At 46.8% G+C, this 144,179-nt stretch overlaps 1 protein-coding gene across 4 annotated transcripts; it reads right to left on the reverse strand.

Annotated features, from left to right (window-relative positions):
• Window positions 1-416: 416 nt before the first annotated feature.
• Window positions 417-79,520, reverse strand: KCNJ15 (potassium inwardly rectifying channel subfamily J member 15). Of its 4 annotated transcripts, XM_045501381.1 has the most exons (5): window positions 79,220-79,520; window positions 45,756-45,948; window positions 30,579-30,832; window positions 7,123-7,223; window positions 417-4,573 (listed from the first exon to the last, which is right to left on the reverse strand). In XM_045501381.1, exon 5 carries the CDS (start codon window positions 4,551-4,553, stop codon window positions 3,426-3,428), a length of 1,128 nt encoding a protein of 375 aa, XP_045357337.1. In that variant the 5' UTR covers window positions 4,554-4,573; window positions 7,123-7,223; window positions 30,579-30,832; window positions 45,756-45,948; window positions 79,220-79,520; the 3' UTR covers window positions 417-3,425. The 4 variants fall into 4 exon arrangements, with proteins under 4 accessions (XP_045357337.1, XP_045357336.1, XP_045357338.1 ...); XM_045501380.1 differs by lacking the exon at window positions 30,579-30,832; XM_045501382.1 differs by lacking the exons at window positions 30,579-30,832; window positions 45,756-45,948.
• Window positions 79,521-144,179: the final 64,659 nt, after the last annotated feature.

The raw sequence follows: 144,179 nt of genomic DNA on the forward strand, positions 1-144,179 counted from the left end.
CCGACGCGGGGCTCGAACTCAAGGACCGCGAGATCATGACCTGAGCTGAAGTCGGACGCTTAACCGACTGCGCCACCCAGGCGCCCCTAACATTTCATTTTAAAAAACACCATCCCAGAAAACTTTGATAAAATAACCTGCATTCAAAATACATGTTTCAAATATTTAACAGGCAAAGAAAAAAGTCTGACAAGAGTGAAAACCAAGACTGTCAACTACACGGTCAAATGTCAACACTTTGACCGCAGTGACAAACCCAAGCCTGAGGATGATGACCTTTGACTGAGCTACCAGAGCAAAGACCTAGGGTCTTCTATGTTTTTTGTCTCTCTTTCCTTCTTTCTCCAGATGACATAAGTTCAAAGGACCCAGGCAAGGACAAAAGAATAATACAGGAGTAGAAGTGTCACTTTTTAAATATTTCTTAATTTGCATTTAATGGCATCAAAATTGCCATCAATTAAAATTGAAAATTTAAAGAAAAAGCAAATGAATCATCGTTTAATTTCGTCTCAATACCTGATCCCCTTATTCATGGCATTTTTCACTTTTAGCCAGTTATTTTAGATTTCTGGAGTCTCATCTGGTGCTGTGATTTCCCCCTGAATGGGAAAGCAAACCAATGTGTGTCTCTACCCCGTCTCCAAAAGTGGCTTCTGAGGAGGGTCAGTGAGTGAATCTCGGCTCTGCTGCCTGGGACCATTGGCTACCAGGTACCAAGCAAGTACAATATATTTTCTTACTGAAATAAATCAGATTACACTGATTTGCCGCTATTAACTTTGTGGTTTTTCAAAGGGAACATGACAGTTTGGAATGGTCTCACCGAGAAGGCCTGATGCATTGGAAATGTTCCAAAATGCAGAAGGCTTTTTGGGTCAAAAACGTTGCATTAGCTCGATTTCTTCTCAGTTGGGTGTTGAGCATGAATCTGTTTCTGTCAAAAGACCGTCCAGATATAATCAAATAAGTTTGCCACCTACATCTTTGGTTAGTTTGTTAACACCAGAGTGCTATGCACCAAGTAATAATAAGTAAGCATGCTTGGGAAATGCTAAGTTTCAACCATATATAAGTATAGAACTATTTACAAAATATTGTATTACTATATGATTTATTGACTTGAACAAGTATTGGCTTTTGGGATGCTGCTTCGGGTAGTGCAAAAGATCAGATGACCAAGTCTTCCAGATTTGGCTGAAATAGATAAGCTCAATGGACACACAAAAGATTTCTCCATCTCATGCTCCATCAATATACCAAATACTACGCAAGTATGCAGGATTCCTCATCTTAATCACATTTAAATTAGCACTGATGTAAATACCATGAAGAGAATTTAATAGTGCAATAGAAAACCTGTAAACATGCCCGTGGCATTATTTTCCTGTCGATTACACCACAATATACAATAAAAAAAAAAAACCATAAATGAACTAAAAGGGCTAATGTCTGTATATGCAATTTCGTTAAGAGAATGAAGATCTAAAACAATCTGCCATTAAATTATCAACAGAAAGAGAAAAAACAATTCCTGAATAATAAAAGAAAAGCCTCTTGTACATTGAGATTGTTCTTTAAACCCCCTCTATCACTAACTTTACCCCTGTTATTCTTACATCTGCATTAAGTGTTCAGCCCCCAGTCAGATGTGTGAGCCACATCTTCTCTTACGTGGAAGGACATTTGAAAATGTGGTAGCCTGAAGATAGGGCCGGATTTGCTGTAATCCGTGTCGTTATTTCCCCGATAACCCGAATCCAGATTGCTTTCCCTTTTTCTTCTGAGCCCCAGTGTCCCCATCTTTATAGAATAAAACATCTATGAGCATATTTGTTGAGGACTGGCTCTCTTCGTTGCAAACATCTTTTATTGATCGTTTCCACAATTATGCTTGAAAAGCCAGGATGTGCGTGCGTGCGTGCGTGCGTGTGCCCGTGGGTGTACATATATGTGGGCTCGTGTGTATGTCTACACAGCGCCTCCCCACTTACAGTCACATTCTTCTTGAGTGAATACACAAATTGACCCCAGTTTGAATGAAATGAGAATTCACCTGTGGCACATTTAGCTAGTCCCGGCCCCGCGTATATTCTTTGCCCCAAAGAAATGTGGTTCCTGGCCCCTAGATTCTGCCAAGAGCAAAATGTTACCCCTGTAAGACTCAGTTGTATGAGATTTATTTAAATGCTGGGAGCATTCTTTACACGTTATAAGATTACCAAAGTTCATGCCCCAAGGAGTCATCTGTATATGAATTCATTATCCTCACCCCTTGTGTTCTTCATGGCCCCATCCAACCCTGTGGACTTCAACATCTGAGCAAGTTTCCGATTGTAATGTGGCTTCATTTTCTTTTGTGCTAACTAGGGTCAACAAGCATGTGCTTTAGCATGACAGCCGTTCCTCTCAAGTAACTTTTTCAATCTTGGAATATCAGTGGCACTTCCTTTGCAGATGAGGAAGGAGATGGCTGACAAAAATATTGGCCCATGATAACAAGCTGAAGAAAGAAGGACGGGTCTGGGGGCCAAATGGGTTTGGGACCCATGGGGTCCTGTGGCTTCAGAAAGTTCCCTTGAAAACTTTCAGAGTGGACATTTTTCAGACTTTCGTTTGTATACAAATCACTTGGAGGTCTTGTTAAGGGACAGCCTCTGATTCTCTAAGTCCGGATGGGGCCTGAGAGCCTATATTGCTAATAAGCTCCCAGATGGTGCTGATGTTGCTGGTGTTGAATAGAAAATAGCAGTACATTCCGACCAAAAAATTAATAGCATCAAGTCCATTTGTGTATGTTTTCTCAACTGTTTACCCCTGGTTTGATCAATTTCACTCCTACAATTCAATCCAACGAAGAAAGCCATAAACGGAACTATGATTTTTGTGAGCACAGAGTCCCTCGCCCCTTTTTATGTATTATCAGTAGCTTCCATTGTATATATAGCATTTTCTCTCCTTGAAAAGAAGAAGGTGCTTTAAAGCAATGGTATAAAGGAATACCAAACCACATTTCAACTCTCGGCCATAACGTCTTTGATAATTGTTTTGAATAAATACCTTATATGATGGCTGATATCCTGTATAGAAATGCACTTCCTTTCAATACCAGCATTGCTAACGGTCTGTCCACCCGGCAGGACATTATTTCGATTGCCCTACACCAAGTTTGTGGAAATGTAGCCCCATTTTAGGAAATACGAATTTTGAGAGTTCGCTGCAGACAAAGCGTTGGAAAAGGAACTCCTCAAACGTGGCGATGCTTGCTTAGGCACTAGATCCAAGGGGCGGGGGGTGATTTTGTATGTGTGTGCAGCTTTTTAGGGTGAATCCACACCTTCACGTTTTCACGGTGACCTCTGCATTCTAAGGGAGCTCGGACGCGGAAAGGGCTCCCAGGGTTCAACCCGGGGCGTTCACTGACATCAGACGTTGCTCTGTTGTAACAAAAGAGTTCTCAGCTCCCTTTCCCTCTGCTCCTCCTGCCTGTACTTCTCCTCAAGTTTCTGCTTCTCAGAATCCGCACAGTAAAAGGTGCAATCTGGGCTCTTTCGGATCTGTTCAAACTGACTGAAATCAGCCACGTACTTTCCGTTCTTGGAGAGAGAAACTACAGGCACAAATTCAAAGCCCCAGTAGATCTCCTCTGGGATATAAGACGTGCGGCTCTGGCAGACCGCGCTGGTGGATTCCACGGTGGCATTGAGGAGGACGACAAGCTCAAACTCCTTTTCCTTCAGGTTTTGGGGCGTGAGGTCTCTCAGGGGGCTCGTCTCATCCAGCACGTGGTAGAATGTCATGGGCAAGATGAGGAAGGGGCTCTCCGAAGAGGAGTCCACGTGGAATTTGACGGTGGCTTGGTTGAGCAGGATCCGCTCCCCCTCCTTGGTGACATGGGTCTGCAGGAGCTTGCCAGAGAGCTGGCATTGGATCAGGAGGCTCTTCCTCATGTTGGCCACCTGGATCACCAAACACAGCTTCCCGTTCTGCTTGGTGATGACCGCGCAGTGGCTGAACTTGATGGTCTCCGCCCGCTTTTTGGGTCTGGCAATCTTGGCCAGGAAGGTGCCTGTGATGAAGATCTCAATCAAGGTTGTGATGACCAGCTGAGCGACCAACAGGAAAATGGCGTGAGGGCATTCCTCCGTGATGGAACGGACTCCGTAGCCAATGGTCGTCTGGGATTCCAGGGAAAAGAGAAACGCCCCAGTGAGAGAGTCCACCTTCATGATGCAGGGGGTGTGATTCGAAACGTCCTCGCTCGGTTCTAAGTCCCCATGAATGAACGCGATGGCGTAGTAGATCACTCCAAAAAGGAACCACGTCATCACGAACGTGGCGGCAAACAGGGTGAGCTTGTATCTCCACTTCATGTCGATGACGGTGGTCCACAAGTCTTGAAGGTAGAGTAAGTATATGCCATCCACTTTGTCAATTCGCACATTGCTGTGCCCACTCTTGGACATGACTCGGGGCCTGTTGGTCTTGAGTCCACCTCCTGAAGGCTGCCTCACGAGGGGAGCACTGGACACGCTGAGGTGAACGGCGTCCATTGTCAGGCTCTTGGGACCACCTAAGGAGATGACGAAGAAAGATGTTCCATTACTGTCACGGGTGGTAGGACACCCAGAAAACAGACACAGGATAATCAGGTGAAATATGTAGGAATATATACGGACGTATATAAGAAAGGAGAATTTGGAAGGCAAGACTAGTCTGCTAGGTCTGGAGGAAGGCAGTAGGGTGGAGTGAGGGGCATGGAATCTGGAGATAAGCAAACGTGGGCTAAATGCTGACTCTCCAATTTATTTGCTGTGTGACCTGGGACAAGCTATGCAGTCTCTCTGGATCTCAGCTCCCTAATCTGTAAAATGGGAACACAACCTACTCCTCAAAGTTTGTGTGATGGTAAAATGAGATAATGACCAGAAAGTTTGCCAAAACGAAGCCTCACCCTCAAAAACGACGCTGAGCTTCTCGTTATGAAACGACACACACATGTGTCTACCCCACAGAGTATGACGAATGTTTGTGTATACTCAGCTACACAGATTTCCGATTCTGGAAAATTTAAAAATAAGTTGACTGAGCATAGGGTCAGTACTGATATAACTAAAACATACCATCTATAAGATAGTGTTGATGCAGCAGTGGAGAATATTACTCCATATTTTTAAAACTTGGGTAATATCAATAAACTTTAAAAATTTTTTTTTCAACGTTTATTTATTTTTTGGGGACAGAGAGAGACAGAGCATGAACGGGGGAGGGGCAGAGAGAGAGGGAGACGCAGAATCGGAAACAGGCTCCAGGCTCTGAGCCATCAGCCCAGAGCCCGACGCGGGGCTCGAACTCACGGACCGCGAGATCGTGACCTGAGCTGAAGTCGGACGCTTAACCGACTGCGCCACCCAGGCGCCCCTATCAATAAACTTTTTAAAAACTTACCCTTTCGTGTGGCATTCTCTGCAACAGAAATTCACTCCCCCCCACCCCCACCCAGTGAATAATCTATAATCTATCACCTCTCCTACTTCTTGATTACATGGGAAAGCATTAAATTATCAAACAACCAACACCCACCACATAGTGAATAATTACGCTTTCTTAATAGCTCGGTCGATACGCTGGTCATTCTTGGGAAAATGCTGTAAAATCCCATGTTAGATACGACATTTAGGTATGGCCCAAAATTTCTGCATTACTCCTTTAGAACCAACTAGAACCATCATAGGAACCTCTTTTCAAAAATTAAAGAACAAGTAAGCAAGGACAGGCATCCGACGCTGTGGCAGAACAGTCCCACCTAGAAGACACGTCAGGCTCCCGCGCTAAGCCCCAGGGAACGCTCCCCTCTGCATCAACAGACAGGAACAGACTGGGTGTGAGGCCACACGGCATCTTCTACTACCTGCCTGGTGACGGGAATAAATCATCCCTACCTTCCTTGAAAAAGATGTGAGGGAGTACGGGAGAACACCACCTGGTCGGCATGGGTTTTTCCCACCTCACTGGTATTTGGAGGATAAAGGAACCCTCCCCCTGTCTAAAAAGGAACTGAATACAGTGGTCTGTGATTCATGCAGGAATCTTTGCTGTTAGAGCAGCACTGTCTCCATAGAAGTTTTGGAAGCAATCTTCTGGGCCAACCCCTTCAAGGAAAGTGAAACCATCCATTAGCAGCTAACACTTGTTGGGGATTCAGTAAGTGGTTGCACTTTTCAATTTTTCTGTTTCATGAAGAGCGTGTCATTTCCAGAGCTGCCCTCGAAATGCTTTTTTTTTTCCCCCCTGGGGAAGGAAAGCTACTTTTTCATTTTCACTGCAGAGAAGGGCCCTAAGCTATTCAGAATGTCTTGTTCTTGCTGCAGCCTCTTCCTCGTATTTGGAGATCGATTTAGAAGGAAAACACAGGATGAGCTTCGGCTTTATCAGCCCCTCAGCGGCATTTCTCAGTCAACTAAGAGGAAAGTGACCCCAACGAAAGTTTGGAAACAAAACGCCACGCTGCCATGCCGGAAGGCATAGCCACGCTCAAAACATGAGCACCAGTAAGACAAATGCAGCTTATGTGCAAGTACACACATGCACCCCGTGCGCTTTCAAAAGAGAGAGAGAGAGAGAGAGAGACTGCCAGGGGAAAGTGCATGCCATTCCATCCACTGGAATAAAAACAGGCTTAAGTTTTCAAGAGTGAGTGACACCCGAGTGTCCTGCGGGCATGAGCGGCGCTCCAAGCTCAAGCTCAGCTGTCTGCCAGATTCTGGAGAAGTTGGCCCTGTGTACGTGAAGGCAGTGCCATGAAGCTTCTGTTTTAGCCTCCCTTTAAAAGGGGCAACGGGCCAGGCTTGGGATGAGCTGGATCTTTTCTCTCTTTCTGCGGAAAGCTCTCTTCTGTTGCATTGCTGCCCATCTAGTGTTGGAGGTGACGACACCAAGAGCTATCCGAGATCGGTGGTCTTAAAAGGGAGAATGCGACCGATGGCCTCTGGGGGAGAAGGGGGGGGGGGGTCTTGGGTTCAGCACCTCTCTGTGGGAAAGAGCAGCTGGGGGGGCCGCACTCACGGGGTAAACGCGTTTTCCCTCCCTCTCAACACCCCGTGCCCTCAGACTGTTTACTACCTGGTCACTCCCTCAGCAGGTCAGAAGGCGTCTTCTTCGAGGCAGGTGGAACGTGCTCGCTCCCCTTCGCCCACCTGGCTACCAGGGGATGCTGCTTCTGCCTGAAAGAGAGAGGGACGCGTGGCGTTCACAGGTGTTTACAAAGAGACTGACCCGGTGAGACTGACCCTTAACCATACCCCCCCCCCGCCCCCGCCCCAGGGCTAGGGCCCTAGCATTCACCTTCCAATCCCTGGTATTCTGGCAAGGTGCCCAGAGTAGACCAAAGGCTGAAGGAGTGGTTTAAGAATTAAACCGAAGGCCCAACCACAGCCCTTCCTACAGAATTCCCACCCTGTGGAGGGAGCTCAATAGTAAAACACCCTGGAAAGAGTGGGTTAACTCACCCCCATTGAGGCCCACTCTCAACTGACCAGCAAACAGGGAGGCAGGAAGGGGAAGTGCAGAGGAAGTAAACACCGAGCACTGGAAGGGAAGAGTCTAGAATATTTTTACCGCCTGTGGAAATGCATTATTACTGTTGAGTCACAGAACATCAGAGCTGAAAAGATTGTCAAACCCAAGGCGTCTGACACACATTTTTCAAACGAGGAGCCCGACCCGGGAGGTCAGAACGACTGGTCTTCATCACACAGCTGGCTCACGGCGGAGAAAGAACAAAGTCCAGAGCCTTTAAAAACTAGACCGGGGCCCTTGTCCATACACCGCAAGTGCCCCTTCAACCTCCAAAGTGTAACGTAACCTGTTCGCACTCCGAAAGGCTCTTTTGCATCCTTCTCTTCTGGATTGCTTCTTCTGAAGGTAGCTATCTGCAGACCTCCCCACCTTTCTGTCCGTCTTACACGCAGGGGCACCCGTATGCCTCCCACTTCCTCTCTGGGCCGCCGGGTACCGTGAACAGTTGCCAGATGTACCCTGTCCTCACATCAGTGGCCCCGGTTACCGACCCGTACGTCCCTTTGCACACTCGATTCTCACTGTGTGTTCGCGGGGCTCGGCAAACGCTCTCTTCATCACTGCCCCTATGGTCACCCGTAACCGTCATCTGTGAAGATCCTACGTCTCCTCCTTTGCACCCATCCATCTGACCCGTATGCTTCACCATTCGCGTTTCATCATGCGCGCCCAACTGACAGCATTGTATTCTGCAGCAGACGTCGTCCTCGAAACTGACTTCGGGGTCCATACACACACTCATTCCACATAATTTTATGTCACGGACTTAGGTATTTTTCCCCTAGTGGTTCTGCAATCTACCTGGCTTCACTTCTGACGCGTTAAGAAACAATAGCGGTTTCCAAAAGCTAAGGATGGAAAGAGTGATACAAGATATGCTCCCCTTAACGTCCCCTCTTCTCATCCCACAAACAGGCAATATTCCATACAAACCATTAGAGTCTTCTTTAGTCTCTGGAAATTGTGTATATTTCTCCAGTTTTCGTTAATCTTGTTCCGACATGTGGGCTGGGAACGCAATCTTAGCAGGGTGATATCTTTACTAAAGTGTAGTCCTTGAAACTACTGAACGGAGAGGTCAACATCCCTCTCTACTTCAAGCCAATAACGCACACATGGAATGAAGTCATTTATTGCTTATGGTGTGTAGCGTTTGTTTTCTGGAGATAAAGGAAAGAAAAACATATTTTTGAGACAGAACTAGCCAGCAGGCACATTGAAAAAGGTATTTAGTGATATGACGAACTACACTTCCAGTCTTGAGGACGAAACAGTGAGAATGGAGAAAACTAAAGGGAGTTCCCATCACCTCCTCAGAGAGGAGAAAGTGCCAGCAGAGAAAGAGGGTCTTATAAGAATGGGTGATCAGGGGCGCCTGGGTGGCTCGGTCGGTTAAGCGTCCGACTTCGGCTCAGGTCATGATCTCACGGTCCGTGGGTTCGAGCCCTGCGTCGGGCTCTGGGCTGACAGCTCAGAGCCCGGAGCCTGTTTCGGATTCTGTGTCTCCCTCTCTCTCTGCCCCTCCCCTGTTCATGCTCTGTCTCTCTCTGTCTCAAAAATAAATAAACGTTAAAAAAAATTAAAAAAAAAAAAAAAAAAAGAATGGGTGATCAAAGAAATCAGCCACAGTGAGCTGGAACACTCTGTCCTATCAGAGAGAAGTCAGTCTATAAATGACCAGAAAGCCACCGACCAAGTAGAAGAAATAGGTATGCATGTAATAAGCACGAAGAGAGTCCAAATAGAGTTAGAAGTGGTCCAACGTGGGAAAGATCCAGATGAATAATAACAAGGGCAATAATAAAACAAAGTTACAGGTAAATTACAGACATCATCATCAACATAGATAACCGTACGGAGCCATGTGCCAGCCATCGTTCTCAGTGTTTTCCACGCGTGTACTTAACCGTCACACCAAGCCCACGAAGCAGGCGCCGTCATTAGTCCCACGAGGAGGAAACTGAGGCACAAAGAGGTTGAGCGACTCACCCAAGTTCCCAACAGCTGACATGAGGCAGTAGCGCCCCTGTGAAGCTCCCGTGCCTGCCCTCTCTGCCACCTTGACGAAAGTGCTGCAGCTTTAGCTGCATCAGAATCACCTGGAGGGGCCAGAGTTTCCGGTTTCAGTAGCTTTGGGACGGAGCCTGAGCATCTGCGCATCCAACAATCTCCCAGGTGACGCTGCTGTTCCAGGAGCGCACAGTTGAAAACCACCACACTGCGATATGCGGGTGGAATGAGAGCGACGGCTTTTCCCTCCTTGATGAAGACCCTTATCCCCTCACTCTCCCTGAACGTTCTAAAATAACGCTTGCACGCAGGCGCGGAGAACATCAGGTTGTTAGTTTCCAGAGATGTCCAGTGTCCACCGTGCTCGTAGATGAATGCCATCCACCTCGTGGGCCGGTGATAAGTACTGATTTTTTGAAGCACGAAAGAACGATTTTCCCCCTCCTACGTAGCCCACCACTGATTCCTTCTAAAAACTTAGCACTCCGTTGAGTCCAACTTGGAGCGCTTTCAATTTGTCCGTCCTGACACTTCATTCTGTATTCCCTGGTGGGCAGAAAAAGAACTGATTTTCAGCCACAGAAAAGCAGCTGATAACAAAACAGGGAGGCAGCAGGGATCCCTCAACCAAAACTCAAGTGATGTCGCATACCTTCAAGGGGAATGGGCCCCAAATCAAACCATCACTTCGGATTTCCGGACGAAAACTGCGATTTGAGGGGATCTGACCTTAAGTCCTATCAAAACAGGTTCCTGTTTACAGGAAAAGTTGCTTTGAAAGCTTTCTTGGATATCAAATATTTCCAACAAAACATTTCTTGGATGATCTGTCTCCTCACTATGAATCAAAAATACCTGCATTAAATTTCACTTTAAGGAACCACGGTTTTAACTCGTAAGGAGAAAAAGACATGCTCGACAAGAATGTGCTTGGGGTTCACTGAACTCAAAAGGTTTAAAAATAATTGCAAATAAAATCAGTGAGGCTTGGCTATCCTCTCTTTGGATCCTGTGACTGCGGCCACTCAAATTCATGTGCTGGGACCTTTGGCTTTGGCCTCATGCCATATTCTTCCCCGCTCTCCAAAGCAGCCCAGGACTCGCAGTTCTCAACTCCTTCCATGTCAGCTGAGGACACACATGGCTTTTCCCAGGTGGTCTCAGCAATGGACATGTCTACCGAGAAAGAAGAAGGTGGACAAAGTTGACTCCCAGCAGATCCCAGCGGGTGGCTCTTTGGTTCTTATCTGCTGGGGAAACGACTCTTCATTCTGAAAGCCCGTTTTTCCCCTCAGGCCCTTGAGAACTGAGCATGATTAGGAAGAATGATTGGTCTTTCTCCTCCATAAGAATCTGAAGGATCTGAAGGGCAGTGGCGGTTAAGGCTATGGGAAATTTGCACCGAGTTTCCTCTGTCTCGATCTATATTTTGAGGATAAGAACTTGGATCCTAATCGACAAAGCTGTGGTTGACTACTGGTTGTTGTAGCTGATTGTGGCTTCCAGTTATGTGCTGTCCCTTTCAGCTGGGTCCATCAAGAATGAGTCTCTCCCTGGGTCTGTCCCTGGGAGTAGGAAATGGAGACTCCGTTTCCATCCTTTTGTGTCAGATGTGGTCATGTGACTGCACTAGCCAATGGAGTGTGAGCCTCAGTGACTTCTGCCCAAACAGAGGCAGCCGGCGGACTCCGGGTAGGGTCTCTGGTGGGTTTCAGATGGGGCAGCTCCTTCTTCTGGAGAATCGGAGAAGGGAGACACCAGTGGCTGAGCTACAGCTACAGCTGAGCCAAGGCTAACTTGCAACAAGGGTGAGAAAAAAATCTCTTGTAGCCTAAGCCACGGGATTCTTGGAGCTGATTGTTCCAAAGTCTAGTGAAAGCCTGACCACAGGGACACAGCTAGTGTAAGTTCTTGTGTCTTAGTATGACAGGAGGAGACAGGATTCAGTAGGCCGAGAGGGAAAGACCAGGACCTGAGGTCCCCGGGGAAAACCACCTGTTTTGGAACAATGCTGGGAGTGTCTGACCACAGCAAGCCCCTTCAGGAGTAAGGTTCCTCTTAAGAATGGAACAGACCCCACCTACTCCCCCTCAGGTTTCCCTCAGGAATTTGACCAAAGACCTAAGTATGGCCATAGACCACCCCTCGTACAATGAGAGCCAATCAGGAACGGACACCCCAGCACCTAGAGCTATCAGGCCAATGAGGGAAGAATCTGAGAAGGAACCAGGGGGAAGAACGGGGGGAGGGCTGACCAGAACCTTACAAAACAAGGATCCTGGCCTCTAGTCCTCACACACTTTCGAATGTCGCCTCTCTGTAAAGAGAGCTTTCCTACTATTCTCCTTTCTGATCTTACATTCTAATAAACTTTTGCCCGCTGCTCATTTTGTGGCCGCCTCTTTGTTCTTCAAAGCCTCATGAGGCTTTGAGTAATCCGTGATGAGAGACACACGTTATCATTACAGACAGCTTTCATTTGGGAAAGGGACTACTTAAAAGGAACCAGGAACCTTCCAAAGCAATGACAGACAGTATTGTATGCAATCCTTCCCTTTCCCTCATGAAGAAAGTATTTTCTTGATTTTCTAAAGGAGGAAATGAAGCTTAGTTGAAGTAATTGACACGTGTTCACAGAGTTCATTCATGGCAGACCTTGTTGGCAAACGAGACCTGTCTCCAGAGCTATGTTCCCACGTGGCCACTGTGGCCCTCGGTCATCAAATTCAACTCACAAAGAGCATCTCTACTCATGATGAACATTCATGGAGCATAATGGAAGTTCCTGCTCACTACATGTGAGCATCCGTTACAGAATACATAGCTATGGTTGATTTATTGCTGATACCCTGTCAGACCGTATAGAGGTGTCACATGTTAATTTGAATTCTGTCATTGATTCTGAAAGAGGGACTGCTATTATTTGAGGGTTCCAGGCTAGGAAACTGGGATACAGCACGTGGTTTGCTTGAACCTGTGCTCCAAGCCTCTCGTCTCTACGCCATGACATCTCTAGCTCCCGTGGGCCTCAGATCACCCAGAGGTCTGGAAACATGGCTGTGTCCCACCCCAAGCTCCTGATTCAGCGGGTCTAGAGTGGAACCTGAGAATCTGCATTTCTAATAAGTTGCCAGGTGTTGCTGGCCCCACTCCTCTTGAGACTACGCTTTGAGAGCGTGACCTACACTATGCACAGTCTAATGAATTGCATAAAATATGTAGGAAATTCCCAAGCACATAAATTGGGTTGTCTCAAACGTTCGTTGCTTTCAAACAAAGGAATGGGCCCTTTGGTGTAAGAACGAAGAGAAAGTTAGTGGGGTTAAATATACAATTATGGTAGCTGCCCAGTAGAGTTTTCAATCACCAGGAGAAGGGCCCCAGGGGACGGAAGTTCAGGTACATTGTCTTGGGGGAGGGGTGGGAATGAGAATCTGGGGGAAAAGGAAAGCAACTGATTGAAAGTTTCCCCAAAGTCTCTTCCCCGAATGGTGGGTGTCATTCTGTTCATGGGCCAAGAATGTCGTGGGCCTAAGGAGGGAACCTAGACTCTATGGTTGAAAGAGTCGGAGCTGAAAGTTCTTAGCAGTCTTTTGTTAAGCCTTCCCCCAAGCGTGTGGTGCAGGCGTGCCACAAATAAAGGGATTTGTGCTCAGATAACGAGGGGGAAGTTTTGCCTACCACACAGCCAAACAGCTCACAATCTCTACCCACTGGAGACGGACCCCTCATGTTTGTGTGTTACAGGGTCTGAGAAGTCCTGCTGAGCTATGCCCGGCATTGCTAGCACAGTTCGAGGAGTGCGGACTCAGTTTAAACTCTGCACTTTGTATCTGGGGGAAAACAGGATGGAAGCAAGCAAGGCTTTGTGCCTGTCCATCCGTCTTACAGGCAGGTGTCTGTGTTGCCATGAGATCTCTTGCGATGCGCTGTTCACCTCAATGGACACTGAAGACCAGTACCGTAGAAGAGGGTGAATCCGCACCACCCCCCCCCCCAAAAGCTGCAGCATCAGTATCACTTGGAAGTTCATTTGAAATATCAATTAAGCGACGAATGGATAAAGAAATTGTGGTTCATATACACAATGGAATACTACTTGGCAACGAGAAAGAATGAAATCCGGCCATTTGTAGCAACGTGGGATGGAACCGGAGGGTGTTACGCTAAGTGAAATCAGTCAGGCCGGGAAAAACAGATACCATATGTTTTCACTCTTATGTGGATCCTGAGAAACGTAACAGAGAACCATGGGGGAAGGGAAGAGGGGGGAAAAAGTTATAAACAGAGAGGAAGGGAAGCAAACCTTAAGAGACTTAAATACTGAGGACAAACTAAGGGTTGTTGGGGGTGGGGGAGAGGGGAAAGTGGGTGATGGGCATTGAGGAGCCATATTGGGATGAGCACTGGGTGTTGTATGGAAACCAATCTGACAATAAATTATATTTAATAAAAAAATAAAAAATAAATGAAATGTCAATTAAGTTTCACACTTCAGCTGCTGAATCACAATCTCTCAGGCGCTGCCCCCAAAACCTGGGTCTTAAGAAGAATCCAACTTCCCAAAGGATTATATGGCCAGAGCTTGTCAGCAATGGCTTGGTGGGTTGACGAGGTCTTTCTTGTGCCCTATTATCCATTGGAAAAGCAACAAGTACTCCTTCAAAGACAAATCCTGCATTTTGCATTGCATGTGAGTGTCTAATGATCCAATTTGCCGCTGTGGTCAAATACTTAGCCTTTTCCCTATGTTTCCATTCCATTATTATTGTTTCAAATTCCATAAGTACAAAAAAAAAAATCCTTTTCCATCTCTAAATGTGGTTTGCATAGTTATACACTTTACCCCTCAATGCAGATTCTTTTTTTAATTTTTTTCATTCCATAGAACATCAACCTTTCTCTGCTCGGCAAAAACAAGTTTAAACAGACACAGGGTTCAACAGGAGACTCATTTTCCATTTTCCATGGCAAAGAATCTGAGCACTGGAATAAGGCAGAGGTATCATTTGCAGAATATTTTTGCAAAGACAGTTTAATTTCCAGCCCTTTATTTGTGAAAGAGCTGGCTAACCTAAATAAAACATTATACATCTGTCTGTTGTTACAAGTGACCAACTTAGCTGAACGTTATTACTTAATAACAGCTAACTTTCCTATAGAGTAAGAGAGTGCAGCAGCTAAAGAGCAAATGGAAATTTCCTTTGGTTTACCACCGTTCGTCTCTCCGTGCTCCGACATGTGAAGAACTTGGGTAATAGGCATACGCTCCCCTCTAATCACAGCATGGCTTGGATGTGCATTGTTGTGGAATGACTGGTAAAACAGGAAAATTTATGTCTGGGGGGAAAAAAAAAACAACCAACCAAGACGAATTGTATTGCGTTAGCCTCCCTAACGCACTGCCCCCGGTTTTCTCTTCGGGGAAGAGATTTCTTTAACTCGTGGATTCTCACTATTCTTGTCTGGATGAGCTCAAACGTAACACAGAGAAGGTGGCTCAACAGGGTCCCATTCAGATTTTAGCCAAAGAGAATAGAATGCAGGGCGTTTGGGTTTGTCTGGCCGTAACCTGGAACACATTAGAATGAACGCGTCTGCTTTTGCAGACGGTACTCGTAGAGAAACAAATCTTTTATTTGGTGTATTCTGTTTAATAAAACTCAAGCTGAGCATGGCTGGAGCATTAAAAGTGGAAGGAAAAAAAAAATGGGAAGCCAGCCAGGACGGTTCGTTTTCCGTAACCTTCATCTCAGCACTGTTCGCAGAGCCCCTCGCTGTTGTTACAAGGCATCATTACATAGTTTGCAAAATTTCACGTTGATTTGCCCCTTAACGAGTCTCTCACTCCCTCAGACTCTGGATCCACCACCTTGAACCCCTCCCATTTTCCTTGCCTCACACATATAATATTTGTACTATAATAAAGGCATAGAGATATAAAAAAGCGTATCGCGTTACAAATCTACATACCGATTTCAGGCTGCCTTGTTTTTCTGGCTGCACGCTGACTACTTTGTCTTCTGTTTAGAATAAATTTGGAATTGTTGGTCTCTATCAATTGATGATTAATGGCCTCGGGGGTGATTCACCTGGACACAAGAGTGGAATTCTTCTCCTTGTTGTTTTCCACGCACACCATTATCATAATTGGAATCTCGTCCCAGACAAAGGAAATTAGGGCTTTTGCTTGATTTGGAACCTAGTTACTTAACCATGGGATCAGTGTCAAAAGATTTTGAAATTCAGTCTCACTGTCGGCTTAAACTTTGACCACGTTTCTCTGATAGAGAAACTGGATATCACAGGATCTCGGGGGAACGCAGTTTATACCCAAGTTCTTGGATTGTGGTCAAATGACTTGAAGGAATGGTCATATTTCTGAGCTGTCTGCCTGTTGCAAAGTTGAAAACATAGGAGCTTATGGTGACTGAGTGATAATAAGAAAATCTCAAACTTCAAAATCCCTTTCCATCCAATCAAAGTCTGAGACCCTTGGCAGTTAACTCATCTCCATCAGTAAACAGTATAAGAAGACACTTTCTAACCATCTATAGTTAATTAGCTGGAGGACTATCAGCCCAATTTTGGTGATTTTAGGGGTTGCCAGGTAGAATAGGAGATTCCCGGTCAAAAATGAATTTCAGGGGGCGCCTGGGTGGCGCAGTCGGTTAGGCGTCCGACTTCAACCAGGTCACGATCTCTCGGTCCGTGAGTTCGAGCCCCGCATCAGGCTCTGGGCTGATGGCTCAGAGCCTGGAGCCTGTTTCCGATTCTGTGTCTCCCTCTCTCTCTGCCCCTCCCCCGTTCATGCTCTGTCTCTCTCTGTCCCAAAAATGAATAAACGTTGAAAAAAAAATTTAAAAAATGAATTTCAGGCAGACCACCGATGATTTTCTACTATAACTATGTCCCATGCAATATTTGATATATACTTACACTAAAATTATTTGTTGTTTATCTGAAATCCATAAATATGTACTATATAGATATAGTACAAAGGAGACCTATATATTTTTTTAAGTTAATGTTTATTTTTGAGAGAGAGAGAGACAGAGCACGAGCCGGGGAGGGGCAGAGAGAGAAAGACACAGAATCCGAATCCGAAGCAGGCTCCAGGCTCCGAGCTGCCAGCACAGAGCCTGACACGGTGCTCGAACTCACAGACCGTGAGATCATGATCAGAGCTGAAGTCAGATACTCAACCGACTGAGCCACCCAGGCGCCCCAAGAGACCTATATTTTTATGTTCTGAATCTGGCATCTCTAGGGAAGAACAAATGTATGCTCGTGGGTAGCTCAGAAGGTCAAAAAATGTAAAGACAAGTTTACTGCACAGACGACATTCTTAGAAGAGCAGCCAGTACTGGGAACCCTGCTGACTAATGTGACCATTGTAGGATGACAGAGAGTGGGGTCATTTCATGCCTGGTTCACCAGAAAGTGTCAGAAAGTCTAGCGAGCCGGTCTCAATTTTCATCTTTTAGCTCGGGGGTCCTTAACCACTTCTGCGTTAGGACCCTGGTGGTCAAACTGCCTTCTCAGAATGGGTTTACGCAGATGAAAATGAAAGAAATATGATTACAGGGGCACCTGGGTGGCTCGGTCAGTTAAACGCCTGACTCTTGCTTTCGGCTCAGGTCATGATCTCACAGTTCATCAACTTGAGCCTCATGTCGGGCTTGACTCTGACAGCACAGAGCCTGCTTGGGATTCTCTCTCTCTTTCTGCCCCTCCCAAGCTTGTTCCCTCTCTCACTCTCAAAAAAGAAATAAATAAACATTAAGAAAAAAAAAGAAATATGATTACAAATGACACCGGTGACAGTAAAAGGCACTCATTAAAGCATTTACAAAAACAAAATTGGGCTTCTTTTGCAAGCATTAATTAATAAGCGCTAATGTTTTGAAAGTGCAGTGAGCACAAATGGCGTTTCGGATCTTGGAAACAACCGTACGTAAAGCGGAAATACTACGATTCCCCCTGTGACCGAATCCCAGCTCGGGGTAGAAGGGTTGCAAAAAAAGTATACATTTTGCTTACAAGTGATTGAGGGTGAACCGTCCCTCCCCTGCCCCAGCCTAGGCCATGGACACTCTACCCCTAGCCTCCCCAGACTCCATGGACCTGGGTTTAAACCCTGCTGTGCATGAGGCCCCACGTGCTGGTCCTGTCGCAGAAATTAAGCCAATGTATTAAATCCTCCCCGACTGATTTCCCCAGGGACGCCCCTGACCCTTGTTACGGGATTTGCCTCTTCTAGAAGAGTAGCTGGGATACCGAACAACCAGAAGCACAGTCCGCTCCTTATCCGGCGGGACATCACCGCACGGCCCGGGGTTGGCAGCACCCGGAACGATTCGTGTGACGGTCCCCGTGGGGAGACACCCCCCCGCCCCTTACTAGGAAGCCACCCTACGGTATCTTCTGACGAGGAAACAAAGGGGGAAATGACAGCTCAGAAACACACAGGAGCCCCTGTCTTCAGAGCCTGACACATTGCATTTCCCAGAATTGTGAAGCTGGATTTTTACAGTAAATCTACTATTCGGGCACATGCGACTTTATGTTACCATGATTTCATCATAACCCTTGCCAGGAAGAAAGAAAGCTTACTCAACCACAGAGTAGCTGTTCTGACAACACTCCTCTTTATAAATCCTCCCTATGGCTGCCAGGATAAGTCTTGCTCACCTTGGCAAAGCTAAAGACTCCGGCTCTGCTCTCGCTTTACCTTGCTTCCCTTCAGGATGTGGCCTGGGTGCATCGTGGCCTCTTCCCCCGAGCTCAGTGCCCTCGGGGCTCCTGTCTCCCGCCTGCCACTCCTTCCTGAAGGTTCTCATTCTCCCCTTCTCGGGTTAATTTCCACCTGTTCTTTAAAAGTCAGGTTGAACATTACCTCCTCTGGGCTTAAAAAAAAAAAAAAAAGCCTTTCTTCATAAACAGCATAAAGGTTAAGAGTACAGGGTCCTGCTTCTGTTAATAGTAGCTGTGTGACTTTCGACAGCTTGCTTAACCCCTCTGGGCTCAGTTTCTCTTGTGCGGAATGGTGACGCTGAAAATTCTTACACATGATGGGGCCGTGTGAGGTTATAGTACATAAAGCACCATAGCGTGCTGCCTGCTCACACTAATTATTATATAAGAGCTAGTATCATTAGGTGCTTGCAATAAACAAAATGTACGGAATATGACGTACCAAAAGGAAATTCTGGTTCACACAGACCACAGCGGAGGGTTCTTACTTTGATTATAGCAAGTTCTTGTCAATGAATAAAAAACCATTGCTCCCCCCCCCCCCCGCAAACAGCAACCTTTATAGACATACCCTTCAAAAACATTTAAAAGGGGGAAAGTCTGAAGGTATTCCATTGCTCGTTCCTTCATCTGAACGCCAAGAGATCACTGAGCACCTGTTATGTGCTAGGCTCGGCACCGGGTGCCGGAGATCCAGCAGGGAATCAGAGACCAGCGTGGTTCTTGCTTTCAGGCAGTTGATAATAGAGCACGGAAGGGAGGGATTAGATCAACCGGGAGAGGAAGGTTTAAAGGTATTTGTGGGAAGCCTTAGGGAGAAATTCAGGAACGGATGGGAGAATTGAACCCGGGCTGTGTCATACATCCTAGTCTGGGGTCCCGGGAAGGCTTCCCTGGTGTTAAGGTGGAGACACAAAGACTGAGGAGCACTGGGCAGGTAGGTAGGTGGGCTTGGAGTGAGAGGAGCGTTCTGGCCAGAGGGACACATGGTGTCTGCAAAGGCCCCGGGTGGCATGGAGCTTACACCTTCCAGGGAGTAGGGGACTGGAGCAGAGTCAGGCAGGAGCTCGGGGCAGAGCCACACCTCGCAGGACTTGGGGGCTCCTTGAGGACATCGCCGTCATCCTAGGGGAACGAGAAGCATCTCTGGGTTTCAGTCAAGGAAGAGAGGACCGCTCCGGCTTTTAAAGTCACCGTGTTTGCCGCAACATGCAGAATCAGTCGGAAGAGGCTAGCATAGATGCTGGAAGGCTGGAGAGCTGGTGCTTTCGGTAATCCAAGCTATAAATACCGGTGTGTGGACAAGGACAGCGTCAGCCGACTGAGAGGAGCGGGGGGCTCTGAGTTACCTCTTCCAGACAGGGTCAATAGGCACTTGTAACAGGTGGGGGGCAGGGAGCAGATGAGGTCTCCAAAATGACTCCTGACCTCCGGGCATGAAGATAAGGGGGATGGGATGGGGGGGTGCTGTTAAAATGAACATACTCATTCAGAGGAGGCTGGATCTTCCACCGGAATTTAAAAGTCGTTCATAGATTCTCAGACACCCGTGCTGTTCAAACACTTGGATGGTATATGTGTGCGGAGCTCACCCCTGGTGACCCAGCCCCTGCAGGGGTGAGGTCTGGGGGAGCGCTCCGGGGTATGGGCAGGACAGACCTAAGCAGAGGTAAGACCTGGGGTCTGGGCTGATGTTCACAAGAGAGGGCTGGGCAGGAGGGATGCCTTTAATGTTTCATCCTGCAAATGGAATTTGAAACGTGTAAGTGGATGAGATTCTCCCGGACACGGAGTGTGGGAGAAGCACTCCCCGTCTGAGCCTTGGGCAGCCCTGGGGACTGGCAGAGTTGGAGGCATTGGCAAATGAGACCTAGAAGCCACTGGTCCAAGAAAAGTCATCACAGATTTTTAGAGACATGTCAGCCCATCTTGTCGCCCATGCAGAGATGAACGGCTTCATAGACGGCTTCAGACAGGTCACTCGCCGTGGCTTTTTCTGGTGGAAACTGACAAAGTTACACCCAAAGTTTAAAATCTTTATTTAGGGGAGCCTGGGTGGCTCAGTCGGTTAAGCCTCCGACTTTGGTTCAGGTCATGACCTCACGGCTTGTGCGTTCGAGCCCCTCGTCGGGCTCTGTGCTGGCGGCTCAGAGCCGGGAGCCCGCTTCGGATTCTGTGTCTCCCTCACTCTCTGCCCCTCCCCTGCTCGTGCTCTGTCTCTCACTCCTTCCAAAATAAATAAACATTAAATTTGTTTTTTAAACTCTTTATTTCTACTCTTTGACCCAGTGACTGTATATCTAAGAAGTGCGAATTGGGATTAGGTCCAAGAATGTCTTCTGCATTAGTCACAATATTGAAACATTCAGATCGAGCCGCATCACCAAAAAGAAAGAAAGGATTTTACATGTATAAAATATGTACAGGCTAAAACAGTGTGCAGTCTTTAAAAACCATGGCAAAACACTAAACGTGTCCCGTTGAAAACAGGAACCTGATAAAGCTGGACATACAGTGTGTTTGCTCCGTGTCTCCCTCGCTAGGTAAGATTAAAATGGAAATGCATCTAACGTGTTAATAGCAGTTATCTCTTCAAAGGAGAACAAAATTAGGAGGGTTTGTCAACCAGACTTTCCATTTTATGGAGTTAATCTGAAAATTCAATTTCCCTAGTACAGACCATTCCCAAACATTCCAGGTTTTACTGTAAATGAGAAGTGCTCACTGCACCCTACCGAGAAACTTTCCACACGCTGTGGTGGCCAAACCATACGAAATAATTTACTTTCAGAGACGTTTAGATTGTACCACCCCGAGGACCCAGTGTTCACCAAGTATCCAGGCTTATTATTTCACATCAGCTTCGGGCCTCATTTAATCGGCTGGGTGGGAAGGGTTTGCATTCCACCCAACAGGTTTCCTGCCCCACGCCTTTGTTCCGGTGGGTCCCTTTACCCCAAATTCCTTTCCTGTGCCCTATGTCTGGCAAACTCCTATTCATCCCTCAAAGCCCAGCTCAAACGCCACCTCCTTCAGCTTCCAGGGAGAGTTCCCCTTGTTCTTTTCTGCTGCCTTTTGTAAGTCGTTCACACCTCACAGTAACACTTATGTGTGGCTGTACTGTTGTGTTTGGGACCCCTCTTTCTCCTTAAACCAGGCTCGGCGAGGGGGTGTTGCATTTAACTTTTTTTTTTGTTTGATGTTTATATTTTGAGAGCGAGACAGAGAGACAGAGAGACAGAGAGACAGAGCATGAGCGGGGAAGGGGCAGAGAGAGAGGGAGACACAGAATCAGAATCAGGCTCCGGGCTGTGAGCCATCAGCACAGAGCCCGATGCGGGGCTCGAACTCAAGAACCGTGAGTTCGTGATCTGAGCCGAGATCGGACGCTCAACCGACTGAGCCACCTAGGCACCCCATGGGTGTTTCATTTAACTTTTAACCCCAAGGCCAACACAAGGACTGCCACATGGCAGGGACGTAATGTTGGAGGAAGAGTGGGGTGGCCGAAGATATCATGGAAGTGAACTCCCGGCTGTCCAGACTTAGTATCTGCTGAAGCTCATTTAAAGATATGCCGTCTGATGTTCTGGGTCAGAGGGGAGGCCGGTCCAAGGCCTGGCATGTCAGAGAGAAGAGGGTGCAAATATGCCAGTGACCTTGAATCACTGAACTACCAGTGAAGATTTAGACTTGAGTCATAGCTCAAAGAATACCCTACAAGATCCGCCTTAAAGAGAAAATGGGTCTTAGGTTTCTCACACTGATAAAATTGACAAGCATGAGGGCATAAATATATTCAGTTGAGCCTAACCAATTTCTTTCTATGTGTTTCCTGTTCTGCACACTGGCCATCAGAGGTTAAAGGTTTAAGACACCTTTGAGTGCTAGCTCTCTGTTTGAGTTCTCAGAGCAGGAGTCTCTGACGTTTTGTGCCTCAGGAATCCAAGAGCAAGGACAGAATTGAAGTATTCAAACTGAGTTTGTACTTTATTGTTTTCAACGTTTGTTTATATGTTGTGCATTTTAAAAAATGTGCATAATATATTAGTACATACTTGTGTATGTGTATTAGTACATATATGTACAAAAGTGTATGTGTTGTGCCTGTAATCCAGAGTGTTCGTGTGTGTGTGTGTGTGTGTGTGTGTGTGTGTATGCAGTGGGGGTGGGGGACTGTACATTTTTTAATCCAGTGCTCTATTATTATTTTTTCCTGTTTATTTATTCTTGAGAGAGAGACACAGAGAGACAGAGAGAGAGGGAGACAGAGGACCCAAAGTGGGTTCTGTGCTGACAGCAAAGAGCCCGATGCGGGGCTTGAACTCAGAAAGCAGGAGATCATGAGCTAAACCGAAGTTGGATGCTCAGGACCTCAAGACTGAGCCCCTCAGGCACCCAGAATCCGATGCTGTGGATGAGTGCTTATTAAACCTTCACGTGCAGACAGATGTCCTGGGGATCCTGTTAAAATGCAGATTCTGATTCAGAAGCTGTGTGCTGAGGTCTGAGAACGTGCATTTCCACCAGGCTCCCGGTGACGAGGCCGGCCACTAGCTTTGGTTTGCAATCAGCATTTTGCAACCCGAGTTCCTCATCGGAACTACACAACACAGAACACAGAGCAATCTGAAACGGTTTCAGTGACCCTTTTCTCTCCCATGGTGGCCGTCACCAGCTGATTTCGCTTGCAGAACTCTATGGAGAAGGAAGCTTTACCTCTGGGAGAAAGTTCAAGGTCACTAGCTGACTTCCTTTTTTTAAAACCCTGCTTATAAATCACCGCACAGCATCACACGTCAGTCCCATGTTTAATAATTCTTTTCCAATGTTGGTTCTCCTTTACGAGAAGCGGAGCTAGAAACCAACGTTTTGACCACTCCTGATCATCCAGGCTCCCGTGTTAAGCAGAAGAAAGCTCAGTTGGAAGTTTCTGACTAGGAAGGGTTACCTCCGTGCACCCTCACCCTGATGGGAGGCTGGTGTTGAAAGTCAGTGGGTTGCAAACGTTCTTTGTCCAAAGGAAGAGGAGAAAAAGAACCCACCCACATCTGTAGCGCTCAGTGAAGATTTGTGAGTGAAAACACACGTGCACAGACGCACACGATATTGACACAATGATTCTCTTAATTCACAGAGTCTACCCGGCCATTCACGTTCGCGTGAATTTTCAAATATCTGTGTCTTCTCGGCTGCGGGGTTGGTATCCAAGTATTTCCATTCCCTGCGGAAAAGTGACGTGTGATTGAATTGGAACAGTGCTTCCTCCGAATCTAAGCCCACGTCCCACACAAACACAATGCAACCCACAGGATTCAGACTCAGTGCCTGAGATCACGTGTTCAGGATTAGCGAGGACAGTGGCGTGGACGAAGGAGAAGTCCTAAAGGGCCATTCCATTGGCCGTTTGACACGAGTTGGCCCCCAAATGACATCTGGTTGGCCAATTCTTAATGTTCTATCTTGGATCTGTCTTCAGCCCTGATTTCAGTCAAGAGATCCCGGTTTCAGAGGGTGGAATTGGGAGCCAGACCCTGGTTGCAAACGTTGGGCAATGCCCTTTTGTCTTTCCTGCATGCCATCTCTTGTTTCTGTTTGATCGTAGGTAAATAAACCTCATGGAACAAGAAAGGCCAAATTACTGTCTTCGGGTGGTGAGGACAAAAGGTTCAGCTGAGAAGAATGTCTTGCATCACACAGCCTCGAGGACCCCTGGTTTACATCAATATCCCTTGAAGCTGCCCCTCCCCTTCTCAGCCCCACTGCCTTGGCTTAGAGGCACATACTTTCTTTCTTCGGTGACCCCAGGAGGCTCGTAACCAGGTGCCTGTCCCCAGTGGCCATCCGTGTGAGGCATTCCCCATGGTGCAGCCTTGCCGATCTCCTGAAATCTCTCCTCCACTGCCCAGCTCAGCGGCCCTGGTTATCTACAAACCAAGGCCTGATCCCTTGACCTTATGACCATGGCGTGTGAGTCCTTTAGGAGCCGCCCCTCCTACCCCTGCCTTGGTGCCAGCTTTACCGCGGCCTGTGCAAGCCATGCCGAATGACTCACGGTTGCCCAAATGGGTTGGTCCTCTGTTGACTGATTCGATACCTTCAAACATGCCAGGCCATCTACTAGAAAGCTCTCTCCCCTTCTTCACTCACTTCCTCCTGTCTACCTTTGAGACCTTGCTCATTCTGGGGATGTGCTTCCCTTGTTCTCACAGGTTAGGTGCTTTCCCTACCTGCCCCCTTGTCCCTGTGCTTCTGTCTCTCGGAATATTTATCTCAGTGTGGTGGAACTGTTGGTGGACTTCTGAATATCTAATTGCAGTAACAATGATCAGATTAACAACAGCCATTAGCCGAGAGCATACACATGGCCAGAACTGTGTTGACAGCTCGTATTCCTGAACTCCAAACTTCAGAGTCACTCTGGCAAAACTCTGGTAAAAATAAGGGGCTCGGATGAGTCAGACAGTTCGCCCGAGGCCACACGACTGGCCAGTAGTGGTGACAATATTTAGATCCTGGTCTGACTCAAATTCCGGCTCGTGCATCACCCTCCATTGCCTCCTGTTGGAACATAAGCTCTCATACCTTATGTTGCGTGTGCCAATGTCGAGGTTCCAACAGGCCCTTAATGTTTATGAATGAATGAATGAATGAATGGGTGAATGAACGGAAGCAGAGGCATTTTGGAGTCTTCCGGTGCTGAGAAAAGCAGCCATGGGTCTCAAAATGAATGCTCCCATATATTGGCGTATTGATGAGCGAAGCGGAGAAAGAGTACGTTGCCTCGGTCCACTCACTGCTGAAAGACGCAGCGGGGGGGGACCATGCCTATGAAGCCAGTGTTCCCTGCAAGGTCACGGTGCTGCCCTGCACCTGCCTGAAGCTGCTGCGATGCCTCTCTTCTTTCTTTCTATGAGTGACTCCGCGGCCACCCAAGCCTGATGCCCGTCCGCCTCTCTCTCCCCACTTGCTTTACAATTACAACACATCGTCTTCGGTTCTGCCCTCAACTAAGTCTTGTTTCCATCCCCTATTTCTCTGCCCTTTCAAGGCTCCACCCTGCTCACTGTCCCTGACCTCCTTTCGGCCCCTCTTTACTCTGACTCCCCTTTAGAGCCACTCTCCCTTTCAAAAATGATGACGTGTCTATGTCCATCCCCTGAGACAGCCCTCAACCTGGTTTTCATGTCTTACGTGATGTAAAGTCTAAACTTTTTACCCAACGTCCGAGTTTTCTAGGTGAGACCCCCTGGCTGCCATTTTGGGCACATCTCTGGACGTTCACTCCATCATCCATGCTTCAGTGATGGCGAAACGCACTTCTCCGCACACCGCGTGCTGCCCCACATCTTCCTACCTGCCTTTGCTCCCAGTGTGTCCACTGCCTGAAAGGCCCATGTTAGCACAGATCCCCCAGCCGAAACCCCGTGATTCCCCTGCTAACTCCTCCCACCGCAGGTTCATTTAAGACCTGCCTCTCCTTTACCGCTCTAAGGTATAGTTCACTCACTTCAGTATCATGACTTTCTCTGAATGTATCTGTCTCCCCTTCTGGAAGGTGAGTTCTCTGAGAGCAGGGATTGGGCCATGTTCATCTCTGTAGCCACAGAAACACAGTCCCTGGCATATAGTAGGTGCTCCAAAAAAAAAACCCAAAAACTTTTGATGACTCATCCTCAGGACTCTAAATGAGTCAATAGATTAACAACCAATCCATAAATTACAGGATGAATGAAGGTCAAAGACATGGCCTAAAACATATGAATGGTTTCAACATACTTATCATTACATGTGAAGCTTTCTAAATTCTTTCTTTGAAGGGACTTACAGTCACGTATTGTCCTATCTCTGCGAGAAGTGAGTTTCCACTGTGCTACAGTTCACCGGGTTAAGGAATGCTTCCTTTCGTCTGTCCTGACTCAGACGTTCCCGGAAGCTGGGAGCTTCCTCCGTTGATGACCCTTACTTGGTGATTCACTGATGTCCTCAAAGAGTACATACACGGATGTTCAGATACGGCTCTTCTCCCCAAGGATGGCTTGCTTTTTTCGGGAATGATTAATCATACCTGTAGTTACTTGAAGCATTGGAGCTTTCCACTAAAGAAGTCTAATTACGTTCACATGTGCTTTGTTTCCTTCCTTGTCTACCCCGCTCCCCGTACACACACATACACAAAATCAGCCTGGAAACTGTGGCAGAATCCTATTTGTCTTTATTCATTTGGTGGCCTTTTTTGCAGCTTTCTCGACAACATCTTTCAAAATCCCAAGGATTTCACTGGAAGATCATGGTTAAGGTCAGAAGGAAAGGAAGGAAGCCTCATGAATCCACACGGCGGGTAGGCGTTTCTTCCAATCTCTCCCCTCGCCCTTCATTCCTTCCCTCCATCCATCAAACCATCGCATTTGATTCCCAGGATTTACTTACTAAAATCAAAGGGGCTAAGCCTTATTTTGAGCAGCCCATCACCACCTTCTCAGGCGTGAGAAATGGGACCTAGTTTCTAATGCTATTTCTATTACCATTTCATAAAATATGCAATGAATGATTGAGGAAAACTAAAACCACACATAGCCTAGGATTAAAAATGGTGCCATGGCCTTCAAACTCCAGTGGGACAACCCCTCGCTCTGGGTCATTATTTCCTAGAAGCTGTGAGTATTCCTCAGTGTCTCCTAATCACCAATATATCATTCACTCACTCACTCACTCACTTATTCAGCAAGTATTTAACACTATTATAAGAAAAATACGGTCTTATGCCTGGTCCTGGTCCTCAAGTTTTACCATCTAATAGAGGAGATGACATATACATGAATTGTTATAACACCAGGCAGAGTAGGATCCTTTCCGGCTAACTCTTAGGGACATGTAAAAACTCCTATAATACAACTTATGATGTTTATTGGTTCATGTGTTTCTCCCATCCCACAAGTCTGCAAGCTACATAAATACAAGGACTGTGGTCTTATTCTAATGCTCTGTATTGTCCTGATCTAACAGTGTCTTCCCAGCTGACGTGAACAAATGTACTATACAGAAACATAGGGAAAACGTCCAAGAAAGGATCGGTTCTTTCCAACTGGAAGAATCACAGAAGTCTTTGTGCATTTTCTGTAGGAAGAGGAAATAGGAGAAAGGGAATTGTCTGTGAGGGGAACTTCCAAAAAAAAAAAGGATGATGTGGTGGCAAAATACTTTCTTGAGTAGGTTCATTTGATTGGACCATAGGTTATATCAATAATTCCAACTGTGGCTGCATATAAGAAACATATGGAGAAGTTTTTAAATGTCTTAATCCCTTGGCTTCTCCACACATCAGCTGAATCAGAATCTCTCATCGGGGGGAGGAAAGGAGGGACATATTATTAGGAGCCTGAGTTTCGGTACTTTTTCAAAATTTCCCGTTTGCTTCTAATGTGTCCTGATGGTTGAGAATCACTGTGGTGCCTTAAGAGATTAAATATGAGGATGGATTAAAAGCTCAAGTGGAAATAGATTTTAAAGAGCTTTAAAGCCGAAGAGTTTGATCTGTCGACAGGTAAAAAGAAGCCAGGCTCATGTAGCAAGACAGATTGAGATGAAGAGAGTAGATATAGAGAGATGAGATAAGATGCCGTTAATGCAATAAAAATAAAGCAATACACGAACTCCAGGGCATCACCACCTTGGCTTACCAACAGGTAACACTCACACACCTGTTAGATGTGAGGTGGTGACAGGGGAACAGGAGCTGCTTTGTCCCTGGATGAAGAAGGCTTGAACGACAGAGTATTGAAGGCAACGCCGTGAGATTGGCTCTCCTCAAGTTTGCTTTGAAGCATTCCTCTCTAGGAAGTAAATTTGGGGCTGGTGATGAAGATTTGGGAATTGCCGCCCGGGAGCAGACATGAACCGCATGAGTCAATGAGATCTGTACCAAGGGAAAATACCAACGGCAGAAGGAAGCTGAGGGCTGAAGCTAGGAGACGGGCCACACTGGGGAGGACTGGAGGACTTTTCGGAAATGCAGCTGGGCAAGAGCAGCCAGAGGGTTGGGCAACCGTGTAGTTCATCAGAGTGGACAACCAGGGAAATGAGATTTCAGGAAATAGGACATGATCTAGGAGTCGAAGATTTGAGGGTGGACAGGAGGCACTGCCGCTCCCAGGGGTGAGTCCTGGAAAGGAGGGGGGACCCCTGTTTCCCTAAGAAAGAAGGGAAAGAGGAAAGGTTATACCCACTGCTCATGTACTTATTGAGCACCTACTATTTTCCGGACTCTTTCAAACACTGGGGACACCGCGGTACAAGCAGATGCTTGTTCTCATTAAGCTTCTGTTCCAGCTGAGGGGGAGAGGAAGGAAGGTAGGAAACGTTATGGGAAAATACTGAGCAGTAGAAGATGAACGCTGCTGAACTGTGCCCTTGGTCCAGGGAACGGACTAAGTATGGTCCTTTGGCGAAATGTGAGCAGGGCAGAAAGATGTGGAAGAAACTGGGGCTAGCTCTCGAGAAGCCAGGAGACGAGACGAGAGAGGAAGGAGTCTAAACAGCCGCGGGACCCGGTCTCTTGGCTACACCTGCTATGACTTCGCAGATGTCGATGCTGAGTACCTGGGAGCCCCGGCCGAGTACGGAAGAGGGGAGGTGCCCGGAGCCGGGGACCGGCGAGGCCTCAGCGGTAAAAGGTGACCGGGACTTGGGATTACAAATACCACGGTAGAAACATAAACATCGAAAACCCGCAGAATGTAAATTCTCAAGGTCACGGCGCGCTCATCGGCTCGTGGAATCCATACGGTAATTGAGCACATTAAGAAGCCTACTAACTCTGCTATTGAGTTTTAGAAGGGCTATAATTTAGTATCGCCAGCTATCAATTAGGCCTGTTTTCCTCATCTGTAAAATGAAAGGGTTGGGCGAAATGGCCTCCAAGCTCTCTCCGGCATGGGCAGCCGGTGAACAGCAGAGAAAACGCGAAAATCTGAAACTCGGTTTACTTCTTTAACGTGTACATTGAATGTGTGACTCTCGTGTCAGCTGCACAGCTAACACGGCTCTGGGATGACTAGGCCCTTGGTCTCCAGGACCATCGTGGTTTTAAAGATTAATCGCCCTGTGAACACACACAGCCTAAGTTCTGCTGGGAGAAATCTCAGGTGTCACGGGTAATTGACAAGTTGTTGATAGGACATTGGAACAGACCGACAAGAAAATTCTTAGAGACCAAGGGGTTCTAGTTATTTGCAAGCTGGGGAAATTGATTTGCCAATATCGGGGAAAAGGGGGAGACACTGGTTAAAAGATGCCAAGGAAAGAAGGAAGGAAGGAAGGAAGGAAAGAAAGAAAAGGAAGGAATGGAAAGGAAGGGAAGGAAAGAAGCTTTGCAAATATTAGAATGAATAGGTAGGTATATGAAATAGAGTTATACACATATGAGTCATCTCTCAGAGCTAAGATGAATTTACAGCAGTCTATGTAGGATCTTTCTCACTCTCAAAAATTGTGACTTAGAGTTAACCAGGCCTTAAGCAGATCCTAAAAGCCTAAGGTAAAATGCTATCAATTGGGCAGTCGGTAAGGATAACTAGACTACTAGCTAGCTATCATCACTTAATATTTTAAATACCTTCCCCCTCTTCACAAGCCATGCGGTTTGTGGATAATACAATACACGATATTGGAAGAAGTAAGCCTCAGTATGTGCTTGTTCAAACAGCTGCATTTGTTAGACACCCTGTCCTTGAAATCAAGGTCTTTAAGGCTCAAACATCAGTGCTAATGCTGCAAGTTATTTATTTGTGAATTTCATCTGAATTAAGAGCTAATTGCTGTTTTTAGAAGCATGCCTGTTCTTTACTAATAGTTGTATACCCAAAGCCTTCGTTCAGGAAAATAAACTGGGGCTTCAGTCTCTACAGCATAGGGTACAAGTGTTCATCACTCTTTTTCCTCCCGAGGTTAAATACTGTCTTTTATTTGCAGTCCCATAGCGTAGTGCCTACTCACCTTTAAGCACTAGAAGGTTTCAAACACGGGAGTTTTCTTCAAATCAGTAAGATACATATTAGTTGAAATGAAAAAGAGTGGAGAGTAGGGGGAAAAAAAATCATGCCTGAGGTCACGATGAATCATTTTGGTTGGACCTTCCAGAAATCCCCTAGCCTTTTGAGGTTTGGATGTTTTATTTTTCCCTTCCCTCCGTGGCACCCTGGGTGGCCAGCGGGAAGCACTCTGGGGGGCCTTACCTTGAGCCCAGGTGCTGAGACCCAGCTCAACCGAAGGTCCTGGAGATCTGGGGCAGTGACCAGGGGGCCCGGTTCTGCAGGAAGGACCTGGGACCGGGTGTGCTGTCCAACCTTGGGCCGCATGCTCACGGGATGGCCAAAGCTGGGTAATGGAGCCTTCCTCACCCACTTCCATGGTGGATGAACAGCAGAGCCTTTGGCCCACGAGAAATTCCAGCCCGGGACTTTGGATTTTATGGGTGAACGACAGCCCCCTTGCAAAAAAAGAAAAAAAGGTACTTGTATCTGACCTGGCTCCAGATTCTTTTATATGCTGTTTGACAATAGAAACTGCCAAGCAGAACGACTGCCTGGAAGGAGGCACAGCATTTTCTCAGGCTTCATGGGTGCTGGGACGCTAGCAATTCTCCCTCTCGCCTGGATTCTCTCCCACGGGGCTCTGGAGACTTGGGAAGTTATCTGATCAAGAATCACATTTCAATCACTCTCAAAGCTGTCGTGGGCCTCACACTCTCGGTCACGGGGCCGATCGCGGTGCTTGGTCACAGGTTGCACGGTTGGTTTTCAAGACACCAAGCTACTGGGGCACCTCAGTCAGTTAAACGTCTGACTTCGGCTCAGGTCCTGATCTTATGGTTTGTGAGTTCGAGCCCCGCGTTGGGCTCTGTGCTGACAGCTCAGAGCCTGGAGCCTGCTTCAGAGTCTGTGTCTCCCTCACTCCCTGCTCCTCCCCCAATCTCTCTCTCCCTCTCTCTCTCTCTCAAAAATAAATAAACATTAAAACACCAAGCTACCAAGCAGCCCCTTGTGGTGGAGAATTATTGCCAACAGATGAGAACACACTAGAAATTTCCCGTGACTTTGGATGGCTCTCATGTGCCATCATTTTCGATGACCTCCACATGCATTTCTCCAGATGTTTCTTCTCTGCCAGTCTGTTCCCATAATGACCTCTGGACAGGATGTGGAGTACCTGCCCGGAATAAGAACGACCAGGCCTGCAGCCAGGTTGTAGACAGTTGTATCGGGGAAGCATTCTAGTGCACAGGCTCACTGCTTCCTGACTAGAAAATACTGACATGGTGTTCAGCTCAGTCCTCAGAACATTCTTTATAGGACCATCCCTGGGAATGACAGTGTTCAGGGAAGGAACTATTAACAAATGTCAACAGTTTAGGGGCAGCAGGGATTGTTTTCCTGTGTTCAACCTGTCTTCTCTCTCTCTGTCTCTCTCTCTGTCTCTCTCCCCACCCCACCCCCACACACACCCTGGTCCAATTTACAGTTTTTGACCAAATCAGATGAATCATCACATATTCAGTCAATATTATTCCATGCTCAGCTTTGTCTCGAGCATTTTGGTGATAGAGACGCAACATGAAATAGTGAAAAAATATGGGGTTGGAGCCAGACAGACTTGGGTTCAAATGTCAGGTCTTCTGATATGACATTGGGGGAGAGGGGAGGCCCTTAAAGTCTGGAAGCTTGTGCCAAGCTCAGGAGGGACTCATCCCGAGGACAAAGGGAGAGGCCCTGTGGAAAGTACTTGGGAAAGTGACCTTGGACAAGTATTCAGTCTCCCTGATTGTCAGATTCCTCCTTTCAAAAAAGGGGCGCCTGGGTGGCTCAGTCAGTAGAGTGTCAGACTCTTGATTTCGGCTCAGATCACGGTCCCAGGGTCATGGGATCGAGCCCTGTATTTGACTCTGTACTTAATGTAGAGCCTGCTGAAAAGTCTCTCTCTTTTTCTTTGCCCCTCTCCCCTGCTCACACTCTGTAAATAAATAAATAAATAAATAAATAAATAAATAAGGGAGATAATAAGGCTCACCTCGCATTAGGATCACAAACAGCCAGCCGAATGCACCCAACACAGGGTGCAAAGCAGGACCCTGTGAAGCATGGCTGGCTGTCACTCGGTCAAGGGAGAGAGGCCCCCAGCCATCAGGGGCTTGTCATCTGATCGGGGTGGGAGGCAGCACCTGTGCCCAACAAACACCCACTCGGGGACCCAACATATGAAAAGGGCTTCATTGCCCAGAGACATTCTGGGTTGGGTTCAGCCCAGAGAGAAGGAAATTCAGGGAGTCCAGAAGTGATGAGGCCCCTGTGGAAGGGACAACCGAGCCTCGTGGGCCTTGAAGGGAGGGTGTTGAAGGCGGATAACAAGACCGGAAGCGTAAGGAAAGAACGGGGGCCTTGGGGAAAGAGGCCACACCGGCAAAGCCAACAAGGTGAGGTTGAATGCAGAGCAACTGAACAGAGGGCCTGGGTGAGGAGGGGAGCTTGGGAAACGGAGGTCAAGCGACAGCGTTGGCGATAAGCAGGTCGGCTAACGGACGCCCCGGTCTGCGCTCGTGACCGTCCGATTCCGGAAATCTGGGTGAGACGGCTGCCAACCGCACACGTCCCCAAGTCCTAGGGACACCTGGTGTTTCGGTGCCAACCTTCCTCTCTGTCTCCTTTTCCCTGATTTTAGAGAGCACTGTGGTTTCTTTCCCGACCAGGCTGTGCAGTATGTACTCAATTTATAGTTTACAGGGATTTCTCACACACCCATGTATGTTTTCCACTGAAGTCTGTACTTTTTCCTAGACCCGCCCGAATTCCAGAGCATGGCTCATTTGTACGCCAAGTTCATAGTATTTCTCTTTGTCACTCTCCTCTTCTTGTAAAACCTAGGAGAAAGTTACCTTTTTAATGTTTCTGCGTGTTTTTAACAGCAAAAAAAAAAAAAAAAAAAAAAAAAAAAGAAGGATGTCAAAAAAATAATTACAAGGGTAATTTCTGATTCAATCTGCCTTGAGAACAACCCCATCAACGGGCTTCTGCCAAGTCTAAAATCTTGTTCATCAGAGTTTGAGTAGCTACAGGGGCATGATCCCTTTTATAAGTAAAAGAATATTAAAAAAAAAAAATCTGGTTGAAGATTTTGTAAGAGTGGTGACCTAGCCTCTGGAATTCTGGGCTCCTTTACAAAGTCAGGAAAACAGAACAATGTAAAAAGGGAATTAGGTCCTCGGGGAGGAAAGTCAGCTCACGTGGGTCATTTTGAGAGTGGTTCTATCTACTGATGCCTAGAAGACAGAACAGCCTTCCCTGACACGTTCGTCCAAAGCGTCTTCTCTGACTCCCTGGTGTCTCTATGGCAGGCATTCCTCCAAGTTCACGGATGAGAAACAGGGAAGTTGGGGACGAGGCAGAGGCTCACACAGCCCGGATGTGGGGGCTCCAGCCCAGGGTTTTCACCTCCTTTCACTACCCTTCTTCTTGCCGGCCATCCTAAGGAAGTGTGCTCACCTCGGGCTGGGCGGAAGGGGGTGCTGAAGAATCTGTTCGGGAAGTGGGGCCCTGGGGTGGAGACAGAAGGAACCAGTCTCTGTTGTTTGATGGCTTCCCGTGTGCCCCAAATATGCGAAGACACCGGGGCTCATAACACCAGTGCACGTTACCCTAGGGCTCCGTGGCTGGGAGTTCACACACTTGGATTTCACATCCGGAATGTCTGCTTCCAGAATCCAAAGTCTCTTGTCGTGAGAGCATCCTGCCTCTTTCTTTTTGAAAAATTTGTTTTTAATGTGTATTTATTTTTGACAGAGAGAGAGAGAGAGAGAGAGAGAGAGACAGAGCGTGAGCGGGGGAGGGGCAGAGAGAGAGGGAGACACAGAATCCGAAGGAGGCTCCAGGCCCTGACCTGTCAGCACAGAGCCCGACGCGGGGCTCGAACTCACAAACCGCGAGATCACGACCTGAGCCGAAGTCGGACGCTCAACCGACTGAGCCACCCGGGTGCCCCTTGCCTCTTTCTTAACAGAGTGACCTTCTTTTTGTCAAGCTTCCACCACTACCTGCCAGGGGCTTTTTCTCTCTCATCTTTTGTTTCTTTAAGGCTTCAAGAATTCTTATCACATATGTATATTCTTTCCAGAAGTTTCTGAAATATTACTCATTTGACTTTTGCTGAGAAAAATTAAGGCTTCCACTCTTTGAATCCACGTATCCATTTTTCAAAAGGGCTATAATACTGCACTTTGTGTCTTGCTGAAGTTTTGTTTAATCACAGCACGGCACCAAACACCCAGAAGGTATTCCCCGCAAAATAAACTTCAAGCTATAGGTTCAGTGCCAACAGCAGCTAATTGTTCTGAGGGAACTGGCATTGCTTGCTCGTTCTCTCTCCCTCGTTATGACTGTCTTTGTCAGATCCTGCTTGTGTTCACAAGGTCGCTGATCTTAAGAAAGAATAAACTTGAAAAGTCTTGCTTTAATCATTGCAGTAATTAGCAAATTTGGACACTGCATTATCTTTCCCTTTTTACTGGAAACACATTCAAGCATGGGCTTGTCGCTTTTCCAGGGCGTCTCAGGAAGACTGAAGCTCATAACTTGCAAAAACCAGGTATCCATCCAGGTACGAAGGAGCCTGAGTTGCTAGAAACTTCCTCCAGGAGCACATGTCAGTGCCCCTCCCCACTAAACCTATACGTTTACGATCGTGATAGAGGTCGATTTATTGGATCACATGGTTGACTTTCAGGAGGAGAAGGACCGGGCTCGCCACCCTTAGAACACAGAATGGAAGAGAAGAGACTTTCGCCATCGACGGGCTCAGAAGGGGCCATCCTGCACGCCTGAGGACTCCGATTTGCCAGCCGCAATAGTCTCTCGGTCCTCTGAGCTTTTACCTGGAGTGTGAGTTGGGAAGAGGCTACCGAGCCCTCTCCACCACCTTGTTTTGTCGGCATTGTCAGACCACCTGCTGCTTCTTCCCCTCAACTTCCAGACCCGCTTCCTGCCCGCTCTGATAAATGAGTCAAGGCGGTATCAGTAAGAGCATCTCCAGAACGTTCCTACCGTCTTCTGCTACTTTGGTCTGCTGTCTGCTTCTCTGCTGAGTCCTTCTCTTTCACTCTCTTCCCGTGCGGTGGACTTTTCCTCTCGTCCGCCCCCGCCCCCGCCCCCGCCCCCGCCCCCCACTGGTCATGGTCCCCGAGGTCCTACGCTCACCCTCCTGTACTGCTCTTTATAGCACGTCTCGTGTCCTCTACCTGACGCTCTTGACCACACCTGGTCCCGTTACGTTAACTGTTGCTGACCGACAGCACCTCCTCTGAGAACAACTCTGTCTTTCCCTGGGACGCCCCTCCTAGAGAAGTGCCCAGAACTGACTTGTCCCAAACAGAAATCATATTATTTATCTTCCCCAAATGCAGTTACTCCTCCCGGTGTTTGGTCCCAACAACGGCATCCTCGTTCTGCCACCTGTGAAATCCTTCCCTCCTGACTAATGTAGTGCGAGCCCTTCTAATGCACTTTGCCAGTGCCTCCCTTTCCCCTTCTATTACCACGCCGGGCCCCAGGTCTTCAGGCTCTCTACTGGCCTCTCAACACCCCGTTCCGGCAAGTCACGTGGCCTGCACGGCCAGCCTGATAGCCCTAGAGCGCAGCTCAGAACCCCCAAAACCAAAGCTTTCGGTGACCCCTCACTGCTTACCACACCGGACCCCAGACAGTCCTTGGCAACCCGCCTGCCCCTGAGTCTCATCTCCAGAGGCTCGGCCCTTAAGGCTCTGGCCACTAGAGGCCAATGACCTTGCATCAGAGTTGGCTTCACCCCTTCTGAAGCCAGCCACATACCCTCTGCACCCTGTTTTCCTCCTCTCGAAAACAAGGCTGATAGCAAAGCCCGCCAGGTAGGATAGACAGTTGTCGTGAGGATTAAGGTGGACCTAGAACCAAGTTGTCTTTAGTGAGCTCTCAGCATCGCCTTGACCGTTGCCATCACTCCCCACCCCCACCCCCCTCCTCCCTGGTGCACCTGCCATTCTGCTCGCTCTGATGGCTCCTCCCATCCTGACTTTCAAAGTCCCGTCCACTCGCCTACGCTCTCTCAGATTCCCCAAGGCCTTTCCCGACCGTCCCAAACAGATCTGGTCTTCTCTCTTGACTATCCCCGACCGCTAGCCTGGCTCCTTGTGCGATTCTGTTCTGCCTGATGTGCCACAGACATTCTGCTGCACGAGTGGTTTCTACTATTCCTTCTGTTCTGTTCCCACCCGTACGTCATCACAGAAGCCGACTGGGGGGATCCCTGTGATCAAGGACCAGGTCTTCTCCCGCGACCACCCAGCCTCCTGCCCAGCTGGCCAGCAGCACACACGCACTGGGCAAAGGGGCTTGGGGCCAGAGCCCAACTCTCCAAACTCCTAATAGGAGTTGATTAAAAACTCATTCAATATACATTCCCACCAACTTTGGGCTAGTGCCTCATAGACCATTTCTTCAGCTGTCGAAAATTAAACAAAGGGTGCTGCAAAAAAAGCGAAGTTTAGAGAACATTCCCAGGAGGCTGGGCTAGACAGGCCAATATCCATCATTATAAAATTTATTTTTAAAGTTTTTCATGTTTAGTTTTGAGAGACAGAGAGAGAGAGAGACAGAGAGAGTCTGGGAGGGAGGGAGAGGGGTAGAGAGGGAGACACAGAATCCAAAGCAGGCTCCAGGCTCCGAGCTGTCAGCACAGAGCCTGACGCGGGGCTCGAACTCACGGACCACGAGATCATGACCTGAGCCGAAGCCAGATGCTTAGCCAACTGAGCTACCCAGGTGCCCCTACAAAATTTATGTTTTTCAATATACATACCCTCACACAGCCTCACACTCCAAAATGCCATGTACTGGCATAGGCTGCTTCCAGTCGGAGTGAGATGCATTTGATTACAATCACAGCAAAGAGGCTCTTCTATGGTTTAGTCCCGTTAAATTTCATCCTCAAAATGGAGGAATCTTAGAAAATTCTCTTCGACTTAAAATTTAAAACACACTGAGAGCCAAATACCCTGATTGCCACAGGTACACTAACACAGGCCTCTAGAAACGACGTGATGCCTGGACCTTGCCCCCTGGATTGGCCGCACCCTGGGTCAAATCCCCCTCTGCCTCCCGGGACTGCAGCCACTTCCTCCTCTTTCTTTCTTTCCCTTGTTTTCATCCCCAGGATCCAACTTTCAGTGCACGCTCCCATGCCAAAGCCATGGAGTTTGATTTCAGTGTCCTTCTTTCCAAAATACTCTGCGTGCTGCTCGCTTTCCCCGCATGGGGTTTATTCAGCTACTTTGTGGTAGGTGTGTGGTGCCCCATTTAAGCACTTCTAACAGCCCGTCTATCACGTCGAAACGTTCACCGAGGGAAAAAAATGCCCCAGGTAGTAGTTTTCAGATACATGCTATTTTGAAACACTTTGGATAAAAAGTTCTCCGTTGGCGTAAATGCAGGCCACGGTTCGGGTGAGGATGTAATTATAGCAAAAATCCCACCTTCGTGTCAATGCCTGTTGACTCAATGAGGATCGCCCAAGGAATGATCCGGACCAAGCTCTGGGAGCGCCGAGAAAGCATCAGGTAAGTCTCCATTGTCCCAGAGCTTACAACTAGTCGGTAGGTGAGGCAGACACATAGGTTGCCTTGTAAGGTAGGGTTGAGTGGGGTGAGCCAGCTCGTCCGGGAGGGGAGGGACGTCTTACAGAGGGTTCCTAGCCCAGGCGTGGCCGGTCATAGATGGCCTCCTGGCAATGGTGCCAGACCCGAGTCTAAACCAGTGGAGAACATTTATCACCTCACTTATGGACAAGCAAATTATACACATAGTGACAATTAAATTATAGACAGTGATTTTAAAAAGAAAGATCTGAAGAGCCAGAATAGACATTATCTTTCAAAAGAATCATAAAAAACGATGCCTATAAAACTCAACACTGCAAGGGCCTGATTGATCCCCAGTTTCAAACACGAAGTGTATTTAAAACTCACATTTAATTCTGAGGCCCCAAACGAGATTCTGCCACTGTGGGCCTGCCTACGTTCAGTTTGCGGTTTTCAAAAAGCAGATAAAACTCAGGGCCAAATCAGGTCGATCAGGTGAGCATCTGACTCTTGGTTTCGGCTCCGGTCACGATCTCACGGTTTGTGAGTTTGGGATCCTCTGACTTCCTCTCTCTCTGCCCCTCAAAACTCATATAAAGTGAGCAAGTGATTTACTCTAACGACCTCTTTGAGGCGTACTCCTATTTTCCCTTCGCATCTACTTTTTATGTCATGTTACGTTTTACTGAGGGGCTGTGAGTGTCTTTGGAAACTCACTTAAATCCTTAGGGAATAAGATGGAGATATATATATATAAAGAAACAAAGAGGCAAAAAGTAAACACATTCTTAGGAGCTGACTATCTGTAGCCAGTTCGCGGTCCCAAAGGCCGGCCAGTCACCTGTAGGGATAGCGCAGGTCCCGAAGGTATAACTCAGAGCCAGGAAGAACACGAACACTGTAACATGTTCTTGGAGCGAATGACACCTTGCCATCCCACGCCAACAGTAGTCTGCAGAGGTGGCCCCAGTGCGGCCGGATGACATATTCGTTGGAGGAGCGAACGATAGCTATAAGGAAGCAGCAGGTGGGAGGCAGTTCTGTCGCCCAACATGGTCGTACAACACGTGACTCCCAGTTAAAGCCTGGCTCTGCCGCAGGACTTCTCAGAGCTTTAGGATGCTGACGGTGACTGTGGAGTTCCAAGTGGCGGGGGGGGCTATAGACCGCGGTAGCTTCCTCTCTAAGCGTAAACCTTATTTTTTGCAGGGCGAGAGTTATGTGGAACACTCTTCAGGACTCTGCTTGCCACAGAACTTCCCAGGACGGACGATGCTCTACTGTCTAGCTTGACTGAGGTTCAGGATATGCCCTCCTGCCTCTGGGCTGGGAGAACCGCTCTTGCCCCAGAAGCCGGAGCCGGGAAGTGTAGGGCCAACGACTAGGTGGTCTCCCCCAGTTCCCGGGAGATCGAGTCATGGAGGCGCTGGAGTGGCACCCTCACTGCCCCCCTCTTACCTCCTGCTGCAGCTCTGGCCTGCCTGGGAGAAGCCAGTTCTGCCCATAGGGGCCAGGTGGGTTGTGGTATCAGGAACTAGAACCCTGAGCATTTCTTGATCAGATCATCCCCGCATTCGTATTGATAAGAATCGAATCATGCGACCTAACACCCAAATCCTTTGTTAAAGACTGTTGTTAAGACCAACATCCCTATGATGGCACTTTTTTTTTTTTTTGACACTGTTTAGAAGGCAATTTGAGGGGATGTTTCATCTTTAATACGGACCTCGGGTGGAAATGATGGATTTGAAACTTATGAAACAAGACAAGGTGTCGAAAATAAAGCCCCACTGTATGTTGTTAGCATTGGAATTCTCTCTCTACACCTGCAGTTTCATTATTAATGTGTGGGCTAAATACACACCCATGTGGCGTTTGTGACCTGCACTTATATGTCTGTGCATCATGTCGCTCACGGTTTGTTATATAAAGATCCCTTCCATGGACTTTTGAAGATATAAAGAAGACAGGGCAGATTCTCATTCTTTAGCATTTAAAGAATTCTAGACAAAGGAACCAGGCGCTCCAAGGCTTGTCCATTTCCTTCAGTTCCTGGCGGGTATGTGGGGAGGGCGTTTTTAGGAAGCGTACAGATGATGTCAAAGGTCGAGGTGCTTCAAAACAAAGGATAAAGTTTTCCAACGTGTTCTCCAAAGGTAGGAATACAGGGCACCTCAGGAAGTGAGAAAGCCAGAACTGGGGAGCTGATCTTGTATTCTTTGGCACAGCGGAGTAGGATAGAGCAAGATACGGATGTGCCAACATTTGCAGGCACAAACATCGCTGAGTGGCGCGTTATCTGCCTGGTAGGCATGGGTTTTGCAAGCATTCATACGGAGAAATGGCACTGTTAACTTCTGGCAGAACCGGGAACAGCATTAACAGAAACCGAGGGAAGAGGCTTTCCCTTGCCGGACACGGGGACATTTCATGGCCATTTCGGGAGGGACACCCCCCAGCCTGTTTGAAGAGAAGCACCTTTTTTTTTTTTTTTTTAAGTTTATTTATTTATTTATTTAGAGAGACAGAGAGAGAAAGGGAAAGCAAGAGCACGAGTGGGGTTGGGGTAGAGACAGAAGTAGAGAGAGAGAATCCCAAGCAGGCTCATGCTGTCAGGACAGAGCCCCCTGCGGGGCTTGAACTCACGAACTGTGTGATCATGACCTGAGCCAAAATCAAGAGTCAGATGCTGGGGCGCCTGGGTGGCGCAGTAGGTTAAGCGTCCGACTTCAGCTCAGGTCACGATCTCGCGGTCCGTGAGTTCGAGCCCCGCGTCGGGCTCTGGGCTGATGGCTCAGAGCCTGGAGCCTGTTTCCGATTCTGTGTCTCCCTCTCTCTGCCCCTCCCCCGTTCATGCTCTGTCTCTCTCTGTCCCAAAAATAAATAAAAACGTTGAGAAAAAAAAAAAATTAAAAAAAAATAAAAAGAGTCAGACGCTTAACCGACCGAGCCACCCCGGCTCCCCGACAGGCACACTCTTGATGCCTTTAATATCATGCTAGGTTCTAGGCTCACGACTAGCATGGTATTCTTTGAGTTTTGACGTGAGCACAGCATGAATTTCAGCGCCCACACCCTCTGCTGTAGGAAAAGCAGCATTTTGATAGCAGCTTGCCCTTGGGCCTAATTATGGCCTAAAGGTTTGGCCACAGCACAAGGATCTACATTTCACGGCAACCCGCCAGTGACAGGAGGAACATTCTACACATCGCCCGGATCAATTTTCCATACATCACCGATCATTAGATATGCGTAAGCACGATGGTATTTTCGCTTATCTTTTTCCAGTTACTTAGAGGGCAGCCAGCAGTTAAAATTTACATAAGCGAATGCAACCGATCCCTCAGAGATACTAAGTATCAGGCCTTTATTATGTACGACAGGGTGGATTTATCCTGAAGGTAATGACATTAGCCTCAAGATGCCTCACTTGTGCTGAACCTTTGTACCTAGTTTTCTAGTCACGTTTTTCCTTAAAGAGGGCCCCGAAATTGAATATTCTTCAAGCTCCATACGACCTTGATGAGCCTCTGGTGCCGGAACTCGAGAAAACACACAAGAATTTCATAGTCATCAGCCCGACACTAGGAAGCAACTTCAGCTGAAATACAATGTGGATTGAAACCCAAATCTGACTACCTGGGTCCTCCAAGCAGCCTGAGACCTGGATCCCAACTCAGAGGCGTCCCCTGTGTCCCCCGTCGGCCCCATGCTGATCTGTGATCCCAGGGGCATGGTCAGGTTGAGAACCCAGACCCTGGGGGTTGATGGGGGTTGGTCAGCGGCCAGGGCAGGCACACTGGCTCTTGGCCAGCGCCACAGCCCCCGCCCCCCAAGGAACTGCTTACTTCTCCTTTTACTGTGGATCAACACGTATCCAGATTGCTCTGAGTTTGAGCCACCGAGTGGCGGGAAAGAACGAAACGAAACTGTTGCTAAATCTTTGCAACATTTCCTCCTGGCCTCAGCCCCCAGGCAGCACAGGCGTGCTTTTCCACTGTAATTGCCAATTGCTTCCTGCAGACATGTGTGTTTTTGTATCAAATATCAACACCTTGTCCTTCTCGTGTCCCGCCCGTCTGATGCTGTGAGCATGATCAGGCATCCCTGGTTCATGACTGTATCATGACTAAAACACCTGGCATTTTGTGCTCTAGAATTTTAGGTCTAGAACCACAGACTGTATTCTGGAATCAGGCTGTATGTGACCTTCTAGAGTCAAATTGGATGGTACTGACTATGGGTTTATCGATCTTTCCACCTGTTAAGGCATCCTGCCCTCTGAAGGGAACACAGGTACACAGACCCCTCACGAGCTCTGATGACCTTTCTTTAAGAGAAGCGTTTTGGGCTAAAATGCCCTGGGAATATGGTCAGCATTTCCACGTGGACTCCAGCTGCACCCTGCTGAGCGGAGAAGCCCTCACCGCTGTCTGCATGAAACCCACAGAACATTTTGTGACATTCGTCAGATTCCAGTTTCTTGCCTTGTTTTACGCAGGAATGTGGATTTTGCTCATTTCCCCCCCCCCCCTTCATCTCAACAAAGTAACACTTACAAGATAAAACTTTTTTTTCCCCCAGAACATATTTTTTAGATTATAAATTATTTCCTTCCTTCTCTGCCCTCAACCCTCCCTGTCAAGGTGGGGAAGCAGGATGTCCTCTTGTTCTTCAGTTGAGGGGAGGCTTGGCATTTCTAGAACTGCTCACTTCTGGCCACACGGTTCGCTTCACCTGCTTGTAAAAGGAGCGACGGGGGAAAGCTACCTGAACGGCAGCAGAGGGCCAGGCGTGCTGGGTCAGAGCTGTCTGCTTCCCGGGCACTGCATCCTTGAGGGGCACAGGGCAAGGCTATCCCACCACCCAGGGCTGCCGCACCCCACTCTCCAGCTGCCCCCACAGCCCCGCGACCAAGGTGGATCCATGACACGGAGGCGAAGGGCAGAGGAAACCGAAGGATGGATGATAACCTCAGTCTGATGTGCCCCTTGCATCTGTCCATGAATACGCAACACCTTCTTCTTTGCAAGCATCCAAACTAACATTAACTCTCGCCATAGCTTCCTAATTATTTTTGAAGTCGAGCTACTTTGACTTGAAGGACCAATTCAAACACATTTGGAGATACCCGATTTTGTCCAGTGTGAGGCGCTTAATAAAATTTCCGCGGGCAGGGGGAGTGGGGAGGGGCGCGTGGGTGGCTCAGTTGGCTGAGCGTCCGGCTTCGGCTCAGGTCATGATCTCACGGTCCGTGAGTTCGAGCCCCGCCTCGGGCTCTGTGCTGACAGCTCGGGGCCTGGAGCCTGCTTCAGAGTCTGTGTCTCCCTCTCTCTCTCTGCCCCTCTCCTGCTTGCACGCTGTCTCTCTCTCTTTCTAAAGTAACATTAAAAAAATTTTTAAAAAAACTTGTGAAAAGACAGTAGCTGAATTACCTATATAGTAAAGACTGCAGGAAATGATTAGGGAGGTTTATATGCCTTGAACAGGGGATAGTCGTCTGTGCCCTATCACGCTTACGGCTCTGTCTGTGGACTGCTTGTGTCGCTTCTAAGGTTCTGATGCGGCCAGCAGGCAAATACAGTCCACGAGCAGCTCAGGACTCTGACGCGAGGCATGGAGGAAGTCAGCGGATGACTCTGTGTCTCTATCCGGGGAGGGGGTGCGGCAGGAAAGGCAATTTCGAGTGTTAGACGTTCACTGATCAGGTCTGAAAAGGTTTGCCTCCGTGCAGCCGCTGCCCCACATGGGTGGGTTTTCTTGTGCTGAGCATGTCGCTGTCTTTCAGGTATATAATTACACACACATGCACACACACACGCACACACACACTGAAACAAGAAAGCGCAGCCCTTTGGAGATCTCCTGCACGCCAGGGCAGAGCCAGGGTGTGCTGAGCCCTGTGTGAAGAAACCCACAGACCCGATTTTACTGGCTGTCACGGCCGCTGGCGTGGGAAGCCTGGGGTTTCGCTCTCCTTCCCTGCGAACACGGGCCGTCTGCACTGGCTTGAAGTGTGATGAGAGGAAATCGGGGAAACAGCACTTTCCGTAAAATGACCACAACTGCTGGTGGAGGAAGGAGTGGTAAGAGGGTGGGAGGGCTTTTTAAAAATGTTTTCCTTAAGCTTCCAGAATCACAACATTCAACCTAGTCTATTCCTGCAAACCCCCAACGATTTATGCGTTGATTTAACTCGGTGAAGACCCGCCAGCTCCGTTATTTGATGAGCATTTCTGGGATACGGATGACCCCGGTCTGGTTAAAGTCTTCTAATTTGCAACCTTTAGGGGAGACTTGCCATGTTACCTCTGGGTGGCTCCCCGCATGCTCATTGACTACATTTGCAGCTAGAAAAGAAGGAAAACTGCTCAAAACAAAAACAAAAACAAAAACAAACCACAAAAGCCCCGGGAAGGAAGAGCGGAGGAGGGAGCCCTACATGAGGTAAGTGCTGACTTGCACGGCCAGCGTCCTGATACTTTCCACCAGCGGCTGGGGTTTGAACTGAACACGAGTGGTGGCCGCATTTGACTCCCTCCTTTGGATCCTTAGGACAAGTTTAAATCGAGAGAATCCGTCACCTCAGGCTATGGCTGCTCGTTACACAGGTGTGTAAACATTTACAAAGACAGGACCCAGTAGGGTAAGATCTGGGATGGCAGTCGACTGTGCGTGAGTGTGAGCCGGGTTCTGAGGTTTCAAAGAAAGGACTTGACACATCCTTCATCATTTTCTTTTTTTCAAAACGCTTCCTTTAGGCAAACACACACACACACACACACACACGAAACAAAAGAAAGATTAAACTATTTTCCGCTCGGAAGAAATAAACCCGCGCACGTGTGAATCGAGCGGGGCACACGATTCGGGTCTTGGATTCTGTCCAGTTGAACATCGCCTTGTGGGGTCAGTTTCCCGACCGGCGGCACAGAGAAGCTGGGAGGCCAAGAAACACCTCCTCGGACGGCAGGTTCTCATATCCTCCAGGCGACGCCACGCGGAAGTGCAGGCAGGAGATACGACACCGGTTTCACGGGAGCAGCGTGGAAATTCCACGCCGAGTGACATTGCTCAGCCGAGAGCAGCGGGAACTCACAGGAAATCACCCACGGGTTCTAAGGCAGACGCCTTCCCCCGCCGGGTTGTGAACAGGGTTCCTAATGTTTCCGAAGCCAGAATTGTTTACCTACCGTGGAAAACTTACGTAACTTTCTCCCTCTCTCTCTCCCTCTCTCTCCCTCTCTCTCTCTCTCTCATGAGGATAGGTAACAGATTTTAAACTATTCCGGTGAGGTTTCGCCTTACGGCAGCCCACCCTGACTTCTCCCCGGACAAAGGAAGCTCACGGCCAGAGAACGACCCAAGAACTATCTCATCCCTGCAAATCAGTACCAAACCCGCTCCGACAGGCACCGTGAGAGAAAACACTAGCAAGGAGAAGCCGGAGTCATTCCGTCCCTCCACCTAGATCACTTACACCCACAGCAAACAAGACCACATCTGGATATGGTTTCCCAGGCAGGAATAAAGCGCTTTTTTTTTTTTTCTTTTTGCCCCATCATTAAGTAAAAACCCGCTTTCCACATGCAAACGGCACTTGTAAATCTCCCCCAGATAAGCTAGGAAGTTTTGAATGATTTAAGTGAGTTTTAAGAGACTCACCAACCCCCTTCATTGCCTTGGAGTAAAGTTTTCCAGAAAACCCTGCAGCCGGCTGAGGGCTCCGGTATTGACCGAGGCGCGTACCTCTTACCTGCAGGGATGCACCGGGCTCCTGGCTAGAAGGCAGGCGGTGACCTGGCAAAGAAATGGTCCTGGTCGTACAGGTCGCCTTGGGAAAGATCGGTGTTTGGGTTGGTTCTCTCAGAGTGAAGAAAAGTCTCTCGCTGCTCGCTGTCAGTCAAAAACTAGTTGGTACAAGTTTCAGGAGGATTTACCTGAAGGAACTGAAGAGAGGAGGAAAGAGATTGGGAGAGATTGAGCGGAGGGAGGAGGGACCTGGAGGGAGGAGGGCGGGGGGGGGGTGTGGGGGGGAGGGAGAGAGAGGGAGAGAGAGAGAGGGAGAGGGAGAGAGGGCTCCATGATGTCAGCAGTGTGCCTTAAGGAAACCTACAGACCAGCAAAACATTCTAGTGGACACCAGCCCTGAGGTCCCTGAACACCTGTAGGAGAGAAAGCTGATGTCCTTTTCAAGAAAAGGGCCATTTAGCCGTTGAGGAAACTCGGGCCACTCAAAGCCTGTCTTTAGGCCCTTTTGCCTGAATAAACCATAAATAAATAACCAGACGCTCTCTTCTAGCCAGCTCCCCTATACCTCCTGTTCCCTCCTCCTCACCCTGTCCCCACTGCAGCTGAACGTTAACAGAAACTCCTGCCTCTTGGGAAAAGCAGAGGGAACCTGTACCGATGACTCATATGGTGACTATATACATAAAAGCAAAATATCACCGAGAAAAACTGTGTGCTTTCCGCTCGATCCCCTTACGGCCATGTTGATTTTTCCTACAGCCTCTGTGTTCTCTGATCAGGAGGCATAAAGAAGTTGGACGGATATGGGTAAAATCAGGTTCTTCTGGGTCGCGGAAGCTGGGGTTGAGGTTCCCTGTTGGAACCTGGCTTCCAGCGTTTGTGTGCAGAGTCTGGAGCCTTTGTGACTTCCATCCTCGAAGCAGAAGGCTAAGGGGGAAGCCTCAGTCTCTGGAAATGGAGGCAGAGTTTGTTTCTGGGGCACGGTGGTAAGTCCTCCCTCTACCAAGCCATTTCTTGCGGCCATGACCCATCCAAGGGAGGCCCGTCCAAGGCCTGTGCGGGTCTCCAGGCTCCCCGTGGCCAGAGTGCCCAGGGGCCCCAGCAACCTCCGAGGCGATGACTCTCCCACAGGCGCCTGCCCCAGGGAGACCTCCTGCATGGGCCCAAAGGCAAGGCCAAGGGAAGCGAAGGCCGTCTGTCGCAAAGGTGACGACGGCACCCTCACACGCACCCTGTGCAGGCACCTCAGAGGGCTCAGGGCTCTGCGGCTGCTTTATGCTGAATGATTTGTTGGAAGCAAATGATACGTCCCCTCCCCTGATTTTTGGGGTCCGCGCTGCTGTGCATTATCCCCTCGGCTCCACGCTGGGCACCGCTGTGGCTTTTCAGGCGGCCGGAACTCAATGGGGGCAGGAAGGGGTGAGGGGTTATTCTCCTTTTTAAGGGGGGATGTCTGAAAGTCCTTATTTTGTCCCCCCTCCCTCCCTCGACTCCAAGGACTGGCGTAAATCATTCCCTTTTTTCCGGTTCCCCAGTGGGAACAGTGCACCCTTCCCTTTTGCCCTTCTCTTTCCCGGAAAGCAAGGGCTTCCTCTTCTGCCCGCGAGAGTACGGTGGCCCCTCCGAGAAGATGCTGGGCTCCCCGGGGGCTCAGGGCTTGAGAGGATGAAGACGACACGGAAGGTGCAGACACCTTCCAGCTGGTGATCTTACTCCGGATCGTAGAATCAGACGGACATCATAGGAGGCTCGTAAGGAAGCCCCATATAAAACAGGTAGGGGCACCTGGGTGGCTCCGTCAGTTGAACATCCCACTTCAGCTCGGGTCATGATCTCACGGTTCGTGGGTTCGAGCCCTGCATTGGGCTCTGTGCTGATGGCTCAGAGCCTGGAGCCTGCTTCCGATTCTGTGTGTCTCTCTCTCTGCCCCTCCCCTGCTCATGCTCTCTCTCTCTCTCTCTCTGCCTCTCAAATAAACATTAAATATTAAAAAAAAAAAAATAAAACAGGTAAACACAGAGGTGGAGAATAACAAGAAGGGGGAAACCCAACTTCAAGGTCTGTCTATATCCTACCTCAGGTGATGGGCACAGGCTGCCCTACCAGCCCGGAAGGTTCTCCATCAGATCTGCATCTACCCAATTGACCCCATTCAGGACTCAGCCCAATGGCACCTGCTCAGGGGGGCTGGGCCCCTCATCTCATGGGACCCCAACCCAACTCGCTTCCTAGATCTCCCTTTTACTCTGCATGTCCCTGAGCACTGCCTGAATTGTGCTGGTTCTTTATCGTTTCTCGCTGGTTTCATTTAGACTCAACTGCACCGGTCTTGTTCGCTGCGTGCCCCTGGCACGTCAGAGTCCCTAAAATAATCAATTGTCACATAGATTTGTAAACGGACACTACAGTTTGTTACCATTGAAACTTAATTCTTATTTTCTTACTTTTTGATGAATATTTCCGGTCTCCGCTTTAATTAATAAACTAACATTTGAATACCCATTCTCAACTTATTCTCAGGTTCTTTCAGGGATGTTATCAATTTGATACTCAGGCTAAAAAGGCACGATTGGTTGCATTGAAGGGCGAGGGAGCCGGAGAGGTTAAGTGATTTGCTCAGAATCATAGAGCTGGAAGGGGGTCAGGGGTGAGGCTCAAAACAGTTCTCTCTCTCAGCCCATGCATTTTTCATCAGGCTACATTTTTCTCAAATTAGTCTATTGTGGGCAGACATATGCATGTGTCGATTCCTTTGAATATACTACATGAATACGTAGTCATACACTACACGAATGATAATCACGGTCTAGTATTCTGGCCTTCGTTCTTGCAGGGCCATACAAAGTAGAGCTCATGTTCATTCATCACACACTCTTAAACGTGATGAAAGAAGAAAATGAGCTCAAAATAGTGTGAATACATGAAATAATTTAGAGGTTAAGACAATTAGGTGCGGAGGTTGTAGGTAAACAAAAGGTGGCGAGGCATTAAAAATGCAAGGCAAAGTGTGGAGAGGTGAGTAGGAAAGTTCTAGAAAAGTATCTATATGAGATTTCGGTCCCACGGGGACAGGCTTTCCTTAGCATGTTTTGATAACCGAATGAGCTAATTATTTCGGATGCTAAGTGAGAAAACCAGGGTAAATTATTAATCTTGACCGAAAACATTTTGTGTCACCCAATCTCTCTCCTATCCAGTGAATGAAATCTGCTTTACAAGCCACTTCTAAAGAGGAGGGTCTGGAATCTACGTTTCTTCAAAACACATAGCATATCATCTTGTAATTGAAGAGGGTTAATGTTATTAGTCTATTAGCTTAAAATAAAAAATAAACATGAATGAGTATTCAGTAAATCTTTCTTTCTCCCTTCTTTCCTTCCTTCCTTCCTTCCTTCCTTCCCTCCCTCCTTCCCTCCCTCCCTCCTTCCTTCCTTCCTGATTCATTGAAAGCAAGACTCTTACATGTGTCAAATTTGAATAGAGTACACATCTAAAGTCTGAATTTTTATCCAAAGTTCTAAAATGATGTCTTAAAACTGGGCAAAAAAGATCACAAGACCCAGGTCTTCAGGAGAGCCATTTCCCAACAATAATTTCCAAAAAAAGAAAATGCTGTCGTGCTTCCAATTCTCATCTTGGCTTCAATGGAGACATAAAAAAACCTTCATGCTCTCAAACACCTTAAGTGTTTTAAGAGGAAAAAAGTACATTTTTACCTTTGAGCAGATCTATTTAAGTTGCTTCAGATATGGGACTGTTGATGGAGTGTTATGTCAGTGTTATGTTAAAACTTCCTGGAAGCTGCCTATGACCCCACAGCTCCAAGTCCCTGCACAGGCTCAGCAGGATGTGGCCGGGTGCCTCATTTGCTCCCACGGCTCCTGTCCCGGAGGCCTGTAGAACACTCCTCCTTCCCCTGAATGTAGGTGAGCCGTGGGGAATGAAGAATGTCCGTTTCAATCCTCGCAAGACTCCGCAGACCAGAGCTGGGGCGCTGCTTGCCTTTGACCTTGTCAATGGGAGGCTTGCCCCAGGAAGTCACAGAGCTGAACTCATCTGGGAGTGGCTTTCTAGAAGCAGGTGTTGCAACAAGGATGCACTTGAGATTTATTCAAGTGCTCCTGGAATCGCTCTGACGGAGAGAAAGGGAGGCAGGCGGGGAGGGATGAAGTTAAGGAAGGAGACAATTTTAGGCTCAGGCCCGAATCTGGAGAGGGTTCTGGAGTGAAAGTAGCATCGTAGAGAAGGGATCTGGACTTTCCTGCTCTTGCCCCGGCCACTATTACTAAGAGAAGGGCTGATGGGACATCCAACCTCCCCGGTGCTCTGGCTTTCTGCCTCTGCCAGGAAGTGGCCAAGGGTGGCCTTAAGGAGGTGGTGGACGGGGATGAAATATTCACACCGAGAAGCAGGGAAGGAGGTCCGAGGGGATCTGGGCAGGCCACCAGGGGCATGGGCTCATCCTGTGAATGCTGGAAGTGATCCCTTCCACTGGTACAGCCCCCCCCCTTATAGTGAACCCTCACCCCCTCAGCATCCGCCACCCCCCTCCTCTGCTACATCAATTTCCCAATCAAAATAAAATTGGGGATGTCAGCACTAAAATGTGGAATTTCCCTTCAGATGCACATGGTCAGTTCCTCAAAGTGCCAGGCAGATCCCAGCAGGGCCTAGCACCAATGGAACACTTTGCTATTGAGGCCGTGTCAATTTAATTTGATTAATAACTGAACTGGGTGTCTTCTCTTTGCTGGGTGACAACGACCCCACAGTCCCAGGCCTGGAGGAAAGTGCAAGATCGGGAAGTAGCTGACTATAAACTGGGTGATAAATGCTACATGAGCAAAATATTCTAGAAGCCCATAGGAAGGGCAATGGACTGTGCCCTGGGAGTTTGAAGGTAGGCTTCCAGAGGAGGGGACGATCAAGTTCAACTGGTGAGTTTTTCATAGGCAGGGATACTGAAGGGCTGTAGGCATTATAGAAAAAATAAATAGAACAGATGATGGTGAACATGGGAAGAGCCAAGCGATCTCACCTGTGGGACAACTCGCCAAGGTGGCTCTAACCTGAGCCTTACGGGGTCTTGTTTCGATGGCAAGAATCACAAAAACAAAAATGGATCTAGCTATAGACCCATTAAGGGTATTTCATTAAGTACAAAAGTATATAGGTCACACTGGCCTTAGCATGAACCTCAAGAGCCTGAAAGGTGTCCTTCTCTTAGTAACACCAGAAGAACATAGAGGCTGGGGCGCCCGGGTGGCTCCATTGGTTAAGCGTCTGACTTCAGCTCAGGTCATGATCTCGCAATTCATGAGTTTGAGCCCCACATCGGGCTCTGTGCTGACCACGCAGAGCCTGCTTGGGATTCTCTCTCTCTCCCTCTCTGCCCTTCCCCCACTTCCTCTCTCTCAAAATAAATAAACTTAAAAAAAAATAAAGGCCACATTTTTATTTATTAATGTGTACATTTTATGAATATTAACTTTGTAATGAAGAGATCAAAGCTCATATTTGTTCTCTATCATTTCTGCCTTCCATTTAGACATTCCAGTCACCAAGCAGAAGTGAGCTTGCCCCAAACCCCCGAGAACGCCATTTTGTCAGGGCATCTCGCCAGCTCTCCAAGCCATCCCGTTCATGTAAACACCTCATCTCCCACTTTTGCCGTCCTGCCTTTCCTACCGGACATCTCTCCCTGGAATGGCTCTGAGGGAGAGGGAATCACTTACTGATGGTTATGTCCCAGAAAGGAAGCAAGGAGAAGAATCAGCAAGGCTTAGTCATAGCTCGAGGGAGCCTACAGGTCATTCTGTCCAGTTTCTTGATATTTTGAGTTAGACTCCAAAGACTGGAGAGTTTCCTTCACAGTGTCCACAGAGCCTGAAACCCAGGATCTACACCAGCATCCCATTGTAGCTTCTCATACCCTGAGCTGTACTATGTTAGTCCCTACTTTTACACATGTTTGTACCCATATAATTTATTCGAATGGCAGAAACCCATGTCAAAGCTCCAACTGGTGTAAAAAGAGCTGTGGGTCTCAGTGTGAGGCTGTCAGGACACGAGGACAAGCTATTGGACTCATTCTCTCCCCAGATTTGCCTGATGGGCTTGGAGCTTGAAGCTGATAAAGTGTTAATAGAACAATAAGAATAATTTCTCCAAAGGCACAAGCCTTCGGAGGAGGCTCTCCTGGTGGATACTATACCAGATCAGGCTAGAAACAAAATGGTGTCCCCAGGCATCGAACTCAATGTGGAAGCAGGCACCAGCCCGCATCCCCAGAGCTCGCCCTTCGCTTTTGGAGTTTCAGTGACTGATCGTTGACAATACGTTCAACATCCCTGTAGACTACAGGGGTCTCTCAGAACAGTATCGTGTTGCCTTTCAAGGATTGTGACCAGTTCTAGCGTTCTCTCTCTCTCTTTGCTCCTCCTTCCCATAACATGGCGTATGGTCCAAACAAGATCCCTGTTGCATTAACTTCTTGCCGCCAGCTTGCCTCAACCCAGAACTCACAAGCCACTCCATTTTTTTTTTCTTGATTGAGGTTGAGACCGATGGGGAAACAGATAAATACATGTTTGGGCCTCTTCTGTTGAAAACAATCATGATCAAACACGCGAAGTTTGAGGGCATCATTTAGGGTGAGGAGTGTGGCTGTTTTGTGTTCCATGAAGGACCTGAGAGAATTTTCGAAATTATCAACAGCAGCAAATTCTGAAAAGGAGCTAAACAAGCCAACTACTCAAGGCCTCGGGGCTACCAACTGAAAGAGTAGGTAAGGTGAAGTAACGGTATTTCTATAAACCTAATAGAAAAGCTGGTCTCATACGTAAGCTCGCCCAACTTTTGTCACAAGGCCAGTTACACTTGAACACTGTGAAGGATGATCTCTTGCACAGAACGGGTGAATGGCCCTCACTGAATTACTTACAAGGTCATCTGTTCTTGAACTTGATTTCATCTATTGGTTTTTAAACCATCCCGTAGGACACAGCCCCTGGACTAGTAAATCATGTGCCCTGTTCACTCTGCTAGCAGATTTCCAGTGACCTGTCTCCCCTTGTCCTTAGGTTTCTTAGCAGAGGAGCAGGTGAAACTGAAAGTGACCTGTGGTCAGTCACTAGAGACTTCTCCGTTTTCCTACAACAAAAAAATTCCTCCTCAGGAAAACATGAGGGCTTTCTCACATGCTTCTTTAATAGGATGGAAAAAGGGGCGCCTGGGTCATTCATTTGGTTAAGTGTATGACTCTTAGTTTCGACTCACGTCAAGATCTCACAGTTTGTGAGTTCGAGCCTCACGTCGAGCTCTGCACTGCCAATGAGGAGCCTGTTTGGGATTCTGTCTCCCTCTCTCTCTCTCTCTCTCACACACACACACACACACACACACACTCACACTCAGAATAAATTTACAAAATTATAATGGGATGGCACAGAGATTACCCCAAAATTCAAAAGTTCCTTAACAGCAATGAACCTCCGAGTTACTCCTCTGGAGGGTAAGGAACCATCTTCTGGTTTTCCCATGATTCTCCCTGTTTTAGCCCTGGCAGTCTCATGTCCCGGGAAATCCCTTAGATCTTTTGTAGTCAACTGCTAAATTTTCAAAACTTAATTTGGAAATAAAAGTGTTAGCATAGGCATGTTACCCTAATTTTTTAGCACCAAACAGACCTTTGCTAGGGCATTTGTATGATACAATTTTGTCAAGTGGGAAAATGTATGCTTAAAAAGTTAGACACAGAAATGATCACCACTCTTCATTGGGGGTGGACACCTTCCTTTAAACCTCTGCTGGAGCTAGTTGTTGATTCCAGGTCCCCACCTGCAGCACGGCTCGGGTGTCGGTGACGTACGAAGCACCACTGACGTGAACCCAATGGTGATCCAGTTTCCCCTTGCCTTTTTCAAGTCGGACTTTGTTGCTTTAGCTAGTGTTGGTGCCACCTTATATCTCATGTTAAATACGCACAATTTGTTTGCGGTTCACCTGACATCCACTCTTACTAGGTGAATGGTGGCGAGTCCTATCAATGAAAGGTAGACGGTATTGTCTGTTTTTCAGTGTTGACAGCATGGGCTGGGAAGTAGGAAAGCAACATCCACAGGGTAGAGTTCCCATTTCCAGGTCATTGCAACCAATGGGATGCCACCTTCCTTTCAGAGCCCGGCCATATCACTGATCCGGCAACGTGTTACAGGCATCGACTCACATCTTCTGTTGCCATCTTACTGTTTAATCTTGAACCAACTGTATAGGTAATAGGCTAGGCCAGACAGTGAACTATCGGTGGCCACGGACCCTATCTCTACGAGATGGGCAAATGCAGTATTTTGCACCCAGTAGACTGAGTCTGTGTTGGAGAATCCAAGATTTACATTTAGAATATTTAAAATAGAGTCGTACAGAAAATGGTATTATCACCCTGAATAATTTCAGTGATCACTTGGGGAAGACAAAAGCAGTGAATATTTTAGTGCTTGCTCCTTGGTTAGTGATAAAAAGTCACCAAGTCGGAGTGCCTGGGTGGTTCAGTCAGTGGAGCGTCCGACTCTTGATTTTGGCTCAGGTCATGATCCCAGGGTTGCGGGACTGAGTCCCACATTGGGCTCTATGCTGAACGTTATGCCTGCTTGGGACTCTCTCTCCCTGTTTCTCCTTCCTTCTCTCTCTCTCTCTCTTCTCTCTCTCTCTCTGCCTCTGACTCTCTCCCCTCCTTGCATACTTACGCTCTAAAATAAAATAAAATAAATCACCAAGTCAATGGGGCATCTTTCTTTTTAGGCTGGAAATATCAAAGGGCAAGCAAGGTGTGTGACTCCATCTGGTGATGTGGACACTACCCTTCATCAGCACATCGCATCAAACGGTCCCCTCCCTCCCTACAGGCCTCGCTTGTTCTGACACTTGTTGCCCTGAGGTTTTGGTTCCTGAACATACTCAGAGCCTCTTGTCCACTTCTCCCAAGTTCAGCCCCTGGCCTCTGGCACAGCCCACTGGGGGCGCATTGCATGTTTTCCGGCTCTTTTTATTTCGATTTACCAGTTATTGAAATGATTAGGCTGTAACTCTTTCTTTTGTAGCATCCTGAATTGCTTCCCTATGAGCCCATGTAGCTCCTATCTCCGATAGCCACACGGAAGAATGTCATAAAACATCCTGATTCTCCATCAGTACCCCTATTTCTACAGGACGTAAATGCACCTAGGACTCATTTCAGACATTTATTATTAGCAAAATTGGGTAAACAACTGGGGTTTTTGCTCTTGGATCTTTCCCATTGCGGGATTGTGCCTGTGGCCAAATATTCTAGTTATTGTGGAAAAACTGAGTGATGCAATTTGGCTAAATTGTGCAAAGTGAAAGATCCCAGCCAAGTTGTCATAAACTCTAAAGGACTTCACACCGAAGACGGAGCGGGAGTGCAGAAAGAGGGTACCAGGCACTCTTAAAATACCAGCCGTAAATCTCTTCTGTTCCTTGTCAACCTAAGCAGAGGGTCCACACTCTTAGGGAAACACTGCCTCGCGCCGATCTACCCAAAGGTACACACATGTGTTAAACGAAAAATGGGCTCAAGGGGAAGACTGTCCATGGCCACTCTTGTCCTCGCACGGCATTTCCCCTTATCAAGGGCACTTGTAGAAGCTGCCGAGTCATCAGCAGGGCAAAGAGATGACAAAGAATGCCAGTAAAAGGAGGCCTTTTTCTTTCTTTGTTCACCTAGATGGTCCAGCCCGTATAAGAGGATCTGGAGAATTCCGAGGCAAGCTTGGGCTCCTGAAAGCCAGGCTGTGCCTCCTTCAACTCACTCGGTGGCTGACAGCACGTATCCAGGCTGGAAACGGCGTGACTGGATTGGCTTTACTCCCCCACTAAAAAATATCCCTCGGGTTACTCCCCCTTTGTGCATTTATTTTTGGCCATGTGCTGGAGGACATTTTCTTTTTTTTTGTTTACTTTTTTTCCTTATTATTATTTTTAATTTCTTTCATATTTATTTATTTTTTTTTAGAGAGAGAGAGACAGACAGAGTGCAAGCAGGGGAGGGGCAGAGAGAGAGGGAGACACAGAATCCGAAGCAGGCTCCAGGTTCCGATCTGTCAGCACAGTGCCCGACGCGGGGCTCGAACCCACGAGCTGTGAGATCATGATCTGAGCCAAAGTTGGACGCTTAACCTACTGAGCCACCCAGGTGCCCCAACATTTTCTATCTCCATCATCTGTTGTGTCCCAACTGCTTTGGTTCACCACGGTGGCCACCCCCGTCCGGAGCGAGCGTTGACTAACAACTTGTAAGTTGTCACCCTACTCCCATTGTCGAATTTCTGCTAATCACTGAACACTTGCCTTCGCTCACTTCCCTTCTGAAATCTGTGTGTACTTACTAGGCGGCGGTGATTCCAAAGGCACGGCATTACGGTTTATCAGTCAATAAATAGCCCTTATCCCCCAGTGGAGCATGTGCACCAACAGGAACCCTCGGGTTATCGGCTTAGACTCGCAGCGATCTCTTGGGCAAACAGCGTCATGGTTTGCTTTTCAAATTGTTTAATGGTATATCTTATCTCACCCGTCAGCTCTCGCTCCGTAGTGTGGAGACCAACAGAGAAAAAAAAAATGAACCCAAAATGTAATCCTTGCCTCGGAATGCTGAACTGTGATATGATTTCTTTCTGGCAAAACAGTATGCTGGAATGGGGGGGGGGTTGGGGGGAACGTATAGGTTTAGTCTCAGACAGGCATGGAGTTGATTCTAGAATGTACTGACTGCATGACCGGGGGGAAGTTCACTGAATCCTCTGAGCCTGTTTGTGCACTAGTGAACTAAGGGAAGGAAATTTATCTCCTGGGTTCTCACGCAGTTTAGACGAGGGTGAGGGATGTGTCTGGTTCCATGAGTGCTCTGTCAGGGGACCCCGGCGAGCAGGGTTCCATGGGGAAGGGGGCTGGTGCCAAGACACTCTTCCTGCCCATGGCGCTTGGCCACTGTGACAGGACACTCGCTTGGTTTTGCCTGAACCCACACCCCCCACTAATGATCCCGTGCAAAGCCCCGTTCTAATACCTAGATGCTCTTTTCTTCTGTGTTTGCTTGAATTGTGGGACAGCTCAATTGTGGGAGACTTGGATTCCTCCAAGATCTGCTGTTTTTACCGGTCCTTACGCAGAGACCGTGAGCCGGCCTAAAATATCTCCAACGATTTCATTCCCCAGAAGTCCTGCTTCTTCTTCCAAGGACGGCAACATAGGTCTAAGGGCTTCCGAGGGTTTTCTGCGTATCGCTCAATTTTTTTCTTTATCGAAAACCACTTGGGTAGTCAAAGAGTTCAGACTGCTTGAATAAATAGGACCTAATTAGCTCGTTCCTAGGAAACGAGTTTGATCGTGCCAGTTTTCCTGAAGTGCCTTGCATTGCAGTGATAAGCTAGAAGGTTTATAGCACTGAGTTAAGCATTATTTCTTGACTTTTATGGGACATTAGCATTCCCAGAAATCAAGCTTGACAATCTATCTCCAATCTTGGTGATAGAACCTAAAACAATATTTGACATTGCACAAACACCCCTCCGGTTTCTTGTTTGCTACTGACATGTTGACTCTGCCTGATACTGAATCAAATACAGATACAACTAACTTGGTGATGTGTGCGAACAGAGATACGGGGTGGGAGTGCGCTGATGGTTCACGGTTCCTGGTGAGGCAACGCGCTCCTACCAGCGGTAAGTATACAGTGAAAACCTGGGGGTGTGGAAACCACTTGGGCGGGGTCAGCAGGGGCCAAATGTGGAAGCAGCGACGCTGGTCAGTTCACTGCGTCCCAGAGATGGAATTTCAGTTAAGAGGGAAGCCTGCGTCAGCAAGGTCCCGTCTGGTTTTGTTAGGGGAGCGGAGAGGAGTGGAAAGCTTGTCTACCGTGGTACACGCAAAACCGTGTGTGTGTGTGTGTGTGTGTGTGTGTGTGTGTGTGTTCCTGGTGCACACGGGGAAGCCTGGGGGGAAACCGGCATGGGATGAAACACGCAGGGGAGACGCAGGGGCCGACTTTGCTATGTGCAAACAGGGTCGTTGGACCTTGAGTTTTGAAAATTGTTTTCTGCTTTTTAGGTTTGTTTTCTGAGGACCTGTAATGAACAAATGTCAGGATGCCCAATGCCAGATAGTGATGTTATGTTTATTTTTTAAAAGGGGGCACCTCGGGGCACCTGGGTGGCTCAGTCGGTTAAGCATCCGACTTCAGCTCAGGTCATCTCAAGGTACGTGGGTTCGAGTCCCGTGTTGGCCTCTGTGCTGACAGCTCAGAGCCTGGAGCCTGCTTCGGATTCTGTGTCTCACTCTCTCTCTGCCCCGCCCCATTCATGGTCTGTCTCTCTTTGTGTCTCAAAAATAAATAAAACATTTAAAATAAAGGCGGGGGGCACTTGGGTGACTCAGTCGGTTGAGGGTCCGACTCCTGATTTCAGCTCAGGTCATGATCTCACGGTCTTGGAATCAAACCCTGTGTCAGGCTCTGTACTGACAGCACAGAGCCTGCTTGGGTTTCTCTCTCACACCCTCTCTCTCTCTGTCTCTCTCTGCCCCTCCCCCACTCTCTCTAAATAAGTAAACATTTAAAAAACTCATTTATTTAAAAGAAAAACTCGAGGGGCGCCTGGGTGGCGCAGTCGGTTAAGCGTCCGACTTCAGCCAGGTCACGATCTCGCGGTCCGTGAGTTCGAGCCCCGCGTCGGGCTCTGGGCTGATGGCTCAGAGCCTGGAGCCTGTTTCCGATTCTGTGTCTCCCTCTCTCTCTGTCCCTCCACCGTTCATGCTCTGTCTCTCTCTGTCCCAAAAATAAATAAACGTTGAAAAAAAAATTTTTTAAAAGAAAAACTCGAGGCGCCTGGGTGGCGCAGTCGGTTAAACGTCCGACTTCAGCTCAGGTCACGATCTCGTGGTCCGTGAGTTCGAGCCCCGCGTCGGGCTCTGGGCTGATGGCTCAGAGCCTGGAGCCTGTTTCCGATTCTGTGTCTCCCTCTCTCTCTGCCCCTCCCCCGTTCATGCTCTGTCTCTCTCTGTCCCCCAAAAAAATAAATAAACGTTGAAAAAAAAAATTAAAACAAAAAAAAAGAAAAACTCTGTCACCAACCTGACAACAGTGATACCATCTTTCTATCCTGGAGGCTAAGTGTGGAGTGGCCTTGGGAGCTTCGGGGTACAGAATAACAGGCATTTCTTTTCATTCCAGGGCTTTATTAAATCTATCATCTATCTATCTGCCCATCCATCCACCCACCTGTCCTTCATTTTCTGACTTTCTGGTGGAACTTTCTCTTTTTCTTTGAATTGAAGGTCAGGATAGCCTCCGATCTAAAATGTCTCCTGTCAGAAAGACGAGGTTCAAGTTTGGTTCTCAAAGACGCATTTATACTATCGTCAAGAGCAAGTTCTAGAAATTTCGTGGAGTAGGACTGGTTCTACCAGTCTGATAGACAACTAGGTAAATACTTGGCCCTTACACACACACACACACACACACACACACACACACCATATTGGCCAGGTAGCCAATATTGTGGTCACAAGGTAGGGCGACATGAAACATAATTTACCTCCTAAAGATTATGTTAGAACTCTACTTACTTTGTGGTATATTTCTACTTGTTTTTTTTTTTTTAATTGAAATCAAGCACTGGAGATGTTCATACTTTGCCTAAATGATTAACACTCATTTCAACCAAGATTATAGAAACACTCCCTTCAGGTTACTATACGTCATCTCTTAACCTCCAGCAGATAGTAGGGAATATGGAAATATCCTCATCCCTCACATGAGTTTCTGTGCATTCAAAGAAAATCAAAGGCAGCCCTGGAATTTTTATATTTGGCCTGTATTCTGCAGAAAGTTTCCTCCAAAAGTTTGTCCTCATTGTATGCCGACAGTAACCAATACCCTTGGATCTGATTGTACTTGGCAACATAAGAAAACTTTAGTGAGCTCACTGCTCAAGAAAAATCAAGAGTTTCTTCATGGGCTTGAGTCTTATTCTTGAACCATTATCCCTTGAGAAAAGAAATTGAGACTCTGGCCCAGGCACACCATTCATTTTGGTTTTAATGATAAAAACCATTGTTGGTTGAAGTCTTACCATGGAGCAGGAATTTGATTTGGGTGTTTTATATCCACTGCCTTGTTTAATTCTTATTATCTATCAAGTTATTTATTCTAATAGTGCACTTACTATCATATTAACAAATCAGGGGTGCCTGGGTGGCTCAGTGTGTTAAGCATCTGTCTCTTGGTTTTGGCTCAGGTCATGATCTCACAGTTCGTGAGTTCAAGCTCTGTGTCAGATTCCGTGCTGATGGTGCAGAGCCTGCTTAGGATTCTCTCTCTCCCTCTCTCTCTGCCTCCCCCCTCTGCAAATAAATCTTTGAGATAAGGATTATTCTTTCCACTTTATAGGTGAGAAAACTGAGCTTTAGGTTAAGTCATGTGCCCAAGACCAAAGAGCTAGTAATTTGAGGCACAGGCATTCAAACCCAGGTCTCACTTCCAAGCTCACACTCTGAATCACTGTATTTTATAGCCACCCATGTGGGTCACCTCGGGGTTAACTGAGCTGCAGTAACAGGTCACACCATGAAGAACAGAAATGGCCAAAACTGAACACATGACATCAGACTGGAGTCCCGTTTGATTTCTAGTTGTAGACATCCTTCATCTTTTAAGCTTTATTTTATTTATTTTTTTATGGTTTATTTTTGAGACAGAAACAGACAGCCAGACAGACAGAGCACCAGCGGGGACGGGGCAGAGAGAGAGGGAGACGCAGAATCCGAAGCAGGCTCCAGGCTCCGAGCCATCAGCACAGAGCCCGACGCGGGGCTCAAACCCACTGACCCTGAGATCATGACCTCAGCTGAAGTCAGATGCTTAACCTACTGAGCCACCCAGGTGCCCTTATTTTTTAAGTTTATTTATTTACTTTGTGTGTTGGGGGGGGGGGAGAGAGAATCCCAAACAGGCTTTACGCTATCAGTGCAGAAACTGACACGGGGTTCAAACTCACGAACGGTGAGATCATGACCTGAGCTGAAATCAAGAGTCAGGCTCTTAACCAACTTGAGCTACCCAGATGCCCCCTCCTTCATCTTTGGAAAAGAATATATAAGTGGAATCATTTACAAGGTGACCTCACAGCCTAGTTTCAGATGAGGAGGATCTCAAGGGAGGGACCGGTGGGGAGACTGGTAACCTTTAGTAACTTCCTTCCGATAGTGTTTTCAGCACTGTGACAGTCATGAAGTGGAATGGTGTTCCCCAACCCCAACTACACATTAGAATCACCCAGAGAAACTTTGTAAACAGCCAAGGGATTGTGATTTAGTTAGTCTGGGGTGAGGCCTGGACGTCAATATTGTGTTTCCCATCCTGAGATGATGGGTTTGAAACCAAGGCTGAGAACCCCTTCCGTGGCCACAGAGAGGGCTGGCTGTACCTTTCCCCATCCTGAAGAGAGCATCTTGGACCCACCGTGTCCATGCGGTCATCTGCCTTCGGTTGTGTCCACAGCCCCTGGTTGGCCCTTTGCTCTGTTCCCAGTCCAGCCCTCTGGTGACTTCGACGACCTCTTCTTAAGAAGAAAAGAGGCTGTTCTCAGTCTGGAATACCTACTGGTTCCCATTAGTTCTGCAGACTAAATACCTTAAAGGTTACAAGACAAATCCCCACTGTCTCATTAGCCACCGGTGCCATTGTCCCCAGGGCCTGGGATAAGACACAGCTTTTCCAGGAGTCAAAAGAAAACGTTCCCTCTCTCCCACTTCCCTAGGTCATTTTGAACTCTGGGTTGTGTGAGAATGAGGTGGAAGCAGAGATAAAGATTTTTTTTTGGCTGGGCTTAGATCTCTTTAGAGGGGGCACTTGGAGACCCGGGGGCCTGGGGAGTCAAAAGTTCTACAGACAATCTCCAATCTGTTCCAGATCAGACAGAGGCAAAGTGGAAGGCACAGCTATGCAGAGGGGTTTTGGTAACCACCAGACGAGGAAAGGCAGTGGTCCACGGTCAATTCCTAGGGCTCGGTTCCGTTTGGGTTTCTGTACCAAGCCTGGAATGTCAACGCATCTCTGCTTTCCTGGCCTTTTTAGGGTCGCAACTAAGGGACCAAAGCCCATCCCTTTGTCCTCCCTTGTGTACAATTTGTATATGGGAATTAGCTGTTGTTAGACCCAGGGAGAATGAAGGAGGCACAGTCTGGTGTATATTACATATTGATCCCTCCTCAAAACACATCTAATCTGGTACAGTCCTCTCTTTCTCTCTCCCGGAGTCTGGTGGGTGAGAAACCAGTTTGACCACAAAGAGCTTAGTGAGCCAGCGCTAGGAGCTTTGTCTCAGGTTCAGTTTGTGTCAACAGGATAGTCACAAAAATGAGGTATTATTTAAAAGAAAAAGGAAGAAAAAAAAAGAAGGCAGTGCCTCGGAACGTTTCTTAAGTGGGTCAAGTTTCATACCTTCTGAAAAGGGAATAAAGAAAGACTCAAGCTTGGGAGTCACTGAGCAAGTCTTTATTCAAGTAACAAATGAATAACACTAGAAATGCAAATGAAAATGATCTCACATAGTTTACGTCCAATTCAACACGAGAGAAACAAACGGTTCACTTTAGGAATGGTTATTTTATGGTAAGAATAGTCTAGCACAGGAGAAAGCAAACTCTAGCCCAAAGGTCAAATGCGGCCCACAACCTGTTTTTATAAATAAAGATTTATTGCAACGCAGCCATGCCCATTTGTGTACGAGATTGTTTATGGCTACTTTCATGCTAAAACGGTGGTGTGACAGAATTGTGACAAGGAAGTATGGCTCGCAAAATGTGTAATGTTTACTGTCTGGTCTTTTTGAGGAAAAAAGAAATTGCCGATCCTCGATTCGACAGATCAAACAGTATGAAGCGTATCGTTCGAAACAGACTTCCTGGCCACAAAAAGTACAGGAAGTCTCCAGAAATAAAGGGGTTCTTTCCAATAAGGAATTATCGAGCTCCAAGCGCAAGGTTTGTCCTGGGAATATAAGAGAATGAAGAGATGCTCATTTTATAACCCTGCCCTTCAGAAGATTACAGCCCAGTAGAAAAAGTCAGAAAGAAGATAAATACTCCCCAAACGTTGTAGCTTGAAAACCCATCCAAAATCTTAACTTCCGAAAAATCTAGCCCAAGTCTCACTGATGGCGCAGACAAGGGCGAGAGGCGTTCAGTGCTTCGGAATTAGACGTAACTATGTCCCATCTTTTAGCCACATTTCCATTGTTGGCCATTTGTCACTTAAATAAAGACTTGCTCGGTGACTCTCAGGCTTGGGTCCTTCTCTCTTTCTAGACCATGCTGAGGTCACAGCGCCGGGTGGAGAGGCAGGGAGTCGAACCTCCACCATTTGTTTCCTCCTTGTACACCGCACCATTTGGCTTGACAACTTTGTTTATTTGACATTCACCAAGTTGAACCAAGTGCGATGGGTCAGGCGCCTTCCTACCAGCTAGGAAGACAGCAGTAAACAGAGCAGACCCTCCGCACAGTCCCACTTTCTTTCCTCTTCACCATCAGCTTCTAAGTAAACATACAAAAACCTCATTCGTCGGGAGGTAAAGAAGACAAGGAGGGCAGTCATGGGGGTCATGGGGGTCATGGGAGTCACGACGGGGGTCATGGGGGTCAGTGAGGTGGCCGGGAGGCCGGGCATGTGCCACTGAAGAGGCTCGTCTGGCGCTGAGATGGGGGGAATCGGCCGAGCAGGTGGAGTCCTAGAGGGGAGGCCGGAGAAGGGAGGGTTTGGGGGGGTGTGCGGGGGAACAAGGGTGCCAGTGCGGTAGGCGAGGCGTGGGGCAGGCTGGGGAGGAAACCTTGCAGAGCTTGCGGGCATGGTAAGAATTTGAAACAAAGCTCCTTGGGCATCGATAACAAATATTGCACGGGCCTCCGTTTTTAAACTCCTTGCCCTGGGTGTTTGTTCGGTTTGGCTCAAAGGGCGCATGTTCGTGTGCATATGTGTGCATGCGTGTGTTTGCAGGGCAGGGATCTTTTCTGCGTGGAGACCCGTGTGAAACCCTGGTGCTCGGGCATCCCCAGAGCGCTGTCGGTGGGGCAAAAATAAGCAGCAGAGAAGTAGCAGAGGGAACGGCATGTATCTAGAAGCAACTTTGGGTCAATCCGGGAAGCTCATAACCACAGTAGGCCCAGCTCCCTGACTATGTTTTCTGTTTGGGTAAAGAACCAAGAAAAAGCATGAAAAATGCACCATTTGGGTCTTGCCTGAACAAAACAAGATGACCTGGGAGCACAGCGTCGGGTAGAGGTGCCCAGAGCCCAGGGAGGGAGGCAGCCACGACAGCCAGTACTCTTGCATCTGTTGAGGATAATCCCTCCCTGGACAGAAGAAAGCGGTTTTGGGGTGCCTGGGGGGCTCAGTTAAGTGTCCGACTTCGGCTCAGGTCATGATCTCACGGTCCGTGAGCTCAAGCCCCGCGTCGGGCTCTGCGCTGACAGCTGGGAGCCTGGAGCCTGCTTGGGATTCTGGGTCTCCCTCTCTCTCTGCCCCTCCCCCACTTGTTTTCTCTCTCTCTCTCTCTCTCTCTCTCTCTCTCTCTCTCATAAAGAAATAACATTTTTTTTAAATTAAAAACGAAAGAAAGAAAAGAGCAAGTCATTCTTGAAAAGTTTAGGCTAAAAAAACCCTAGGATAATCCACGGAGGGTGAAAATCTCATATCGCTTTGCCCAGATTGACTTAGGTAGTTGCCTCAACGGCACACATTGTCATGAATTTTGCTGTTTGTAGCACAGAGTCTGGATCTGGACAGCGAGTGCCTTTGTACACGTTGGAAATGCCGGTGGGTCACCCCCATCCTTGCCGTTCGCCAGGGACAGGGAGGTGACGGCCGGCCTCGCCACAGAGGCTGTAGGTTCCTGGGGTCCACCGGTGACCTGAGCTCCCATACCCCAGCCTTCGATGAGACACCCGGCACGAAGGCAGTGCCCCAGCGCACAGGAAGGTGACCTAGCTGCCTTGCACTTAGGGAAACTGCAGACCTGAAAATTCTCAGCAAGAAAAACACGTCTCACCAAAACGCAAACCAGTCACTTGGCATCCAGTCTCTGACGCAGGGCTCCCCGACCGGCAGGAAAACCACAGTAAAGAACTGATTAGGCTGTTAGAACACATTCCACGGGCTGTCCAAGGTTATTTTTATTTTACAATAAGGTACAATATGTTCCATGATGCTGTCTCTCCCGGCTTTTTTTTTTTTTTATTATTATTATATTTGCATCCTCATCGAATCCAGTAAATCACAGAGAATCTTTCAATGATTTGAACAAATTAGCAATTTGGGGGTGTGTTTATTTGATTCAACAGCAATAATAATGCCCACGTGCCACTTTTATTGTGAGTAATACACTGATGGCTGGTACCACCTGTTGACCACAGAAGCCTTTCATGGGAGGTGGGCCTTTCTAGAAACTAAGCCCCAGGAGGGGCGCCTGGGTGGCTCAGTCAGTTGGGCTTCTGACTTTGGCTCAGGTCATGATCTCATGGTTTGTGAGTTCAAGCCCTGAGTCGGGCTCTGGGCTGACAGCTTGGAGCCTAAAGCCTGCTTTGGATTCTATGTCTCTCTCTCTCTCTCTCTCTCTCTCTCTCTCTCTCCTCTCTTTCTCTAAAAATAAATAAACATTAAAAAGAAATAAATCTTTTTTTTTTCTTTTAAGAGAAGTCAATTGTGAAAGCAATGTCTGGTTAAGTGCTATTTGGTCAAGAAATGTACTCACTCCTTGTCATATTCCAAGAACTTTACCCCTAAGAAAGCAAATGTTCCTGTTTTCACTTAGACTCCATAAAAATTAGCATTGTTTTGGAAGAAGGAATAGGTCCCTGTAACATAATGGATATTCAACAACCCAGATGCATTGGGGAACGACTTCCCACCCGCCTCTGAAAGGAAAACAGACAACCGGTGTAAGATTACTGGCAAAGCCCAGACCACGCATCAAGACTCACACTCAAGAAAAACTTCCTTGCTAATGCTTAACTTGTTATCATAACCGCGGTTGATATTTCAGAACTTCCTAGCGACTTTTTAACCGTTTTCAATCGGGAAAACTGGACAGAGTGCCTCCGATCCAGCCATCGGGCTCTCTGAAGACGGTCTCGTCTCGATGACCTTTGAGAACTCCCCATTGTTTTAACTTGTTGCCGACTTTGGAAAGTCTAGAGGCCACAAGAGATTGACCATCCGCAGTGCCGTGGTGGGAGTCTACGTTTCTTGATGGTCGTCAAAAAAGAGGGTGGGAAACAGCCATCACTGCGATAAAGTGGATTTTACTACAGTGGTCCCTGGAGCTACAAGGGTGAGGGGAGGTAGAAATGACTAGTAAACCCGAGGGCTGTATCTAGTTGTTCATAACGAGCAGAAAGACTAGGGAATGGACCCCAGAACTCGAAGCCCCGCAAGGGGGTGGCAGTTAAATTGGTGCCTGTATGTGCAAATTTGCACCTCATAGGAAAGCATACGTAAACCGAGACTCTTGTTCTAACGCTTCAGTGTCAATTTTGCTGACAAGATCAGGAGACGGGAGCCAAACTCCTGCATGAAATGATACAGTCGTGGCAAAAATGTCCTTTTTCTGCTGTCGGGCCATCACAGCAAAGCAGATGCACAGGATGTTTGCTGTTCCCATTTCAAGGTGAGGCGAGAAGCCGGGGATGCTCCTGTGCCCTGGGCGGAGGTGCTGGTCTTTCCCTCGTGACTCTAATTTGTATTTTGAGATAAGGTTGGAGGAGCTGATGGGTTTTTTTTTTTTTTTTCCCCTATCTTTGGTTTGCTCATGAGCCTGCCAAGATCTTGCACATCTATGCAGTACCTCGTCCATTGTTTTTTATTTAGCTTTTATAGGGTACCAAAAATGTGGCTGGAGTTAAGTACCTTTTCTACTTTTCCAGCTACAGTGGAAATTATTTTTGTTTGAAGCTCTTCAAAAGAAGAAAGGCGGGGCCGGTCGGGGGTGGGGGTGGGGCACATTAAAATGAATCAGGACCCAGAAGAGGTTTTTCAGAACTCCCGTGTTCAGATTCCCTGCCAAGGGAGTCCTGTGAGTTGCCCATGGGTTCTCTGGGGAAGCAGGATAAGTGCCCTAGGTGGCTATTAAATTTGGTGTATTTTCTGGCTTGGCTCTGTGACCTTGGGCCGTTCAGATAGCAATCTCGTGGGAACTGAGGATTGGTTACAAATATCAAAGTTGTAAAGTAAATGTGACATCAAAGAGATTTCTGGTTGAATTCTTAGCGGCAAGTGTGAACATGCCTCCAGGAACATCTGGCTCCTTGAAGTATTGAAAATGCGCAAAAATAAAGTAAATAAAAACGAGTTCTGAATCCTTCTCCATCCATCCATGCCATGTGGATGGACCTTCTCTTCCTCCTGTATCAGCAAGCCGGGCACCATAGCTTCTATGGTTCAGTGGGAAATGGCTTATTTCTGCAAGTTCACCTCCATCCAGAAACACCCTAGATGTCCATTGTCACGGCTGCCAACCTACTGGTAGGATTTGAACTTACAGACCTTCCCAAGGGACCTGCCTTCCAATTGCAGGGCTGTCTTTAACCAGGGAGTGAGCTCTGAGTCCAAAAATGCTTTGTAAGGGAAGGATAGGTAAAGAGATTTAGAGAGCCCAAGGGAGAAACGTTCTTCTCCTACACTCTTGTTTTTCCATGCCAAACCCTGGACAATACAGTATTGGAAAATACTTTTATCTAATTATTCTATTTTTGTCCTCTTGTCCTTCCACTGGGAAAAATTTCTTCCTTTTATGAATAATCTTTCAGAGGACTTCTCCCTCAGGTTTAAAGCAGGTTTAAAGTCAGAATTAGGCTGATTTTTTAATACTGTGCGTTGGTTTTGTCTTTGCAATTAACAACAAGAGGTGTCGCCGTGATCGAGCTTTAAGATGCCTGCATTCGCACGCTTGTGTTTATATCGAGCACACACTGTGGGTCCTGCTCTGGCCCAAAGGGTGGTGCTAGCCCCTTCTCCGAGTTGCCTTGTTGATCTTCTGAGCCCTGGGAAAGCTCACATTGCTACAGTTCGCTGGACCCGGTCACCTGCCCAAAATGAGCAGAGCGCCTGAACGCCACTGATCTTGATGGACAGCCAAGATCACTTTTCACGTCCAAATGAGGAACACCAGGACGGACTATTGCAATAGTTGCTGAGTGAGGACAGTACGAAGGAAGAGGCTGGGACTTGCCTAACTCACTGGCACGAGCTCTTTCTGCGCGAACAGTCAGGCCTCCTCGGTGGCAGTTAAACCCTACACTTCTCAGCCGCTTACGAGAGATAAGCAGGAGACTACAAGACGGTGTGATAGAGTCTGACTCCATTTCTGATCTCTGACTGCTTGTAAGCCCCACCTCCCTCCCTCTTTTGCCCCACATCTAGGAAGCTGAGAACCAAGCCTGGGTGCTCCTTCCTTTGCCGGTGGTGGAAAGTTTCGACCCCACAAGCTCCGACCCACGTGTAGCAACTCTCCCCCTGGCCTCCTCTCCTACTCTCAATAAAGTACAAGGCAGGCTCCTTTCTCTGCTGTCTTAAGATATTTGGGGATCATCTTGGGATGATCCGCCCTGCTCGCCCCATAAAGCCTCACTATATCAGTAGCAAAACTTTCCATGCCCTCTGGGTAGATGCAGGTATGGTATCAGCATCCACACCTGAACTCAATTTTGGGCAAGGGGTCCCCCGCCTCTGGAAGACATCTTCACAAGAGTTTACTTAACTGGCCGTGTCAATGTCACCCGTCACCTTTTCCCTATTCCTGCTGGTGGCATAACAGCCGGCCCCCTTGCGGTGTGGAGACTCAAACCTGTACTGAGTAGAAAGAAAGAGGGAAGCTGGGTCCCTGTGACGTTGTGAGTTACCCCCACCCCCAATCCCTACACCACCTGCTTCTGGGTCTCTCGAGGCTTGAAAAACAAGCCGAATTTATTCCGCTGCTTCTAGCTCAAGACAGCTCCAAGTACAGAACTGTGACTGAGTTGTGTCTTGACCTCATAAGTAGAATTTAGTGCCGGGATGTGAACAGGTGAACATCAAAGTACTTGAGACACGCCTAGGACTAAGTCACTCTCAGTGCAGTGTCCCTGCAACTAAGAGAAGTCCCTGGATATTTTCTGGGCCAGACTCCTTTGGGGAGAAGCGAGCCGACATAAGTTCCCAGACAGAGCCTGCTTTCACAGCTGGAAAATGGTCCGGAGATTGGTCTCCAGTAGAATTTGGAGAGAGGTTCAGAACCAAGCGTTTTGGGTGGGGAGCCACGCATATATCTAAGTGATACTGCGAAGGTGCCTGAGAGAACCGACATGTCAGGAAGAAAAGGGACTGTTAACTGAGCACGATTCTTCCATTGGTAACGTGCTAGATGTGCAGAGAGAAGAGAATATAGGCTTCCTTCCCTTAACACCTGGTGGAGGAGTGAGCGCAAGGATGCTAAGAAGTCATGAAGGGAATGACAACGGGCTTCTTCAAATATAATTAGAATTTTATTTGGATAAGTTGACACTAGAAGCCAGTGCAAGCGATGATGAAGGAAATCGTGTTAGCCAGGTACAGGCAACTGACCAAAGCTAAAACCCCCATCACTGCCCTCAGTAAGCTGAACAGGAGGTCCCATCCTGACCTAGCAGATAATGCAGAAAGTGGGGAGAGCTGGAAGCAGGCCCCCTGATGGTGTGGCCTTTCCATACAAGCACTTTGATGGAACGACATGGTATTTGTTTTATTTTTTATTTAAAAAAATTTTTTAATGTTTATTTTTGAGAAAGAGAGAGAGACAGAGCATGAGCAGGGGAGAGGCAGAAAGAGAGGGAGACCCAGAATCCAAAACAGGCTCCAGGCCCTGAGCTGTCAGCACAAAGCCCAACACGGGGCTCGAACCCACGAACTATGAGATCATGACCTGAGCGACAAAGGATGCTTAAAAGACTGAGCCACCCAGGTGCCCCCACAGTTATTTATTTTTTGAAGAAATGAATGAGTACAAAGGAAAGCAAAAGGAAGTAACAACACAATTGCAGAATAGAAATGTTAGCATAGTCTAAATGGCCTGTGTTTAGAAAAACTACATACTTATTCTAGAGAAAGTCGGTAGAAGTTAACAGACAACTTCCAGAGGGCTTCACAGACCAACGGACGCTGACTTGAAGCGGTTATTTAGAGTAGCTGTAAGTACTCAGTATCTTAGTATTTTTTTTTTCAACGTTTATTTATTTTATTTTTGGGACAGAGAGAGACAGAGCATGAACGGGGGAGGGGCAGCGAGAGAGGGAGACACAGAATCGGAAACAGGCTCCAGGCTCTGAGCCATCAGCCCAGAGCCCGACGCGGGGCTCGAACTCACGGACCGCGAGATCGTGACCTGGCTGAAGTCGGACGCTTAACCGACTATGCCACCCAGGCGCCCCGTATCTTAGTATTTTTAATAGTCCATACATCAAAGACAAAATGCTAAACATTCATGCTGTTGAGTGAGCACACAGTCAGAGAGAAGAAGGAGGACAAATCCCCCTCACGGGGCTCCCATCACAGCCCTGCGTGGGGTTGTAGTGGGAGCGTCTACACCTTCTTTTCGAGGAGTAACAAATATGCTCAAATTCCAGCTCATCTCTTTGGGCAAAAGAAGAGAGAGTTTAGTCAAAACCTGAAGCAGTTTGGTGACAGATTTTCTAACAAGCAAAGGCAAAAGGAAAAGGGAGGAAACTTCTTAAACTACTTCAAGAAAAGCTCCAGGGGCACCTGGGTGGCTCAGTTGGTTAAGCGTCCAGTTTCAGCTCAGGTCATGATCTCACGGCTCATGAGTTCGAGCCCCGCATCAGGCTCTGTGCTGACAATGCAGAATCCGGAGTCTGCTTCGGATTCTGTGTCTCCCTCTCTCTCTCTGCCCTTCCCCTGCTCACACACACACTCTCTCTCTCCTTCAAAAATAAATAAACATTCAAAGAAAGGAAGAAAGAAAGAAACAGAAAGAAAGAAAGAAAGAAAGAAAGAAAGAAAGAAAGAAGGAAAGAAACAGAAAGAAAGAAAGAAAGAAAGAAAGAAAGAAAGAAAGAGAGAAAGAGAAAGAAAGAAAGAAAGAAAGAAAGAAAGAAAGAAAGAAAGACAAGACCCAAACTAGAGTCTCCGTGTCCAAAAACCTGTTAAATCTACTGAAACCGTTCACTGACCATATTGATTTTTTGGGAAAGCGAAGTTCTCAACTGAACTCCCAGCATTTCTTGATTTTAGCAGGAAACTACTTTATGTGGGTGTCTGGACATCACCCTCCGCTGAAGCATGGAGAAAGTGATCTAGTAACACACCCAACCTGCCCGACAGGTATTGCCTCTACCTGGATGGCTTATTCATGAGTCAGAAAACACCTCTGTTGCCAGCCTGGCTTTTCATTTCATTCTTGAACGTGTCAGACTTGGGATGCTGAACAAATTTTAAAATTCAGAAATATGGAACATCACAAAAACAAGTCCCTCACTACTCAGCTTTCCAAAAGAGCAGATGTTCTTGTGCATAAACTCGTATGTATTGAAATGTTTATATAGGCAAGAAGGAACTCTATAATAATATGACACCACTCAAGCTGGGTCTGTATGACCACAGGAAAATCAGACATTGAAGCAGCTGTGAGGGTTTCAGAGCATCATTGGCCAGTTCAAAACAAGTTCCCAGTTGTGAAGTACTCTTTCATGAATTAGAGATCATTAGACCCAGCCTTAGTCAGTCTGTCAAAGAGATCACAAAGTCAGGATGTCCCTTAAGCTTGCCATTGTTATATCTTTCTGAAAATAAGTCGTTTCATTTGCGTATTTCTCTTTGGTCTACATGAAACCCAGGACTACAATAACTAACCACTTCACACCATATTGTGTAGAACTTTTAGTCAAAATATGGTTCAGGGCTTATAACGTATATGAATGTAATGTATATGACCATGATAGCATAAAGGAGGTGGAAAGGAACAAAGCTATGGTTACCCAGATGGTAACTGGAATCTACAGGAACAAATGTAGAGAACAAGAAATGAAGCATAAAAAAAAATCGATCACAACAAAGCCTTGAGATATACAGTCTCTGTCCTTTCTGATCTTAGCTTCCTTAAAACAGATGAAATTATATAAAGTCAAAATTACAGCAATTTACTGTTGGGCTTATAACATACCGAAAATAATATGTACAACAATAATATTACAGAACAAGGGAAGAGGTTGGAGCTTTGTAAGAGAAAAGTTACTATATCTCACTGGTATTAAGTTAGCATGTCTAAAGTCGATTTCAATAAGTTAAGGCATGTACCATAAACCCTAGACAATAACTTACTCTAAGCCTAAGAAAATTACTCAAAAACAAAGGAAAAAAGTCACTGGAGAAATTAAAGTCTTACGCTAAAAATATGCATTTAACGCAAAGGAAAGTAGTGAAGAGAAACAGAGGCACGAAATGTGACATGCGATATGTAGAAACAAAAAGTCCAATGGAAACTACACATCCAACCATAACAATAACAATATTAGATGTGAAAGGATTAAACAGTCTAATCAAAAGGCAGAAACTGTTAGATCGGAGAAGAAAACATGATTCAGCTCTACGCTGTCGACAGGATGCGAACTTTAGATTCAATGATACAAATAGGTTGATGGGGCGCCTGGGTGGTTCAGTCAGTTAAGCGTCCGACTCTTGATTTTGACTCAGGTCATGTTCTTACGGTTGTGAGATCGAGCCCCCTGTCAGGCACTGGGTGTGGAGCCTGCTTAAGATTCTCCCTCTCCCTCTGCTCCTCCCCAGCTCACGCACGTGCATGCATGCATGCTTTCTCTCCCTCTCTCTTTCTCTAAAAACAAAACAAAACAAGGCAAAACAAATAGGTTGAAAATCAGAAGGCTGGAAAAAGATATGCCATCCTAACAGCAACCAGAAAAGAAACTACTAATATCAGGCAAGGTAGATTTTAAGGCCCCCCCCCAAAAAAAAGTTACTAGAGATAAACAGGATATTTTATAATGATGAAAGCATCAACTGATCAGAAAAATATAGTTGAAAACATATATGCAACTAAAAACAGTGGCCCAAAACAGATGAAGCAAAAAACTGACAGAATCGAAGAAGAAATAGACAATTCAACAATAACAGCTGAAGATTTCCATATCCCACTTTCCATAATGTATAGAACAATTAGGAAGTAGGTTAAAAGGATATAAGACTTGAAAAGCACTACAAACAAACAAGAACAAACAAACATTTATAAGCCACTCTACTCAACAAAAATACACTTGAGATATTTTTCTCAAGTGTACGTGGAACGTTTCTCCAGATAGACCATATGCTAGGCTTAGTAAACTTCAAAGGTTTGAAATCATGTAAAGTATATTCTCTGAACTACAATGGAGTGAGACTAGACATCTATAATAAAAAGTAGTTTGGGAAATTAGCAAATATGTGGAAATAAACAGTACATTCCTAAATAACCAAAGAATACATCACAAAGGAAATTAGGCAATACTCTGAGATGAATAACAACTAAACACAACATATCAAAACATATAAGATACAAGTAAAGCAATGGTTCTAAGGAAATGCACATCCATAAACACCTACATTAAAAAGGAAAAATGATCTCAAATCAATAACCCAAACTTCCACCTTAAGACACTGGAAAAATAAGAGAAAACTAAAGCTAAAGTAATCGTAGGGAGTAAATATTAAAAACTTCAGCAGAAATTAATGAAACAGAGATCAGAAAGACCATGGAAGAAATTAATTAAATCAAAAGTTTATTCCTTGAAAAGATCAACGAAATTAACAAAGCTTTGGCTAGACCAAGAAAAAAATCGGAAACTCAAGTTATTAAAATCATTAATAAAAGACCAGAGCAGTCATCACTGCTAATCTATAGAAATAAAAAAAGAATAATAAGGGAATAGTATGAACAGCCCTGTGCCATGGACACACATTACAGGGACAAGTTCTTAGAAAGACACAAACTATCGCGAGGGTGCCTCGGTGGCTCAGTCAGTTGAGCATCCGACTTGATTTCAGCTCAGGTCATGATCCCAGGGTGATTGGATCAATCCCCACACAAGGTTCTGTACCGGGCATGGAGTCTGCTTAAGATTGTCTCTCTCTCTCTTTCCCTTTGCCCCTCTCCATGCTCTCTCTCGCTCTCTCTCTCAAATAAAAATTTTAAAAAAAATTAAAAGAAGGACAGGAACTACTACAACAGACTCAAGAAGAAACAAAATTGGAAAGGACATGTAATAAGTAAAAAGATTAAATTACTAACTTAAAAACTTCTTGTAAAGAAAAGCCCAGGCCCAGATGACTCAATGATTACATTTGACCAAACATTTAAACATAAATTAATAGCAACTATTCACAAAGCATTTGAATAGAAAAGGAAGGAACGATTTTCAGGTCATTCTATGAGGCCAACATCACACAGACACGAAAAGCAAACAAATATATCATAAGAAAACTCTCCAAACTACAGACCAATATCTTTTCTGAATATAGACCCAAAAATCCCTCAGCTAAATACTAGCAAACTGAATCCAGGAATATATAAAAAGGATTATCCACTATGACCAAGTTGAATATATCCCCCAAATGTAAGGCTGGTTTAACATCCAACAATCAATTAATGTAATACACCATATCAATAGAATAAGGACAAAACCACACATCATTTTAAAAGAACAGGAAAGGCATTTGACAAAATCTAACACCCATTCATGATAAAAAATATATTCAACAAACTAGGAAGAAAATAAACTCTCTTCAACCTGGTAAAGGACATCTACAAAAATATCCAGACAACATTATACTTAACGACGAAAGATTGAATGCTTCTTCCCTAAGATGGGGAACAATACAAACATGTCCACTCTTTTTTAAAAATGTTTTTAAATGTTTATTTATTTTTGAGAGAGAGAGAGAATCAGAGCATGAGTGGGGGACGGACAGAGAGAGAGGGAGACGCAGAATCCGAGGCAGGCTCCGGGCTCTGAGCTGTCAGCACAGAGCCCAAGGCGGGGCTTGAACTCACGGACAGTGAGATCATGACCTGAGTCGAAATCGGATGCTTAACCGACTGAGCCACCCGGGCGCCCCAAACATGTCCATTCTTGATACATGTATTTAACACTATGTTGGAAGGTCTAGCCTGGGAAATTAGGGAAATAAAAGGAAGAAAATCCATCTAGATTATAAAGGAAGAAGGAAAATTATCTCTATTTGCGTATGGCATTGTCTTATTTATAGGAAACCCTAACGAATCCACTAAAAAATTACAAGTTCATGGGGCGCCTGGGTGGCTCGGTTGGTTAAGCGTCTGACTTCGGCTCAGGTCATGATCTCACGGTCTGTGAGTTCGAGCCCCGCGTCGGGCTCTGTGCTGACAGCTCAGAGCCTGGAGCCTGTTTCAGATTCTGTGTCTCCCTCTCTCTCTGCCCCTCCCCTGTTCACACTCTGTCTCTCTCTGTCTCAAAAATAAATAAATGTTAAAAAAAAAATTTAAAAAAAAAAATAAAATAAAAAATTAAAAAAAAAAAAAATTACAAGTTCGGCAAGATTGCAGGATATGAGACCAATTTACAAAAATCAATTATCTTGCTATATGTTAGCAATGAACAATCTGAAAATGACATTAAGAAAACAATTCCATTTATAACGATATCCCAAAAATGTTTGGGAGTAAACTTGACCAAAGTAATGTAAGACCTGTACACTGAAAACCGCAAAAAGTTGTCGAAAGGAATGAAAGGAAAGCAAAATAAACGAGAAAGCATTTCATGTTTGTGGACTGAAAGACTTAATATTGTTAAAATGGCAATATTCTTCTTCAAACTGATCTACAGATTCAATGCAATGTCTATTAAAATCTCAGTTGGGGGGGGGTGCCTGGGGGGCCCAGTCAGTTAAGTGTCCGACTTGGGCTCAGGTCATGATCTCGCGGTCCGTGGGTTCGAGCCCCGCATCCGGGTCTGTGCTGACAGCTCAGAGCCTGGAGCCTGCTTCCGATTCTGTGTCTCCCTCTCTCTCTGCCCCTCCCCTGCTCATGCGCTCTCTCTCTCTCTCTCAAAAATAAACACGAAAAAGAAAAGCTCAGCTAGCTGTTTTTCAGAAATTGTCAGTTTCTATGAAAGTCCAAAGGATGCAAATAGCTAAACCAAGATTGAAAAAGAATAAAGCTGAGCAGCTCAGGCTTCCTGATTTCCAAACTTATCACAAAACTACAATAAACAAGAGCATGTAGAACTATCATAAGGACAGACAGATCAATAAAATAGAATTGAGGCCCCAAATAAACTTTCACATTTGTGAACAATTAATTTCAACAAGGGTGCCAAGGCAATTCAATGGGGACAGAAAAGTCTTCTCAATAAGTGAGGCCGGCACAACTGGATGCCCGCTTGCGGAAGAACGAAGTTGGATGCCTTCGTTACATTATACAAAAAAATTAACTCACAGTAGACTATAGAGCTAAATGTAGGAGCTAAAATTGTACAGCTCCTGAGAGGAAACATGAAAGCAATCCTTCGCGACCTCAGGTTAGGCAAAGCCACGAATATGACTTTAAAAACACAAGTAATAAAAGGAAAAAAAATAAATTGGAGCCTAATCAAAATTGAAAACTTTTAAGTTGTAAACCACACTGGCAACAGAGTGAAAAGCCAACCCACAAAATGGGAGAAAACATTTGCAAATCATACACCTGATAAGGGACTTGCGTCTATATAAAGTCTTTTTAACAACTTAATAATAAAGATTTTTTTAAAAAATTCCTGATTGATCTGAATGGACATTTCTTCAAAGATACGCAGCTGGTCAACCAGCACATTGAAAAGATGCTCGCTGTCATTAGTCATTAGGGAAATGCAAATCAAAACCCCAATAAGATGCTACCTGCCACCCATGAGGATAATTATAATGAAAAAGACACGGAAGGGAGAAATGGGAACCTCATACATTACTAGGAGTGATGCAAAGTGGTTGCACTGGTTCGGAAAACAGTTTGGCTGCTCCCCGAAATGGGAAACATGGAGGTAGATGATCGAGTAATTCTACTCCCGGGTCTGTGCCCAAGAGAACGAAAACATACATTCCCACGAAAACTTGTACGTGAATGTTCAGGCAACACTATTCAAAATAGCTGAATGCCATCTACTGATGAATGCATAAGGAGATATAGTTTATTTACACACCACACCATTCGTCAATAAAAAGGGATGAAGTATTGATACATGCTACAACATGTATGAACCTTGGTAACATGATGCTGAAAGAAACCAGGCACAAAAGGTGGCCTCTCGTATAATTGCGTGGGTATGAAAGCCGCACAGTAAGGACAATTCTATACAGATAGCAGGCATATCTGTGGCTGTCGAGGGCTTGGGGGGCAGAGACGGTGGGGGCGAAATGACTAAAGTGGATTAAAATGTGACATTTGGAGGGTGAGAAAAGTGTAAACTTGATTGTGGTGATTGCACAAGCCCGAAGAAACTAGAAGTCATTGAATTACACTCTCCAAAGAGGTGCATTTTTTTGGTATGTGAATTACACCTCAATAAGGGTGCTAAAAAGTCGAATCCATGTAAATCAGTCGTGCAGTATGAGTTTTGGTTTCCTTGGAGGAATCAGTCATTATGGTAGCGTTTTTCAGTGTTTCCACTTGTGATATTTTGAGCTAAATCATTATTTGTTGTTGGGGAGTGTCCCTTTGTCCCGTGCCTCCCAGGATGTTTAGCGGTATCTTTTGCCTCTACGCACTAGAAGACAGCAGCGTCCCTTCCCCCCCGTTACGACAACCGAAACTATCTCCAGACATTGGCCAATATCCCTTGGGGGTGCAAAATAGCTCCCGGTTGAACCACTGTATACAGTGCCTAGTAGCAGTAATTGTACAAAATCAACACTTCAGCTTTTATTAATCCGTTAGGCTGATAGAAGCTTACATACTTGCCCCTTATTTCTTACAATAAAACTAAGGAATAGAATGTTTTTGCTACTTTCAACTTTTGTCCTGGAGCTCCAGGGGCATCCAGTTAGGAAAATGGTCTAGGTGCAAAATTATAACTTGCCACAGATTAGTGCCCGCACCGTGCCTCTATTTAACTACCATACTCGGTGTTGTAATTTAGCAGGGTCTAATGAAGTGTTGAATTTGCTTGCCACCCATTTAATAGACAGTCTTCTTAAAGAAGAAAGGATCTGGAGAAGTGAAATGCCTTTGTTTTTATGCTATTATTGGTAATAGAATAAATATCATTGCTATCTATGCAGAGTAAGAAAAAAACCAAGCAGGACTCCGTGGAGATTTTACTTAAAATGTTCCACTTGAATTTACTTGTTTTTGGTAACTTAGCCAAGGGAACCTCTCAATCGGTATTCAAGGAGTTCCACCAAAAGCCCAGTGATCGGAAAACATGAAAGTTGATTTCCAAGGGACGCCACAAGGCATGTGATCGATTCTACCGCTGCTTCACACAAAGCTAAAAAGGAACGGATGAGAAAAATAACTATCCTGAAACCCCAGGAGAGGCCAGAAGCAGAACTGTGAGTCCTGGAGAAAAAAAAAAAAAAAAATGAGAAAAGTGTGATGAATGTGACAAGAGGGTGTTGAATCAGTCACCAAGAAAAGGGAACGTGTCACTTTCTCCCAGAGTTGCAGCAATAGAAGCAAACAAGGAAAGCCGTGAGCCAACGCGATGGGGAAACGTCCCGGGTTTTATGCTCACATCCTCATAAACACATTATTCGCCACTGAGCAGCAATGCCATTGTCATGTACTCACTTCATGCTATGAAAATCGGAGGTCTCACATTGGCTGACTTTCCCTCCACAGCAAAATCATGTAGTCTTTCCATAACTGAGCCCTATGCTAATGAAAGACCTCCCCCCGCCCCGCCCCCACCACCGAGTCCTCTGGAACATCTACAAAGGACGTTAAGATGGGGGGCGGGGTGGGAGGTGGTCTGAGAATTGCGTTCCGCCTTTCCACGTTGCCCCAGATCCGCCGGGAGCACAGCCAGGATTTTCCAGCTCGTTTGTTTCATAGGGATTTCTCGCCTTATCCTGTGCTTACTTCTTTCAGTCTAAACAATTCAAAGAAATGGACAGCACCAAAGTCATGCTCCTGTCCTTCCCTGGACACTCACAGTCTGATCTGAATATTTGGCAACACCTTTTAACCTCTCTTGTGACTAAATCCTACCCTGGCCTTTTCACCTTCAAGTTCTGCCCGGTCTCTCCTGCTGTGAGCCTCCAGTTCCAAAACTCCAGACGATCTTGGCCACGTGTTAGGAGAACAGGAGGCATCCAGCCACCAAGCTGCCTGTTGTGAAAAGCCATTCTGCACCCTTTTCTGCTTGGACACTTACCACTCCAACTGGTCCTGTTCTGTTCCTCTGGGAAGTCCCGGACTCCAGTGCTGAGGGAAGGACAGGATGAGGAAGGCTTCCACGGAGAGTGTGTGCACGCTGGATGTGTGTGCGCTTTCACCTGGCCGTGTGGCTCTCTGTCACTACGTGTGGAGTGTGACGTAGAATGAGAACTTAGATTCGTCTAAGTGAAGGGTCCTGGGTTTTAAACATCTCCGCAGACTCGCTTGTCTCACACGAAATTTCTTCCACATCCTTGGAGTTGACAGGAATTGGACAAGCCTTGGTCTTACCACAACCCAGCGCATTGGGCAATCCGAGGGCGGGACTCTCTCTCCCTCAACATTGGGTTGCCAGTTCAGTAGGGCCTGAAGTTCCTTTTCTGAAAAGGAAAGTCCATGCTGTGGCAAAACCCAGTGAACATGGTTTTTCGTTTCTCATGTTTTGTATTTTGGGGGGAAAAGAGGGAGGGTCACTTTTGATCAACCCAAGTGTGCAAAGAAAAAAAAAATAGGGTTTTACCATCAAAGAAAGAACCACCTGGTGAAAAGGTCCCATAAAACGCAGGCTTTGCCCCACTTTGGATATCTCCCTGTCTTTGTCCTCTCTTCTTTTGTTCGGACTTTTCCTTTCTCTTTTCTCTTTTTTCTTGTTTTTCTTTTGAGAAAGTTGAACAAAATTTAAATAGATTCGTGTTGGCAGACATTTTCCGATGTCGTTGGGGAGAGGTTAAGGTATCAGCTTCCCTGACCGTCTCAAACTTGAGACAGCCCCACCTCTCCGTCAAAACTCTCCTTTTAATGATAAATGGTTCCTCTCTTCCTTCTGATTCTGTGCCACACTCAGGCCATTCCCTGGAACCTGGTTGTATTTATGCCATCTACTGGGTGTTGGTGGAACCGCATTTGCTGGGCACAGTGTCCTGGTTCTGTACCCACAGCTTCCAAGAAAATAAAGGTCTCGGCCATGATGAACGCTTTAGGAGACACAAATACGTAATTCGTCATTTAAAACATCAAGAGGGACACCTGAGATGTTCATTGTTTTAAGTTTATTTATTCTGAGAGAAACAGAAACAGTGTGAGTGGGGGAGGGGCAGAGAGCAAGGGAGCCCGAGAGAATCCGAAGCAGGTTCCATGCTGTCAGCACAGAGCCTGATGTGGCGCTGGGGCTCATGAAACTGTGAGATCATGACCTGAGCCGAAACCAAGAGTCCAACGCTTAACTGGCTGAACCACCTGGGCGCCCCGAGATGTTAATTTGATTTTTAGAAGTATTTTTTCAGAAGAGGATGCGTTCCGTATTTTAACACGTTAGTTCTTCTGAGTGTCGACTCAAAGGAAACATCCCTGAGATCAGCTTGGATAATAACGTAGGTCAGCTTTTAAATGTGGGTCTTAAAATATCAGGGTGTGTGGCCAGCGCTGTGACAGTCTGGATAACTGGAAAAGCCTTGGGCTGCAAATATTGAAAAACACTACATAGCATTAAAACGAAAGAAGAAGACGCGAGTAGAGGTACGAGAAGCACGTGACCTGATGCTAAAGCAGTTGGGCGTAGAATGGATTTTAGTTTTGGAAATGTAGGAGGCTAAGGTTTCAATACCCAGACAGGGACAGACATTGAGGTCCTGGAGCCAGACAAAGCAAGAGTGGGAACTGAGACTATCCCCCATTAGGGCCGGATCCTGAAAGCTGACCAGAAAATCACCTACCCATTAGTACAGGGTTACAGCAAGGGTTACAACTATCTCCTTCCACCCGGATTTGGGTGTAAAGGTAGAAATACCCTTAAGAATCCAGTAGCATAGCCCTTTCCTATCACAAAGTTAGGGTTCCAATTTGCATCCCCCCACTTTGTCCAGGAATTCCCTGGCAAGAAATAAGCATAAGACGTGTTCCAAACCAGCGTGCCCCTCTGGAATCTTAGGAGATAAACAAAGATCAAAACCTCTTTTGAGAAACACTCTGACAACCCAGACCACATAGAAAGAAAGGAAATTCCAGGGACACCTGGATGGCTGAGTTGGTTGACTATCCAACTTCGGCTCAGGGCATGATCTCACAGTTCATGGATTCAAGCCCCGTGTCAGGCTCTGTGCTGACAGCTCAGAGTCTGGAGCCTGCTCTGGATTCTGTATCTCCCGCTCTCTCTGCCCCTCCCCTGGTCCTGCTCTGTCTCTCTCTCCCTCTCTCTCAAAAATAAATAAACATTAAAACATTTTTTTTAAAAAAGAAAAAAGAAAGCAAACTCCAATGAAGATTAGTTCCCATTAAAAAAAATTAAAATATACAAGGACATCATACACTCCACAAGAGGGCCAGAAGGCACATAGTAAATAGGAAATTAGAATTCCATTACCTGGGATATAAGAAAACAATTGAAAGAGAATATAAAATGAGTGTGTTTAAAATGATGAAAGATATAGGTTTAAAAATGCTAGTAAAAAGGAACAAAAAGATTTAATGTTTATTTATTTTTGAGAGGGAGGAAGGGAGGGAGGGAGAGAGAGAGAGAGAGAGAGAGAGACAGCATGAGTACCAGTGAGCAAAAATGCAGGAGGGTCAGAGAGAGAGGGAGACAGAGGATCTGAAGTAGGCTCCACACTGTCCGAACAAAGTCCCACATGGGGCTTGAATCCATGAGCCATGAGATCATGACCTGAGCCACAGTCGGAGAGTTAACCAACTGAGCCCCCCAGACACCCCAGAAAAAAACCGTTTAAAAAACAAGTTATATATTTGAGACATAAAATATAATTACTGAATTTAAAATCTTAATTGGCAGGCAGCACGACAGAAGAGATATGGCTGAAGAAAATATTCGTGAACTGGAAGACAGATATGAGAAAATTACAAACAATGCGGCAGAGACATAAGGAAATGGAAAATGTAAGAAGATAAATAACTGTAACATATGTTCTACAGGTGTTCCAGAAAGAAAATAGAAAAAATAGGGAAGATGCAAAATTCGAGGAAATAATTACCGAGAATTTTCTAAAGCAGAAGAGAAAGACAAATACCATAGGATTTCACTTATCGTGAAATCCAACCAAACAACCACACAAACACAAACAGAATCAAACACAAAGAACAAACTGGTGGTTGCCAGTTCAGAAAAGCCCCAAAGTGGAAACAACCCAAATGTCCAACCAACCCAGATGTATTGATGAATGGATCAATAAAATGTGGTCTACTCATGCAACGGAATATTATTTAGTCTTAAAAACGGACGCAGCACCACTACATGACATGACGTGGGTGAACTTGGAGAACATTACGCTAAGTGGAAGAAGCCAATCACAAAAAGCTACACAACGTATGGTTCCATTTGTATGAAATGTCCAGAATAGGCAAATCCAGAGGAACAGAAAACAGATTCGTGTTGTTCTAGGGGATGAGGGGAGGGGAAAATGGGGAGTGACTGCTAATGGCGTCAGAGTTTTGGGGAGAGAGATGAAAATGTCCTAAAATTAAATAGTGCAACAGATGGCTGTACAACTCTGTGAATGTAATAAAAACCACAAAAGCATATGCTTTAAAAGGGTGAATTTTATGGTATGTGAATAAAGTTCAATAAAGCTGTCATTTTATTTTTTTTTTTATTTTTTATTTTTTTAATTTTTTGAAATTTTATTTATTTTTGAGAGACAGAGAGAGTTCAAGCAGGGGAGGGGCAGAGAGAGAGGGAGACACAGAATCTGAAGCTGGTTCCAGGCTCCGAGCTGTCAGCACAGAGCCCGGCACGGGGCTCGAACCCACGAACTGTGAGATCATGACCTGAGCCGAAATCAGACTCTCAACCGACTGAGCCACCCAGACGCCCCAAAGCTGTCATTTTAAACAATCTGGAAAGGTAGACAAACTTTCCCTACATTTTCAGGTTTCCAAGTTGCTCATCAGGGATTCACCTGTAACTTTCTGACATTTCTCCTCCTCTAGTTGATTTGAGGTTGTTTACTTACCATCTGGTGGAGCGAATATTAACGCCCCTCCCTCTTCTGGCCTCTGCTCTTTTGCTCTCCTCCTTCCTCTATAAAACGGTCTTGATAATTCCTGATCTCTCCCAGAGGAACACAGAGACCAGCTTGCCATTTTCCACAACAACAACAACAACAACAACAACAACAAAAAAGCCCTGGTTGGATTTTGTCTGAAATTAGATTAAATTCATAGATCAACACGAGAATGCTCACCTTTGAGAAATGAAGTCTTGCCATTTGTGAACATGACATGTGTCCCCACCCACAACTCCTGTGTACATCTTCGGTAGTTTCTTGTTTGTTTTTTACTTTTTCCACAAGGACCTCCATGCTTCGATGTCTTTTATTGCATACATATATTCTATCTATACGTATACGTATATTATACAATACTGTGTTTGTATGTATAGGTATATGTAGGCACATGTATATGCATATATACAGAATTGATCCTCATTATTCACAGATGCCATATTTGTAAAATTTCCTACTTTCTAAAATGTATTTGTCACCCCCAATCTAGACTGGTGATGCTTTGTCTGTCATTTGCAGACGCGCACGCACAAATCGGTGAAAATTTTGGGACGTCCGGTTTTGATCTTCTCAGGGGAGGTTAAGGGGGGTAACACCCTGCCTTTTTGCCTCAGCTTTTGCACTATAAACAAGTGTCCCTCTTTCAGTCTATTTAGTGTGACATTTTCCACACTTTTGTACTTTTCGTGGGCGATGTCACTGTTTAAAATACCTCCCACCCCCAGCATGGTGCTGAAGTGCCCGCGGTGTTCCTACGCCCAAGAAGGCCATAACGTGCCTTACAGGGAGAGTATGTGAGTTAGATAAACTTCGTTCAGATAAGAGTTACGGCGCTGTTGGCCATGAGTCAATGTTTAATGAAATGATATATGCTAAACAAATATGAAATCATGTATCTTTAAACAGAAACGCACATGAAACAAGTTTATGCATTCTCCTACTGATGACATCATTGCGACCAGAGGCTTGGGGGACTCACCTTGTATTTCTCTAGGAGCGATGGCTCAGGATGCGCTAATTTGGTGTTCATGGTGATTTCGCAGGACATGAGGACATGAGGTGAACAACTAGAATCAACTGTGTGTGGGAGTATACTTAAATACGTACATATGTATAATTTGAAATATGTATAATAAAAAACGGGAATCTTACCGTTTTGTAAAAGGAATATTTTGATTCATCTAAATGAAATCTTTTAGGGGCACCTGGGTGGCTCAGTGGGTTAAGCGTCCAACTTCAGCTCAGGTCATGATCTCATGGTTCGTGGGTTCGAACCCAGCATCAGGCTCTGTGTTGACAGCTCAGAGCCTGGAGCCTGCTTCCGATTCTGTGTCTCCCTGTCTCTCTATTCCTCCCCCACTCACACTCAGTTTCTCTCTCAAAAATACAGAAACATTAAAATAATAATAATAATAAATGAAATCTTTTAATTATTTCTTGTAATTTTTGTTTTCTACATAAAGGGATGTAATTTACTTTTTTGTAGGAGTCTTCTCCTCAGCAAGATTGCTGAGATACATTTTCTCTAAAATCTTCCACGGAATATTGAACAGAAGAGTCAGAACCCTTCCTGGTTTTATAGGAAATGCCTATGAAATTTCACTACAAAGTATCATATTAGCTTATGATCAGTATCAGATATCTGTTAGATACATCCTATCATTTCAACTTCATTAGTAGATTTTCTTATGAAGGAGCACTAGATTTTTTGTTGAATTAATTTTCCACATCTATTAAATGATCATGTTTTTCTTCCTAAATCTGATAATGTGGTGAATAGATAATAGATTTTCTTTTTTTTTTAATTTTTTTAATGTTTATTTATACTTGAGAGAGAGAGAGGCAGTGCAGTGCTGGGCGGGGGAGGGGGGGGTTGTGGAGGGGCAGAGAGAGAGGGAGACACAGAATCCGAAGCAGGCTCCAGGCTCCGAGCTGTCAGCACAGAGCCCGAAGCAGGACTCGAACCCATGAACCGTGAGATCATGACCTGAGCCAAAGTGGAAGGCTTAACCCACTGAGCCACCCAGGCACCTGGAGATAATAGAGTTTCTAAAGCTAAACCGCTGATACAGTCCTGTGATAAATCCTACTTCACGATGATATATTTATATATAAGTTCTATTCGGTTTGCTAACTTTATTTGGATTTTCGTATGGAATACCGCTTGTTCTCATTAGTTATCCGAGCCTTCTCGTTTCCTTCCATGTACTTCTCTGGCTTTGCTATCCAAGTGTTCTTTTGTTTCTGTTTTTGTTCTTGCCTCAGAGAGTAAGTGGTCAAACTTACCCTATCCATTACTCTTCTGGAAAAGTGGTGTGGGCTACGAGTATCCCTTTCTGAACCATGTGATAATGTGCCTTTCTCACATAGAGACAATCAATTGCATTTCTTTCATTGTTCTGGGTCTATTTACATTTTCTCTTCAGTCAATTTTGGTAACTTATTTACAAAAATACTACACTGTGACCTCCTTATGGTGAGTCGTGAAAGACACCTCTTCTTACTTCTTTTTTTTTTTTTTTAATTTTTTTTTTTTTTTCAACGTTTATTTATTTTTGGGACAGAGAGACAGAGCATGAACGGGGGAGGGGCAGAGAGAGAGGGAGACACAGAATCGGAAACAGGCTCCAGGCTCTGAGCCATCAGCCCAGAGCCTGATGCGGGGCTCGAACTTGCGGACCGCGAGATCGTGACCTGGCTGAAGTCGGACGCCCAACCGACTGCGCCACCCAGGCGCCCCACCTCTTCTTACTTCTTACTTACTTTCTTCTTACTTACTCTCGGGTCCCTCGCTCTGGGCGAAGGCACCCGTCGGATGATGAGGACACTCAAGCAAACGGATGTATGAAGAGGCCCACATGGTAGCGAACTGAGGCCTCCTGCCAACAGCTGAGTGAGTGAAGCCTGTGGGAACAGACCGCCCAGCCCCCCTCGCGCCTTCAGCTGCCTCTGTGCCGGCCAGCACCTTGACCGCAGCTCCACCGAGATCCGAACTAGAACCGAACAGCCGAGCGGCTCCGGAATTTGTTTTGGTTTTAATGTTTATTTATGTATTTTTGAGAGACAGAGAGAGACAGAGAGAGACAGAGAAGCCCAAGCAGGCTGTCCGCACTGTCAGCACAGAGCCTGATGCGGGGCTCGATCTCACGAACCATGAGATCATGACCTGAGCCAAAATCAAGAGTTGGACGCTCAACCGGCTGAGCCACCCAGGTGCCCCTGGAATTTCTGGTGCGCAGAACTTGTGAAATAATAAATGTTTGTTGATTCGTGTCCCTATTTGGGGGGTAATTTGTTATGAAGCAACAGATAACTGATAGAATCATATCACTGTGAAATGAACCCAAGAAAGCATTTATACCAAAATACACATATGCTCAGCATTCCGAAAAACTCAAAGAAGTGTAAATAAGAAAAGCTACGTTACAATTTTTACCCACCAAATTAGCAAAGATTTAAACAACCTATTTCATGTTAAGGAAAAAGGTGGTGAAACTTGAACTCTCCCTCGGTGACCACAGGGCCACAAATCAGCACAATATTTCTAAAGAGAAAGTGAGCAGGTAGCCCAAAAACTTAAAACCGATCTTGAAACTGATCTCTTCAGAAAGCTCCCCTTAGGAAATTGTGAAATCACTCAATCAATTCATTTATTTATCAATAATTTAAAAATTAAAGATAACGCTGAGAGGAAATACATCTCAACACAAACGGTGATTTTTACAAGGTGGTTCAGGCGCTGTGTCTTTAGAAATTTCTGCCTTTTCCCAGTTCTGCTATAATGTTATTTCATAAACAGAAGAAGAAGCAAGTATTCATTTTCAGTGAAAACAGAAAACGGTCTGTATACAAGCATGAAATGTGAAATTGTCAGGCTGTTATGAAGTCAAGAAACATTCAAGTCAGGCACAAATGCACAGGGCCCCCACCCCCTTCCTGGCTTTTTAAAGGTACACCCTTCTAGTCATCTCAAGGCTCAACAAATAAAAGCTCAACTCAAGGGAAAATGAATTATGTGCTTCATCTGTGCAAGGAACTTGGACAGGAGGGAGCCACTCCCCTCCCGTGGGGGAGATTTTATTTTCCCGGGTTTCAGATTAGGAAAAGGGAACTCGGCAAAGGCCTGTAGTTATCTCAAGATTAGGTAGAACTGGGAGTGACCTTGGAAACTCTAAATACGTGGGTGGAGCCCTTTCCGAGACCCACAGACCCGCCCGGGCCCTAAATCCTGCAGGAACGCCTCCTTTCCTAACTGCTGGTGGCCGAGGGCTGCCTCAGGACAAGGGGAAACTTGAACCAAGTGGGCCTGAGGCCCCTTCATGGCAACTTGCAGGTGTCTGTCACCCTACCATCACTCGACTTTATGCTCCAACATCATGGGCTTCTAATGCTGCTTCGTGCAGATTCCCATTCCTGACCCCCAACTTGTGCCTGGATTTATAGGACGTATTTTGCCTTCCTGCTTTGACTCTGAGCATGTCATTAGGCACAGGCAGCACACACAGTGACTCTTCACCCCCTGGTCCCTTCGGGCTGCCTGCCCAGCTCAGGTCCCTCTCCCCAAGCTTCCCCCAAGCCCGCCCAGGGGGCTTGTTTCTAAGATTTAGAGAGTCTGAAGGAACAATAAGTGAACATTGTTTGCAGGCACATTTAGGTGGTGCCCAGGGCTGTCCCCTTCCATCAGTGTACATGCACCTGCATGCACACAGGTGCATGTGCACACACACACACACACACACACGCGGGGAGTCTGGACTAGAAGCCCTGTGTTACTCCGCAGGCAGAATAAATGGGCGTGACTTCTTGGGAATGAGTCTTTCCAGTAAACCTCCGTGTTTCAAGTGAAGAGAGCGCACCCAGAGTGGAGAGGATCACATTGAAATGTGCGCCCTTGAGAAAATCTCTAACGCCCCTGATCTGGGGCAGTGTTTCCTAGTATTTGGGTAACAGTAACCATGTAGTCACATGTTAGAATCCCAAGCCTAATATCTGTTGCTTTAATGGCTTGCTACCAAATCTGTTCCAGAAATGCCCTGGAGCAGTGAGAACACCCCACCCTTCCTCAGGCTACCCGGAGTTGAGCTGTGGTTTTGCAGGACCAGGCGAGGTCCATCATGGTGCCAGTACTGACCTGAGGCCGAAGGAGCCAATGGCTTCATCAAATGGTCACACTGGGAAAAACTTTGAATGAAGGGTGCTCAGTATCTCTGGGCGTGAAGAGGGACAGTCACAGGAAGTAGATCAGGTACCTTATGATAGGTGGGAAATTTCACCTCCTAGTGAGGGCTAAGAATGATATTTCTTTTGGCTTCCTCTGAGGTGACAAGGAGATTTCTTTTTTGGGGGGTGGGTATCGGCAAAGTTTTGAAAAATTAAATCATGGCCTCTTAAGTATGATTGCTGTGGTCACTAGTATCATATTCTTAGGTTGAGATGGTTCTATGGGGAAAGTGAACTCTTTGATCATTTGGTAATTGAATTTTAACCTTTTATCGGACAAGACCCAGAGGCAAGATCTAAATATCCCTCCAGAGATAGGGGTATAATTTGTTTCCAAGCTCAAACACAAGAATAATATAATTATTTTTTTAATTTTTTTTAACGTTTATTTATTTTTGAGAGAGACAGAGCATGAGTGGGGGAGGGGCAGAGAGAGAGGGAGACACAGAATCCGAAGCAGGCAACCGGCTCTGAGCTGTCAGCACAGAGCCCGACGCGGGGCTCGAACTCACAGACCGCGAGATCATGACCTGAGCCGAAGTCGGACGCTCAACCGACTGAGCCACCCAGGCGCCCCAAGAATAACATAATTATTATTAAGTAATGATTTAATAAGAGTCACACTAAGGAGAAAGCTGGTGAAATCAGACTCTGAAAGACCATCTGGGGCTCGCCTGTCGATTTCCTAGTTTGTTGCAAACATCCGGGTTGAGCTTCAGTTTCTTTGTGACCCTGTTGGGATAAGCTGCCTTTACTGGAACCCCATAAGTCGCTAAGGAGTTGTGGGGATCCTTCATGGGGCTGTGGGGACACTTATGAGAGCTGCTTGTTCAGCCATTCAAGACAAAGAGGAGACACAGGCGCAGGACCAGGTGCCATCCCCAGCCACCAAGGGCACAGGGAGGCACGGCTGAGACAGACCCAGGGAGAAAGACGGAGGCGTTATAGGCTGAATTGTGTCCCCAAAAGATGTTGAGGTCCTCAGTACCCATGAATGTGAACTTACTTGGGCACCGAGTCATTTGGGTGCACAAGACGAAGTCAAGATGAGGCCATTATGGTGTCCCTAATCCAATATGACCGATGTCCTCATAAAAAGGGAACATTTGGGCACAGAGACCAGGACCCGAGGAGGGAAGGCAGCGTAAGACAATGTGAAGACGCAAGGACAAGATGGACAAGGACAAGGAATGCCTGAGGCCATCAGAAGCCGGGGAAGAGGCCTGGAGCAGATCTTCGAGGCCCTCAGAAGGAACCCCTCTGATATGCTTCATCTCTAACTTCCGGAACTGTCAGACGGTAAACTTACTGTTCAAGTGACCCAGTTTGTGGGCACTTTGTTACGGAGGCCAGTAGCTCCCCCACCAGAGGCCTCTGGCCGGGTAGGTGAGGTCCGCTGATGCGCCCTGGGAGTCCGCTTACAAACAGCTGGTGTCCCGGCCACTGTGCTGGGGCTCATGCCTGAATGAAGGACGGAACTTCGGGAAGAGTGGGGGTGCTTTATTTGTGCCAGGTAAGCTCCTTCCTAGATGAACAGAGCGGGGCACAAAGGCACACGTATTTGTTTTTGTCATTTTATCGTGTATTTATCCAAGGTACACCATTATTATACCCTGTCTGAGAAAGCACTTAATAGATGACCTTCCAGGAAAAATCGGGCTTGTTCGGTGCCCTGTGCAGGCTCCCCTTTGTCCCTTAGTGATGGTCACTGAATCACCCCCAGAGATCATTTAGTATCTTCTCTGCTCTCAAGAAAGGATTCATAATGCATTCATTTCAGGATATAAAGAGCTCCAGGATCACATCTCTGGGTGTGAGCCTATAAATCTCTAACGTGCTCCCTTCTCTCCCTCCCTTCGCCTAGGTTACTGTTATAGACAATTCGATCCCTCCTCCTGGAGAAACACTGTTGCAAATGACTGCTGAAAGTGTATGGCTTTACCTCCGTGGCATCAGCACTTTTGTAAGCCATGCAACCTCAATAGGCTGAAGCCAATGATGTGAATGTCTAACTGTGGAACGCTGGGCTTTGGTGAGTTGGATGATGGGGACATCTCAAATAGTTCCTCTGCTGGGCTGGGCTCATTTGTCAGTTGCTGGGTAGGAGTTGTTCTTGCATCTTTCAGTCTGTGTGCTTTTCTGATGCCCAAATATACGAGGTGGTCCCCACAATGGTGACTGTCCGTCCAGATCAGGGGGCACAGTGGGGAGAGACGACACTCTGTGCAATGAGTCACGAAATACTGAAATATTTAATTCCATGTAGAAAAGCCATGCCTGTGTCTGCAGAGAATGTAACCTTATCATGTGCAATATAATGTAACAATCTGGGGGATATGAAGAAAGCAAACAGCCATGCTAAGCATGAGTGACGCCTTCGTGGCTGATCTTTTGCCATATGGTGACTCATTTCTTCACAGGCAAGTAGTGAAAGCCCAAACCGCGTGACATTCAGCCGAGAAAAATGTTAATTAAAATGTTGCGACCCATTGATTTCTTTTTTCCGTAAATTGATCAGTCTATGTGTAGCGAAGGGGCACCTCAGACCAACTCTAGAATTGGGTTGGAGATTCATTTTTCTTGAGGAAATCCCCTTCCTCCAAGCCTTGAAATTATGGCCAAGGAGTCCATCAACGAATATTCGTTTTTCCACGTGTGTGTGTGTGTGTGTGTGTATGTGTGTGTGTGTGTGTGTGTGTGTGTGTGTGTGTGGTGGGGTGGGTGGTGTTACGTATAAAAATTACCAGTGAGTTTTTTCCAGTAACCTACAGTATTTTAAAGATGCTACCCAGGGTGCCTGGGTGGCTTAGTCAGTCAAGCATCCAACTTTGGCTGAAGTTATGATCTCGTGAGTTCGAGCCTCACATCGGGCTCTGTGCTGACGGCTCAGAGCCTGCTTGGGATTCTCTCTCTCCCTCTGTCTCTGCCCCTCCCCCACTTGCACTGTCTCTCTCAAAATAAATAATTAAACTTAAAAAAGAATTTTAAAGATGCTACCTAAAATTAAGCAAAAAAAATTTCTTGGAGGTGCGGGCCATAGCAGTGTTTAAATGACATAAACTAAAATGTCAAAGAGTATGAAGGACAGCACTTCCACTTATGTAGAGCGAAGCATATTTCATTTTTATATCTTTTACATATTATATGTTTTATAATTTTATGTTTTACCAAACATATTGCACTTTATATTTTATTATATTTACCTATAATAAAACTTACATTTTATATTTGGGTCCTGCATATTTTATATGAAAACAAATATGTTTCAGAGTAGGCTGCAAAGTTCATATAAATATTTTAGAAAAAAACTCTAAGTTTCAAAGAAGTATGTTTGCAATGGGTGTCCTAAGCATTCAGCCCCTCGGATAGTACAACATAAGAATACAATCGAATTAAGTGGAAAGGCATAAGACAAATATATAGAGAGCAAAACACAATTTTGTAGAAAAAGAAAAATATATATATATATATATCAGAAAATGGTTATTTTTCATGGAGAATTGAGTCCTTTGGGTGATTTTATTTTCTTCTATATGCCATGTTTTCATTTCTCTTCTTTTCCACTAAGAACATGTATATTACTTACATAATCAGAAAAACAAATAATTCCCTGACAAATTTTCCATGCAGTTTCCTATTTAACTGCTTCTGTAAATCTGTTTTCTACATGATGTTATGAGCTCCTGGTAAAACCAGGAGCAGAGGTTTTCAGGATGCAGCAGCACGGATTGCCAGGGCCCATCATTTCCCGCCTCCAGAGCTGCTGTCCTGCTCCCCCTGACGATCTGGCTCCCCAGCTCTGTTTGCATTATTCCCAGCAAACACTCCTCTAGCTAGCAGAACATTTGCATACGCATGGCTTTTCTCGTCGTAGAGTGAGCCATGTTAATTCCATGGGACTTGATGAGACCGTCTTGGAAATACTTGGTCTAGTGTTTCAAAATAACAGTGTTTGATCCCTTTTAAGGTTTCCCACCGGAGGACGGGACTGCAGAGTTCAGGGCACGTCTCCCTTTGGCAAGGTGTAAAATGTGAGCTCGCCTGGTGAGTTAGTGGGAACCCTTCAGATTCTGGTGCCTGTTAGTCATGCCAGGTGCCACGTCCTGACTCTCTGCACCCAGGGAACTTGCTAGAAGAAGCGTCAGTGGCCCTCTTTGACTGAGGCGTTCATTATAAGGAAGGTACACCAGGGACAGCCTCCTACTTTAGAAAAGATGGTTAAAATCGGTTGGAAAAACAACTTCTTTTCTTGCCTCCTCTTGAGATTTCCATGAAGAGTGTTTATTCTTGGAGGATGGGGAGGAAGGGAAAAGATGTTTCAGATGTTGGTGTGGGGCCGGATGCTGAGATTTGCTGGCGTTCAGCTTGCGATGAAATCGTACAATGCACACTTTTGGAAGAGCTGTTTAATCCCTCCCAGGTAGGGATCTTGGTACCAAAAACAGGCTTCCTCATTGGTATTTGTGACTAATGCTTTGGTAGTCATCACTTAACTTTTTTCGTCTCCAAACTTTTTTAGAACGACTGTTTCCAATGATTCTTTAGAGCAGGACACTGACAGAGATGATTCCCTTCCATTTGGAGGGAATGAGCCCAAGCACAAAAAGGAAGGGGGTTTTCTGGGCGGACTTGACCGCTTAGATCACAGCCCACCCCTTCTCTTCCCAGGTGATTTATAGGGTCGCGCCCCCACCTCCCCCCAGGATGGCTGAGCACAGCACCTGCTCACTGGCCTGAAGTTCGCAGCGACGTCGGCCCTGTCATTGCAGCCTGGGGCCAACACTGTTTCAAGAGCAGAGTCTCCCAAGAGTGGAGAGGAAGCCTGCCACCTCCAGGTCCACCTTTCCCCACGAGAGGCTGCAAGCCTGCTGCACGATGCACATTATTTCTTCGGTCTTCTCAACCTGACTTTGAAGTTGACATTACAGGTGAGTAAACTGAGGCTCGAGAGACTAAAGGACGAACCTGAAGTCACGTTTGTAGGTGACAGAGGGGATTCAACCTAGGGCTGTTCTGGAGCCTGGCTATTCTCCACATATCCTGCTACCTTGTTGTTGTTGTTGTTAATTTGCTTTATAAATAGAAATAAAAGGAAACAGTCAAGGACCAAGGCAAGAGAGGAGCTAACTGGGCAAGAGAGTTGGTTTTCTTTTACGTAAAGATTAAATTCTGAAGATTCTTCTTTGTCCTTTGAAAGTTAAGAGCTTTCTTTCCTTTTTTTTAACTTTTCAATGTTTTTATTTATTTTTGAAAGAGAGAGCATGAGCAGGGGAGGGGCAGAGAGAGAGGGAGACACAGAATCATAGCAGGCTCCAGGCTCCAAGCTGTCAGCACAGGGCCCCACATGGGGCTCGAACCCACGAACTCTGAGATCATGACCTGAGCTGAAGCCTGAGCCACCCTGGCGACCCTGGCAGTTAAGAGCTTTAAACAAAGGTATGAACAAATTATCCGTACCTGTGCCCAAACTAAGTGCATACAGGACCAGAAGAAGAAGAAAAACAACAGGGTGTTTCCTCACCTGGACGGGAAGCTGCCCACCCATGTCTCGCAGAGCAAAGCTCTCCCGAGACCAAGCCTGGAAGAGATTCGCTGCTTACCAAGCACCCGAGTTACTATTTTCATCGCTGCTGTTCTCACAAACTCTGGCCCTTGCATAGGTGCAGCGAGAAAGGCAGCCAGAATTTCTTCTACGTGACTTGAAAGTGAAAACCATTCACTTGGTTCCTCTGGGCAAGTTGTCCTAATGGATCAGGACTCAAAATATACAGTCTGGAGGTTTTGTTTTTTTTCAGTTGATCAAATACGCAAGTAATTAACTTTTCCTTATCTTAGAGCCAAAATAACTAGAATGAGGTTGAACAGAAAAATTCAGTGATTCCGAATAACTCGGCAGGCGACAGTCCTCCGTGAGCAACAGGGAGCCTGGGAGCCGGCTGCCCAACGTACCCAGCATGGCCATCCTGTAGCCCCCATAAACAGGGCAGCGCAAACCTTTCGTTTTTCAGGATCCTGCGTAGAAGCTGTACATACGACGGGCGCTATGTTCGGTACACTAAGGCCATGGGAGCCAGGGGCGGGACGGGCGTATCTGTGGAATAGAGAACAAAGAAGCCGAAACAGCAATGCGGGGGTGGGGTCTCCCTGGGTGGAGGCAGCCTCTGAGAGGTAGGTGGGGAGAAAGAGCCCTATGTGAAGGTAAAATCTAGAATCAAGAAGAGACGAGACTAACTCTTTCTTTTGACAAAGTTGAAGCCACGTAACCCCTGTTCCCCGAGACCTCCTAGTACACCCCCACGATGGTGCGACGACCGATACTGGCCTCTAACGTTGGACACAGCGCTTGTCTAATCCACTGTTCGCATTCACATTGTCTTCGTCTTCTCACATGCTCTTGCCTCTGACTGTCTCTTTCCTGTGGCCCAGGATCGAATCAAGGACCATGTCCTGCACTGAGTGGTCCTGTCCGCTGAGTTTTCCTTGACTATGACACAATTTCTCAGGCTTTCTTTTTTTAAATTTCTTTTTTTTTTTTACGTTTATTTATTTTTGAGACAGAGAGAGACAGAGCATGAACGGGGGAGGGCAGAGAGAGGGAGACACAGAATCGGAAACAGGCTCCAGGCTCTGAGCCATCAGCCCAGAGCCCGACGCGGGGCTCGAACTCACGGACCGCGAGATCGTGACCTGAGCTGGAGTCGGACGCTCAACCGACTGAGCCATCCAGGCGCCCCGAGGCTTTCTTGGTTTTAACCACCCTTAGAGGTTTGAAGCATACGGGCCAGTTCCTTCCGTCGAATGCCCCCTATCTCAGGTCTCTCTGGAATTTCTTCGTAATCCGATTCGTTACGCACTTCCGGCCGGGGAACCACAGGGGAAATGCTGGGTTCTCTTCAGTGCATCACATCAGGAGGCTAGTGACCTTGGCCTGTGCCGATATTACTTCTATTAACTTGTATCATTTGATTAGGAAGGTGTGGACTGGTACCTTCTAAGTTATTATGTTTCCGTCTGCTTAGAGATCAAGAAGAAACCTCCCAGTGTGCAGAAATACCAGCTCCATATGTGAGATCTGCAACCTGTACCAGAAGATGGCCTGGGACGTGGGCCCAGAGCTGGAGAGAAACTCCCGCTACTGTCACCAGGAGGTCCTCTCCCATCGGGACAGAGCCCAGAAGAGCTGGGCGGCTGCTGTGTCCACCAAGAGGAAGCTCGAGGCGCTAAGGGCAGAAAACGACCACATCAGGCAGCTGCTGGCCCGCCGGGAGTCCAGCTGCCAGCCTTTCCCGAGGGGCCCTTTCGCTCCCGCTGCTCCCCCCGCAGCCCAGAGAGGCCGGGAAGGGTCAGGGGGGGTCCCCTGGGTCACCAGGGTCCCCACTGTGAGGGCTCAGGGATCCGGGGTCGCCTGTGGGTTTGACTCAGCTCAGGGCAGCGGGGCCCCGAACACCCACACCCCCACGCACACCTGCACGCATTTCTGCGACAAATCTCTGATCGTCCTCGCTTTCCTTATGCTGCTGTCACTACACTCGTGCTATACTTGTCTTCCTAGGGGAGCGGCATAGCTTTACCGCGGCGTCATATTAATATAGCTGCGTGGATGTTCTCACGAATACATGATTTCCCCCTCAGACGCTTGCGTTTTGATTTAAACTGACACCACTCGTCCTTCAAACATTCTCTAAGGTTGACATAGAATAAGGTCGGACATAAAAATGTCCAAAACAAGACCACTTCTGCGCCCTAGGACTAGGGTCACAAATCTGCAGAAGTCACCTAGTATTTACATGAATAACATTCGGTTGGTTTTAAAAACAATGAGAAAAAAACGTAAACCACATCCCACTCAAACTTGCACAAAATTGTTATTAGCGTAGTCCCACGTTTATATTTTAGCCCTACCTTTATATTTTCATCCTAAATTCATGGGATTAGTTTAGTCCTAAATTTATAGATGGGAAAACTTAAGAATTTGCAACCGTTTCTTTCTTGTTCTGTCATTTTTTTCTTAATCTTTGTGGTTTTAAGATGCTGTTGTTGAACACTTATAAATTTTATGCAGTCAAAAAAAGTTTTCTCTCGATGGCAAACACACACTCCCATGCACCCGTGCACGCGCGCGCACACACACACACACACACACACACGTGCACATGTGTAGAATCTAGGCTCTTTTAGTTCTCTCTTGAGTACCTGAAAATGTAAAAATAGAGTTGAAAATTTTAAAAATTGTTTTTAGATAAATAAATAACTGAAAAGCAAAAACGTGTGTGTGCGATGTGTAAACAGAGGAAAGACCCCTTGATCTCATCCCCAGAAAGCAGGTGCCCTGTGTATCAGCCAGGGTCCCAGCCAGGAGCACTTCTCCCCCAGGGTGCAGAGGACGACGAGGCGAGGAGATAGTCCCCAGCTCCAGCACGGATGAGGGCAGGACCTAGGAGGCGGGCTCCCAGCCACCAGCACCAGGGGAACCTGGTCCCACCTCGGTCCGGAGGGAGGAGAGGGATGTGGCCTCAGCTGAGCCCAGTGGGGGCTGTCGAGGGAACAGGGAAATGCCCCCTCTGTCCTCCGGTCCCCCTTGGACTGCTGGAGAGGGACGGTCCCCCGGGGGGCTGGGAATGCAGGCAGAGGGGTCAGCCTTGGGCACAGAGCAGGCAGACAGGGTCCAGACGCAATTCGGAGAAGGACCAGCACCCTTGAGTCTATTTGATGCAAAGTGTGTGTGTTACTTCCTTCATTCACATCTGTTTATTTAGTAAATGTCTGTGCAGCTTCTATGATGTGTGTTCCAGTGCATGGGAGGCAGTGATGGAAAGGACACTCCAGTGAGCCCGTGGACCCCGTGGACCCCGGAGCTTACGTTGTAGGAGGGGCAAGGCCAGGTGACAAAGACCAAAGGGAGAAAGGATGGTAATCTCTGCTCTGTAGATGGTTCCAATAAGGTGATGGCTAACCAGGGTCAGAGATCACACCCGGAGGTGACATTCAGGCTGAGAGTAAAGCTAACAGGAGGTAGCCTGGGAGGGGAGGGGGCAGAACGTTCCAGGCAGAGAGAACAAGAGTATAAAGGCCTGAGGGCTGTGCTCCTGGGGCAGGGGAACTGGGGCAAAGGTGACAGGGAAGGGGATGGGGGGGGGGCAGGGCAACTGCACAGACGTCTCTGTGGTGCAGGGGGGGATGCCAGGGGCAGGGGTAGGCCTGGAGGGAGAGGGTGGCCGCTGGGGACGTGTGTGATGTGTGTCCTATGCAGATCTCCCAGGCTGTGAGGACAGGGGAGGTGGCGTGGGGGAGGGGGCTCACGGGTCCGCATGGAGCACTGGGTGCTCATCATGGTGATGCGGGAGGACAGACTGGGGCTGTGTCTGGGCAGCTGGGGGGGGTGCTCAGAGGAGAGCCAGGAAGAAGGCCTCAGGTCTTTCCTGAGAACCCCGAGGGCTGTCCGCACGTCCCCGGGGAGCCCTTAGAAGAATCTCTACGGGGAGCCCCGAACACTCAGGAGGGCGCGGACCGTTCCAGCAGGAAGCCAGCTTTCCGAGGAGGGGAGTCCGCAGCAGGCACGTCGGTCTGGGCTCCCACCACGCTCCCACCGCCCCCGAAGCCCTCGCGAGCAGGTGGTCTCCCCTCCCAGGGGCTCCCACAACAGGGACCCCAAGCACGGCTACAGGAGGGGCCTGAGTGCAGGGGGAGGACTCCCAAGCGGGCGCTCAGACTCCCGAGCGCCGACCCCGGCAGAACGACGACAGACGATACGCGTCCTTCCGCAGGGTCACGGGCACAGAAGAGAGACGCTCAGGGACGCAAAGTGCTGGAGAAGGTGGCCTGCGCGCCCGTTGCCGGGCCACCCCGGCTCTCCAACTGCCCCTGCTGCAGGCTGGGGGCGGGGAGCAGGCCTGGAGGGCTCTCTGGAGGAGGTGGCCTCTGAGCCGAACACTGACGGATGAGCAGGAGTCACTGATGGTGCTTCCGCGCTTCAAGGGGCGTCTGAATCACTTGAAGACCTTGTCACAGAAGGTTCTGACTCATCAGGTGGTGGGGGGAGCTGAGACCCTGCGCTCCCCCCATGTGCTCTCGATGCCGGGACCGGACATGGAGGGCCAAGGACCTTTAGGTGAGTGTGGGGTAGGAATGGGAAGAAGTGAAGGGGGAGGGCATTTCCGGAAGAAGACAGGGCACAGGCGAAAACACAGGGCACCAAACAGCCTGGACTGGGTGAGCCAGGCAAGTCGTGTACTTAGCTTTCCGGAGCCCGGAAGCTCAAAGCTGGGAGGGCAGGAGGAGGAGGCAGAACGGATGCATACTCTGTGCACACACACACTGTTCCCCTTACCTTGTCCGGGGCTCTTATCCTACAACGGCCATCTTGTCCCCCTAGGGGACTCCTTTCCTAAAATCACAAGCACCTCGAATCCTATAATCCAGGGGTGTCAATGGCCATCATGTCCCTTTTGGAGATCCTCTGTTTGAGAACCAAACTATCACAGAGAAAGCGGTAAAGCCAAAAGACAGAGCGAGCCAGAGTCCTGACACCTGGACCCTTGATCCAGCTGTTCCTGAAGCCTCCGTGTTAGTCTCATAAAGGACCTAAGCTGAGTCCCCTTTGAGGCTTAAGCACTTTGGGATGAGTTTCTGCCACTTGCACGTGAAAGAATCCTATTGTTTGTAATAATTGTGATGGCAAATGCTGTCTTAAGTAGAATTGCTCTGTCCAGAGCCAGAGTCCAGCAGAACAGACAAGGTGAGGCGGCTCGCGGTTCAGGTGGCCACACCCGGGCTCACACCTGACAAGTTCGAGGACGGTCACCAGCTTCCCCGTTGCTGAGATTGCAGGACGTCTTCCCTCTGGGCCCCCCACTGTCCATTACAGTTGCCCCCTCCCTGGGGGTTCCTGGGGGGCGTTGTTTTCCTCTGCGTCCGAACATCTTCAGGGGCCACGGCAGGGACGGCAAGTTGAGGGCTCGGCCTTGGCCGCTGACCCATCCCGCCCACAACGGGCTCCTCCTGGGAGCAGCGCCTGGGCCTGGGGGCTCCCAGCTCCTGTGTGTGCAGGGGGGCACCCCCCCCTCCTGGGTCAGCCTCTGGGGAAGGGGGAGGCCTCAGGGGCAGGACCCGGGCCATTCTGTCCCCAGCAATGACTCTCCCCGCCTTTCGGACGGACGGCTCCTCCCGGGCCTCGGAAACCCGGACCCTAGGCCACGCCCACCCTGAGCGACCGAAGGGGCGCATATGACCGCGCATGCCCAGTAGTCCTCCGCTGGGCGCCTCCGAGGAGCCTGGAGGGAAAGGGGAAGAAGGTCCGGATTGGCGCCCCGGTCCTCCGACCCCCGGAAATGCTACCCAGGCCGGAAGGAGAGGAGCCGAATACAGCGGAGCCGTGGAGCCGTGGCGCCCGTGTGGGTCCGAAAGGGTGAGACGGAAAGGCCGCTCGTCTCCCGTCTGTTAAGATGTATAAAGACGAGGCCGGAGACAGATCTCCCCTGCAGAGCTGATGCCGGGCTCTATGGGCTGACTTTCCGAGGGAGACAGAGCTCACGGGGACGAGTAGTTGTGCATCTGAGACGGGCAAGAGTGTCCCGGCTCCCAGACACGGCCCAGACCGCTCCCGCCTCACCCCTGCCGGGGGGTGGGGGGGACGCCCAGGAGATCCCCGGGTGTGGTTCTCAAAGCCAAAGCCCACGGAACCCTCCTGACGTGATGGGGGGGTACTGACCCCCGAAGGCTCTGCCACCGGCTGACATAAACCCCCCAGAACTCTTGCCTTTGCACCAAAGGCCAACCCCCCGGCAGCTGTGTGAATCACTGCCCTGGGTTAGGCTTTGAAGGGTCCTCTGGCCGTTGCTAGGGTGACAAGTCCTGGGCTGCCTCGCCCGGGACTCACGGGCAGCACACCCCCCAGAAGGACAGGCCGCTCCTACCTCCTCCCAGAGTGATGAGGCCGCTCCGAGGCTCCGTCATGGACCCCAGGCTCGCAGGTGAGGAGGAAAGGCCGCCGGCCACCCACAGGCCCCTTGTGGCGGGTGCACCGACAGCCCCAGGGGGGTAGGACAGGACCCGGCGGGAGCTAGGGGGCCGTGATAGACCCCAGACACAATCACCGTGGCAACCTGCTCTCCAGCCTTGACCTCCCCACCTTCCAGACGTGTGTCCTGTTCTCCAGCATGTGGTCACGGGCGGGTCTTGCTGCCACGTGCAGAGAGAGGTGACAGACACACCCTGTTGGTGCTTGGTGCCCGTGCTGGCTTGATTAGTGTCCCCCCAAATTCGTGTCCACCTGGAACCTCAGAACGTGAGCTTATTTGGAAATAGGGTCTTTGCAGATGTAGTTAGTTGAGATGAGGTCACAGGGGCCAGAGCAGACCCCCGATCCGACGTGACCGGTGTCCTTGCAGGCACAGGAAGGAGACCCAGACCCGCAGCGGGGAAGGCAGGCGAGCCCCCGGCAGGGACTGCAGGAACGCCCAGCTTAGCAGCAGCCCAGAAGCGGGACAGAGGCACCAAACAGATCTCCCTTGGGGCGTCCAGAAGGGACCAGCCCGGGTGGACCCTCACCCCACCCCCGAGGCCTGGAGAACAGGGACAGGATCCAGTCCTGCAGTTCGAAGCCCCTTGGTCTGCTGTGTTCTGTTACCGCAGCCACATTCCCCTTTGAGTGAAGAAGAAGGCTCTTGATTGTTACTGGCCCATGGGGCAGCGTCAGCCCAGGCCCCTGGTGCCCTCGGAAGGTGCCTTAAAACGTGTCCCCTTCAGAGATCAGGCTGAAGGGTCAGGGGACCCCCCCCCCCCCGTTAGTCCTCTCAACTTTGGAGAAAGGGGACAGGGAGGGAATGGGGAGGGGAGGGTATGGAGAGGGTATGGGGAAGGCATGGGGAGGGAAGAGAACGGGTTACTATGGAGGACTTTAGCACCGATGCACAGCTACATTCTGAAATTTTACTTTTTCTGATGGCAAAACCTAAAAGGTATGATAGTTTGAATTCTAGTTAAAACTTAACTCTGCGAAAGATAAATTAAGAAAGAGTCCCATTGGGGCGCCTGGGTGGCGCAGTCGGTTAAGTGTCCGACTTCAGCCAGGTCACGATCTCGCGGTCCGGGAGTTCGAGCCCCGCGTCAGGCTCTGGGCTGATGGCTCAGAGCCTGGAGCCTGTTTCCGATTCTGTGTCTCCCTCTCTCTCTGCCCCTCCCCCGTTCATGCTCTGTCTCTCTCTGTCCCAAAAATAAATAAACGTTGAAAAAAAAAATTAAAAAAAAAAAAAAAAGAAAGAGTCCCATTTACAGTTGAATCCAAAAAAGAATGGAATACCTCAGAATACACTCAACCAAGGAGGTGAAAAACCTGTACTCTGAAAACAGTAAAATATTGCGGAAAGAAATTGAAGATGATACCAGCAAATGGAAAGATACTCCACGCTCATGGATTGGGAGAAAAAATATGAAAATGTCCATATTACCCAAAGCAATCTACAGATTTAGGGCAATCCCTATCAAAATACCAACAGCATTTTTCACAGAACTAGAAGAAGGAATCCTAAAAGTGTGTATGGAACCACCAAAAAAAATCCAACTAGCCAAAGCGATCCTGAAGAAGAAAAACAAAACTGGAGGTATCACAATCCCAGATTTCAAGATAAACTAGAAAGTGTAGTAATCAAAATAACATGGTACTGGTACAAAAATAGACACAAAGATGGATGGAACAGAACAGGGAGCCCAGAAAGAAACACACATTTATACGGTCAATTTGCGACAAAGCAGGAAAGAATATCCAATGGGGAAAAGACATAGTATTGAAAAAAACTGGACAGCAATATGCAAAAGAATGAAACTGGGCCACTTTCTTACAGCATACACAAACTAAACTCATGTTTCCACCCTGAGGCCCCTAAGGGATGAAATGACGGTTGTCGCAGGGAGCCTCCCTCTTGACACAGGTACCCAGGAGACCTGTCTGCTGCCGTATCACCCGAGTGGCACACGGTGTCCCACACAAACCCAGAGCCCTTGTGTCCCTCTGTGCCTCTTGCGGTGACTCGTCATGCCAGGACAGGCTGTCTTAAAAACGGCCCTGACTTGTTAAAATGCACACATCTCCCAAAAGGAACAGTAACCTTGTGTGGATAATGAATGTACACGCCACCGGGACTTTTCTCCATTTGGAGGAAAGTTTTCAGTCCTTCAGACCAAAGATGGTCAGAGTGGGGAAGCTGGGAGGGACCCTTTTCCATCGTTAACCAAACACGTTACTGACATCCGCTGACAGAGGGATGGAGGGGAAAACGGCCCTCATTCAAAGATCGGGCTGGAAGAGCTGCTCCTGGAAATCTGGACGAGACCTTGAGGTCTGGGAGTGGTCAGGGGACTCCTCACTCAGGCTCCAACCAGCCAGCTGCAAAGCTGGCATGAGAGCCCAGATTTTCCAAAGTCTTCCTCACATCTTCTCTTTATTTAAATAACTTTGACTTTACCATATGCACCATAATGTGAGCTGCATAAAAGCTGCAGTGTATTTTGTCTTTCTCTCCACTGCACCTGCAGCAGTGAGAGCATAGAACCACTGAGGTGCCCCATTTGTTGAACAAACAGGTCATCATAGCTGGATTCATCCTGCAGAGATATTTTGGGTCTCATCCCACCCATCGCTCCCTCTCAAGCGTCCCCTCAAGACGAAGAGGGTGGCTGGATGTGCAGCGGCAGGCAGGACCTGAGGCCAAGAGGAGACTCGTGGTATCAGGCCTCGTCTTGTAGGTTCCTAACGTTGGGAACTCACCACAGTCTGGGTCCTTCACGGATGCTCTCATCACAAAGAGATATTCCAAAATATGGGAACTTCTGGTCTCATCCAACCTGGCCTTAGATGGCCAACGACTCTTACTTTCAATTTTACCCGATTCCAAATAGACAGCCCCTTAGGAATATAAGAAAGCTGTTCCCAGCCCCTGAATGTGGGGTTTATCAACCGAGTATTGTTTATTCTTGCGCAAGTAGCGACATCATTTCTGGAAAAGGACTTTCAGGACTGGAGAGATCTGTGCCATTTTCCTGGCACTGATTCTGCTTCTTCAGGCGTGCCCTCCTTTCAACTACCAAACTTGGGTTATGGGAAGTTTGGGTAAACAAAGCTCTTATGAGTAATTAGTATCCAATTAGACCACGGTTTGTGTCTGTGGGAGTCAAGGCCTCTTTTTCTGACCTCTGGGAAGAATTAAGTAGGTCAGACCTTTGTTTACAGAGCAAGGCCCATGCCGACTGCCCGGCCATTTACAGGTTGTTGTTAGTGGCTACACATCTACAGAAAGCTACTCACTATTTTTGTTGGCCCTCGCCAACATGGAAGGGCAAGCCTGGCCTCCAGTGACCTAGGTCCTTCCTGTCTGTGTCCATCTTGTAGGAGGCTCCAGCACCATGGAGAAGCCTCATCCTGACCCAGAGGGAGGGTTGTGACACTGCTCTCTGGGTGAAAGGTCATGACACGGTCCTTCCTGTCATCAGCCTGTCTCAAATGACGAACCTGGAGTGAGAGCCTCTCCGCTGACAAGATTTTGTACCTTGTTTCTGTTTCCCAACTTCATATTATGAAAATGTTCAAATATACAGGAAAAAGTAAAGGAAAAACACAATGAATATTTATATTCCCTGCCCTTAGATTCACCAATTGTCCAAATATGGCTGAGCCATTTGTAAATGAGTCGCACCTTAAATATTTCTGCATGTATCTCCTAAGAACAAGTACATTTTGCGTGTCTTCTGCCCATTTTTTAACTGGGTTATTTGTTTTTTGGGTGTTGAGTTTGATAAGTTCTTCATAGATTTTGGATAATAACCCTTTATGAGACATGTTGTTTACAAATATCTTTTCCCATTCCTAGGCTGCCTTTTAGTTTTGCTGATTGTCTCCTTTGCGATGCAGAAGCTTTTTATCTTGATGAGGTCCCAACAGTTCATTTTTGCTTTTGTTTCTCTTGCCTCTGGAGACGTGTCTAATAAGAAGTTGCTACAGCCTAGGTTCAAAGAGGTTGCTCCCTGTGCTGTCCTCTAGGATTTTGATGGTTTTCTGTCTTACATTTTGGGGTCTCATCCATTTTGAATGTATTTTTGTGTATGCTGTAAATAAGTGGGCCAGTTTCATTCTTCTGCACATTGCCATCCAGTGTTCCCAGCACCATTTGTTGAAGAGACTGTCTTTTTTCCATTGGCTATTCTTTCCTGCTTTGTCAAAGATTGGTTGACCACATTGTTGTGGGTCCATTTCTGAGTTTCCTCTTCTGTTCCATTGATCTATGTGTCTATCTTTGTGCTAGTACCATACTGTCTCGATGACTACAGCTTTGTAATATAGCTTGAAATCCAGAAACATGGTGCCTCCAGTATGTTTTTAATTTTCAGGATTGCTTTGGCTATTCGGGGTCTTTGGTAGTGCCGTACAAATTTTAGGATTGTTTGTTTTAGTTCTGCAAAAATTTCTGGTCGTATTTTGATAGGGATTGCGTTAAATGTGTAGACTGCTTTGGGTAGTATAGACATTTCAACAATGTTTGTGCTTCCTATCCATGAGCATGGAATGCTTTCTCATGTCTTTGTGTCTTCTCCAATTTCTTTCGTAAATATTCTATAGTTTCCAGAGTAGAGATCTTTCACTTCTTTAGTTAGCTTTATTCCTAGGTATCGTATTGTTTTGTGTGCAGTTGTAAATGGGATATATTCCTTGATTTCTTTTTCTGCTCCTTTGTTATTGGTGTATAGAAATGCAACAGATTTCTGCACATTGATTTTATATACCGTGACTTTGCTGAATTTGTATATCAGTTCTAGCAATTTTTTGGTGGAGTCTTTCAGGTTTTCTACATCGAGTATCGTGTCATCTGCAAATAGTGAAAGTTTGACTTCTTCCTTCCTTGCTGATTTGGATGCCTTTTATTTCTTTTTGTTGTCAGATTGCTGAGGCTGACTTCCAGGGCTATGCTAAATAGTAATGGTAACACTGGACATCTTTGTCTTATTACTGATCATAGGGGGAAGCTCTCAGTTTTTCCTCATTGAGGATATTACCTATGAATCTTTCATATATGGACTTTATGATGTTGAGGTATGTCCCACATACCCCTACTTTGTTGAGGGATTTTGTCAAGAATGATGCTGTATTTTTGTAAACACTTTTCCAAAGAAGACATCCACATGGCTAATAAATACATGAAAAGATGCTCGACACCACTTATCATCAGGGAAATACAAATCAAAACCATGAGGAGATACCACCTCACACCTGTCAGAATGGCTACAATTAACAACACAAGAAAAAACAGGTGTCAGCGAGGATGTGGAGAAAGGGGATCTCTTTTGCACTGATGGTGGGAATGTAAACTGGTGCAACCACTCTGGAGAACAGTATGGAAGTTCCTAAAAAAACTAAAAATAGAACTACCTTATGATCCAGCAACTGCACTATTAGGTATTTACCCAAAAGATACAAAAATACAGATTGGAAGAGGTACATGCACCCCAATGTTTGCAGCAACATCAACATTATCAACAGTACCTATGGAGAGAGCCCAAATGTCCATAAACTAGTGAATAGATAAAGAAGATGTAACATGTATATACAATGGAATACTACTCAGCCATCAAAAAAATGAATGAAATCTTGCCATTTTCAATGACTTGGATGGAGCTAGAATGTATTATCCTAAATGAAATAAGTCAGTCAGAGAAAGACAAATACTATATGGTTTCACTCATATGTGGGATTTAAGAAACAAAACAAATGAATATATGAGAAGGTGGGGGAAGAGAAGAGAGGGAAACAAACCACAAGAAACTCTTAATGATAGCAAACAAACTATCGGCTGATGGAGGGAGGTGGGGGAGGGTAGAGATGATCTAGATGAGTGATGGGTATTAAGGAGGACACTTGTTTTGATGAGCACTGGGTGTTGTGTGTAAGTGATATATCAGTCAGTTCTACTCTTGAAATCAATATAACACTGCATGTTGGGTAACTAAAATTAAAAAAAAAACAATAAATACATTCTTTAATACAACCAAAGTGACATTATGTCAAATAATTTATTTTATTTAAGTTATTGAAGCAACTGGAGTAAAATTGCTCATAATGTTTCCTTCTTATCCTTTTTTTTACTACTTATTCATTTTTGAGAGATGGAGAGAGACATGAATCGGGGAGGGGCAGAGAGAGAGAGGGAGACACAGAATCTAAAGCAGGCTGTCAGCACAGATCCTTATGTGGGGCTAGAACTCACAAGCCATGAGATCATGACCTGAACTGAAGTTGACACTTAACCGACTGAGGCCCCCAGGCCCCCCTGTTTCTTATCCTTTTAATGGCTGTGGGATCTGTAGTGATGCTTCTATTTCATAATTGGTGTGGTATATGTTTTCTCTTTTTTCTGGATGGGTTTAATTAGAGGTTTATCAATTTCATGGATTTTTTTTTTCTCTGAAACAACCAGGTGTAGGATTCTTTTTCTTTTTTCTAAGTTTTTTGTTTCATTGATTGATTCTTTTATGTTTACTATTCCATTGGGGGGGGGGAGGTTAGTTTCTTTTTTTTTTTTTTTTTTCATTTCTAACATCTTAAGGTAGTAGTTCAGATTTTTAAAAACTGTATCCTGAAATTTTTACTATGTGTGTTTTATTTTTTTACTTAGTTCTAAATATTCTTAGTTCCCTTGTCATTTCTTCTCTGACCCATGGTTCTCTAGAAGTATGTTGTTTAACTTTAAAATATTTGGGTTTTTTTTTTAACTATTTCACCATATCCTTGTCAACACTTGTCGTTGTCTTCTATTTCATGTGAAGTACTACTTTATGGTGGGTTTGATTTGCATCTCCTGAAAGACTAATGAGGCTTAGTGTGTTTTCAGGTGTTTATTCCAATTTGTGTATTTTTTTTTATTCTGCAGAAATGCCTATTCAAATCTTTTGTCCACTTTTAATTGAATTATGTGTTGCTCTACTGTTGACTTGGAAGTGTTCTTTGTATATTCTGGATGCAAGTCTCTTATCAGATATATGATTTGCAAGTATTTCCTTCCATTCTGTGGGTTATCTGTCACTTTCTTGCTTTTGCCCTTTGAAGCACAAAAATTTTTAATTTTGATGAAGTCCAATTTATCTGTTTTGTTCTTTTTTCTCTTGTGTGTGTGTGTGTGTGTGTGTGTGTGTGTTTTCGTATTATATCTCAAAAACTATTACCTGACTCAAAGTTACAAAACTGGCTTATTTCTTTCTAAGAGTTTTACAATTTTAACTTACGTGTAGGTCTTGAATACATTTTGAGTCCATTTTGGTGTTTAGTACCAGGGAAAGTTCCACCTTTACTCTCTTGCATGTAGACATCCAGCTGTTCCATTGATCATGCATCATTATGCAAGAAAAAAATTTCTCCTAATCTGTAAATGAAAAGCTGTCTAATTTTGTGAAGTCATAAGACATTATCTACAGAATTCTGCTTACAGGTACTTAGTCAAAATGCCCTCAAACAGGTCAACTGATTCATCCAAGACCGTCCATGCACCATATCTAGTCTCAGCTTATGCACCCCGGATCTGCACCAACCCTGATCCTCAATGTGGTGGCATTTGGAGATGGGACCTTTGGGAGACAATTAGGTCAGGAGAGTGGAGCCCTTGTGAATGGAATTAGTGTTCTTATAAAAGACACAACACAGATCTCGCTTCTTCTCTCTCTCTACCACGTGACGGCATAGCAAGGAGGCCCCACGTATAAATCAGGAAGAGTTCTCCCCCAAAATCCGACTATGTTAGCATCCTAGTCTCAGACTTTCTGCCTCCAGAATGATGACAAATAAATATTTGTTGTTTACACCACTCACTCTATGGTCATTTGTTATAGCAGCCTAAACTAAGAGCTGCCTACGTAAAATGGCTTTGCTTCTCTTGTAGACTTTATCCTTATCGGTAAAATGGGGTAGCCACATTTTCCCAGAGTTTGGAGAGGATTAAATGAGATGAAATAATCAAGCCCTGAGTACACTGATGTGGTTGGTCAGCGGAGCATAACCCTGGCATGGCCCACGGGTGGGGACCTTGCTCATGAGCTGGATGACAGACCTTCACCGAGTACTTAGCTTGGGGGTGGGGTGGGGAGGGGGCTCCTCCTGGAAGCATTCCCAGCCCCCCAGGGGCTCTGTAAAATCGGCAGGATCCCAGTCGTGGATGATAAAGCTTGAACCTTCCTAAGTCACACTCCCTGCCTCCTGAGGACATAGGCAAATAACCCTGACATGTGTCGTTTTAAACCCTTCTTCTGCTCTTCCTGCCAGAGGGGCAGCCTGGTCGGTCTCACCAGGGGCCATCATCCATTCTGTAAGCTTTCTTTTGCTCCTCCATTCGGGCCTCCATCCAGCTCCGCCATATGTGCAGACACAGCCCTCCGATCTGTCCCAACTCCCTTACTCCTGTGGCTGAGACCAGGCCTAAATCATTAGCCACGTAATCTATTGCAGTCGCCTCCTGGCTGGTGGCCACGCTCCCAGGTCCTCCCCAGTTTCTAACCCCTTGTGATGCTTCCATGGAGCAACCTTCCAGAAGTTTGTGTGAAGCGTGATCCCAGTGGCTTCTGCTCTCAGAAGTTTCTGCTCTCCGTTTCTACCACCGGAGATCATTATGGAGCCATCATTCTGAGAGGGAGAAACGTGACAAGTCTGCCAGGAGCTCCCTTTTCCTTCCCGTCCAAAATCCGAGCTCCATGGTAGGTCCTCCAGGCCACCGGTGACCTGCCCCTGCTGATGCTGCAGCTCAATGCCTGTCACACCTCATGGAATTTCAGGCTTTCCCCCACACATTTCCTGTTTTCGGAAAGACCTTCTTGGGACCCTAGAAGACTCCAACGCCCCCCTCATGTCCTATGGCACATGAAGGACAAGAGAGCCCTCAATAGGTCCTCTAGCCCTCAACAGGTCCTTTCTAGCCGGCCAACTTCCTTATCAGACAGCAAACTTCTTGTGCATTACTGCTCACTGCAGCCTTAAACTTAGCACCCCTCTGTCAGTTAAGCGCAACTCTTCTTAAATGTTTGTCAGTCGGCAGGGGAACCTCAGTTTGGGAGCTGGCTGGGTAGTGGGCAGGTGTGCCCGCCGTGTGCAAAGGACCGGTGAGGGGGAAGGAAGGCGGCCAGTGGGACAGATCAAAGGGTCACCCGGGAGAAAGCTCCAACTGTGGGAGAGTCTCCAGCTGCAAGTTGTTTTACGCTATTGTTTGTTGAATTGGTCACCTTCTACTTTCCAGAAATCTCAGATAAGAGGCTGGAGGTTGGATGGGGGACAGCACTGGGAGGAAAGCTGGGGGGATGGAAAAGCACGGTGTAGCTCCCAAGGTCTCTGAGGATAAAGGCTTTCCTGCTGGGTCACGTGGCCCACACCACACAAACCACACCCCCCCACACACACACACACGCAGGCAGGCACCCTCGATTCCAGCATGCTCCTAGCCAGGTTACCCAACTTCTGCAAGCCTCATTTTCTTGACAAACGTGGAGTGACCAGCAGAGAGCACAGCAAGCCCTCATCGAACAGCATTGTTGTTCTCTTTATTACATCACCTTCCTTCGAGGAGTCAAAGGCACCGGTGCCCACGTGATGAGGCTGATTGTTTATTATGCCACAGTGGAAGCAGGTGGTTAATGTACGTGCACAGATATGCCCAGCTACTTGGTGTAACTGTGGAGAAAGGAACACCGAGACCACACCGAGGAAAGATCATTTGCGGGCACCTGCAGCAGTAAACGCGGCGTCTCCTCCGTCTCCAGGGGGCTGCTGTTGTGATACGGTGTCCTTTTATCTGGGTCAGTGCAAAATCCAATCCCCATCGATCTCTTCGTGACAGCCCTCGGGGGAAGGCAGGGGTCACTGCTGCCCCACTGTCAGAGGCCACAACTCTCCGTCTCCACCATTGGGGATTATACATGGAGCTGCCAGTCGGAGAGTGAACACTTAAGAGGCTCTAAGAGTAAGAAATAGTGCCATCGCAATGCCAAAAATGGTGTTCTATTTCCTCGTCAACATTCCCGTCGTTGGATTAGCCAATTCAAAGGCAATTCCTGGCTGAAAGTGTGATTCTTGTCCTCACTTTGCAAATAGTAATCTATTTCACAGAAAATCCTCCTTAAGGTAACTTGAGGAATTTCATCAAAAGAATTTTTTTTAATTAAGTTATGCTGCAGAGGGAGAAAGAACACTATACCCCCTCGAGACAATGGAAATGAAGTTATTGCCCACATTTTCATTTTCCGAAGGCACTTTGCTCTATTATTTCATAGTTGTTCAAGATCAGAAAAATCGCCCTTACTTAAAATTTCAGGCAACTTCTTTGCCTCTACAAAAATCCAGGGATGGATTCCAAACAACTTAAAGGTAGTTTTCTAATGGTTTGTTTGATTCAGCCGTCTGTCAAAGAGATTATAATTTTTAATTAAGGGGCCACATGGTCTTTGCGTTAAAGTTTAAGGCTGGTCGTTTTATTTCGTCATATTACCTTAATAAATATAAGTATTGATTTATATTTCCTGGTTTATTGATTAATGAAATCACAAACGGTTACTTTCTAAAACACGAGACATAACATTATTTGAATGAATTCCTGCCAATAATCTACAAACTCTAATTGAATGACAACACAGAAGTCCTTGCCAGATTATGTCACGAGAAGGGAATAAAAGTATTAGTAGTTACTATTTGAAATCAAAAAATTTAACATTCTTGGCTACTATATGCTAATTAGGGAAGGCCAGGCTTTATAAAACGGTGACATTTGAAAGACAGGAAGGAACCTTGCAGGACGAGCAGGAGGAAAAAGAATTTCAGACAGGGAAAGCCACGTGTAATCCCTTTAGAAACCTTATGAGATACAAATTATTATTCCCTCTGCAAAGAAAAATGGATGCTCAGATATATTAAAATCTCCAAAGTTAAAATTTGAAACCATTATCCTGGAGCATTGACATCCATCATGGGCATGTATAATTCTAAAGTGTTGTTTTGCCATACAAAACTATTGCCCATTTCATTGATTTGAGGATATCACACTTATACACACACACACAGGCTTCACAAATGAAGTGTACCCAGAAAGGGGTTAGACACCCGGATATAGTTGTGTCTTCATGGGTACATATGTTTACTTGTATCTGTAGAAGCTAACAGATGCTTGGTTCTGTGATATGAATATTTGTGAAACTTTTAACCACTCTTTACCTTACATATATTCAAGTACTTGACTGCCTCTTGGGGAAAATATCATGCGTAGATAGAGCAGAAGATGCCAACACGGCTGGAGCTATTAATAAAAGGAACAGAACTTGTAAAGGAACAGCTAGTTAGCAATAAAAGAATTTACCTACAAATACCGACCTTCACCTTCTTGGTAAGTCTTTTATATTACAAACAAAAAAATAGTGTAGCGCTCAGTCACTTGCTTACATATTTGATTCTTGAGAGGAAATGCCTAAATCATTAGCTAGAGGAGGAATAGTTCGCTTCTCTTTGAGAAAAACAAAGCAACAGACCGTTGGTATGCTCCTGGAGTGAGGACTTGAGGAAGGTTGGTCTGAAAACATAAGGTTTGAAACTAGGTAATCAAGTGCACTCGGCATGGCCATTCGGGGACACAGTCATCACAAGGGCTTTGACAAACACTGTATGAAGCATCACTGATTTTTGTTAGGTCTGTGGATTTTTTTCACAAGCGGATTTTGGCTGCCTGCAACAACCAGGCATTTTACATGGAATTCTGCCTGTTGTTCTGTTTTGTCTGGAAAAATCTTTCCTGTCCTTCTATTTTCCTTTCGGCTTATACCGAACATCTGTAGGAAGGGAAAAAAGCCAAGGTGTGCTGGTTCTCCTCTGTGAAGGATGTTTTAATTCCCTAAAATTTTTTTTTCAAAATCCAATCTGGGTCAAGATTTATCATCTGCATTTAGCATTTATACTTCTAAAGTTTGGGAGGTTCAGAGCAATGCATAAATAAAAGAAAATATAACCAAAAATGACCTCACCGGCTTATTGTTGTTGTTACTATTTTTACAGTAATTTAAGGTTCCCGGATAGATTGACAGGAAGGTGCCGAGACTTCCCATGGATCCCCTGGCACCACACGTGCATAATCTTTCCCATGATCAACCTCCCCCACCAGAATGATACACTTGTTACGGTTGATGAATCTACAAGACGTCATTATCACCCAAAGTCCACAGCTTGTATTAGAATACACTCTCAGTGTTGTACTGAGAGTTGTACCCATTACATGGGTTTTGGAAAAATGTATGATGCCATGTATCCATCATTATAGTATCGTGCACAAGAGTTTCACTGCCTTAAAAATCCTCTGCTTGTCTCCTATGTATCCTCAACCTCCAGCAACCACCAATCTTTCCCTGGTTTCCATAGTTGTGCCTTTTCCATAATGTCATATAGTTGGAATCGTACGTTATGTAGCCGTTCTAGATTGGTTTTCTTCACTCAGCGATGTGCATGCAAGGTTCCTCCATGTTTTCTCTCATTTAAGTGTTGAGCAATATCCCATTCACCTCACCTATGGAAGGACATCTCAGTTGCTTCTGAGTTGGGGCAATTAGGAATAAGACTGTTATGAACATTAATGTGCAGGTTTTTGTATAGACATGAAATTTTTACCAGTTTGTTTTCAAAGGCGGGTTGTATCGTTATTCTGGGGCCAACACATCAGGAGGGGACTTTTGCAAAGATAGGTGTTATTTTCAGTCCCTAAGAAGTGAAGGCATGCCGTGCTGTGTGGGGCCATGTGAGGAAGCATCAGAATCTGTCAGGAGGCAGAGAGAATGAGGGGAAAACATGGACAGAAGACTTTATTGTGGCTTTTATGGGGGAAAAAAATAGGTGAGGCAAGGTAGGCTGGTTTGGATAACTTCACTGGGCTCTGGGGTAGAGGGACTATCTCTAGTTGTCTGGTATCTGGCCCCGGGATGATTAAGGAAGAATATTGCCTCCTCAAATGTAGGAGACAGACCGAGCAGGTGTTTGGAGCAAGGGCTGTGCTCTGAATTGGTTAGTTTGCATATGAAAGGCACACTCCCAGGCAAATGCTTTGTTATCTATAAGAATTACCTAGCCCTGGGAAGGGCAGTCTCTTCCCAATCAACAAGGTCCCATATGCCAGAACACAAGAATACAGAAAATAAGGACCTATGACACATAAGTTAGCAGCAAATTAAATGAAAGGGTATTTGCTTTCTATGGCTCTAGCACAAATTACCATAGACTCAGGGACTTACAAGAGTCATCATTCCACATGGTCGTGGTTAGGTGCTCAGGTGCAGAGCAGGTGGGTCCGCTGTTCAGAGTCTCAAGTGCTGTGTTCTCATATGAGGCTTGGGGTCCTCTTCCGAATCCACTGGTTGTTCACGGAACTTAGTTCTGTGGGGACTGAGGTCCCCATCTTCTTGCTGGTTGTTGGTGTAAGGTTGTTCTCAGCCCCCACAGGCCACCCTCGGGTGCTAGCTACATGGACCCCCCTCAACAGGACAGACAACTCAAACATGCATGATTGCTTTTTGCAGGCCAGCAAGAGCATGTCTTTCTTTGACTTCTGTCTCAGACCTTATAGCACTAAGAACTCACCTGCGTAGGCACAGCCCACCCAAAGGTATAGCCTTTTCATTAACTCAGCCGTTTAGGGACCGTAATTACATCCGCAAAGATCCTTTTGGCCATGTATTGTCACACAATCACCGATTTGATATCCCCTCCTATGCACAGGTTTTACCCACACTCAAATTCAAGGATGTGGGTCATTGTGGGCCATCTTAGAATTCTGCCTGCTACCTAAGAAAATTACTCCTTTGGAGGCAGAACTAAAAATGAGCCGTCAGAGATGTCTTCTTTTCCATTTGGGATCTATTCTGTATTTGAAATGGATTTGTCTACTGAAAATGAGGACCAAGTAATATATAGTCTCCCAGGAGAGAAATTGGACATTCCCTTTGAAGGGCCACCCAATTCCCATGACTCATCTTTGGGTCTAGCCTTAAGACCACCAAAGATCCAAACACCCCAGGGGGTTGGTGATGGCCCTCTAGAAAGTTTACCAATGGCTTTGGTACATCTGTATCTAAACAGCAGATTAAATGTTCTCCCTTAAGAGCGTTGGGTGCTGCTATGAGCTGAATGTTTGTGTCCCCCTCAAATATTATGTTGAAACCTAGGACTCCAGTGTGATAGCATTGGGAGGTGGAAACTTTTGGGCAGTGATTAGGTCATGAGGTCCTTCTCTGCCATTTGAGGTTATAGACCAGGAAGCAGGCCCTCACCAGACACTGGATCTGCTGATGCCTTCCTCTTGGACTTCTAGCCTCCAGAACAGTAAGAAATAATATTTGTTGTTTAAGCCACACAGGCTATGGTATTCTGCTACAGTAGCCTGAGCTGACTAAGATAGGTGTGAAGGGCAGACTTAAAGGGACAGACATTGGATGGTGCGTGGAAGATGTGATCTGAGCAAGGTGGTTGTTTTCCCTCTCTGGGGTTCCCAAACATGCATTCTCAAACTCCCTAAATTATCCAAGCTCTGGGATAATTTGATGGTCAATCACCAGGGTGACTGCTGTCAAGAATACCTTGGAGGTGGTAAAAAAGGAAATAAGGAAGGAATTGGCGGGGGCTGGGGGGGTGCAGTCTTTGCGTGTCCACATTTGTTGTATAGGAGATTTAGAATTTTACTCTTTCTCAGCTTTGCTTCCAGCCTTGCTGTGACTGTTGAATTCAAAACATGGCACGCTATTGTAGACCATTTCTGAAACCTATAAAGAACACTGGATGAGCTAGAGAAAAGCTGTGTTTACTTCCTAGGCATGTCTGAAAAGCATTGTTCCCCTCCCCCCCATCCTTGAGCCGATATGAGAGGCCAGTTCATGACAAATCTTAGATAACTAGGGAATTAGGTCAATGCTGGGTCCAATCCAGAGGGCTAGGAGGCTTGAATTCGATTTCAAAAGTTTTTAGTGGTTCTGGAGTTATCAGACTAAACCAGTGGTTCTCAATAAGGGATAATTTTGTCCCCAAGGGGATATTTGGCATTGTCTGGAGAGGGGTGCCACAACTAAGGAGGCGCTCCTGGCATTAGGGGCAAAAGTCAGAGTGCTTCTAACATCGTACAGTGCATAGGATGGCCCTAGAGAGCAAGAGTTATCTAGTCCAAAATGTCAATAGTGCCAAGTTTGGGAAGCCTTGGGTTAAACCAAACCACTGGGCCTTCCCAACACTGTGTTACTCTCACTAAGGCAAAGTATGTCCCGTGATACAAGAACATAGGGAGGCTGAGTTTCCAGAGTTGTGGACATTTCTGTCTTTCCTCACACCGTTTCCCCAAGGAGGAAAAAATGTTCCGTGCTCCCCAGTGTTGGCTGCCTAGAGGTCTGCCTGGTAGAAAGCTCAAGACCCTATACCTAGAACCCAGGCTGCCCTAGGAGCTCCAGGCAGGACACAGACAAGGCTGAGCAGGGGATGCCATTGCTACTGTCACCCTGGGTCTCTTGACCTCTCAGGGCAGGTGGGAAAGAAGCAGCAGCCCAGAAGTTGAACCGATTATTATCTTTTTCAGGACTGCATTTCCTGTCTGTTGGCAAGTCCCCAATAAAGGAGGTACGTGTTCCTGATTTGTCCTTTTGGGGGAAAAAAGACAGATCAGTCAAATGAATGGATAGAAGGGATTCTATGAAAGGAAAGAAAATGTACTTCTAGCTTATGACAGAAGCAAGTCAACGCAGGAAGCCTAAACTTGAACCCAACATGGCTTACAAATGCTATTCTGTGCAGTTGTGTTAGGCAAGTTCCAGGAAAAAAAAAAAAAAAAAGAAAAGAAAGAGATAATATTTAACATTTTTCAGGGGATGGGTAGGGAGGTTGTAGACAGTGAAATCACAGATCCTGAGTATTTGTATTCATGTACATCCCTGGGTAGGGGAAAGGCTCCTAGCTGTGTGACCTTGGGTGTGGTGTAGCCGCTTGTGTGATTCCTTATCAGCTGTGTGCCTCGACATGTTGCATAACTTTTCTGTGTGTCGATTTCCTTGTCTGTCAATTGGAGATAATGATAGTATATATGCACGGGGTCATTGAGAGAATGAAGTAAAGAAATATTTATAAGGTGCTTAGAACAGAGCCTGGCCTCTAGTTGGTGCTACGTCAACGTCTGGGTTGTTTTTGTTTTTGTTTTTGTTTTCAGCTGTAACACCGTGTGAGTCAATGATTCCTATCTGTTGCTCTACAATACTATGTCATAAAAATTCTGGCCCCAAGTGTTGACCTAGAGGCAGTGCCTCATTCAGAACCAGAAGACGCTGTGCTGATACATTCCCTTTGCTGCGCTTTCTAAGCAGCCCACACCTGTAAAGGTTTTCATCAACAAGGGTGAAACACAGAGGCCTTTGATTAGGCTGAACTTTGCCAGAAATTCAATTCATTGGACTCTGGTCCAGCAGCTGCATTTTGGATGAGATATTTCTTCAACGCTCTCACAGTTCCCGATAGATGGCGTGTCACTTTCTTGAGTTTCTGCTTCTTCCTGTTGTTTCTCTTGGGTGTAGATTCATGCTCTTGCTTTATTTGGGGGAGGGCTGTTGCTAGAGAAGGTTCTAGAAGGAGTGTGGAGACAGTGATAACCAAAGCCCCATTTAGCCCTGGGAAGACGGAAGCCTGGGGCGGTGAGGCATTTGTCCAAGGACTGGCCGGCCTGGGGTGGTGAGTGCAAGGCCCTCCACTCACAGGCCAGCTAAACTCTGGACCACACAGAAATGACAGGCTGATGGTGACCAGCCGTTGTGCCTGCCCCCTTCTTGGTGAGAAGAAAGTAGCCCCATGGCAATTGCTGAAGATGCTGTGGGCGGTGGGAAGAAAGCACAAACACAATTGCTTTCCCACCCATCTCATTCTGCAGGAAAGATGCCTGCTGGGACTGAGAACTGCCAGCTTCCACCTTCCCCACCACATGGATCTGGGTTCTGATCTGTCTACCTTAAAAATACTTGGTGCCTTCCCCCTTTCTTCTATGTCTCATGGTCTCATAGCCTCCTCTGCTGGTGGGAGGTGACGGGAGTTCTTCCAACAAAGATGATGTATGTCCAGTTTCCACCTGTTGTCCTGGCACAGTTATTAACAACACCCCTTTACTCTCAAAAGTGCCCCAGTTTGGAGGATGTTAAGTGATTCATCGTTCGCTTAGCATCTCCTGAAGTTCTGCAGCTGGGAAGCATACTCATGTATCTTGGAGAATGGACTTTGGGGATGTCAGGTGTGGCCACGGGTGGGGCACGCTGACCTGGATGTCCCTACCTGAGTAAAGTCGCAGACAGAGCCTGTCTCTGCTCAGAATGCCCCATGAGAGCCTAACTGTGGAACAGCACCCGACACCCCCGACCTTCTCTCCCCACCCGGCACCAATCCACCGGTGTAGCCAGAGGTGGACACACACAAGGCATGGCCAGTGGGTTTCCCCAGGACAGGATGGAAGGCAGGGCTGGGCACCGGGTATCATTCAGAATATGATGACGAAAATTCCATGAGAAAAGGAAAAGGATGTGAGCTCTGCCTCCAGGCAGATGTGGTGGGGGTTGAGGGGGGGGACCTGATAGATCCCTGTGGTGTTTGGGGGAAGACTAAGGATGAGGTTTATGTATCATGATTTGCAGATTCAACAGCTCAGCACCTTAGTGGATTTACTGCGAGGCAGCCTGTATTAACATCATTGCACCACTAATATCCTTGCATGGCTCCAACTGGGCTCTAAATCTTTGAGATGTTGGTGGGGCTTCAGGGGGTCCCTACATAGAAGCAGCACAAACCAGCTCCTGGAGCAGCCAGCTTCCTGTCCAGCAAGAGAGGGGCTTACATGGGCATTAGAATGGGCTCTACCCAAATGGGTCATCAGATTGCATGCGTGTGGAACACTTCCTCCCAAATGCCCACTTCTATTAAGTCCTTTCCTGGGGCTGATGAGACGCCGTGGGATGAAAAGTTTTAAGCCCATGTTACCTTTCGGATTCGCATCAACCTGTCTGAATGGTGGGAAATGTCCACAAAAACATTCGGTAGGACGGACAGACATGAGGAAAGGCAGGGTTTGAGACAGAAATGGCCAGGGAGGAGTGAGGAGTCAGGCAAGCTTCTCCAAAGCCAGGGCCAAGCCCTAAGAACTGGAAACAAATGCACTTGTGAGGATTAGCACTGGGTGTTGTACAGAAACCAATCGGACAACAAATTCTATTATAAAAATAAATACATAAATAAATTTTTTTAAAAAGAACTGGAAACAAATGATTTTTCCCCAGCTAGATATAATGCAGCCTTGTCCTCAGTTGTTAGTAATTAAGGGGTGTTTTGGTTACAGTCCTACCTCTACCTTCCTCCCCAGCCAGACGCAAGCTCCATGGGGAGCAGGGACCCTGTCTTCTTTATCACATAATGTCCCTCACCTAGTTAAGGGCCTGGTACCTGGTAGGCAGTGATGAGCACCTTGGGATGGCTGGGTGGGCCTTACATGGGGGCAGGAACTGACAACTCTCACTGCCTCGCTGGCCAGGTGTGTGGGCCCCAGTGGAGTGGCTGTGGGGGGCAAATTCAGAGAGTCCCACTGGGTGCAGAGTACAAAGGGAACGTCTGGGGCCACGACAGCACGCTGGGCTGAGGACAGGGTGAGTTCCACACCACCAGTCCCAGATGGCCGAGGGATCGGTGCGGGCTGGGGTAGGAACTGCCCTTTGGGGAACTGTCAGCCATTTGTGCGACCAGATCGTCTAGCTGCAGGTGACAACCAGCACTGGAGAGGAGCATGAGTTTTAGAATGGTTGGCTCTGAAAAGCATGAGGTTCCCTTTAGTAGCAGTGTGACGCGAGATGTGATAATCATATAATATATAGTGTTGTTAATGTAATGTGTAACGTGTGCTACTGTGACATGTTATCCGTGAATATGTCATGTAATCATGTGATGTGTTATTAACATAATATTAATGTGTATAAATGTAACGTAATGTGCTAACCACGCAAGGTGGAGGGTGTTAGTACCATACGCGACATGCATCACTGAGACACGCGATGGGTATTAGTAAAATGGGTAATGGGCTATTAATGGAATGCAAAACGCACTAATAATGTTATACGTAATGTGTTAATGTACGATGTAATGTGTATTAATTACATTAATGTGTATTAATGTGTACCGTGGGTTGATGTAATATTGTGCGTTGATGTAACATGCAATGCATATGAACGTGATGTGTAACCTATAAATAACAGAATGTGTAACATGTTAATGCAATATGGAAAGGGTAATAGTCTACTCTGTAACGTGTATTGGTGTGATATGCAGTGTGGTTATTAACACGATGGTAATTAACAGGATGGGTAATGGAAGTCGGATGTAGTTAGAATGAGCGGGAGGACATGGCATATCCCAGTGGGGACAAAGTGACACCTACAAGGTCTCAGGGAAAGGCCTGGACTTTCCATAGCCAAGGGAAAGTCCACAGGAACAGAAATGGGAGCCAACCACACACACATGCACACACATACGCACACACACTGTATTTTCAAGGAACAATAACTTGTCACATACTTTTTTCTCTCTTTGATAAAAACTATTTTTCAAGGTTTTCGAAATAATTAATACTTTAAAAACCCTTTCAAAAGACTAGGATTTCCAGTTGTCTTCTAAAAGAGAGGGAGGACATAGATGGATGATGGATAGATAGATGATAGATAGATAGATAGATAGATAGATAGATAGATAGAATAATAGATAATAAGATAGGTTTATTGATAGATTGATAGAAAGATGATAGATAGATGATTGATAGACAGATGATGGATAGGTAGATGATAGATTGATAGATGATACAGATGGATAGATCAATAGATTGATAGATGGACAGATAGATAGAAGATAGACAGATAGATACCCTATTTATGTGTCTGTGGCATGTATGTTTCCTGTGATTCCTCTTTGGCAGGTTCTCAATGTCAGCACTCCTGACATTTTGGGGCAGGTGGCTCTCTGCTGTGGGGGTGTTCTGTGCACTGTAAGGTGTTTAGCAGCATCGCTGGCCTCCGCCTCCTAGATGCCACTCGCGCCCCAACAGCTGAGACCAACAAAAGTGTCTCTAAACAGTGCCACGTGTCCCTTGTCAACTGCAAAGTCAGGACCAGCTGAGAACCCCTGCTCTGCATTCTCAGGGAGAGCAGAGTGACACGTTTAGGGGCACAGATTCCAGAACTGGATGACGTCCTCGTTCAGGAAGTTCAGGTGACTCCTTGTCCCTGTGGAGCAGCTTGGGACCTTGGGCAAATGAACCCTTCTGTGCTTCGATGTCCTCGTCTGTGAAACGGGGATGATGATATAGCAGCTCCAACACCATGCCCTTGCTCTGAGCACTACGAGGGTTAAAAATGTGTAAAACATGTGCTACAGACCCTGGCACAGAGTCAGAGCTCAGCTCTTGTGATTCTAAATCCCCAAGGAAACAGAACGGAGAGGAGAGGCGAGTGTGTGCTGTGCCCATAAACAACCAAGAATAAGGAACAAGAGAACGCGAAGATCCGGGCATGTGCTTTGATTCTTGGCCAGAAAGCCCTCGCATCTGCAGTCTGCTGGAGTTCATGTGAAATGACATCTTCCTTGAATTAGAACAGGATTTATGGAAAACACCAGTATTTCAGTAACGAGAGAGTGCCTAGCAGACAACAGAGGTACAGCGCTTGGCAAATAGCTGGTTCTGTTTCTGTCACGTCTTTTGATCATTTTTTATAATTACTGGCGTGGCATTTATTGCAAGGTCTGTCTTTACCCAGACACCCCCCCCACCCCTTCTGGCCAAGGGTCTCCATCGCCCCCTCCCCTGATAACTGCTGGCAGAGTCGGACATTGAGAAGGGCCATACTCAGCCACGGGATGGCTTCTCCACTTCATTTTCAGTGGAAAATTGGAGAAGTCTGATAAGATAAGAATGTGGGTTCCATTTCAAGGTCACGGCTCTCTTTTAAGTGCTGCAATCTCCTGACTTTGCGAGGGGAAAGCCAGCATTTGGTGGATCCCGAGCGATAAGGAAAGTATCCCCAAGCCTTTGAGGTGGCCGGACAGCCACACAATCCAGGTTTCCGTGAGATGTTCTCAGAGGCCCCCTTGGTGCGGAAGCGACTTCTCTGGCTCCACCGGCATCCGAACGTGAAGGGAAGAGAGGGGCGCTGTGGCCGCCTTGCCTCTGGGGACGGTGAGTGGCAGAAACCTAAAGGATCGCCTTCCTACATGGAGCTTTTACTTTTCATCGGGTACAAAATTACAACACTCATCATTATCATTAGAGAAGAGTAAGCAGGCTGTTGCAGGCTCTGTGTGTGTGTGTGTGTGTGTGTGTGTGTGCACGTATGATTTAAAAAAAAAATCCAAGTTCCCCAATTAGGGTTAAGCAGCTTGACTTTTCCTCGAATATACAATTCCTAGGAAGAATGAGAAACTCATTGAAGGTCAATATCACCATCTGGGCTCTGAAGGACTTGGCGAATAAAAGATAAAGAGCGCTGGTCTTTAATATAGTCGATCGCTTTGGTGCGTAGGTGAAAGTTAACGAACAGGGTCCAAAATGTCTAATTGCTGGTAAATCTGTTGATGATCAACTTTGAGACTTCTGTGGCTCCTTTCTTTCTATTTATCACCATTTGTCATATTCCGCTTCCCATGTTTTTGGAAAGGTGACCAGATGGAGAGCAGGCCGCAGCCATCAGGCAGGTGAGAAACAGATGGTCCAGGAGGGAGAGAAACCAGAAAGCCCGTGGGCGAGGAGCCTGCCTGGCCCAGGCACCAGCACCCAGGTGGCTCCAGAGGACTGTCCCTCTGCTGGCGGGAGCTCCACTTTGTCCCTGTCACATTATCAAGGACGGGGCACGTGTCACCTATAGCTAGGGAGAAGTGTGCCAGGGCCTTCAGAAAAGGGGGCGCTGCGAGGTAGGGCGGGACTTCTGGGAGAGCTTCCAGCTGAATAAAGGGGAACACGGCCATCCTGGTCAGACCTTTGAACCCTTTGCGTGCCCTTTCCATCTTGTCTACCTATGGTCTTGTGTCTGTTCTGAAGTGTTTGTTTTTTTTAAGAGAGAGAGAGAGAAAAAGCACAAGTGGGGGAGGGGCAGAGAGACAGGGAGACACAGAATCCGAGGCAGGATCCAGGCTCGGAGCTGCCAGCACAGAGCCCGATGCGGGGCTTGAACCCAGAAACCGGGAGATCACGACCTGAGCCGAAGTTGGACGCTTACCTGACTGAGCCACCCAGGCGCCCCTGTCTTTTGTCCATTCTAGAAAGAGAAACAGCGTTCTCTGTATCCCCACCTCTTTCCCAAGTGCCCTGATGGTCAATTCAGAGGCACCTGCCCAGTCTTAGCAAGGCAGACGTCAACGGTGTTCCTCACCTCTCTCAGCCCACCGAGATCACTCCTCCCAAGGAGAGCTCGCGGGCGTAGCAGGCTGCATCTTGCCTCGCTCTCGGTGGGTCCCCGGCAAAGTCTTCTGGATTTGACATCATTACTTACCGACATGCCATCGGGAAGAATTGGCTGGTGAAACTGGGACATTGTCTCCCAGGAAGAATATTCCTGAAACGCAAAGCTGAAACTCCACGTCTCCCGCGCTGCCCTGTTTCCCTCTCTCTGTATCGAGGGGCCGGACGCTCAGTGAGCTTGCATGTGGGGGCTCAGACTCAGTCCCCTCTCCCGCGGTAAGTTACGTGTTTTTCTTGGGGTCATTTCCTTCCTGCGGGTGGGGCAGGAGGTGCTTTCACATCTCCAGTGACCGCGGGGTGGTGGGACTGGGGGCTTGGAGAGCGCTGCTGGGGATGAGGCAAGGGACCAGGGACGAGGGAGGGCGGTCAGAGCAGCAGCCCAAGGACAGAAGGGGAGAGAGGACGAGGTGGACGGTGGGGGCAGGAGAGGCGGCCGTGGGGTCACAGCGGCTTGTTCCCCACGCTTCCTATCTGCAGGGACAGCTTTGGACTCTGAAAGCCTCTGTGCAAACGCCAGCTCCGTCCTTTTGAATTGTGGGCTCTTTGGCGAGGGAGTCTCCTAAACCTCAGGTTTGGGCGCAGGGCACTCCCAGGACCAGAGAAGATCACAGCGGCCGCGGCCACCGTGTCGTTACTGCTATGTGTGAACCGGGCGACCCTGGGCGGCAAGAAACGGAAGCCGGCTAATCCCAGCTGGCTAATACCGATGATCCCCTTGTACTTAGAAACAAATCGACTTTGTAGAACTTGAGGGGCAACATTCTCCGCTTTAGGTTTCTGTCTCATTGACAATTTGTACCTCGTGGCCAGAGCGGGACCATGAACCTGTTCTAGGAGGATAGATCTTGGAACCATGAAGTAAAAAGGGGGTGGGGAGGAGGAGGGGGAGAGAGGAGATTAAGACAAAGAAGAAGGAAAAAAACAAGACGAAGCAAAGTCGCTACGGCCGTCCATCTGGGGTCAATGGCTTTGCCTCCAGATTCACTCAGCCTGCAGACGACTGTGCCGAGATGCCTGAAGGAGGCCGGTCATTCCATGGAGAGCCAGAGAAGAGTCAGATGGCCGCCTCCCTCAGATCCATCTGGGGAGAGCGGGCAGAGAGGCCAGGGCAGATGTGTGAGCACTGAGCGCTGAGCCCGATGAGCCAGCACAGGCCTGGGGCCAGGTGAGGGCCCGTCCCTTCCAGGGCGTGCCCTGCAAGACACTGGTCCCTCGGGGAGCTCCGCGGGGAAAGATTCTGCACAGCTGTGTTTGGGAAACGAGTCCCACTGGTGCTTATCAGCACCTTAAAGGCTCTGGGAAGTCCTGAGGTTAAAAGAGATCAGCTCAGGTCATGATCTCGTGGTTGGCGAGTTCAAGCCCCGTGTCGGGCTCTGTGCTGACCGCTCAGAGCCTGGAACCTGCTTCAGAGTCTGTGTCTCCCTCTCTCTCTGCCCCCTTACAGCCCACACGCTGTCTCTTTCTCTCTCTGTGTGTCTCTCAAAAATAAATGAACACTAAAAAGAGAGAGAGAGAGATACAGAGGAGGACGGTCTCAGTGCCCCTGCGGGACGGGGATTCCCTAGTCACAGTTGGGGAAACCACCGGCTGGACAATGCAGAAAGATAGCTGGCGTATTCTACTTGAGAGTATACAAGTTTCCACCTTTTAACAGGTGAAAGTCTTCCTTCGGAGGTCCCGTTTTACAAATAAAGAGACTGAAGTTCAGAGGTAAGTGAAGTTCGAGTTTAAGCAGCTTGTCAAGCTCTCCAGTGAGTCGGAAAGCCCAGCGAAGGGCTCCGTCATCTACCCCTTTGGGCTGTTAGAAGAACATGCACAGGTGAATGCAACGTGCCGGTAATGCGTCTGTCCCCAAGGGGTCCGTCTGTTCCCTTGTTCCTTTGTCCAAGGCTCACCGCTCTTGGATGTTAGCAGACAGGGCCCGGCTCTGAGCCTACAGACGCTGTAAAAGGGGGTCCAGCTTCACAATGAGAAATGCCTTGCGGGTCTCGGCTGAGTCTCATTCAATCGGCCTCCTCAGAGTTATCACTGAGCGAAGATAACGTTTGTAAACGCGGACTTTGGAGTGGTGCGTGTAAGAGTCACTCAAGAAACGCATTTTTTCTCTTGTTCAATTACATACGCCATGTATTTCAAGCACTGGGTCCGATCTCCCCACACTGATCTTGGTGCAAGTGACCCGCCCGGATTGAGCTGACACCAGGATGAAGCCCAGGTGAGTATATGCTGGATGGACTGTCTCAGCCTCTACCACAATCCCATCAGGAAGGTTTGGCAATTCTCTGTGTCGTAGATGGGAGAACTCAGGCTGCGGGGACATTAGCGTTTGCCCAAGACGACGCAGTTATGAATCAGAATTTGATCCCGGCCCGCCTGATTTCTGCCTCCGCTTTTCACACCCCACCATGCAGTCAGCCAGCCCACAAGGACTGGCAAAGCCATTCAGGGAGGCAGGAGCCCAGAGCAAAATGAAAATGCAGGACCCCTCGTCCAAAAGGATTTAAGACTTTCAAGGTGGTGACGGCAGAGCATTAAACCAAGCGCAAGGCCCTTCCGAATGTGGAGTCCTCGTACAATTGTGCAGGTTGCGCACTGATGAAGCCTGCCCTGCATCCTATCAAATCCTACACCTCAGATAAGTTATTTTCCTTATGAGTGCAGTGAATTCATTGTAAGGAGAGACTCACCCTGATGGCGCATCGCAGAAGGCAGGTTCTTCAGCGTTCATTCACAATTTTGTCCGATCTGTGACTGATTTCTTCTCAATAAGAAATAAAGTTGAGCAGCTGGTGGACACAGGAAGAGAAACTTTCTCAAGGGGCTCCTGGGTGGCTCAGTCGGGTAAGCATCCGACTCTCGATTCTGGCTCAGGTCATGATCTCACAGTCGTGAGATCGAGCCCCGGGTCAGGCTCCACGCTGAGTGGAGGAGCCTGCTCGGGATTCTCTCTCTGCCCCTCCCTCTCACTCCCCCCCAAAATAAATAAAGAAACTTTAAAAAGTGACTTTTCTTTCTCCCACACACAGAGAATACTGTCTCTTTCCATTGGAGCATAAATACCGAAAAAAAAAAAAAAGGGACAAAGTCAAAGAGGCTGATTTTTCTTAGGTGTGCAGCATTTACAAGAGCAATCTAGGAAAACTTTCTTCAAATGACGTCTAAAGTGTAACCACCTTCCCCGGCAGAAATATTCTGCGCTTTTCTGTATCGGCCACTTCCAAACTTTGCTCCAAAAAACTACATTAGTTAAATGGTACTTGTCACAAGGCAACGGACTGAGCCCGTGAATTCAACCCTTTCTTTTCCGTGTCATTGGTGCCCCCTAGTGGCCGAGAGGATTTTCCCTCACCCACGAGGTGGACGGTCCCAGAAACAGATCCCATCTACTAACTCTGTCCCTTAAATTCCGGTTTTCCAGTTGTGCCCCTGAGTACTCGTGAGGCCGCCGGGGACTGAGGACTGAGTTCGGGGGTGGAAGACACTTTGGTGGCCTGTGGACACACTATGCGCGAAGCATTTCCCGCCAACTGGTCTCCTTAAATCCTTCAAATCAGCAAGTGGTCTGAAGTCACTATTGGCAAAGCCAGGGTTCGAAGGAGGGTTGGCCTGACTCCCAGGCTTCTACAGTGTAGAAGAGCCAGAAGGGAGGGGATGGGACGGGCCTGCTGCCATTAGCAAGAGAAGCTGTACCACCTGGGCCTCTGCAGGTAACTTTCGGCCAAATCCATCTGCAATGCAGGGTGTTTCCCCTTTGCCGAAGGCTCCTGATGCTTTTTCCGACCCCTTCCTGAAATGTGCTGCAGCCTGCACCAGAGAAGCTGTGAATGGTGAACCCTCAGGACTCAGTTTCCCCTGAAGTGAATATTCTCGGCAGGATTTTGTTTTCGGCACCGGCTAACTTGACATGGCTATTTTCCCCTCCTAGAAAAGACAAAACCACCCAGGGGGAGATTTTCTCCCCCTCTTTTCCTTCCCACACCGCTGGTAACATACAATGAGTTATTTCTCCAATCCTACAGGAACCCCTTTGGTGGCTTACGTCTGTATGGAAACGGATTTTCACAATGAAACATACGCTCAGTCTTTCCCGTGGATGCTGGAGGCCACGTGTTATCGGACTTGAACTGTTGCGTTGTAATTGGAACACATTGGGAATCTGATAAACCACTTCACCCAATCCATCAGGATAGAAGGGGTTAGGACCAAGATGTTTCACTCAATAATGTGCAAGCTGGAGAATAAGTGCCATGAGAGCCTTAAGCAATCGGAAGAAAGTCCAAAGCTAAATGGCCCGTGTAAAAAACCCTGGGGCTTGTTCGAAAGTCTTCATAAATCTACCTCCATGAGTAAATTTAGTTTCAGAGGGAAAATGCTAGAAAGTGAGCCAGTGTCCCCGTATTTTGATGAGACAGGGATGTTGAGGCAGAGGACATCTGGGTACTTGCTGGGCTGGACTCCACCTCGAAAGATGCCAAGGAAATCTGGCTAAACCTCTCTGCTCCAAGATGGGTGGAAGTCACGGACGCCGAGGACACACAGCTGCTACCTTCCCAAGTCCCCGAGCAGCCACAGGATACAGAGTCCTGCCTCGGGAAGCTACAGTGAATTCACAGACATCCATGGAACTCTTACTCCTTTCAACAACAGAAGACGTAGCTTTGCTGTGGGTGGAATGGTCTCCAGAAAGATGCTGGTTTCTCAACAGAGACCAAACCCCAAACCAAATTCCATACCTGGTCCTAAGCCACAGATAGAACCAGCATGAAGGACAAGTAACGAGAAATCATTACATCGACAGTAACGACAAATCAAAAGGACCCACCGCAACCACCCGTGGATACGTTAGCTGGAACCCAAACTCAAAACTCTGTCGTTTCTGAATCACCGGACAGGGAATAAAATTGCAGCATTAAAACGTTCCTAGAACAGAGCAGGCAGCGGTGTGAGCTCATTTGGAACAAGTGCTCAGCATACAGAAGCTCAGAATATGTTGCCCTTAAGATCCCCAAGTTTGGTAAGACATCATTAGGGCACAGTAGCTGAATACCCACAAGAATCAGAACTGCCATTCATTACAGGGACTAACCCTTCCCTTTAAGCCAACAGAATTAGCCTTGCAGAGCTCCGTGTGCTGGGATTTACAGACTCCAGCTTGCTTTGGTGCTTTCAAACAAGATGTGCTCATCGTCCGTATGGGATTCTCCAACCTCCCCCTGAAGCAGTTTTTATTTCTGTCCGCTGAGTTTGCATTGTAGGTTCTCTGGATGGCCACCCACCATCGCGCCAAAATAAGTTTCCAGGAAACCTCATCCTCCAAGAAGCCTAAAGAATGATGACTGTTTCACAACACAAAATGCCTCAGGATGAGGGAGTCACTGTCCACTACGGGCACACCTCGAGAATCTTGTGGCTCTGTTCCAGACCATCCCAGTAAAGTGAATATTGCAAGAAAATGAGTCCAAGGAATATTTTGGTTTCCCAGTGCATAAAAAGTTACATTCACATCATGCTGTAGTCTATTTGGTGTGCAATGGCATTATGTCTAAAAAAAATGCACACAGGTTAATTAAAAATATATTTTATTGCTAAGAAATGCTAACCATCATCTGAGCTTTCGGTGATTCGTAATCTTTTTGCTGGTGGAGGGTCCTTGCCCTGATGTTGATGGCTGCTGACCAATCAGGGCAGTGGTTACTGAAGGTGGGGGTGGGCATGGCCACTTCTTAAAATAAGACAATGACAGTTGCACGTGGATTGACTCTTCCTTTCATGAATGATTGCTTTGTAGCACGTGATGCTGTTTGATAGCATTTTACCTGCAGAAGAACTTCTTTTAATATTGGAGTCAATCCTCTCAGACCCTGCTGCTGCTTTATCAACTAAGTTTATCTAATATTCTATTCTTTAAAATTTTTTAATGTTTATTTATTTTTGACAGAGAGAGAGAGAGAGAGAGAGAAAGCATGAGCAGGGGAGGGGCAGAGAGAGAGGGAGACACAGAATCCAAAGTAGGTTCCAGGCTCTGAGCTGTCAGCACAGAGCCTTACGTGGGGCTCAAACTCGTGAACCATGAGATCATGACCTGAGTCAAAGTTGGGCGTTCAATTTGACTGAGCCACCCAGGTGCCCCAGTTTCTGTAATATTCTAAATCCTTTGTTGTCTTTTCAACAAGCTTCACAACATCTTCACCAGGAGCAGATGCCAGATCTCAAGAAACCACTTCCTAGCTCATCCATAAGAAGCGACTCCTCATCTGGTCAAGTTTTATCATGAGACGACAGCAATTGAGTTCCATCTTCAGGTTCCATTTCTAATTCTGGTGGTCTTGCTATTTTCACCACATCTGCAGTTACTGCCTCCACTGACGTCTTGAACCCTGCAAGGTCATCCATGAGGGATGGAATCAACTTCTTCCAATTCCTGTGAATGGTGATATTTTGAGGTCTTCCCAAGAATCACAACTGTTTGTAATGGCGCCTAGAATGGTGAATCCTTTCCAGAAGGTTTTCAACTTACTTTGCCCAGATCCATCGGAGGAATCACTATGCTAGCTATTGCTTTATGAAACATATTATATGAAACATATTACTTTCTTTTTTAAAAATGTTTGTTTGTTTGTTTGTTTATTTATTTATTTATTTATTTTGAGAGAGAGAGAGAGAGCAAGCAGGGGAGGGGCAGAGAGAGAAGGAGACAGACTCCCAAGCAAGCTCCACACCATCAGCATGGAGCCCCACCTGGGGCTCAAACTCAGGAATCATGAGATCATGATCTAGGCTGAATGGATATTGTATCCGCTGACATGAAAACATTCGTCTTGCTATATAGCTCCATCAGAACTCTTGGGTGACCAGGTATATTGACAATGAGCAGTAGGTCTCAACAGTGGGTTTAAGATATTCAGTAAACCACGTTGCAAACAGAGGAGCTGTCGTCTAGGCTTTGCTGTCCCTTTATAGAGCACAGGCAGAGTAGATTTAGCATAACTTCTAAGGGTCCCAGGATTTGGGGGGTGGTCTGTGTGCATTGGCTTCCACTTAAAGTCACCAGTTGCATTAGGCCCTCGCGAGATAGTCAGCCCATCTTTTGAGGCTTTGAGGCCAGACACTGACTTCTCCTCTTCAGCTATGGAAGTCTTAGGCGGTTCTTCGAGTAGAATTTTTTGGTCTACACTAAAAATCTGTTGTTTAATGTAACCACCTTTATGAGTGATCTCAACTAGATCTCCAGGATACCTTGCTGGGGCTTCTACAATAGCACTCGCTGCTGCTTCACCTTGCACTTGTGTGCCACGAAGATGGTTTCTTCCTTTAAACTTCATGAGCCATCCTCTGCAAGCTTCAAACTTTTCTTCTATAGCCTCCTCACCTCTCTCAGCCATCACGGAAGTGAAGAGAGTTAGGGCCTTGCTCTGGCTTACTTTGTGGCTTAGAGGAATGTTATGGCTGGCTTGATCTTCTGTCCAGATCACCAAAGCTTTCTCCATGTCAGCAGTAAGGCTGTTTTGCTCTCTTATCATTTGTGTGTTCACTGCAATCACACTCTTATTTCCCTCAAGAACCTTTCCTGTGCATTCACAAGTTGGATAACTGGGGCAAGAGGCCAAGCTTTCATTCTGTCTCAGCTGCCGAGATGCTTTCCTCACTAAGCGGAATCATTTCCAGCTCTTAATGAAAAAGTGAGAGACGTGTGACCCTTCCTTTCACTTGATCACTCTGAGGCCGTCGTAGGGTTCCTAACTGGTGCATTTTCACAATTTGTGTGTTTCAGAAAATAGGGGGCCCAAGGTGAGGGTGGGAGACAAGGGAACGGCGATCAGAGAGCAGTCAGAACACACACAACCTTTATCAATGAAGTTCGCCATCTTCTATGGACACAGTTTGTGGCACCCCAAAACAATTCCAGTAGTAACATCAAAGATCACCGCTCACCGTAACAAATGCAATAAAAATGAAAAAGTTAGAAATATGTCAAGAATTGCCAAAATATGACATAGAGACACAAAGTGAGCAAATGCTTTGAAAAAACGGCACGAATAGACTTGTGCAACCCAGGGTTGCCACAAACCTTCAATTTGTTAAAAAAAAAAAAAAAAAAAAAAAAAAAAGCAATATGTACCATAAAGCAAAGTACAATAAAACGAGATGAACTTTTACCTTACAAAAAACAAGAAAGGACAAGCATCAGTGACTTTCTCATTGAGACCTTCAACGTGCTGCACACTTTCCTCTCTCTAAAGTCGCTGCTTGTTCACTAACTCACACAGAACGATGTCTCTGCGTGAAATGGGCTGATGAATCTGGAGCACGAGTCTGTTGGAGGTTCCCAGGACGGTAGGAAATGGAGTCAAAGGGTTCTATACCACACTAGTGAAGATTCACCAGAGAATGTTGCTGGTACAGCGACACTATCTACAAAGCTCAGACAGGAACACGTGAGCCACTCCTTTACGGTGGCCTCAAGTCTCAGCTTCAACCTTCTCAATCCTAGAGGCATTTCCCATCCCCATCACCCCAACAAAATGTCCCAGTTCTCTTCAGAGAACATAGAGCAGACGAGTTTCTGGAAACTCAGAAGGGAGATTCTCACTATGTAGCTGCAAAAATGATTAAGTTCTTGAAGTCTGTGTTGGTGGGCAGTGTGGCCAATGCTCTCTTTGTGTAAATAAGATCATGCAAATCAGATGCAGAAATTTTAAGCCTTTGGAAATGTCTAGCATGCATGAGAGATGTCTGTGCAGTGAGGCACTATAAGAATTTTTATGGACAGCAGCTTTGCAATTAAGTGTGTGTTCACTAAATATGGAAGCAGATGAGAACTAACAATAAAAATTATCTCACAGGAATTGCCACGACACAAATTGAGTGGATCATACTGGGCTGGTGCTTTAGATTTTGGTATGGGCATCTTTATCATTCCAGAAGAACTTCCTTGATCTCCAAGGTAGGTCTGAAGAAACAAAAATATTGCTTTGGATCAGATGATTTATGGATCCCCTGATATGGGCAAAATATGTCGTTAGAACACCCCATTCTATGAGTGTCTACTCTATGAGTATCTACTACTCATTAAGTGGATTTTTATGGTCCACTAGGTGAAAGCCAAGATTCTCACTCAGGTCCCCCAACTGAAGCCCCTCTGCTGTGGCCATCCCAATTCTTTTGATATTTCCAACATGCTTTGCTGACTACTTGCTCTGCACCATTTTTATTAAGCCATATTTCCCCTTCCCTAAAGAATACTCACCTGCCAACTCTCCACAAATTCATGTCTTAACTTTCTTTAAGATCAGATAGAAAGGAGGCTTCATAAAGTATTCCTCTGTCTTCCCCATCATAATTTTACAGTTCATTATTTATTTACTGCCTCCAGAACTTATAGCAATAATTTATAAAATAAAATATTGACCTTGTTTACATTTGATTAGAAACTGCTCTTCAATTTTGACATATGTGTGTATTTTAACTATCTAGTACCTTCTTTGGGGACAAAGTCTGTGTCTTCCTTTAAAAATATCTGTGTCTGGTATAATCTGGAATCAGAATAGAGATTCCTATCAGGTGGGACGTGACCTGCCAATTAATTTGAGTCTTGAATGCTCCACTCTCACACCGACTTCCCCAATCATGCCTCCTTCTCAACAACACACAAACATGCTTTAAAATCGCCTCTCTTAAAAAAACCCTTCCTAGACTCTACATCATCTCCAGTTGCTGGTCTATACCTCTGCTATCATTATACTACATCGCAACTACTCTGAGGAGTTGCGTGAGTTCACTCTTTGTTTCCTCACTACAAGTGCTCCCTCCAAATTACTCCATTTGGGATTTTGGAAACTACACCTCCAACTTCCATCTCAGCAAGTCCAATGTTGAATTCTCCTACTGTAGATCATTAAAACTCTTCTTGGGATGGGCTGCAGTAATCACAGCCTCCTCTTTCACCTGACTTTCAGAGGACCACACTCTCTGGTTTCCTCGCCATTTTGGTTTCACTGGCTAGTACTTTCTCTTCTTCCTGACATCTGAGCGCTCATGGTCTTGACCACATTATTCAGGCTGTCCCTTTGAACTGTAATGCCCAAGGTCGCGAAACCCCCCACAAGAGACCACCAGAGTCGTAAGTCAAAGCCAAGCGGCAAGGGTCGTTTATTGCAGGTTCGAACCTGGACCTCCGCGCACTCGTTGCCGGTGACGCTAAGAGGCCCTGATCAGGGTTGGTACAGCGTTTTTATAGACAGAGACAAATAGCATAGGGGAGGTTTCAGATGATGGGGGGCCTGATTAGTTGATTTTAAAGTAAGGACATTTGTTGTTCTCTGATTGGGCATCCTTTGTCTGTCCTTTGGCGGGAAGGCTTTGTCCGTTACTTGTGGCGGGAGAAAAAAGGGGAAGGGGGAAGGGGGAAGGGGGAAGGGGAGGAATGTGTTAAGCAAGCAAGATTACAGAAGCGAGAAAATGCTGGTTAGTAAGTATTTTCATAATCTTAGGGTATAGCAAACTAAGTCTAGAAAAATTTAACGGTGCTCACATCGAACAATAGGCAAGACATACAAAATTTTAAATTCATTCTCTACAGAACCTACATGAGGTTCTAATTTCAATCCTCTTAATCCTAGAAGTGACTCTCAATGGCCCCAATATCCCAGGTCTCCTAAGAACACGTAGGTCTTTGTTCCTGGAACTCGCCTCCATCTACACTTATTCGCTAGGTAACATTTTCTAGTTGCATACCTTTAATTACCATCTATATGTTGATGGCTCCCCAACTTAAATTTCCATCTTCAACCTTTGCCCCAAATGCTAGACTTGTATACGCAACCACCTACTTGAAGCTTCCAACTTGGATGTGTCTGAGTACACAGGCAAACTCATGACAAAACAATCTGAAGATGTTTCATTATGTCCCCTTTAGCTTACAAGGTTCTATTTGTCTCCCTCTTTCCTGTGCTTCTTCTTGGCAAGCAAAAAAGCTGAAAGGCTGGGAACTTTATCTGCCAGGCTCATCTGCCTTTCAGTTTCTGGTTGCAGCTGTGTTCTGCTAATAAAGAGCCCTGGTGGGAAATTTTGAAGGTGGAAGAGAACTAGAATATATTTTTCTTCCCCATGCACCAACAGTAGACGTGAAAGCTTTAGCAGACATAAGTTTTTGCAGTAGCTTCTGGGTGGCCCCTGGCGATAACTCCTCTCAGTGCTGTGGGGCAGCTGGAGCCATCACCACCAATTTCCTGTACTTTCCTAATCTCTGGAGGGAAGCAAAAACTTCTACGTTCACTGTATCAGTGGTGGTGGCAGAACTGAATATCACTGGGCCCCTCCCGTAACTTGTGTTTCCTCAGCTCCTCCAATGCTTTTGTAAGCACTCAATTGCCTCTATTAAACCTCTTTCTGCTTAAAATACCTAGAGCGATTTCATTTTCCCTGTGTGAATGCTCACTGATATGGGTCCCCATCTTCTCAGTTAGTAACACCAACGTTTACCCACTTGCAAAGAACAAAAATGTAGGAGTCATCCTTGACTCTGTGTTTTTCTCTTTACATCCTTCATTCAATCCAGCAAAAAGTCAGCCTGGATATTCCTCCAAAATATAGGCCGAATCCCACTCCCTCACACCCAGAGGATTCTCATCTCAAGTATAAGATCCAAATCTCTTACTTTGTCCTACAGAGTCCTGAAACCCTAACCCTTGCCCACCTCAACCATCTCCTTGTTCCAGCTATAACTCTCTTACTGCTTTTTAATGAACATGCCAAGTTAACCCACACCCTGTGTGTATTTAGTATTTCCTGTGCCTAGGTTCCTTTAACCCTATAACTTCCTGTGGCTTGTTCTTCCATTTCACTTAAGTCTGTTCAAAAACTCCCTCCTCGGATAAGACTTTCCAAATTACCCATCTAAAATAGCCCCTCAACCACCCCTCTGTGCTCCTTTACCCTGTTTATTCTTCTTCCAAATATCTGTCACTATCTGAAATTATTTATTTATAAGATTTCTTTGGGACTATCTATGTCCTCACTAGAATGTTTTCTTCAAGACAGCTTGGTCAGCTAGTTCACCACTGTACCCATTGCTTAGATTGGTACATAGCAAATGGTAGGCACTCTGTAAAAAAGTGGTTGAAGGCATAATTGGATGGCCTTGCTCCTCTATTCAGAGAACTTGAGCTTCTCAAGAGGCACACAGTTAGCTGATTTTCTCAAGATATTCTCTCCCTTCACTAGCCACCATCATAAGACCCTGGTGAAGTCAAAGGGAAACTTCCACAATTGCAAAGTTATAGAGGACACAGATCACTTTCCTGATATATACCCAAATTCTTAATAGGAATTCAGTTGAAAATAAAGGAAATCCGTTTTAAATGTTCCTGAGAAACATTTTCTCTGTGCATGCATTTTAAAAGTTATTTACAATAGCACAGAGCAGCGATATTTTGCATCTTTAAATCGAAAGACATGGCCCACATTTACCTGGCAGGAGTCAACCCAACCTAAAGGATCAACCCTTGACAAGCAAATACATATCATGTGTCAAAACCAGTGCTTTCTTGCTATATGTGTGAAGTGATGGGCAGTGGGAAGTCAATGAAGAACAGAGAGCAATGGAAAAATACAAGTTAAGAAATAAAATGATCTAAAGGCCAATGAAACTTATTTGGCTGCGAATTTCCTGCCTTGGCAGAATTATTTCTGAGAAGCCAAAATTAGCAGGGGAGATTTGAAAGGCATTAAGCAAGAAGTTCAGAATGAAAATGCAAGAGGCATGACTTCCCAGAGCGAGTAAATAATGGCATATTTGCATTTTTAACTCTTCACCACCGCCACCAAGGGTGTAATTGCTTCCATAGAAAAGCTCTTTGATATGAGCCAAAGATGCTAAGCGGTGTCTATTTACATGGATACTGATGATCTCATAGCTCAGGGCTGTAACAATTGGAGGAGCTGTATCATGTTATCTCTGCTAAACAAGGCAGAGAAGATGTTTCCCGCAGAAAGCATTGTTGAAAAAACTCCTTTGCCTTGAACAAAGAAGCAAAGTGAAGTTGCCCACATAATATATAACATTAATTAAATATTATATACATAAGCATATATAAATAAAGAAGAAGTTATTAATTCTCAGCTCCAAGCATTTTATTTCTCCCTCTCTAGGCACATCGTTAATTTTTTTTCCTGCTTCCTTAAGGCTCTACTTAACTACTTAAGAAGTTCCAGCCAACAACTCCTAAGCATAAATGATGTATTCATCACTGCAGTATAGCCAGCTAAGTGCCGGATACCCTGCTATGCATTTTACATATATTAACTCATTAATTCTCACAATAACCATAAGAGGTAGGTATTTTATCCTCTCCCCTTTACAGATGAGGAAACTGAGGCCCAGAGTAGCTAAGTAGTTTTCCCATGGTCAAAATCCACCAAGTGGCAGAGGTTGGATTTGAATCTGTGGAGTCTGGCCTCAGCACCTATGCTCTCAGCCACACAAATGATGAGAAGGCATTTTGCTTGTGTCAGGAAGTAAGGTGAAGTCATCTGTTTGGGGAGAAGCATCTTTACACGCAACAGTTAGTGACTCAACCCAGGGTCCATAAGTCCATAGCAGCTTTTTATCTTAGAGTTAACAGGCATTGTATTAAAGTCTTATTTTATGAATGGAACTGTATTTGTCAGTCTCTCTGACTCTCTCAGAGAAACAAAGAAAGACAGAAAGCTAGAAAGAGAGAAATGGAGGGGGAGAGGGAGGTAGAGAGGAAGTGAGGGAGGGAGGAAGGAAGGAAGGAAGGAAGGAAGGGAGGGAGGGAGGGAGGGAGGGAGGATTTATTATAAGGAATTGCCTCGTACAGTTATGGAGGCTGACAAGTCCAAAGATGTAGTGTGGAGACACTGGAGAGCCAATCACGCAGTTAAAATCCAAAAGCAGTGTTCTGTAGAATTGTCTCTTGCTCAGAAATGCTGGTCTTCTTGTTCTATTCAGGCCCTCAGCTGATTGGATGAGGCCCACCCACATTCAGGAGGTCAGTCTGCTTTACCCAAGTTCATCAATGGAAATGTTAACCCCGTCCAAAAAAGACTTCCAAGCTGACATATAAAATGGACCACCACAGAAAGATAGGACCTAGAGGGGTTGAGTCAAGAGTTCGAGGTTACATGACAAAGCCAATATCAGAGCTCAGGTCCCCTGGATTCCCAGGAGGCATGACCATAACACCACACTGCCTCCCAGTGAAGCCATGAGAAACATGTGCCACCGTCGAGGGAAGGGGTAAGGAGCGAGCGAAGGTGCCCTGCTCTTCAGCATTGCTTGTCCAATGGCCAGGGCACAGGGGAGCTTCCTTTCCTTCCTGCCAATTCTTTCATAGTTGATGCTTCAAATAAAAGCTTTTATAAATAGTAACGGTCTGCTATTTACTGTTTTAAAAAACGGAAACACAGGAAGCACAAAACATGGCTTAAAATTAGGTAAGGCACATGATTTTTTCCAAGCTGTAGCACTTTTGTTTAAGAGTGCTGAAGCTTGACCTCCTCAATTTAGAAAGACTAGATCTAGCCCACAATAAGGAGTAGGAGACAGACTGCATCTGGGCTCATCTGAAAATTGCATTTTAATTGCTTCTTTTATCTTAGAAGCTCCCTGGCTTCTTCCCAAATGATTCTTCTTGTCTCCCTGGCACATGCCACATTTTGTGACATGACTGAAGCAGGCGTCAACCATTGTGCTGGTGTCATACTGGCCACCAACTCAGATGCTCAGAAACATAGCCTTCTTGCTCAAGGTTAAAGGTACTGTTTCATCACCTATACATGCAAGAAATGCATAGGGGCATGAGCTGGCCAGGAAAAGCCTCAGGGTACTGACTCCACGTAGAGATGATGTAACCAGGAATTCCGAGAATTGGAAGGTTCGAGAGGTTTATCCAAAGTCAACCATTTTTTTTTCCCTGAAGATCCCCATGGCCACGTTCTTTGCGTGCCAATAACTACTGAATGCAGCACTTCCTAGGTGCAAATCACTGCTGAGCATTTTCTAAGTATGATTACCTTTTCTCCAACATCCCTGAGGCCAGTGTGACTATACCCAGTTTACAGATGTGGCAACTGAGGTGCAAAGAGAGTAAGTTACTAGCTTAGTGTCACCCCGGTAGCGCGTGGGGTACTGGCAACGGATCCTCTCACTGTTCAGACTAGGGGTTAGCGAATGTTTCCTGTAAAGGGCCAGCTAGTAAATATTTCAGACTCTGCGGGCCACACATTCTCTGTTACAACTTCTCAGCTCTGCTCTCGTAGCAAGAAAGCCATAGAAAACACGTGAATGAATGAGCATGGATGTGTTCCAATAAGTCACCTACAGACACTCGTGAGGCACGCAAAACCAGCAGCTGCCTGGACCTGGCCTATGGGCTGTAGTTTGCCAACCCCTCACGGAGACCATCATAGGTTCTGGCTTGACAAGAGAAGTGCGGAATCAACCTAGGCATTTCGAGAGCGAACTATGTTGTTTCTACCAGCCAATCACAAAGCTGTAATTATCAAGAAACAGATTAGAAAGAATGACCTTATCTCCACTTAAAAGTGGGTTTAGGGGCGCCTGGGTGGCGCAGTCGGTTAAGCGTCCGACTTCAGCCAGGTCACGATCTCGCGGTCCGTGAGTTCGAGCCCCGCGTCGGGCTCTGGGCTGATGGCTCAGAGCCTGGAGCCTGTTTCCGATTCTGTGTCTCCCTCTCTCTCTGCCCCTCCCCGTTCATGCTCTGTCTCTCTCTGTCCCAAAAATAATAAATAAACGTTGAAAAAAAAAAGTGGGTTTAAGTGCCAGAGAATGGGCAGCTGAGATGTGGGGGTGTGTATGTGGAGCAAAGCGAGTTTGATTTTGGGTCTAAAGTGCTACTCACAGATGTCTGTGCTGGGAAGAGAAGGCAGAGGGACAGGGTGGGAAATGGCAGCACCATTCAACAGGCAAGCGTGAGATGATGCCTTGGGGGAGAGTAAATATTCTTTCTGGTTTTTCTCTTTCTTTCTCATTCTAGAAAGACCAAGACCAGAATGTCTACCAATGTCACCTTGCCAGAGACACTGAAAGAACTCAAGAGGGGATGTAGGTGCCTATGGGTAGGCGGCAGCCAGCTCTACTTTCCAGGCAAAAGAGTCTACTCAGCCTTTGGGTCTCGAAGGCCTAGGCTCCCAAGGAACAGTTGAGGTGCCACCATAGGAAAGAGGGGCCGGGGGAGACCTATTATCCCAGGGGGCTGAGCACAAAGGGCTGAGACCCTCGGGGTCAAATCATGGTGTCCCATTAGCATATCTTAGGTCTGAGGGACACCACCCTCCCTGGAAGATGCACAATGGTCTGGTCAGCAGCTGCCCCGCAGAGCCTTTCAGGTGGATGGGACCATGCGTAAGCCCAAGCTAGGCAACCGCTGGCCCCAGTTCAAGCCCATCTCGTGTGTGGAGTTTGATTAAGCTTGGTTCATATGGATCGCATCAACCCCCCTCCCCCCAGGTTCCTGGGCAATTTGAGGAGGACACAACCTCAAGGGGGAGATATTGGACTTTCAGACAAGATGGCCCCCAAAGGGTGACTCCATTTTCAGTCGGGAAAGAAAATGAAAGAGACGGGAAGCATTTGCACCCGAGCTTTGGGAAGCCTTCGCTGGGCTATCTGAGGACTAAGTGAGATCCCGAAATGAAGTGACATCCTTCCTCATGAAGCCTCACATGTCCTGGGAACTAAAGCCTGTTCACCTCCATGCCCAAGTCACCTGGACATTAAGGAAGACGGAGCCTCAAAAGCGCTGTGCGGATTCACTCCATGAGTCTCAGGGTTTCCAAGGCTGGTCCCGGTTTATTGGGCGTCCTGCTGGGCCAGACCTTGGCGGCTGGGTGGCAAATCTGTCCAGACGGCTTGCACCTCCCCTCTTTGTCCTCTGCTTCTCAGCGCTAGCCTTTAGCACCCCCTCTTGGATCACTGGACTCCTCTCCTCCTCCTCAGTCCTTAGGCCGGGATGCTCAGATTCCCAGCTGGGATAAGAGGGCGCCTGGAAATCCAGCTCAGGGACTAGTTACCCAAGAGTCGGCGGACGGGGCGGGGCACCAGTGAGCGAGACCCCGAATCTGGGGCCGTGTGCTGCAGGGGAGAGGTGACACCCCATTCTGCAAACACCGCCCTCCCTTTCCTTGTTGACGCATCTGGAGGGCTGGGGAGAAGGGGCTGGTGCAGGGAGGTCTGTATCATTGACACTAATTCTGGGTATTGACAATAGGAAACCAACAACGTGAGAGAAGAAAATCAAAAGTAATATCCATCTGAAACTGTTTTGAAACTCCTGATCATCTCTGCCTCCTTACCAAGAAGCATAATCATGATTACTTACAGTCACTGAGTGTCACAGCTGCTTCTGTTTGCCGTGTCACGTGTTCTCAGGACGACACCTCAAGACGTACATTCGCAGCTCTGATGAACGACGGGTCCAAAATTGGACCGAAGAACGTATCTGGCCTCCAAGCTCCAAGTCTCTACGAGCTGCACGCACACTTTTGCATTATCTCTAGATGATCATGCTTGAAGGATTGAAGGTCGTCTCTTCACAGAGGAGAGGACACCGCTCCCAAGAGGTGGCTCTGAGCATCCCGGGATCTCTTGTCAGCCTGGATCTCCCAGGTCACGTGGTATTAGTGTTTCTTTGTATCCTGACGCTTTTCCTCCTGGGGCCTTGCTAACCTGGAGGCACCGTCCCTCACAGGGCTGGCCGATTGCTGGCGATAGAAAATGATTCACCCGCAAGCATACGTAAGCCAATCGATACGGAGCCCATCCCCAACCACCCACTTTACTGGGCTCTCACACTCCAGGCCACTGTCCGCCTGCTCTTATCCCCCTGGGATCAAGAATCAAACGCCCAGAGACAGCCCCTCCCCCCCCAGAGCCCACCAAAGTTATTCAACCTAGCCCATCCTCTGCCTGTTTATTCTGTTTGATGTGCTCCTTCCTCTGGAAACCACAATAAAGGACTCTTGCCCGGGTCCTTTCCCTGTCTCTCTGCCTCCTGGGCATCCCCGCTGCTTCCCATAGAGCCCTGCATGGGGTGGCCTGGCCTCTGCTCTTGGGAACTGTGAGTGACACACGGTGATTTCGATGGCGGTCATCTGATCTGTCGGCTTTACCATACTTGAAAAATAGTAAAACCTGCATTTTAAAATAGTCGTGTCCCCGACAAGTTCTGCAGATACTCATGCTCCTGAAAAAGATGAAAATGACCCAAACCTTCATGCATCAAGTATTTTCTAGCCCAAACGTGTAAAGAAATGGCCTGGAGGGGGAGACACACGGGCTTCAGCGTCAGAACCTGGGGGCTTGAGTTTGTCTTCTGCTCTTTCCTCTGTGGAGCTGGGTGGTTACGGCATCTTCCAGTTTCCTAATCTGCAACAAGGAGGCTCAACTGGGTTTCAGCTAAGAAACCTCAAAACGATACATCAACCGTTGTGTCATGCAATCAACACTCAAAACCCTTATCGTGGCTAGCAACATTATTCTTCCTCAATAATTGGTTACCCGCACTTTTTTTTTAACCAGCAGCCCAAATCTTATCTGAATGAAGACTGTCATTTTTCCCTTTTCCTCAACTATTCTCTTAAACATTTGATTTGCATTTGGTCATTAGAAAGCATATAGACCTGTTTAATCATTGAGGGTTCAAAACCTATTACCGCTTGAGTGGAAACTAGAGTGAGCTCTGTTTCCCCGACTTGAAAGATAGGGCATCCAAGAACCCGTCTGCGGACAGACCCCAGTTTGAGAAACACAACATTAAAAATGAAACTCTGGGGGCACTTGGGTGGCTTAGTGGGTTAAGCATCCGACTTTAGCTCAGGTCACGATCTCAGTCTGTGAGTTCGAGTCCCCCGTCAGGATGTCTGCTGTCATCACGGAGCCTGCTTTAGATCTTCCGTCCCCTCCTCTCTCTCTGTCCTCCCCTGAACTCTCTGTCTCTCAAAAATAACTAAACATTAAAAAACTTAAACTCTGTCCATAGCATTGACTGCTTTATGCTGACAGGACCATAAACCCAACAAATGGGGGCCAAACACAAGCGGAGCCCTGAAATATCACAGTAAGGCAGGAAGTTATTGCCCAAATAATCTCTGTTATAACATAAATATATAGAGGTAGATGGAGTTTAAAGGAAACCACAAGAAAAAACAAACCTTCTCAAAGAGGGATCCCCAGGGATAGCTATAAAATAGCTTTAAAGTAATTCGGATCATCTTGTAGATTCCAAAAGCCCCAAGGTGAAGCCTCTGCAAATAGACCGTTTTCTTCTGGACGCACAACTTTTATTAAAGTCAGCTCTCTGGACTAAAGGACGGATCCGGCCTCCAAATTGTAAACCTCGAGTCTCTGGCATGACAAGTGACTACATCCGTATGGAGAAAGGATTTGCTCGTCCCCCACGGACGCCACCAACCTCAGCTTCTTGGACGCGTGACCTGTGCGCTCGCACAGGGCCTGTGCTCAAAGGCCTCCGTGCTTGATTTCATTCTCTGCTGTCCCGAAAGTCTTACACTTTTTGAACAATGTGCCTGCGTTTTCATTTTGCGTTGGGCCCCTCAAATTATGTAACCAATCCTGGACACCCTCATTTTCTGTCCAGGGGAGGAAGGGTACCTCCCAGGCCGATAGCCGCCCTGGCAGGCTGCCTTGGGGATTGCACAGTACCTTCACCCGGACGGGAGGCCGGCTTTGCGGAGAACCTCCTTCTGCTGGAATCATAATGAGCAAATTTAAATCATTAAAAATTTAGCGGCTACCGGCTTAGAAAAGATGAAGCATCCTAATTCAATTGAAAATACCAGAACAAAAGGAAAACGAAAAGCTTGCAATTTTTTTTCAAACCCTACCCAGCTGGCTGTTCTCTCTTGTTTATCTTGGCATCTGATTCTTTATTTGGTAGCAAATTAATCTGGGTAGTGATCCCTATCGTAAGTCTTCTCAATGGTTGAAAGGGCTGATTTTATTACAAGAGGCTAATTCTTTGATGCCTGCAGCCTGTTGGAGGATATGGGGCTGGCAGAGCGAGGACTTCCTGTTCTTTACAAGGTCAGGGGTCCAGAGAACTAATGTCTTGTGTTAAACGAACAACACAGGTGATTCCAGCCCCCAAAACCTTTCTCTCTGTCTTTGGCATGGGAAATAGCCAGCTGGATCACTCTGGTTACCATTAATGAGGCAGGGAACAGAGGCAGAGAGCAACTTTGTCCTCTGTGCCTCACCATCTCTTTTTAGGGTCCCCGTTCCCTTGTTGCGAGATGCCCCTAATACCCCAGGTCCTCATTTTCTCGGATAAGGCCGTTGGGTCTCTGGTGCTTTCTTCCTAGGTGGGGTGCCTGGCTGCGTTTCCCAACCTCCTTCTTGCCAAGCCCCGCATCCTGTAACCTCAGGACTCTAACCTCAAACACTACTGCCTGGAAAACATTAGGCAACTGATGATGTCGCGTGATGGTCAAGGAATGATTGCATTTCACAAAACGGGGGTTGGCGGGGGGGCCTCCCGGATACGTAATCCACAGGGACTGCTCCCCATATGGGCATTTGAGGACATGATGAGGACAGGATCTGGGAGTGAGAGGGGCTGAGAGAAAGGCTGTCGAGATTTACTTGAAAAAATAACATATTTTGTTTAAATGTTTGAAAACGTAGGTCAATGGCGGGCGGGGGGGGCAGGGGAAGATGGTTTCTTTCGCTGAGGCTGCGTCACATCTCCTTGCACGAATCTTGCTAGCCATTGAGAGAAACTGGAGGGTTTCCAGGGGCTTGGCCTGGCCTCCCAAAGACGCATCTCACTGACATTGGCATATCTGAGCCGCCGGTTTCTTATTTGAAATAAAACTAAGAAAATTAAAACGCTTTAGTAAGCTAGGCCATCAGAAACACCAAAGAATAAAGGTTATTCCCAAGCACGTGTTTAAAGGAGATCAGCATCAAACTAGAGTTTGGACAGTCCAGACCAACCGTGAGAGACTTTGAAATAGTTGGAAGGTTGGCTGAGCGTCCTGGCCAGTGTGCCCCTCTGGGCTGTCCCCTCCTTTCACTGCCCTTGGGCTCCCTTAAGGCTCCTTAAGTGACAGACGATGTCTGTAATGCAGTTGATTTCGCCCATAAAACTCAAATGAATTGTGTCCAATGGAAATGCAGTTAGTC

This window comes from Leopardus geoffroyi, chromosome C2 (genome assembly GCF_018350155.1).
Source record: "Leopardus geoffroyi isolate Oge1 chromosome C2, O.geoffroyi_Oge1_pat1.0, whole genome shotgun sequence".
NCBI lineage: Eukaryota > Metazoa > Chordata > Mammalia > Carnivora > Felidae > Leopardus > Leopardus geoffroyi.

Coding starts and splice junctions, on each gene's coding strand:
- KCNJ15 (XM_045501382.1), bottom strand. CDS start 4,553: ATGGACGCCGTTCACCTCAGCGTGTCCAGTGCTCCCCTCGTGAGGCAG.